The sequence below is a fragment of the Macaca fascicularis genome, chromosome X (assembly GCF_037993035.2).
Source record: "Macaca fascicularis isolate 582-1 chromosome X, T2T-MFA8v1.1".
In the NCBI taxonomy this organism is placed as follows: Eukaryota; Metazoa; Chordata; class Mammalia; order Primates; family Cercopithecidae; genus Macaca; species Macaca fascicularis.
The window spans coordinates 52,235,494-52,379,672 of NC_088395.1; the positions used below are offsets into that span (position 1 = coordinate 52,235,494).

The following is a 144,179-nucleotide window of genomic DNA, read 5'->3' on the forward strand; positions in this document are numbered from 1 at the left end:
TTTTAAAAATAAGTATATTGGAAAATTTTCTGGAGATTTGTGACAATTTGAGAAAACTCAAAAGTGAACTGTGTAGCCTAGAAATATTGGGAAAAAAGGCCGGGCGCGGTGGCTCAAGCCTGTAATCCCAGAACTTTGGGAGGCCGAGACCGGCAGATCACGAGGTCAGGAGATCGAGACCATCCTGGCTAACCCAGTGAAACCCCGTCTCTACTAAAAAATACAAAAAACTAGCCGGGCGAGGCGGCGGGCGCCTGTAGTCCCAGCTACTCGGGAGGCTGAGGCAGGAGAATGGCGTGAACCCGGGAGGCGGAGCTTGCAGTGAGCTGAGATCCGGCCACTGCACTCCAGCCTGGGCGATAGACCGAGACTCCGTCTCAAAAAAAAAAAAAAAAAAAAAAGAAATATTGGGAAAAAAAATTAAGTATGTCACACATGCATAAAATGTATGTAGATAACTAGTCTATTTCATCATTCACTATCATAAAATATATATAAACATCTTATAAAAAATTAAAAGTTATCAAAATATGCACACACAAAAACAGAACATACATTGTACCACTCGCAGTCAAGAGAAATGTAAACAAAGGTAGAGATGTAGTATCGAATCATGACTGCATAAAATTAACTGTAGCACATACTGTGCTACTGCAATAACTTCTTATCCACCTTATGATGCTATTGTGGTGAGCTCAAGTTTTTAAAATATCAGCTTAAAACTCCATGTGATGATAATAATCACCACTTGAGCAATTTCTTCCTCTAGTAAACTATGTATCACAGAAAAAGTAGTCTCTCATGGCTCTTGCATGTTTTTCATCATGTTTAGTGCAATATCCTAAACCCTGAATAACACCATGAAACCTACACAAAGTGCTACTAGTGATTCTGGAAGTTCTCCCAAGATTTAGAGAAGAGTCATGACATTCCAAGAAAAAGTTGAATTGCTTGATATGTACCATAGATTGAGGTCTGAAGCTGTGGTTGTCTGCCATTTCAAGATAAATTAATTCAGCATAAGGACCAGTGTAAAAAAAGAAAAGGAAATTTGTGAAGTTGTCACTGCAGGTATGCCAGCAGGCGCTAAAACCTTGCACTTTTGGCAAAATACCTTTTTATCCTGTATTGAAAATGCAGCTTGTATGTGGGTGCAGGACAGCTCTAAGAAAGGGATTCGAGAAAAAGTGAAGTGATTATATGACAACTTAAAGAAAAAAAAAAAAAAGGAGAATGATCTAAATCTGCAGAATTTAATGCCAGCAAATGATAGGCTATCATTTTAGAAAGAGGTTTGGCTTTTTCTTTAAAAAAAAAAAAAAAAAAAGTCAGAATAACAGGAGAAACAGCTTCTGCCAACCAAGAGGCAAGTGAGTTCGCAGACACTATTAAGAAAATCATTGGGGGTGGCCGGGCACAGTGGCTCACTCCTGTAATCACAGCACTTTGGGAGGTCAAGGCGGGCAGGTCGTCTGAGGTCAGGAGTTTGAGACCAGCCTGACCAACATGATGAAACTTAGTCTCTAGTAAAAATACAAAAAATTAGCCAGGCGTGGTGGTGCACACCTGTAATCCCAGTGACTTGAGAGGCTGAGGCAGGAGAATCGCTTGAGCCTGGGAGGTGGAGATTGCAGTGAGCTGAGATCACACCACTGCACTCCAGCCTGGATGACAGAGTGACATTCCATCTCAGGAAAGAGGAGAGAGAGAGAGAGAGAGAGAGGAAAAGAAAAGAAAAGGAAAGGAAAGAAAAGAAAAGAGAAAGAAAATCATTGAGGGGAAAGGGTATTTGTCATAACAGGTTTTAATGCAGATGGAAGTGCCCTATTCTGGAAAAAAGTCACAAAGGACATTTATTAATAAGGAAGATAAATGAGCACTAGGACTTAAGGCAGGAAGGGACAGGCTATCTCTACTGTTTCGTGCAAATGCAGTCAGCCTTATAATTGGAACTGCTGCTAACCCCTGTGCCTGGAAGGGAAAAAATAAGTAACAGTTGGCAGTCTTTTGACTGTACAACAAGAAGGCCTGGACAATGAGACCTTTTGCTGAATTGGTTACATTTACACCTTGTCCCTCAAGTCAGGAAGTACTTTGCTAGTAAGAGACTACCTTTTAAAGTTCTTTTTATTTTGAACAATGTCCCTGGAGACCCAGAATCCTCTGAGTACAATACCAAAGGCGTAGAAGTAGTCTACTTGCTCCCCAACACAATGTCTCTAATTCAGCCTCTAGATCAGGGGATCATAAGGATCTTTAAGTCATTATGTATGGTACTCTAAGAAAAAGATGATCAACACTGTGGCAGGAAATCCTGATAGAAAGAATATAATGGAAGTCTAGAAGGATTACATCATTGAAGATGCCATCGCTGTTACAGTAAAAGCTATGAAAGCCATCAAGCCTCAAACAATAAATTCCTGCTGGAGAAAACTGTCCAGATTTCATGTAAGACTCAACAGGATTTATCGTGGAGGCAATCAAGGACATCATGAAAGAGATTGTGAATATTGAAAAAACAGGGTGGGAGGTGATGGATTTCAGGATATGGATCTCAGAGAAATTCAAGAGCTAATGGACACCACACAGAGGAATTGACAGAATAAAATTTGATGGAGACAAGTGCTTACAATGCCAAATGATGATAAAGAAGACAGAAGAAGCAATGCCAGAAAACAAATTGACAGGGGGCGGAGCAAGATGGCCGAATAGGAACAGCTCCAGTCTCCAGCTCCCAGAGCAAGCGACACAGAAGATAGGTGATTTCAGCATTATCAACTGAGGTACTGGGTTCATCTCAATGGGCAGTGCCGGACAATGGGTGCTGGTCATCGGTTGCAGCCCGACCAGCGAGAGCTGAAGCAGGGCGAGGCATCGCCTCACCTGGGAAGAGCAAGGGGGAAGGGAATCCCTTTTCCTAGCCAGGGGAACAGAGACACACAACACCTGGAAAATCGGGTAACTCCCACCCCAATACTGCGCTTTAAGCAAACGGGCACACCAGGAGATTATATCCCACACCTGGCCGGGAGGGTCCCACACCCACAGAGCCTTCCTCATTGCTAGCACAGCAGTCTACAATCTAAGCACAAGGCAGGAGCGAGGCTGGGGAAGGGGTGCCCGCCATTGCTGAGGCTTAAGAAGGTAAACAAAGCCCTGGGAAGATCGAACTAGGTGGAGCTAACAGCAGCTCAAGGAGGCCTACCAGTCTCTGTAGACTCTACCTCTGGGGACGCGGCACAGCTAAACAACAACAACAACAACAAAACAAAACAAAACAAAACAAAACAGCAGAAACCTCTGCAGACACAAGCAACTCTGCCTGACAGCTTTGAAGAGAGCGGTGGATCTCCCAACACGGAGGCTGAGATCTGAGAATGGACAGACTGCCTGCTTACGTGAGTCCTTGACCCCTGAGTAGCCTAACTGGGAGACATCCTCCACTAGGGGCAGACCTACACCCCACAACTCACACGGTGGAGTACACCCCTGAGAGGAAGCTTCCAAACAAGAATCAGACAGGTACACTCGCTGTTCAGCAGTATTCTATCTTCTGCAGCCTCTGCTGCTGACACCCAGCCAAACAGGGTCTGGAGTGGACCTCAAGCAATCTCCAACAGACCTACAGCTGAGAGTCCTGACTGTTAGAAGGAAAACTAACAAACAGGAAGGACAACCACATCAAAACCCCATCAGTATGTCACCATCATCAAAGACCAGAGACAGATAAAACCACAAAGATGGGGAAAAAGCAGGGCAGAAAAGCTGGAAATTCAAAATATAAGAGCGCATCACCCCTTCCAAAGGAACGCAGCTCATCGCCAGCAACAGATCAAAGCTGGACGGAGAATGACTTTGACGAGATGAGAGAAGAAGGCTCCAGTCCATCAAACTTCTCAGAGCTAAAGGAGGAATTACATACCCAGTGCAAAGAAACTAAAAAGCTTCAAAAAAGAGTGGAAGAATTGATAACCAAAATAATTAATGCAGAGAAGGCCATAAACGAATGGACAGAGATGAAAACCATGACAGGAGAAATAAGTGACAAATGCACAAGCTTCAGTAACCGACTCGATCAACTGGAAGAAAGAGTATCAGCAACTGAGGATCAAATGAATGAAATGAAGCGAGAAGATAAATCTAAAGAAAAAAGAAGAAAAAGCAATGAACAAAGCCTGCAAGAAGTATGGGATTATGTAAAAAGACCAAATCTACGTCTGATTGGGGTGCCTGAAAGTGAGGGAAAAAATGGAACCAAGTTGGAAAATACTCTTCAGGATATCATCCAGGAGAACTTCCCCAACCTAGTAGGGCAGGCCAACATTCAAATACAGGAAATAGAGAGAATGCCACAAAGATACTCCTCGAGAAGAGCAACTCCAAGACACATAATTGCCAGATTCACCAAAGTTGAAATGAAGGAAAAAATCTTAAGGGCAGCCAGAGAGAAAGGTCAGGTTACCCACAAAGGGAAGCCCATCAGACTAACAGCAGATCTCTCGGCAGAAATTCTACAACCCAGAAGAGAGTGGGGGCCAATATTCAACATTCTGAAAGAAAGGAATTTTAAACCCAGAATTTCATATCCAGCCAAACTAAGTTTCAAAAGTGAAGGAGAAATAAAATCCTTTACAGACAAGCAAATGCTTAGAGACTTTGTCACCACCAGGCCTGCCTTACAAGAGACCCTGAAGGAAGCACTAAACATGGAAAGGAATAACCGGTACCAGCCATTGCAAAAACATGCCAAAATGTAAAGACCATCGAGGCTAGGAAGAAACTGCATCAACTAACCAGCAGAATAACCAGTTAATATCATAATGGCAGGATCAAGTTCACACATAACAATCTTAACCTTAAATGTAAATGGACTAAATGCTCCAATTAAAAGACACAGACTGGCAAACTGGATAAAGAGTCAAGACCCATCAGTCTGCTGTATTCAGGAGACCCATCTCACATGCAGAGACATACATAGGCTCAAAATAAAGGGATGGAGGAAGATCTACCAAGCAAATGGAGAACAAAAGAAAGCAGGGGTTGCAATGCTAGTCTCTGATAAAACAGACTTTAAACCATCAAAGATCAAAAGAGACAAAGAAGGCCATTACATAATGGTTAAGGGATCAATTCAACAGGAAGAGCTAACTATCCTAAATATATATGCACCCAATAAAGGAGCACCCAGATTCATAAAGCAAGTCCTTACAGACTTACAAAGAAACTTAGACTCCCATACAATAATAATGGGAGACTTGAACACCCCACTGTCAACATTAGACAGATCTACGAGACAGAAAGTTAACAAGGATATCCAGGAATTGAATTCATCTCTGCAGCAAGCAGACCTAATAGACATCTACAGAACTCTCCACCACAATTCAACAGAATATACATTCTTCTCAGCACCACATCACACTTATTCCAAAATTGACCACATAATTGGAAGTAAAGCACTCCTCAGCAAATGTACAAGAAAAGAAATTATAACAAACTGTCTCTCAGACCACAGTGCAATCAAACTAACACTCAGGACTAAGAAACTCAATGAAAACCGCTCAACTACATGGAAACTGAATAACCTGCTCCTGAATGACTACTGGGTACATAACAAAATGAAGGCAGAAATAAAGATGTTCTTTGAAACCAATGAGAACAAAGATACAACATACCAGAATCTCTGGGACACATTTAAAGCAGTGTGTAGAGGGAAATTTATAGCACTAAATGCACATAAGAGAAAGCTGCAAAGATCTAAAATTGACACTCTAAGATCACAATTAAAAGAACCAGAGAAGATAGAGCAAACACATTCAAAAGCTAGCAGAAGGCAAGAAATAACTAAGATCAGAGCAGAACTGAAGGAGATAGAGACACAAAAATCCCTCCAAAAAATCAACGAATCCACGAGTTGGTTTTTTGAAAAGATCAACAAAATTGATAGACTGCTAGCAAGACTAATAAAGAAGAAAAGACAGAAGAATCAAATAGACTCAATAAAAAATGATAAAGGGGATATCACCACCGACCCCACAGATATAAAAACTACCACCAGAGAATACTATAAACACCTCTACACAAATAAACTAGAAAATCTAGAAGAAATGGATAATTTCCTGGACACTTACACTCTCCCAAGACTAAACCAGGAAGAAACTGAATTCCTGAATAAACCAATAGCAGGCTCTGAAATTGAGGCAATAATTAATAGCCTACCAACGAAAAAAAGTCCAGGACCAGAGGGATTCACAGCTGAATTCTACCAGAGGTACAAGGAGGAGCTGGTATCATTCCTTCTGAAACTATTCCAATCAATAGAAAAAGAGGGAATCCTCCATAACGCATTTTATGAGGCCAATATCATCCTGACACCAAAGCCTGGCAGAGACACAACAAAAAAAGAGAATTTTAGACCAATATCCCTGATGAACATCGATGCAAAAATCCTCAATAAAATACTGGCACACCGGATCCAGCAGCACATCAAAAAGCTTATCCACCATGATCAAGGGGGTTTCATCCCTGGGATGCAAGGCTGGTTCAACCTACGCAATTCAATAAACGTAATCCAGCATATAAACAGAACCAAAGACAAAAACCACATGATTATCTCAATAGATGCAGAAAAGGCCTTTGACAAAAGTCAACAGCCATTCATGCTAAAAATGCTCAATAAATTCGTATTGATGGAACGTATCTCAAAATAATAAGAGCTATTTATGACAAACCCACAGCCAATATCATACTGAATGGGCAAAAACTGGAAAAATTCCCTTTGAAAACTGGCACAAGACAGGGATGCCCTCTCTCACCACTCCTATTCAACATCGTGTTGGAAGTTCTGGCTAGGGCAATCAGGCAAGAGAAAGAAATAAAGGGTATTCCGATAGGAAAAGAAGAAGTCAAATTGTCCCTGTTTGCAGATGACATGATTGTATATTTAGAAAACCCCATCATCTCAGCCCAAAATCTCCTTAAGCTGATAAGCAACTTCAGCAAAGTATCAGGATACAAAATTGATGTGCAAAAATCACAAGCATTCTTATACACCAGTAACAGACAAACAGAGAGCCAAATCATGAATGAACTTCCACTCACAATTTCTTCAAAGAGAATGAAATACCTAGGAATCCAACTTACTAGGGATGTAAGGACTTCTTCAAGGAGAACTACAAACCACTGCTCAGTGAAATAAAAGAGGACACAAACAAATGGAAGAACATACCATGCTCATGGATAGGAAGAATCAATATCGTGAAAATGGCCATACTGCTCGAGGTAATTTATAGATTCAATGCCATCCCATCAAGCTACCAATGAGTTTCTTCACAGAATTGGAAAAAACTGCTTTAAAGTTCATATGGAACCAAAAAAGAGCCTGCATTGCCAAGAGAATCCTAAGTCAAAAGAACAAAGCTGGAGGCATCACGCTACCTGACTTCAAACAATACTCCAAGGCTACAGTAACCAAAACAGCATGGTACTGGTACCAAAACAGAGATATAGACCAATGGAACAGAACAGAGTCCTCAGAAATAATACCACACATCTACAGCCATCTGATCTTGATAAACGTGACAAAAACAAGAAATGGGGAAAGGATTCCCTATTTAATAAATGGTGCTGGGAAAATTGGCTAGCCATAAGTAGAAAGCTGAAACTGGATCCTTTCCTTATTCCTTATACGAAAATTAATTCGAGATGGATTAGAGACTTAAATGTTAGACCTAATACCATAAAAACGCTAGAAGAAAACCTAGGGAATACCATTCAGGACATAGGAATGGGCAAGGACTTCATGTCTAAAACACCAAAAGCAACGGCCACAAAAGCCAAAATTGACAAATGGGATCTAATTAAACTAAAGAGCTTCTGCACAGCAAAAGAAACTACCATCAGAGTGAACAGGCAACCTACACAATGGGAGAAAATTTTTGCAATCTACTCATCAGACAAAAGGCTAATATCCAGAACCTACAAAGAACTCAAACAAATTTACAGGAAAAAAAACAAACAACCCCATCAAAAAGTGGGCAAAGGATATGAATAGATATTTCTAGATATTTCTCAAAAGAGGACATTCATACAGCCAACAGACACATGAAAAAATGCTCATCATCACTGGCCATCAGAGAAATGCAAATCAAAACCACAATGAGATACCATCTCACACCAGTTAGAATGGCGATCATTAAAAAGTCAGGAAACAACAGGTGTTGGAGAGGATGTGGAGAAATAGGAACACTTTTACACTGTTGGTGGGATTGTAAACTAGTTCAACCATTATGGAAAACAGTATGGCGATTCCTCAAGGATCTAGAACTAGAAATACCATATGACCCAGCCATCCCATTACTGGGGATATACCCAAAGGATTATAAATCATGCTGCTATAAAGACACATGCACACATGTGTTTATTGCGGCACTATTCACAATAGCAAAGACTTGGAATCAACCCAAATGTCCATCAGTGACAGACTGGATTAAGAAAATGTGGCACATATACACCATGGAATACTATGCAGCCATAAAAATGGATGAGTTTGTGTCCTTTGTAGGGACATGGATGCAGCTGGAAACCAACATTCTCAGCAAACTATTGCAAGAACAGAAAACCAAACACCGCATGTTCTCACTCATAGGTAGGAACTGAATAATGAGATCACTTGGACTCGGGAAGGGGAACATCACACACCGGGGCCTCTCACGGGGAGTGGGGAGGGGAGAGGGATTGCATTGGGAGTTATACCTGATGTAAATGACGAGTTAGTGGGTGCTGACGAGTTGATGGGTGCAGCACACCAACATGGCACAAGTATACATATGTAACATACCTGCACGTTATGCACATGTACCCCAGAACTTAAAGTATAATAAAAAATAAATAAATAAATAAATAAAATAAAACTAATTGACATTAGCTAATATGGCAGTAGAGTTCCAATTATTTAAGATTGCTTTTGATTTCTTTTAGGACACGGACCTTCTATGATACAGGCACTGAAATGAAAGCAAACAGTGGGAGAAGGATTGGTACAGTATAGAAACATTTTTAGAAAAATTAAAAACAAAAAAGTCAGACAGAAATTACAATGTGTTTCTGTACAGTTACACCAAATGTGCCTGCCTCTCCTGCCTCCCCTTCCACCTGCTCCACCTTTTCCACCTCTACTACTCCTGATACAGAAAGACCAACTCCTCTTTCTCCTCCTCCTTCTCAGTCTAGTCATTGTAAAGATGACAAGGATGAAGACCTTTATGATGATCAATATTCAAACATTCACTTAATGAATAGTAAATTTATTCCTCTTCTTTATGATTTTCTTACATTTTCTTTTCTCTAGCTTACTTTATTGTAAGACACACTATATAATAGGTATAACGTACAAAATATGTGTTAATTAACTACTTATGCTATCAGAAAGGCTTCTGCTCAATAGTAGGCTATTAGTAGTTAATTTTGACACGGAATCAAAAGTTATACACAGATTTTTCAACTACACGGTGGGGGAGGTCAGTGCTCCTAATCCTGTGTTATTCAAGGGTCAGTTACCCTCACATTTTACCTTCAGATAGACAACAGACATCACTACTGTCTTTTTACTTTTCAGCTGTTACTAAGTTGTATATTGAAAATATTTTGGCACATTCTTGTGGTACCTAGAAAAAAACTGCCCTATATACCCAAACGAAAGGATCTGCAGAGAGAAATGATTTATCTGATGACAAATTTTTCCTTTATGACCACCATCTGAATAAGCTTCACAAGTATGCTAGTTAATCAGTGTCTCACTGTGGCCTGTATTAGCTGTCCTAGAGCTGCTGGTTACCATTGAAAAACCAATGTTGCACTTTACATAAGCTCTCATCATAGTCTTTTCCTCTGTCCTCCCCAAGTAAATCCCATAGTGAGGCCACTCCAATGCTGCATGCACCACTATGCAAAGTAATTCACAGTGGGATCATTGCAAATTTCTACCCACTTCATGTCTCAGGAGAGGGGAAGGAAAGAACTTATGGCAAGAAATCAGAACATTACACTGATTTCAATATGAGAAGAACGTCTTCATTTCACTTCATTCAAAATCAAAATGTTGCTTACAATTTTCTACCAGCTTGATAACAATTCAGGCACACACTGAATTATAACAAAACATACATCTTGGGAAATATATCACTAAAATTCTGAAATACACGGGTTCCACTGTTTCATTACTCTACAGCACTTGCAAAATCGTCCTCGGTATCTAATGAACATGGATCCAACATTTTTATGTCTTGTGAAATTAAATTCTCTATTTCATTTTAGAAGTTTGCTATAATGAATTTCCAAAACCAGCAGCAGGGCAAATTCCATCTGAAATTCCTTGTTATGTCCCTGAGAAGATGATTCTGTTTCACCCCCTGTGCCCCATGGTGAGGAATTCTCCATAGAATATTTTTTTTTTTTAATTTATTTATTATTATTATACTTTAAGTTGTAGGGTACATGTGCATAACGTGCAGTTTTGTTACATATGTATACTTGTGCCATGTTGCTGTGCTGCACCCATCAACTCGTCATTTACATCAGGTATAACTCCCAATGCAATCCCTCCCCCCTCCCCCCTCCCCATGATAGGCCCCAGTGTGTGATGTTCCCCTTCCTGAGTCCGAGTGATCTCATTGTTCAGTTCCCACCTATGAGTGAGAACATGCGGTGTTTGGTTTTCTGTTCTTGTGATAGTTTGCTAAGAATGATGGATTCCAGCTGCATCCAAGTCCCTACAAAGGAGTCAAACTCATCCTTTTTTATGGCTGCATATACAAAAGCGTTAATATTTCATTCCTTTTTTCCTTTAACAGCAATGCATACATCAGTCTACTACCTTTGCAATATGTGTTTCTCACACAGACACATGAATGCAGCTTGCTTCTGAAAGTGGAGTGCCTTCTTGTCCTTGTCCCTTTCCCTGCAGCTTTATTACTGGTGAGATGTCAGCAACTAGCTTTTCACCAAAAGCAATGCCTAAAGTGGGACCTTTCTTATGTTAAGTTTTACAAACAGCTTTAATTTCTCATAGCTAATGTTAAGAGCTTGTGGTAAGGAAAAGAAAAGGGGAACTTGTGGAATTTCATATTTTGATCACTGCACAGCCATCAGGAAGACACGTTTCTGTGCTTTCTTCCTGCTCCTGGCTTTCTGCTTATCACCTTGTGGTACAACCTCCTGTCTCCTCCATTGCTCCCTCATCTCCCCTGCCTCTGCTCTCTCTGTTTGTTGCTATCTATTATCTATCAATTATCTATCTATCTATCTATCTATCTATCTATCTATCTATCTATCTATCTCCTTTTCTTTCTCTCTCTCTTCCCCTCCTTCCTGCATAGTTTAAGTCCTCCAACTGGCTTTTCATTCCATCCTTTTCCCATCCATGTTTTCTCCTTCTATATTCCAGGTTTGGGACTCTTTCATCACTTTGCTCTCCCACATACATCCCTGTCTGTTTCCCCACTACCAGGGAAGCCAACATGTGGGAAGACCATCAGTACATACATATGTCCACCAGTCTCTCTGTCAAACCATGCATCTTTTCCATTTGGTTTTTCAACTCATTCATTCATTCATTCATTCATGCCTCCAATAAACATATTTGAGATTCTAATATATAACAAGCACTGGACTAGGCAGGCTCTCAGGGTATACAGTAGAGAAGAAAACGACAATGATAACTTTCACCCTGGGGCTTTCACTGCAATGGGGAGAGAGATGTTTCAAAACGAATCCCTCTAAAAATATATATCATTATGACATATATTGGGATAAATGGTATAGAGGAAGTTTCCAGAGCACTAAGTGAAAGTAAAAGAGTAAAAATCATTTAAATTGAGGGTAAAGTGGTTTGTGGCCAGAAAATGCTATCATGAAGAAGTGACATTTAAGCTGAAGACTTGGAAATAAGCATGAGGTAGACAGGTGAACAGCAAAGAGGGTGATCAGTTCAGGGGTATTGGGAGCAAAACTATAAAGTTAGTCACTAAGACCAACAAGCATGGCTTCAACAGGGGCCTAAGAGAAGGTCAGAATAGTTCAAGCAAGGGGAGGGTGGGGATATGGTAGGGTCAGAGGGTTGAGAAAACCATTTCCAGCTCATATCACTGTTCTTGCCATTCTTTTAGGCAAGGCCCCCTTCTTGTTGCCATTCATTTATATGATCCTTTTGTTTGCATTCTCTACTCCCACTCTGCACTGCTCATCTAAATGTACCATTCTAATATGTTAATCATTTATCATTTTTCTTATGTGATGAACAACATGAAATGTGTGACATGTTCTTACTTTATGTAAGATTATCTTTAGCTATATCATTATGCATGTTATATAATATGATATATAGATAGATATGGATATCTCATACTGTGTCTATTTTTTTTTTTTTTTTTGAGACAAGGTCTCACTCTGCCACCCAAGTTGCAGTGCAGTGGCATCCTCTTAACGTACTGCAGCCTGGAACTCCTGGGCTCAAGTGATACTCCTGCCTCAGTCTCCCAAGGACTACAGGCATGTCCCACCACACCTGGCTAATTTTTAAATTTTTCGTAGTGACTGGGTCTTACTATGTTGGTCAGGTTGATCTTCAACTCCTGGCCTCAAGTGATCTTCCTGCCTCACCCCTACAAAGTGCTGGGATAACAGGTGTGAGCCACCATGCCTGGCTTCTTTACAGCTTTATTAATTATAATCGACTTATGTTAGACTGAGCATATTTCGCATATACGATCTAATAAGTTTTGGTATCACACCTGTGAAACAATCATTATAGTAAAGATAATGAACATCTGTATTACAAGCAAAAATATCCTCGGGCTCCTTTGAAATTCCAGAATTTTAATAAACGTAATCTTATTCCTGCACCCTTTTTTTGGTTAACTTCTTTCAGACAGCATATTTTCAGATGCATTTATGTTGTCGTAAGTGTCAACAATTCATTTCTTTTTAATGCGCTGTAATATTCCATTCTATGGACATAGCACAATTTCATAATTCATCTCCCTGTTGATGGACACTTGGGTTGTCTTCAGGATTCGGCTCTTACAAATAACCTTGCTATGAATATTCACAAACAAGTAATCATATGAAAATATGTTTTCTTTTCTCCTGTGTATGTCTTGGAATGGAATGGCTGGTTTATGGGAGGTGAATATTTAACTGGGTAAGCGACTACCAAACCATTTTCCGAGGTGTTTTCATGACTCAGAAGCTCCACATCATTGCTAGCACTGGGTACAATCAGTTATTTTAATTTCAATCATGCTCGTGTATCTACAACGGTATTTACATTTGATTTTAATCTGCATTTCCTGAATGATAAATGATGGTATCTTTTTGTGTGGTTATTAGCCATCTGTATCTTCTTTGGTGAGGTAGTCTGTTGGAGTCTTTTGTCCGTATTTATGGTTGAGTATTTGCTTTCTTATAATTGAGTTATAAGACTTCTTTAGAGTCTAGAAGTGTCCTGTGTTGGATATAGATATATGAATTCTAAATATTTTATCACAGACTGTGGATTTCTCTTTTATGGTGGAATCAAATGTATTAATATTTTTTCCTTTATAGTTTGTGTTTTGGGTGTCTCATTTTGAAAATCTTTGCCTAAACCAAAAAGATGAAGAAAGTTGTAATTTCCCCAAGGAGGGCATTACATAAGGGTAAAGGATTCAATTCAACAAGAAGACTTAGCTACCCTAAATATATACACACCCAACAATAGGAGCACTGACACCCAACAACAGGATCACTCAGATTCAAAAAACAAGTTCTTAGAGACTGACAGAGGGATTTAGGCAACCACAAAATAATAGTGGGAAACTTCAACACCCCACTGACAGACAGTATTCGACAGATCATCAGGTAGAAAACTAACAAAGTTATCCGGGATCTGAACTCGATACTTGATCAAATAGACTGAACAGACTATTCTACAGGACTCCACGCCCCAAAACAACAGTATGTACATTCTTCTCATCTGCACATGAAACATACTGTAAAACTGACCACACAATTGTCCATAAATCAATTTTCAGCAAAATAGAAAAAAAAAACCAAAAAATTACCAACCACCCTCTCAGACCACAATACAATAAAAACAGAAATCAATACTAAGAAGATCATTGAAAACCACACAATAACAAGGATATTAAACAACCTGCTCCTGAGTGACTTTGGGGTAAACAATGAAATCAAGGCAGAACTCAATAAATTCTTTGAAATTAATGAAAACAAAGCTACCACATACCAGAATCTCTGGGACACAGCTAAAGCAGTGTTAAGAGGAAAGTTTTTAGTGCAAAATGCCCACGTCAAAAAGTTAGAAAGATCTCAAATTAATCATCTAACATCATACCTAGAGGAACTAGAAAAACAAGAGCAAGTCAACCACCAAGCTAGCAGAAAACAAGAAATAACCAAAATCGGAACTTAACTGAATGAAATTAAGTTGCAAAAAAGCACACAAAAGATCAATGAAACCAGGTGTTGGTTATTTGAAGGAAAAAATAAGACTGATAGACCACTAGCTAGATCAATTAAAAAAAAAAAAAAGAGGGAAGATCCTAATAAACACACTCAGAAATGACAGAGTGGGCATTATCACTAACCCCAGAGAAATACCAAAAAACCCCAGAGACTATTATGGACACATCTATATATGAACACGAACTAGAAAACCTATAAGGAATCAATAAATTCCAGGACACATACACACGCCCAAGACAGAGCCAGGAAGAAATTGGTTCCCTGAGCACACCAATAATGAGCTCTAAAATTGATTCAGTAATAAATAGCCTACCAACAACAACAACAACAACAACAACAGGACCTGAGGAATTCACAGCTAATTCTACCAGATGTACAAAGAAGAGGTGGTGCCAGAAACTATTCCAAAAAAACTGTGGAGGAGGGACTTCTCCCCAGCTCATTCTATAAGGCCAGCATCGTTTTGATACCAAAATCTGGCGGACATACACACACACACACACACACACACACACACACACACACACACACACACACACACAAAGAAAACTTCAGGCCAATATCCTTGATGAACATCGATGCGAAAATCCTCAACAAAACACTGGCAATCCGAACCTAGCAGCACATCAAAAAGCTAATCCACCCACCACGATCAAGTAGGCTCCATCCCCGGGATGCAAGTTTGGTTCAACATATGAAAATCAATAAATGTGATTCATCATATAAACAGATCTAAAGATGAAAAACCTATGATGATCTCAATAGATGCAGAAAAGGCTTTTGATAAAAGTTAACATCTCTTCATGGTAAAAACTCTCAATAAACCAGATATTGAAGGAACATACGTCAAAATAATAAAAATCCATCTGTGACAATCCCACGGCCAGTGTCATACTGAATGGGCAAAACCTGGACGCATTCTCCTTGTAAACCGGCACAAGACAAGGTTGCCCTGTCTCATCACTCTTACTCAACATAGTATTGGAACACCTGGTCAGGGCGACCAGGCAAGAGAAATAAATAAAGTGCATCCAAATAGGAAGAAAGGAAGTCAAACCACCTCTGTTTGCAGATGACATGATTCTATATCTAGAAAACCCCATAGTCTCAGCCCAAAAGCTCCTTCAGCTGATAAACAATTCGAGTGAAGTTGTAGGATACAAAGTCAATGTACAAAGATCACTAGCATTCCTATACACCACCAACAACCAAACTGAGAGCCAAATCAGAAAGGCAATTCCATCCCCAATTGCCACACACACAAAAATAAAACACCTAGGAATACAGCTAACCAGGGAGGTGAAAGATCTCCACAATGAAAATTACAAAACACTGCTCAAAGAAATCAGAGCAGGCAAGAACATATGGAAAAACATCCCATGCTCATGGAAAGGCAGAACAAATGTCATTAAAGTGGCTACACTGCCTAAAGCAATTTATAGATTCAATGCTATTCCCATCAAACTACCAAGGACATTCTTCACAGAGCTAGAAACAATTATTTTAAAATGTATATGGAACCAGAAAAGGAGCCCGGATAGCCAAGGTAATCGTAAGCAAAAGGAACTGTACTGCAAAGCTACAGTCATCAGAACAGCATGGTACTGGTACTGGTACAAAAACAGGCACATAGACCAATGGAACAGAATAGAGAGGCCATAAATAATGTCGCACATCTACAACAAGCTTTTCTGTTTTTCTGACAAAGCTGACAAAAACAAGAGGTGGGAAAAGGACTCCATATTCCATCAATGGTGCTGGCTAGCCATACGCAGAGGATTGAAGCTGGACCCCTCCCTTACACTATATACAAAAATCCACATGAGGTGGATTAAAGGCTTTAGTGTAGAACCCAAAACCATAAAAACCCTGGGAGACAACCTAGGCAATACCACCCTGGACACAGGAGCGGGCAAAGATCTCACGACAAAGGCACCAAAAGCAATCACAACAAAAGTAAAAACTGACAAATGGGATCTAATTAAACTTAGAGCTTCTGCACGGCAAAAGAAACTATCAACAGAGCAAACAGACAACCTCCAAAGTGGGAGAAAATTTTTGCAGCACTATTCATCTGACAGAGGTCTAATATCCAGCATCTATAAAAAGCCTAAACAAATGTACAAGAGAAAAACAAACAACCCCGTTAATAAGGGGGCAAATGACATGAACAGACCCTTCTCAAAAGAAGACATACATGTAGCCAAGAAGTATATGAAAAACAGCTCAATATCGCTGATCACTAGAGAAATGCAAATCAAAACCACAACGAGATACCATCTCACAACAGTCAGAATGGCTATTACTAAAAACAGAAAAGAGCAGATGCTGGCGAGATTGCCGAGAAAAAGAAACCCACACACACTGTTGGCGGGAGCGTACATTAGTCCAACCATTGTGGAAAGCAGTATCGCAATTCCTCAAAGAGCTAAAAGCAGAACTACCATTTGACCCAGCAATCCTATTACTGGGTATATAGCCAGAGGAATATAAAGCATTCTACCATAAAGACACATGCACCCGGACTATTCACTGCAGCACTGTTCACAATAGCAAAAACATGGAATCAACCCGAATGCCTATCAATGACAGACTGGATAAGGAAAATGTGGTGCATATACACCATGGAATATTATGCAGCCATAAAAAAGAACAAGGCCATGTCTTTCGTGGGAACATGCATGGAGTTAGAGGCTATAAGCTCAGCAAAGTAACGCAGGAACAGAAAAGCAAATCTCACATGTTCTCACTTATAATTGGGAGCTAAATGATAAGAACTTATGAACACAAAGAAGGAAACAACAGACACTGGGGTCTACTTAAGGGGGAGGGTGGGATGACGCAGAGGAGCAGAAAAGAGATAACTATTGGATACTGAGTTCAATACCCAAGGTGATGTAGTCATGTGTGCAACAAACCCCCGTGACACATGTTTATCTATGTAACAAGCCTTCACATGTACCCCCAAACATAAAAGTTTTTAAAAATGTTACAGTGCAAGTCTATTGATGATCAATTCTTTCAACTTCTGTATGTCTAAACACCTATTTTAACTTCATTTAAAAAGGTATTCACTGAGTACAGACTTAAGAGTTGACATTTATTTCTATTTCACGATTTTAAAGATGGTGTGCCACATGACTTCTGACTTGCACATTGCTAATGAGAAGTGTGCTGTCATTCATTTCTTTGGACATCTAAATGTTTCTTATGTTTTTATCGGATTTTCTAGTTACTTAGGAGAAAGGATATATCTCTGGGAGAGCAGATAGGTAAAATGTCAGGAATGCGTCCCATGGATTCTCTGTGCATAGCCCCTTGGATATACTTTAGATTATGCGTGGCAACATGGATGCATCTTGAAAGCACAGGGCTCAGTGAAATACTTGTATTTCCAGCCATGATGGATTAACAGGAACCGGATTTACCGTCTCGCCTAAATACGTACAAATCAAAAAAATTATAAGGCTTGACGTTATGGCACCACCTGCATATGGGACAGTGATCGCGGAGAGAAAGGGAACCTGACCAGGTGAGCACTCTGATCACCCAATTCCACCAACTTGTTGCCCAGATAGAGTTTGCAGGCTGCAGCACAGGGGAGCTGAACAGGACAGAGCCTGGCGGACAGTCTGAGTGAAGGAGACAGAGTTGAGAGCTCAAGAGGTCCATAGGACCAGAATTTGCCGGGAGTAATGGAGAGGAGACAGCTGCACAGAGAGGCAGCTCTGGAGACCCTTCAGAGCTAGCCTGTCTGGATGCAGTGTATGAGAAAGGGGGGAGTGGTGATCGATGACTCCCAGTTTCTGGAGTGAGTGGTTGTGTGGATAATGGTGCCATTTACTGAGATTGTGAAGATGGGTGGGGCGGGGGGATGTGTGAGCGTATGGGAGGAGTGAGTATACCAAGTGACCAGTTTTGGACAGGTGAACCATGAAGAGCCCTTGAGACATCCAAGTGGAGATGCCACGTGGGTGGGTGAATGTATGTACTTGGACCTCAAAAGTGAAGTTCAGACTGGGGTTGTAGATTTTTGGAGTGATTAGCACGTAGCACTTTCTGAAGGCTTTTGTTTGTAGGGTGTGTTTCTCTCCCGCAGAGGACATGTTACAGGGGAAGGGCTAAAGAGACACAGGCAGATGACAGGAGAGATTGATATACAACAGCTGGAGAAAGCCACAGAGACAGGCAGAATGGATACCAGTCAGCGGAGAGTAAAAGCTGCGGTCCTAGCAATACCTTCCATTCATACACAGGGGTTCTGGTGAGGCTGACATAAAAACAAATATAAAAATCTACTACAAATTTTACAAACAGTCCAGGTTCGACTGCAGATGAGACCACAGCATTTTCTGCCTCAAAAGACATCCGAGCGGAGATGTCACATAGGAGGGCGAATGTACTATGCACTTGGACCTCAAAAGTGAAGTTTGAACTGGGCTTGTAGATTGTGGAGTAATTAGTCAGACACACAGGTGTCCGATTGTCCTGACGGATACCAGGAGGGTCTCAGCGGCAGCGTGATTGTATCACTGATAAGGAAGAGGCCTGACAATCTAAGCAGAGAGTGGACCCGGTGGAGCAATTCTCATACCTGGATGGACCCACGTAGAGCCGCAGAGGCGGGGGGCGGGGAGGGGAGGAGGTGGGGCTCTGTCTCCCTGTGTCCTGAATGCAGAGCATGAGCTTAGGCCTTCTACAGCACAAACCTTGCTTCTTTGGGACAGATGTTGGGGTGGGAGAGGTCTGTCACTCAAACGGAGGTGCCTCAGTCCCCAGGCCAGCAGGAGCAGGAGGTGGGCTTTGGAGTCCGGAAGATCCAGGCCCAAATTTTGCATTTTCTGTTTCCTGGGTCTGTGGTCTAGTTCATGCAATGTGTCTGTGCCTCAGCTTCCTGATCTGTCAAATGGGGGTGCTGACATCCACCTCCCAGCACTGTGGTGAGAGGAAGAAAAGCCCCAGCACAGATCCCTCTGTGACATACAAGCTGCATAAAGGGTAGCTGAGGAAGCAGATGTTCCCAGGACGTCTGGGGGCCAGAGAGTTGGCTAGTGGAGAAGCACACAAAGCGAAGTGCCATCCTCTGGCCATGTCCGTTTCGTAGCCCCGCAGGTTGAGGATTTCCACTTGTTGCAGTTTAGAGACCCAGCTTATTAATTGTGAGACCTCGCTAATTGTGACCTAAGGCGTCGTGCCGGGGAAACGGGGCATAGTGTATCCCAGACCAGGCTGGAGGAGTTTGGGTGAAAGGGCAGGGCAGGACAGAGAAGCGTTGTGCAAAAGTGGGGGGATTGAGAAGAGATGATTGGGTGGGTCGAGCTGCACTGCAGGGTATGAGTGTGCGCGCCCGCAGTAGGAGGAGGAGGAGGAGAGGTGAAGCGGGTCTGGCGGGAAGAGCGCCCCCACCCTACCTTCGACCCCACCGCCCACCCACCCGCGGAATCGCATGCGCACTGGAGACCTGGAGGAAAGGGCTTTTGTTGGGAAAGCGGGCGGGCTGGAGGGGTCCGCGCATGCGCAGGCTACCCAGCCGCGGGGGGTGCACGGAGAAAAGGGGCGGGGTGGTCCGGGCTGCTGTGCTGGCAGCAGTAGGCGAGGGCGCGGCTGCGGGGTTCCTGGTGCTGAGGACGGACGCCATTGGAGCCCCAGAGAAGGTAAGGATCCAGCCCCAGACAGGACCCGGAGAGGGCGAGTGGAACCCGACACGCTGCGCCCTCCCTCCGCCTCCGGATCTGAACAAAGCCCAAGCACTCAGAACCGGAACCCCATTAGACCCAAGGTCTAGATAGGAGCCCCCATCACCGTCAGACCCAGGCGCCCCGATCTGAGCCCTACTGAAACCGGAGCCCAGGATCCTCACCCCTTTAGCGGACCCCTGTGCTGCGAGCTGAGCTCCCTTGGAGCGGAGGCCCCACCCCCACCCCAATCACTCCTAGATTACTCGAACCGAGCTGACCGCTTGCCCCCTTCCTGGAGTGCCCAGTCCTCGCGTTTGAGATCTCCAGCGCTCCGATTGGAGCCTCACCTAGGTCTGAGGCCCCCACTCCATCCGCCTCTAGTGCTCTAGTCTGAGCCCCACCTAGGCCCCCCGCCCGGACCTAGCCAAAAGGTCCCTGGGATTCTGTTTGGCAGAGCTTGCCGCTTGCCGCTGTCCCCGTTGTCTGAGCTCTCCCATCTGCTCCCCCGTCATCCCGGTCCCCTTCTCTGGCCCTTAAATCCAAACCCTTTGTTTCTCTCTTCCCCAATGCATCCCCTTCGGGACTCTTCGGACCCCAGCCCTCCAGAACAGCCCCTCTTCAAATCTAGCCGCTGGGATGGCGAGTCTGCCCATCCTAAACTCCGCTTTCGGTGCGGCGCCTCCTGCGACCTCCTCTGTCCCTTTCCTTGGGCTCTGTCCCTGACCAGGTCTACCCCATCAGAAAGCCAAACCGTCTTCCCCCCACCTCCCCCCCTGCCCCCTACTGCCTAATATTGCCTAGTAACCTGATGATTGTCGCCCCTCACCTCCCGGGAGATCCCGCCTCCCATTGGATCCCGCCCCCTCCCCCTGCAGCTGCTTCACTCTCCCTCTCAGGCTGAGCTCTCATCTCCCTGGGACCCGCAGCATGGCTGAGGGAAGCTTCAGCGTGCAATCGGAAAGCTACAGTGTTGAAGACATGGATGAGGGTAGCGACGAAGTCCGGGAGGAAGAGATGGTTGAAGGCAACGACTATGAAGAATTCGGTGCGTTTGGTGGCTACGGCACCCTCACCAGCTTTGACATCCATATCCTCAGAGCCTTCGGAAGCTTGGGTCCCGGCCTTCGCATCTTATCGGTGAGGCCACCTGCTGGCCTGGGCCTTTCCCTTGTGAATGGGGGAGGGAGGAGGGGGGAGCAAGGAGGGTTGTGTGGGAAAGGACTGCCCAGCTTCCCCAAATCTTTCCTCCCCTGCTCGGAAGAAGAGGATTTGGGAAGGTCTTGGGATGTTCAGGGCTGACTGCTGGGAAGAGGCTGGCCAGCACAGGCAAGCTAACACAAGTGTGTCGTCGAGTGACCTGCCTTCCCCAACCCCTCTCTCTGGCCTTGCAGAATGAGCCCTGGGAACTGGAAAACCCTGTGCTGGCCCAGACCCTGGTGGAGGCATTGCAACTGGATCCGGACACACTTGCCAATGAGACCGCCGCCCGTGCTGCCAATGTAGCCCGCGCCGCCGCCTCCAACCGTGCGGCTCGGGCCGCTGCCGCCGCTGCCCGTACCGCCTTCACTCAGGTGGTCGCTAGCCACCGGGTGGCCACGCCGCAGGTCTCAGGAGAGGATACCCAGCCCACGACCTACGCCGCCGAGGCTCAGGGACCCACCCCTGAGCCACCCCTTGCTTCTCCGCAGACCTCCCAGATGTTAGTCACCAGTGAGATGGCTGCCCCCGGGGCCCCAGTAACCTCCACAAAGTCCCAGACAGGCTCCCCGGCCCAGGAGGCTGCTACCGAGGGCCCTAGTAGCGCCTGTGCTTTCTCTCAGGCTCCGTGTGCCAGGGAGGTGGACACCACCCGGCCCAGCACAGCCTTCCTGGGTCAGAATGATGTCTTTGATTTCACTCAGCCGGCGGGGGTCAGTGGCATGGCCTTCCCACGCCCCAAGAGACCTGCCCCAGCCCAAGAGGCTGCCACGGAGGGCTCCAGTGCTGCCTCCGGTGTGCCCCAGACTGGACCTGGCAGAGAGGTGGCAGCCACCCGGCCCAAGACCACCAAGTCAGGGAAGGCGCTGGCCAAGACTCGGTGGGTGGAGCCTCAGAACGTTGTGGCAGCAGCTGCTGCCAAGGCCAAGATGGCCACGAGCATCCCTGAGCCGGAGGGCGCAGCTGCTGCCACTGCTCAGCACAGTGCTGAGCCCTGGGCCAGGATGGGAGGCAAGAGGACCAAGAAGGTGAGATCCCCCTGCCCCCTGCCACCTCCACACCCCCTTGCTCCTGTCCTTTCCTTCTCCTCCCTTTCCTGCTCCTCTCCTCCCTCTCCTCTCCCCCTTCTTCCTCTCCTCTCCTCTTTCCTCTCCTTCTCTCCTCACCTCCCCTCTCCTCCCCTCCTCTCCTCTCAGCTAGTCCATGTTTCTCCAACACAAGTTTGCTGAGCATGTTTTCACTCCACGTAGTCCCTACCCTCAGGACTGGTGGGAGAAGAGGCTGGCTCAGTGCCTGGCACTTAGTAAGCATGCAGCACATGCCAGCCGCTGCTGGTACTGCTCTCATTTCCAAGAGCCTGCTACGGGTGAGGTGCGTGCGGGGCGCTTTGGCACGGGGAGCCTGGTAGCCCTGGGTCTCTCCTCTCTCCAATGATACAGTCCAAGCACCTGGATGATGAGTATGAGAGCAGCGAGGAGGAGAGAGAGCCTCCTGCGGTCCCACCCACCTGGAGAGCATCACAGCCCTCATTGACGGTGCGGGCTCAGTTGGCCCCTCGGCGCCCGGTGGCCCCGAGGTCCCAGATACCCTCAAGGCACGTACTGTGCCTGCCGCCCCGCAACGTGACGCTTCTGCAAGAGAGGGTAAGAAGCCCACCCTCCCCCATCTCCCTCCTCTCCTCCCTTGTGGGCCATGTCTCTGCCCTCACCCATGCCTTGACCTCCCCGCGTGTTCCTCCTTCTCCAGGCAAATAAGTTGGTAAAATACCTGATGATTAAGGACTACAAGAAGATCCCCATCAAGCGTGCAGGTAGGCAGCCTGTGCCCCCTTCGCCATCCCCTAGTCTGTGGGCATCCCTTTGCTTGGGTGCTGCGGCTGGTCCCCTCCGTCGCCACAGGACGGGCTCCTGGCTGCACCACCCTCGGCAGGGTTGACCAAGGGGCTACAGCTCTATGACCCCTGCTCAGCCCAGGTGCTTTCTCCAACTCTTCCCCCTCCTGCAGACATGCTGAAGGATGTCATCAGAGAATATGATGAACATTTCCCTGAGATCATTGAACGAGCAACGTACACCCTGGAAAAGGTGGGTGCGGGATGGGAGTAGCTCTGTGGAGGAAGAGCGGGCATAGGGTGGGGCGACCCTGCAGCCCCTCAAGGCCCAGTCTCTGGAGCCATCTCTAACCTCTCCGACTCTGAGCTTCCACTGCACTGGCGGTTTGACTCGTGCTTCCTGCCCTTGGCTTCTCTCTCTCATGCTCTCTGAGTGTCTCGCCATCTTGCGAGGTGGGTCTCATGGCCTCTGCCAGCGTCAGCTCCCACAGCGAAGGTCCTCCGTGTGCTGTCTTCTTCCGCCCTCGCTCACGAGTTTGGATTCCTTGCTGAGGAGCAGTTCTAACAGGGAATCACTATCTGCCGGCAGGTTGCCCAGCATGGGGTTTGGATCTCACACTCTGTTTTCTCCCCCATGTAGAAGTTTGGGATCCACCTGAAGGAGATCGACAAGGAAGAACACCTGTATATTCTTGTCTGCACACGGGACTCCTCAGCTCGCCTCCTTGGAAAGTAAGAAAGGGAAAGCGGGTTGTGGCCTTCCTCGGTGGTGTCCCTTCCCTGCCCACACCCCTTCAGTGAAGCAGGAAGACGGGGCTTGAGTGCGGTGCACGGCTCCCACACACGGTGAGGGCTGCCTGGTGACTGCTGGATGAAAGGAATGATAGCCTGGGGTGAGGCCTTGCTGCCGTCAGGTCTCCCCAAGCTGCTGCCGGGCTTTACCCCCAAAGCTTCGGAGGAAAGTGGCTTGCCTCTTCCTCCTGCCTGCCTGGCCTGGACCCGGCAGAGCTGGCCTACGGGAGAGCTTCCTCTTCAGTGTAGGTCCCGATGTGGAAGGAGCAGGAAAGGTCTGGAGCCATCTCTGGACACACGTTTGCCATTTGCAGAGCTTCGGCTCCCTGCCTCGCCCTGTCCTCTGCGGAACCCTGTCAGGGAAGTGTTAGTACCCATGTTATAGAGGAGGTGATTAAGTCTCAGGCGGAGGTGCGAATGGTCTGCCAGCAGCTAGTGAACTGTGCCTGTCCTGGGAAGAGTTCCCCTCAAGCTGGGAAACCTGAGAGAGGCTAGTTGGGAGAGCCTGGTGGTGTCTCTCAGGCAAATAGCTGCTACACAGGATTTCTCTTTCTACACCTTTAGAACCAAGGACACTCCCAGGCTGAGTCTCCTCTTGGTGATTCTGGGCGTCATCTTCATGAATGGCAACCGTGCCAGCGAGGGTGAGTGGCTGGACCTGCAACTGGGGGGCTGCCCATAGTCTCATCTTCTGGGTGCCAAACTCTCGTACCTCCTCTCCCCTCGCAGCTGTCCTCTGGGAGGCACTACGCAAGATGGGACTGCGCCCTGGGTATGATTGGCCTCTCCAGCTCCTCCCCTCGGTGCTATCCTCTGGCCAAAGAGGTCCCGGGATTGCAATAGCCTGGTGGTCTGGCGCAAGGGTGTGGGGCGCCCTGGGCTCGGTAGAGAGCAAAGGGTCTCACCGGGGCGGACGGGGAAGCAGTGCCGGACGCTGCTCGGTCCCCTCTCTGCTCTGTGGCCCCAGATGACATCTAAGAGAGACAGTCAGAGTCAGGAGCTCCATCAAATCCCTACCCGGGGCATCCCTGACCAACAGTCCTCTGGCCTCTGCTCCATGCCCAGGCCTCCACGGCGACTCCCCGTGGGCTGGGAAGTCATAGTCATGCTAGGGAGGGCCCTTGCCACCGCCTCTGCTCATGGATTCCTTTCCTTGCCCTCAGGGTGAGGCACCCATTCCTCGGCGATCTGAGGAAGCTCATCACAGATGACTTTGTGAAGCAGAAGTAAGTATCACCTGAGCTAACTGCGACTCTCACTCGAGCATCCCTTGTGTGCTGGTCTGGCTGAGAAAGCAGTTCCCTATCCCACATCTTCAACTGGAGGGATGGGTGCCTCTGGCCTGGGAGTGAGTGGCAGTGGGGGTATGCGAGCGTGTGGGGAGCCGAAGGTCAGGGGGGTCTTGGGAAAAGGGAGCGCACGTCACCTGAGAACACGGTGTGGGGTGTGATAACGGCCACCGTCTCCTTGAGCACCTGCCCTGTAGACTGACACGAGAGTTCCCCCTGGTTTACACCTAAGGAACCTGGAGCTCAGAGAGGGGACGCCTCTGAGCGTGGCTCCCAGCTGGTAAGGGCCTCAGCCCGACTCTCCTGATTTTCAGGCCAGGGCCCACCCTCTCCCCGTCCCTGGAGGACTTGCCAACGCACAGGCGCGCATGCACACCAACAAAGGGTCAGGACTTGAGGAGGATGCCTGGAGCATGCTTCTCCTGGCTGACTGTTTCTTCCTTTCCAGTCGTTTCCTCTGGTGGGCCTCTCCAGGGCTCCGCCGGGGTGTGGCCAAGACCCTCAAGGTGGGGTGTGCTCAGAGCAGGCGGCCTGAAGAATGGCTCCTCTGTTTACAACACACCCAACAGGAAGCTGGGGCCATGGTGATGAGGGGCACAAACTTGTGGCCTCCCTACAGACAAATGCCCTACATGTGGCCCCCCTGCACCTCCGCATGGCTTCCGGGGAGGACCAATGGCAAAAGGCTTTGAAGGCCTCACTTTTGCAGGCAGAAGTCCTGGGAGTGGGTTTGGGAATGAGTGAAGGGCTGGAGGGGCAGGGCAGTCCTCTTCCAGGAGCTGAGCTGCAGCATCGGGTTGAGGAGGGGCCCCCTGGAACCCATCCGTTCAGCAACAGGTCTGCTTGGCTAGAAGCAAAGTTCACTTTCCTCTCATGCCAAGGTACCTGGAATACAAGAAGATCCCTAACAGCAACCCACCTGAGTATGAATTCCTCTGGGGCCTGCGAGCCCGCCATGAGACCAGCAAGATGAGGGTCCTGAGATTCATCGCCCAGGTAAGGGAGAGCCTCTGTCGGGTGCCCGGCACCGGGGGTGGTGCTCTCCATACCTTGCTTGTTTCTTGGTCGAGGCCTCCTTCCCATTACCCCATATTCCAGTGAGGGTACCGAACACTCACAGAGGCACCTGAACACCCTACGCAAGGTCACAGATGGGGTAAAATCCCAGGTCTGGCACAGGATAGTAGGAGCCCCTGATCCCTGTGGTCCTGATTTTGCCGTCATTGCGCAAAGCACACGGGATGGGGTGAGGCGGGCCGTGGGTGCTCAGCCACTGTGGGGTAGCTCTGTGTCTATGCTTGCCCTTTTCCTCCACAGAATCAGAACCGAGACCCCCGGGAATGGAAGGCTCATTTCTTGGAGGCTGTGGATGATGCTTTCAAGACAATGGATGTGGATATGGCCGAGGAACATGCCAGGGCCCAGATGAGGGCCCAGATGAATATCGGGGACGAAGCTCTGATTGGACGGTGGAGCTGGGATGACATACAAGTCGAGCTCCTGACCTGGGATGAGGACGGAGATTTTGGCGACGCCTGGGCCAGGATCCCCTTTGCTTTCTGGGCCAGATACCATCAGTACATTCTGAATAGCAACCGTGCCAACAGGAGGGCCACGTGGAGAGCTGGTGTCAGCAGTGGCACCAATGGAGGGGCCAGCACCAGCGTCCTAGATGGCCCTAGCACCAGCTCCACCATCCGGACCAGAAATGCCGCCAGAGCTGGCGCCAGCTTCTTCTCCTGGATCCAGTAAGAGTTTCAGCAGAGAAATGAGACTCTGCAGGAGGGCTGCGGAGGGGGGTGAGATGTCAGAGGGAGGGCCGGGATGGGGGCGTTGCGGGCAACGGCAACAGCATGGACGGACACTTATTTTGTTACGTATATCCCTCCGTGGTTCGCATGTGTCCATGGATGTTGTCACTTTGGTTTCTTGTGCTTTTACAGGCACCGTTGACGAACTGCAGCGATCTTACTGGCCAAGCCAGAGTGCCTCCTCTCAGATTCCTTCTCGACACAGCACCCTAGGCAGCTTCTTCCTGTCAGTCAGAGGTGGCATGCAAGATGAAGCTCTCTTTGCTCTTCCTGCTTTCATTTTGTGCTTTTCCTTGCGCTTTCATGTTTTGGGTATCAGTGTTACATTAAAGTTGCAAAATTAATTTGGACGTTTCTTCCTTTACCTGCACACCCGGTGCTATACCTGGCCGTGCTTGGGCTTGTAGCAAGGAAACTTCTTCAGGCTCTCTGGGATAGGTGGGCCCCACCTCTGCCAAAAAGACCCACAGGGACAGGTGGGATGCTGGGAGGTGCAGAGGTTGGTTACACTTGAGTGTGCGACCAGGAGTTTGGAGAGGCCCCAGTGCTCACGGTTATGTGATTTTCTAGAAGCCTTCCTTGCTCAGCAGCCCCAGGGACATGGCAAGGGGGGCGGCCAGAGCAGGGGTTGGGTGGAAGACTGCAGCTTGGTGCCACTGCCCCTCCCGCCGAGGGACAGGGTCCAAGGCTCTCACCAGGATCCACCTCCCACACCCCCTCCTTGGAGACGATGTTCTGGAACCCTTGGCTCATCATCCACACAGTTCAGGACCCCGTCCTCGGTACCGAGTCTGACAGACAATGAGGTGGGCCCCGCAGTGATGTTCGCAGCCCTCCAGTGGGTAGAAGGAGGGGCCGTGATTGCTGAGGGAGCAGGATGTAATAAAAACAACGCACGGTGCACACGTACACAGCCCCTTGCCGGTGATGGAACGCCGGCCTGTTTGGGGCTTCACAGCCCTTCTCCCCCAGCAGCAGGGCTCTCCCAGTGAGGACACCACCAGGCCTACCTAGATCCTGGTGTGTTCAAGGGCTGGGTGACGTCTGGAGGGGTCTGAGGTAGGGCTGCACATGCTTCAGGTACAAGACAGTGAGGGCAGAGACAGTTTGGTCTCCTGGGAAGGGCTCAGTGGCAGGCAGGGACAGTGTCCAGGGCTTTCTGGAGTTCCCCGGTAGTGTCCAGGGCTTGGGAGGACAGAGCCCTAGATAAGGAGGGAAAACATAGCAGTGGAAGGCTCCCTGCCTCCCACTCCCCACCCAGCCCCAGCTTCTGTTTCCCCAGGAGGGGCTGCCATCTCCACCATGGCCAGATCCTGACCCAGACCGGGCTGCCTAATTTGGGAGGCCCAGTGGAAAATGAAAACATGAGTCTCCTTGTCAAAAACTATGAAGGATTTCAAAACAGCAACAGCAGAGCATGGAGCCACATAGGGAGCCCTGGTGAGCGTTGGACTGCATTGGTTGCACACCCCAGAAGCTGTCCGTCAGAAAGGCTTTGGGTGGGTCTCCATATTGGCTGTCGCTGTGATTTCTGCTTCTCTGGTGCTTGGGTCCATGCTTGGCAACACTGACATTCTGGGACTCTGACAGAAATCCAGTCCCAAAGCTTTACTGGAACACACACACACACACACACACACACACACACACACACACACACACACACACACACACACACACACACACAATGGAGTCCCCTTCCCTTTATGTCTCCTGGTCTGTGGTCTGGGCTGTGGAAGAGATTAGGGATGCCTGGGACACCACCCCTGGCATCATAAATTTAATGCTATTTGTCCAGGACCTCCCCAGACACCCTTGTGCACATAGCGGGCACATGCCTGTCCTTGGATCAGGGTGGGGGTCGTCACCATAAGCCACAGGAGTGAGTTTGAGCACTGTGTGTGGAAGGCACTTGAGATACGAAAGCTCCACCGGAAAGGAACAAGAAGCAGCCCTCAGAGGCAGGGTGCTGGCCAGGTCACGGCCTCCTCAGGCCTCCAGGCTTGCTGGACACTCCCCCTTTCACGTCACCTTGCAGCGGTGGGGCCTCACCAGGGACCCACTCCCCCTACCCTGTAGGGGCAGCGCTGAGGGCACCTGGGAAGAGAGGAGGAGAGCAGGGAGGCAGGAGCACCTTGGTGGGAAATGGGGGTGGACTGGACTGCGCGTCCTGCAGGAGGGTCAGACCGGCCACCCTGGAGATGGCCACCACCTCACTCACATGGCAAACAGGAGACCCAGGCAGGCTTCCCTCCTGCCCCCAGCCTGGGACCTTCTGTAGACCCCACACCGCAAAGGCCCACAGTCCATGTCAGCAAGTGTTTTCTGAGGCCCTGCTGTGGCAGTGGACAGCACTCACAACCTTCTCCCAGCCAGGCCTGCTTCTTCTGATCGCTCCTGTCCCACGCCTGGCGATAGACGAGCATTGGTGCATTCGCTCATTTCCAGTTATTGATATCATGCATAAAGTTGTTCTGAATATTCATGTACAATTTCTTGTCTGGACCTATGTTTCCATTTCTCGGGCAAGCCCAAGAGGTGGGGGCAGTAAGGCCATTTCATGGTCTCAGCCAACTGAGGCTCCGAGAGGGAAGACGCTCTCCCCAAGTCACACAGCCAGGAAGTGGCAGAGCACAGACTTGAACCTGGGACCCTCTGAGGTCGGGGTGCGTGCACTGGGCCCTGCTGTGGGCCGCTCCTGCCATCCAGAGGCTCGCAGTGTCCTGGGGGTGATAAACCCACCTGCTGGGCACTCTCTCCTGACACCCACCCTCCCGCCCATGTGCACATACCGCTCCCCATCTCCCTTCATTGCGCATGATCGCCACCCCTCACGGCTTCCCTGAACGACAGGTTCCACCCTAGGTTTCTGAGGCCTGCCACTGCCCTCCCAGCCTCCTGAGACATCAGGTTGGGTGTTTTCCTTCCTGGGCATCCACCCTGCTGCTCCTCTTTGTTTTCGTCGTCATCAGGCCCTGGGCCAAGGGCGTTTTGCCCACTACCTCATGACACCCTCAAAGATCGTCTGAGCTACTACTGTGCATTTGAGGAAACAGACTCAGAGAAGGGAGGTGACTTGCCTGAGATCTCTGACCCAGCTTTGCCGCTGCCTCCACTAGTGACCTTGGCCCAGCCTCTTCTCTTGACCAGTTGCATATCGTTTGGTGTGGCATGTGAAGAACCATTCACATGGTTGGCACATTGATTATGATTTGTCATCTTAATACTGAATTATAAGAGTGCTTTTTTGCGTGCAAACTTTTCCATTGTCGGGTAGTATATATTGCAAACATTGCCACAATGAATGGTTTGCTTTTTCATTTCTCTAATGATGAAAAGCCAGATTTCTAAATTTGATGAAATTCACTTAACGTGTTTTTGCGTGGCTATTGCTTTCTGTGTCATAGCTAGAAGAGTCCTTCGCCTACAGCAAGTTTTTCAAGGCTTTATCCTGAATTCTCTTCCAGAGGTCTTATGCTTTAGCTTTTGTGTTGACATTTAGGATCTTCACAAACTTCAGAGGTTCGAAATCATACCGATTATCTTTTCTGACCACAATGGAATGAAACTAGAAAGCAATACCAGAAGGAGAATTGAAAATGTCACAAATAGGTGGAAATTACAACACTCTCTTCAATAACCAATGGGTCAAAGAACAGACCACAAGGAAATTAGAAAGCATCTTGAGACACATGAAAATGAAAACACCACATACCACAACTAAGGAGATGCAGGGAAAGCATAGTGTTAAGAGGGAAGTTTATTGTGGTAAATGCTTACAGTGAAAAAGAAGACAGACCTCAAATCAACAGCCTGTCTTTATGTTTCGAGAACTAGAAAAGGAAGAACAACGTAAACCCAAAGTTAGCAGAAGGAAGGAAGTAATAAAGATTAGAGCACAAATAAAGGAAATGGAGAATAGACAAATAATAGGGGAAAAAAAAAAACAGTGAAACTAAGAGCTGGTGTCTCTGAAAAGGTCAACATAGGTTAAGCAGATTAAGAGGAAAACAGAAGGGTCAAATAACTAAACTCAGAACGACGGAGGGGCATTACAATTGATACTACAGAAACAAAAAAGATTATAAAGAGAAGACCAGGAACAACTCTACCCCAACAAATTTGATACTCTAGAAGAAATAGATAAATTCTGAGAAACATACACGCTGCCAAGACTGACTCCTGAAGAAGTAAAAAATCTCAGCAGATCTCGACAACTCGTAAGGAGACTTAACCAGTATTCATCAACCTCCCAACATAGAAAACCCCAGGACTAGATGGCTTCAGTGGAGAATTCTACTAAACATTTAAAGAAGAATTAGGACCAGAAACATACGGACACACACACACACACACACACCCACACACACTTCCCAAAAGAATGTTTATGCATACATATTCAACAAAAGCCTAGCACACCGAGTTCGACAGCACATGAAAGGCCCATGACCACGTGGGATTTATTCGTGGAATGCAAGGAAGTTTCGATCAATGAAAATCAACTAATTTAGCGTACGGTATCAACAAAATGAAGGACAAAACCACATGATCGGCTCAATTGATGCACTAAAAGCATCTGACAAAAGTCAGCTCCCTTCGTGACAAAAACACTCAAACTCCTTGGAACAGAAGGAAACAACCTCAGCGTTACAAAAGTCCTATATAAAATACTCACTGTGAACACTGTACTAGATGCCGAAAGAGTGAAAGCTTTTCCTCCAAGATCAGGAGCAAAGCAGAGATGCCCGCTTTTGCTACTTCTTCTCAACATAGTCCCGGAAGTTCGGAGGGCAATTAGGCAAGAAAATGAAATAAAAAAGGCATCCTTTTTATTTCACTTCATTTTATCTTTAGAAAAGGCATCCTTTTAATTTCCTGTTTTCTAAATAACCCGTAGCTCAAGGAAAACATCACCAATGAAATCACAAAGTATTTTGAACCTGATGAAAACTTATGGGATATATTTTAATTGTCTAGATTGCATGAGAAAGAAAGACACAACATTTGCATCTTTCCCAACCATGCTGAGCAACAGATTAAACCTGAAGAAAGCAGAAGAAATGAAATAACAATAAAAGTACAAATCAGTTAAAGATAAAACAACACAGCCAGAGGTGGTTTTTTGTAAAGATGATGTGATTAAGACATGCCTTGTGTGGGCCTGAACAAAAAGGAGAGAAATAATGAAGCAACCAGTGTCTGGAGTGGCTAAGAAAACATCACTATGGGCAACGAAGATATTAAAGAGATCATTATTCAAAATCATGAACAGCTTTATGCCCACAAATGTGATACTTTGGATAACAAAATGACAGAAAACAGACTAAACATCTGAATTGTCCTACAAATTCTAAACGGGCGGAATCTGAAGGAAACAACAGCAGCAGCCACAAGAACCTACAGACTCTGATGCCGCCACCGATTAATTCTACAAAACATTTGTGAAGGAAAGAATGTCAATCTTACCTTCTTGCCAGGTAACATAAAAAAGGGGAAATGCTTCCCATCCCATTTTATGAGGCAAAAACCTTAAAGGGCATGGTAAGAAATGAAATGCACAGGCCTATCTTTCACATAAGCACAGAAGAAGAAATCTTGGATAAAGCATTAGCAAAACAAATCAGTTAAATCTCCAAAAATGAAAACGTATCACAAACAAGTCGAGTATTCTAGAAATGAAGCGGTTCAGCGCTTGAAAAATCTATCTCTCAGAAGTAATGTGTGAAAGAGAAAAAATAGGATATTCCCTACAGATGCAGGAAGGGTATTTCATGGGTTTGATTTTTTAAAATGACCACGCACTTATGATAAAACCTCTTAGCCAACTGCAAATAAAAGGAAACGCTCTTGATTCAGTTGGAATATTTTTTAAAAGCCTCCGAAAACAACGATACTTACTGGTGACATGTTGACAGCTTTCCCTCTGAGATCAGGGAAAAATAAATAAATAAATAAATAAATAAATAAATAAATAAATAAAGACAAACCGCTACATCCACTGTCACCACTTACAGTGCCATGAAGGAAGAAAAAGTAATCAAAGCAGTCCTGCAAGCACAGCCTTAAATGCATAAGCATGTCAACCAAAGGACATCCTTGTGAACGTGCACCACAATAATAACACTAACACTCCAGCGCTGGAAACTACTGAAGAGTCCATTAGAAATAAAAGGCACGAATAAATTGTGGCATTGTCATACAATTCAAAATACTGCGCAGGAAGGCAAAGAAACGAAATTCAGCTACACAGCACGACAGAAGTCAATAGTAAGGAGAAAAACCTTACTGAAAAACCAAGAGAAACCCAGATTATAAAATATGTACTGTAAAATATGTACTGTACCGATTCTACGTACGTGTAATGCGTTCACAAACAGGCGGGATTATCTTCAAGTGTTAAAAGTCACAAGAGTGGTTAGATTGGCCGAGGTGGAAGACAAGAGTGACTGGCATGAGAGTGCTTTTGAGCTGCCAGCAATACAGTACACCATTTCTTAACCCAGATCGTAGGGGATCAGATGTCCCTGTGGAACCATTTACTGAGCGGTACCTTCATTTTTCATGCAACTCCATTTTTGTATTATATTCCACTACAATGTACATAAAGATATTTAAATGAATACAATCCCAGGAATGTCCATAAACAATGGATTCTTCAGCGAGTTGTATATTCTCTGACCACAATGCCACAATGGGATCTAGAAATCAATAACAAAAGATCATTACAAACCCCCATATGTGTTTGTAAATTAAGAAACATCCTCCTTAGTAACCCATGGCTCTAAGAAAAACTAACGTTGAAATGAGAAAATGTTTTGAGCTTACTAACGAAGCAAACTCCAGAGGTCTTTGCCTGCCAATATTACTAAGTCTCCTCTCTAGGGAAGTTTAGATTACACAGGAAGACTCTCCTGCGTCTCTGAGAAGGGGCAAGATGCCAGCAATCTGGACGCCAAACTCCAGCGGAGGTGAGGGACTGCAGATTGCTGTAGACAGCAACTGAAATCCCTACGCTGGGTTGGGATGTATGCCTTCAAGTGAGTCTGAAGTTCCAAAGCCCATAAATCTGCTGGTTCATGCTGTGCAGACAGTACATTTGTCCTCCAACTCCCAGAGTTGGGGGAGAGTGATTTGTCATGCTACGAGGAGCTGAGAGGGGATCTGGGTGTCTAAGTGATTTTTAACTACACTTTCTAGAGCAATCATGCAATTTACAGCCCCCACCATTACCAACAAGATGCAGGGATACACGGCAATGCCAGTGTGGCAGACAGTTGGAAGGTCTGGTGAGAGGGGTAAGTCGGTTGCTTTCCGGCTGTCCTCACTGCCAGTTGATGCTCAAGCTCTCTTGGCAACACAAGTGAGACCCTGTCTCTAAAAAAGCAAAACATTAAAAAAAAAAAAAATTAACATGTAGTCCCAGCTACTCTGGAGGCTGAGGCTGGAGGATCCCTTGAGCTCAGCAGCTCGAGGATACAGGGAGCTATGATCGTACCACTGCACTCCAGCCTGGGCGACAGAGCAAGCACCCGCCACGCCCTCCAAAAGGATCAAGCTCTCTTAATCAGCTAAGTCAGATGTCACTCACCTGTTTCCTTACCAGCTTCTGCTACTTTCTTTCTTTTGTCTCCTCAGCCAGTTTCTTTGTCTTTATGGGGTAAAGCCTTAAGAAAGAAGGATGCAGCCAGGAAAGAGGGAGGGGGAAGAGAAGGGAGAAGTGAAGGTGAAAAAGAGAAGAGGTGAGTGAAGTACATGACCAAAGGTGCCCTGGGGAACCTGGGAGCAAGAACAAGGGTCCCCGGGCGAGTTGAAACTACCCCTCGTGCTCTTTGGTCTGTTGGGTGCTCCGGTTGCAGGGAATGGGCATCCGGTTGGACCTCATGAGAACTCACACTTTGGGGTGTGGAGGGCAGGACACCATGAGAGGAGTCCCACCCTGCTGCAAAAGATAGAAGAGGAGAGTTGTCCCCAACATAAAAGGGAAGGCAGTGACAGAAAGAGGCAAGCAGAGGATGGTGGATGGCAGAACAGAGACTATCATCAATGACATTTTCTTCACTGAGCCCACCCCAGAAATGAGCTCCCTTCCTGTGCACTCTCACAGCTCCTTGTCGTTGAATCTCATATCACTGATGATAATTTGCAGAGGAATAATTAAGTTGGTGATTCACTTTAGGATGTACTGCCCTCCGAGGCTGAAAGCTAAACACATAGGGCCCACGTTACGCCCAGTGCCACTTAAGGAACTAAGGATTAGTCACTGGGTAAGTATCAGGGGAAGGGAGGGTGGGGAGGGTGAGGGGAAGGAACGGCGTAGAGAGAAGGAAAAAGCAAAAGGAGGGGAAAACCAGGGAGGACAACATGCGAAAGGAAAGAGGGAGAGAAAGGGCAGTGAGGGATATGGGAACTCGGAGGGAGGACAAAGGGAAAGACAAGGCATGGAGGCGAGAGAGCAGAGAGGGGAGATGAGGGGTGATGACGGAGGCTGAAGTGAGGTAGGAAGAGAGAGGAAAGAGGAAAGGAGTGTAGAGGAATGGATGAGGGAGTAAAGAGAGAGGAACAAGGGGAGAGGTCCTTTACCAAAGGGTGATTGATGAGCGGGGGGCAAGATGAAGGGGCAGTGAGGGAGAAAGGGTAAGGAGGAGAAAACTGCCAGCGTTGAGAACTCTACTGTGCCTCTGGAAAGAGGGGATCCCCATCCCAGGTCAATCTGGGGCTCCCTGTGGGACTATCTCAGAGGGAGGAGCTGGATAAGCCAAGAGCAAAGGGTGCACGGGACCGCTCTTGCCTGGCTGCATGTGTCATTCGGGGCCTTCCCACCCAAACAGGGCGACCGGTCACATCAACCGCCACCTCTGATGAATCCAAGCTCTGCACCGGATCCTCCTTTACCCTGCCTGTTTCAACAAGCAAATTTAAGGGAATCACTCCCCTTCCTGGGATCCCTCCCTGACTGTATCAGTTGCAACCCCTTTCACGGTGGCAGAGACCTGGCCTCTCCCACAAGAGCCCTACGGGCCAGCCAGTGTGATGCACCGTACATCATCTCTGTTCAGGATGAAGCCTGTGTGTGTGTGTATGGGGTGGGAGTGTGTGTGTGTGGGGTGTGTGTGTGTGTACTAATAATCGCAGGGATCAATACCTCCGTGGGAATTGTGAATTCTTTCGATGTGACTGCCTTGCTAGAATCCCCTCTCCCAGGGGCCTTTATTTCAAGGACCAACTCTGCTTTTCTCCCACAGCCCAATGAATGCATCAGACACTCAGCTTCAGTTCCCATGGCAACAGGGGCTAATGGTCTAGAGACTAAGGATGAGACAAAGACAAACGCAGAGAAATGTGCGTGTCCTGTCTTCCTCTGAGGTACGCAAGCCCCTATTCAGGGATTGAAAAGAACATTTGCTTTAGTTCTACCCTGCCCTCCCCTCAATGCTGGGTGGAGGAGGGCAGAAATGCAGACGGGCCCGATATGAATCCAGAATTTCTACATCCTCTCAATGCACCTGCACGGCTTGGAGACAGGCTTGTTTGTCCCCGAGCCATCATGTTACCAACCATGTATTGTACCTGTAAACCATGCCTGTGGAACCTAGGATTCCCGCTACCCCAACCCACTTTCCTCTTTCCCACCCTCTGGCCTCTATCATAGTAGCGGAGTTTTTTCAGTCATTCCGATTTTCTGACAGAAAGTTCCAGCCAGCCCGATTTCAGAAGCGCTGTCTCAGAAGGGCTCCCTGATCCTTCCTGCCAGAGTCACATAGGACACACCTCCTCCCTCTTCTCCTCTGTGGCCTGGGAGACCTCCGCCCATACCATGGGACCAGTTCCTAGGACTCCCCCTTCCTGCCACACTCCTGTTCCGCCGAGCCTTGGGGAGACTCCAAGGAGGGAGGTTTCTGGTAGTCTCCCACTTCTGGAAGCAGCCCAACTAATGAGAGGCCTCTTCCCTGCCCCTCTTCCTGAGAAGCCCACCACCTCCTGTGTATTGGCTCCCCTTACCAGAGGCTGGACAAACAGGGTGCCAGGCAAGACATGAGACGTCCCACACTATAAATTTGTGATAAACAACAACTCAAAAGCTGGGCAAATGCCCCCAACTTCCCCTCTCTTCTTTCCGTCTATTCCAGCAAGTCTCAGAAGTCCCTTTGTCCAGCTGTACTCTCCTCTCCTGGGACCCAGCCGCCCTCCATTTCCCATGTCCTGGAACCCCTCAGTCCAAAATATCTAAAAAAAACTCCACTTCACTGCAATGGTGCAACCCACACCCATAGCCATGCCCTACGCCAGAAGGAACCACATGAAGTCCTGCCCATCTTCCCGACCTCCACGGATGTTGCGCGACATCCAGTCTCCTCTGGGTCAGGGGGTTTGTCTCATATGCACTCCTGAGTGCTCACCTGCCAGTGACTCCCCTGTGTTTCACACCCCTCTCAGGGGATCTCAGATCCACTCGGCTGCTGGTCTCTGTCTGGATGACCACGACCAGTTTCCCTTGGAGAAGGACCAATGCGGAATGGCAATGCCAGGAAGGCAACGCTTCGCTTGTCTGCTCTGCTCCTTAAATCCCCAAAAACACCACTCACAGGACTGTAGACGCTATGCCAGTTACAGACTTCAGTGAAGGATCAATAGTGACTACATGAAATGACAGTGGAACAAACCACTGGCGAGCGATGGCTAAGTATCCATGCTGCTAGAATCCAAAAAGAATCACCCACCCCCTGCCTCCCACGGAAAAGATAAGATCTTCTGAGGACATTCCATTTCCGGTGAATTCCTGTTCATGGCTTTTCTTCCGGTTTTGAGCACTGCCCTTTTCTCTCCCTGGAAAGGAGGAAGTCCCCTCCATTAATCTGCTTCATTGTAGGGATTTCTTTATTTCTCAGTAATGGGATCTGTCTATCTCTCCACCTCACTGTGAACACATGAACAGCCAGAGACAATCCCCAAACACTAAGGAGCTATGAGTGTCACATAATCCCTCACCTAGCTCTGTGCAGTGGCTCACACCTATAACCCCAGCTATGCAAGACACTGAGGCAGGAGGATTGTTTGAGGCCAGGAGTTGGACACGAGCCTGGTCTATGTAGCGAGACCTCATCTCTAAAATTACAAAAATCGAAAAAATTAGCCTTATATGGTGGCACGCATCTGTGGTCCCAGCTACTCGGGAGACTCACGCGGGAGGATCACTTGAGCCCAGGAGTTTGAGGCTGCAGTGAGTTATGACAGCACCACTGCATAGAGCTTTGGGAGGCTACACTTTGAAGCCATGAGTTCAAGACCAGCTTGGGCATCACAGCAAGACCCCATCTGCAGAAAAAAAATAAAATTAAATTTAAAAAATTAAAAATATCTCTGACCGATACATTTCTCAAAATTTGAATTTGTCAGTTTACATTAACCTTCGTTACTCAGCCTGGATCCTGTGGACTTCAAACTTCATTTTCTCATCCTCTGGACATGTCTGCCCTGCCAATCCCTCATTCTCAGTTTGGCCATCCCCAGGGATGGAGGTTATCAGTATGGCTTTAACTGAGAGCATGACGCATGGGGCTGGTGGCTCATATTTTCAACAAAGTCAGCCTCTCTGGTTGATCCTATCTTTACCCCTCAGTGTTTCACAGTTTGTATTCCTGCAGATGTCCACTGTTTCTCTGCATCTTCACATTCTCCTGCTCCAGCGGTTATTCCCATCAGCATATAATTATGCTCCACTGTCCTCCATTTTAAACAAATACCTTCCCTTGGCAACACTTCCCTACCAGCTGTTCTCCTACATACCTGCTGCCTTTCACAGCAAAACTTTTCTGGTAAGTTGTCTGAACAGGTTGTCACCACTTCCTCATCTCCACCTCCGATGTCTTGCATGGCCTTCTGTCCTCCAATATGCTTTTTTTGTTTTTCATGCTCTTTAGTAACTTACACGATGTCAAATCCAATGATCATCCCTCTGATTTGGCTTGCCCTCTTAGTAGCATTGAACGTGCTGGCCACTATCGATCTCCTGAAATCTTGTGGATTCCATGAAACCATCCTCTTCTGGTGATCTTCCTTCCAGGATAGATCCTATTCTTTGAGTTATTTCCTGTCTCCTCTTCTTCTAAACTCCTCTACTTGTTGATACGCTCCAGATTGTGGCCTTGTTTCCTCCTTTTCTACATTTTTTCTCTAAGAAATTTCCTTTCACTTTATAGACGTAAATAACACCTACATCTGCCACCTCCTGTATCCATCAGTATGTTTGGTTAGAAACAACAGAAAAACACTCACGATTGCTCAACCAAAAGAAAAAACCGGCTGCAAGAATACCAGGTTGCACATGGAATCAGTAAGAGGGCTGCATAACCAGGATTGGAAAGCAGGTAGGATTCATGGGAGTCTGAGACATAAAAACAATCACGAAGGTCATGCCTGAGAAATAGCTTTGTCTTGACATGGTTCTTGGAACCTTGCTACTCTGCCAGAGAGGCCGCTTTGGAAGCCTCCTACCACATTTAATTTTTCAGCCTTCTGGAAGTCTTCGTATAGGTTTCATTTTGTAATAATTCAAAAATATCCCTCCAACTTGTATCCTAATATATTAGCACGTATGTTAACTTAGGAATAAGTTATGAACATTTTGAATTCCTTCAGCGATTCTTTCCTCCTTCGTTAAAAGAAACAGCTTTACTGAGATATAATTCAGATACCACAAAGCTCACCCTTTAAAAGAGTACAGTGCAGTGTTTGTTAGTATATTCAAAAAGTTGAGCAACTCCCATTCTGTAGGTGGCCTTTTCACCATGTTGATTGTTTCATTTGGTTCGCCATAGGTTTTTGGTTCGGCATAGTCTCACCTATCTAATGTGGCTTTTTGCTGCTTGTGCTTTTTGTCATATTCGAGAAGTCATTTCCAAGTCAAATGCCATGGAACTTTTCACCTATGTTCTCTTCTAGGAGATTTATTGGAAAAGATATTTGAAAAGGATATATATGATAAAGGATTAACATCCAAGCTATACAAGGAACTCCTACAACTCAATACCAAAAAAGAAGACAACAAACTGACTAAAGAATGGGCAAAAGACTTGAATAGACGTTTCTCCAGAGAGGACATGCACATGCCCAACAGTGTATGAAAAAGTGCTCAACATCACTACTCATCAGAGAAATGCAAATACAGACCACAATGAGCTACCACCTCACACTTTGAAAGATAGCTATTATCAAAACAAGAAAGAAAAAGAAAAAAAGAGAGAAAGAAAGAAGAAAGGAAGGAAGGAAGGAAGAAAGAAAGAGAAAGAAAGAACAAACGAACGAAAGACAGACAGAAAGAAAGAAAGAAAGAGAAAGAAAGAAAGAAAGAAAGAAAGAAAGAAAGAAAGAAAGAAAGAAAGAAAGAAAGAAAGAAAGAAAGAAAGAAAGAAAGAACAACAAGTGTTGTTTTGGAGAAGATGTGTAAAAATTCCAACACGGGCACACTGGGGTAGGCATGTAAAATGGTGCAGCCACTATGGAATACACCATAGTGGTTCCTCAGAAAATTAAAAATAGAATGACCATATGATCTGGCAATCCCACTTTTGGGTATATAACCAAAAGAATTGAAATCAGGACCTTGAAGGGAATATATGCACTCCCACCTTTATTGAAGCATTACATCTAACAGTCAAAATTTTAAAACAATATGGAAACAACCTAAATGTTCATTGACAGATGAATGCATATTAAAAATGTGGTATATATATAAAATGGCACATTACTCAGCCTCCATGAAGAAGGAATTCCTGCCATCACACACAAATAATGTGGGTTCTAAATATTTCAGCTGTCTAAAATAGTCAATCTTAAAAACCAGAGTGCAATGTCGGCTGCTTGAACCTTGAGGGAGGGGGAAACAGGGAGTTGCTGTTCTATGGGTAAAAAGTTTCCATTGTGCAAGGGGAATACATTCTTGAGATCTCCTGTACAAGCCTGTGCCTATGGTTAACAATATGGCATTCTGCACTTAAAATTTTAGTGAGGGCTGATCTCATGTTACGTGTTCTTAGTACAATAAAATAAAATTTAGAAAACAGAAAGTTGTGCAACTATCACAACCATGTAATTTAAAAACTGTTTTATTTAAAAAAAACACTGTATGTATTTAAGTGACTTAATCTTCCCTCTTCTTCAAACCACTGGTACCCTCTGATCTGTCTTCTGGCTCTCTGATTTTGCATGTAGTGAATGTTTTCCATAAATCAGATCATACAATACATGACCTTTTTGACAGGCTTTTTTCAGTAAGCACTATGTTTTCCAGATTAATCAATGTTGTGGCTCGTACATTTGATTAACTACCATATAATGGTTACTCATTCAACTGTTGATGGACATTTAGATTCTTTCACTTTTTGGCTTTTATGGATGAGGCTGGTATGGACACTCTTGTACAGGATTTTACCTGAGTTACTTTTTCAAATCTCCTGGGTGAATACCTAGAGTGGACTTGCTGGGTCCTAAAGGAACTCTAACTTTTGGAGGAACTGCTGCACCCTCTCCCAAAGTGATTGAACCATCTTACAATCCCATGAGAAATGTCTTAAGATTCCAGTTCCTCCACAACCTTGCCAACATTTGTCATTGTCTGTTTGATTTCAGCCATCTTAGTGAGTGGGAAGCGGTATCACAACGTGGATTTGACTTGCACTTCCCTAATGACTAATGACACTGAGCATCTTTTCTTGAGCTTATTAGCCGTTTGTATATGTTCTTTAGAGAAACATCTATCACAATCCTTTGCCCACTTTTATTTGGGCTGTGTCTTTTTTATTAGGCAGTCGTAAGTGTTTATTAGATATTGCGAATAGAGTCAAATATGAGATATATGATTTTCCAGTCTTTTCAATCATCTCATCTCATAAGTTGTCTTCCTTGTCCTTGATGGTGGGCTTTGAAGCACAAAAGTATTTAATTTTAATGAAGTACAGTTCCTCTGTGTTTCATGTTCTTCACCCGTGATATGGGTACCATATCTACAAAGCCAATTCCAATTTCAAGGTCATGAAGATTACCCCCAAAGTTTTTTTCCAAAAGTTACATAGTTTTTTCCCCTTAGGTTTATGTCTGTCATTCATTTTGAATTAATTTTCAGACATGGCATGAGATGGTGGGTCCGCTTCATTCTTCCCCACGGGCATAACCATTTGTCCCAGCACCCTTTGTGGAAAATGCTATTCTTTCTCACTTTGAGTTGCCTTGAGACACCTGTTGAAAATCAATTGAACTTAAAAGAAGAGGTTTATTTCTAAAATTTGCATTTTTATGACACTGATACATATGCCTAAATTTATGCCAGTACCACAACACATTGATTACTGTAGCTTTGCAGTAAGTTTTGAAATAGAGACGTGTGAGTTCTCCGTCGTTGCTCTTTTTCAAGATTGTTTTGGCTTTTCTGGGTCCCTTGCATTGCCATGAGAATGCTAGAATCGGATTGTCAATCATGGCAAGAAAATCCTGGTGGGATTTTAAACAGAGAGTACGTTGTATCTGTAGATCCACTTGTGGACTGCTGCTATTCTAATGATACACAGTCTTCCCATCCATGCATAAGGGACACCTTCACATTTCTTTAGGTCTCCTTTAATTTCTTTCAATAAGGTTTTGTAGTGTTCTCTGTACAAGTCTTACACTTCTTTTGTGAAATTTATTTCTAACTATTGTGTTTCTTTGGATGCTATGATAAATGGAATTGTTTTTAAAATGTCCTTTATTGGATTATTCATTGGTAGTATAAAGAAATAAAATTGTGTGTTTTACATTGATATAGATATTATATAGAATAAACTCAATGACTCGTCCTAATAGTATTTTATTTTCTGGCTTCTTTAGTGTTTTCTACATACATGATAATGTCATCTGTGAGCAGAGAGAGTTTTACTTATTCCTTTCAAGTCTGGAGGTCTTCTATCTCTTTTTCTTGCCTAAATGCATTAGCTAGAAGCTCTTGTACAATGTTAAATAGAAATGGTGAGAGCACACATTGTTGCTTGTTGAGGGTGAAAGTTTTCAGCCTTTCACCATTAATCATGATGGCAATTGCGGGTTTTTCATAGAGTCTACTGAGTTGCAGAAGTGCCTTTTTTCTCCAGTTTCTTCGTATTTTTTTTTAATTGTGAAATGGTTTTGGATTTGTCACAAGTTTTTCTGTGTCTATGGAAATGATGATATGGGATTTTTATTTGGTTAGTGTGGTATATTATATTGATTGATTTTTGTACGTTGAACCAACTTTACATTCCTGGAGCAAGTTCCACTTGGTCTTTGTGTGAAATCTTTGTGTGTGTGTGTGTGTTCGCACGCGCACGTGTGTGTGTTGCTGAATTAGGTATGTGTGTAATTTGTGGAGGAGATTTGTGTATACATAACAGATATTCATCTGTAATTATGTTGGTGATCTCCTTCTGATGCCTTGTCTAATTTTGGAGTTTGGTTAAAGCTGGGCTCAAAAAACTAGCTGGGAAGGTTACCCTTCTGTTCTTGAGCAATCTTGTGAAGCCTTGGTGTTAAGCATTCTTTAAATATTTGGTAGAATTCCACCAGTTACCTCTGGACTTTTCTTTGGGGAAATATATCTGTTAGTAATTCAATCCCTTTACTTGTTGTAAATCAGTTCAAATCTTCTACTTCTCCTTTAGGCAGTTTCAGTAATTTGTGTGTTTCTGGACATTTGTCCTTTTCACAAGATTATCTGATTTGTTGATATGCTGTTGTTCACAGTATTTCCCATAACCTTTTTATTTCTGTAAGATTGTATTAATATTCTATATTCTAGTTTTGAGTTTTGTAATATGCATCTTTTCTATTCTTTTGTAGTCTGGCAAAAGCATGTCAATTTTATTGATCTTTGTTAATGAACCAACTGCTGGTTTTTTTAATTTTCTCTATTATTTCCTATATTCTTTTTATTTCTATCACTCTAACAGTCCTTATTTCCTTCCTTCTGCTTGTTTGGGGTTAGTTTAATTTTCTTGCTCCTGTATCTTAACATAAAAATTTAGGAGAATTGTTTGAGAGCACTACTCTTTTTTTTTAATATAGGCGTTTATAGCTATACATTTGCATCTAAGAGCTAATTTAGCCACATCCTACAAGGCTGGGATCTTGTGTGCATCTTTTTCCCTTCAGTTGTGTCCATTTTTGCTTCATGTATTGTGGGGGCACTATTGCTATGTGTCTATATATTTTTATAACAATCTTTACATCTTCTTGATGGATTGAGCACTCTACCATGTTAAAACGTCCTTCTCTGTATCTAAATCGAATTGTTGTCTCGAAGTATATTTTTGTCTCAGAGAATATGAGTAGAGCCACTCCAACTCTCTTTTCATGATTGTTTCCACACTATACTTTTTTCATGCTTTTATTTTAAGCAATTTATGTCTTTGAAAGTAAAGCACACCTCTTCTAGACAGCATGTAATTGGAGCATTTAAAAAATCTGTTCTGCCAATCTCTCCTTTTGGTTTTGTTGAGGGCATTTTCACCTACATTTATAAAAGATATTGTTCTGTGGTATGCTCTCCTTGTGATGTCCTCTTCTGCCTTTGGTTTCTGGGTAATATTGGTCTCATAGATTGACTTAAGTGAGTTTGAGCAAGTTACTTAACTTTCGTGAACCTCAAAGACTAAGAGGGATGTGAATGGGCTGAGTCTGGAAGGTTTTCTTTTCTCTAAGCGGTCTTCTCCAGGTGGTGGTGGGGCGGAGGCACCTGCTAGGAGTAGAATGCGGGGCAGATGGATAGTGGGGTCAGATATCATCTTGTGCACCCCTTATCTCCCAGGTCCTCCCTTCACCTTCTTGCCCATCCTGTCTCCCTCCCCATTTACATCTACCACAAGGAATTCGAAGGAGTTTGCGGAACTTTAGGTGAAATTTCTCTTTCTCCAAAAGTGGATTGGATAAGAGGCGCACAAAATATTTCTGAACCCAAATAGTTTTCAGAGAACGTAGGATGATGAAGAAACAATGTGCCGCCATTGAACTTCTATTCTTTCTTCCACACAGTGAAAAGCTTATTTAGTCTTTATAGTGGGTAATAAAATCCCTGAGTCCAGAAAATGAAACCTGGGGCAACGAAGAGGCTTCACTGAGGCTTCAGCATTTTGGCTAAGGAAGGGCTTGCTGGGGCACTAGGAGCAAGACTGATGACTGTAGAATCACACGCCATACAGAATGGATGATCAGGCTTCCTCTTACCATGGGAACTCCCAATCTGGTTTGAAAAAGGGGACTCATACATGACATTATTCAATATAATGAAAGGTGCTACATAAGTTGAAGAGCCTTCGAAAAGATGGATGAGAATTAGTCACTGCCATTGAGAAGTTCAGAGTCTGGTGGGAGAGATAAGGCTCATAGACAATGATACTTATCATAGTCAGTATTACCTTTCTTACAGGAACAAAGAGGAGGGAAGAAACAACTTCCTGAGGGGGTCAGAAGCACTTACTCCAAGTTTAAGGGATGAGTTGCAGGTTATCAACCATCAAAGCTGTGGGAATGACATTCTGGGAAGAAGGAACAGAATTTGCAAAGAAGGAAACTTATTGGACACACATTTTTTGAGAACTCTGTCTTCCCCAAATACTGTGCAAGGTTTGAGAGCTAGAGAGGAAATCAACAATGCCTCTGTCCAGATCACTAATGAATCCATGTACCCTGAGCTGGCAAGGGAAACATTCACAAACCAGTTCTCATCATTTTAAAAGGTATAATGACTCCAGGGATGCCTGGGGAAGGCCATCTCGTCATTCAGTCAGGTCCCCCACCGGGGAAGTCAGTACCATGCTACCTTCACCATTATTCCCAGTTTTGTAGGTCCAGCAATTAAACATTGTCCACACATCCAGAGGGAATTGGGCTACAGAAGACTGCCTCACATTGATAAAATTTACCAAAATTATACCCATATGGTACACAAAATGAGGTCAGGTGCATCATTTGAATGAAACATTGACAATTTTAAAACACGTTAAATAATTTTTCCTAAATGATACATTTTGCCTCACTTGCGTTTGTTTTTTACAGTAACTTTCTATTTACGACAAGTGATGCTGGATTTCCACTTATGGTAGTGATATTAGGTTTCCTTTGAAAATATACTTACTGATGAAAAACTATTTTGTTCAAAGGAAAACACTATGCCTTCTAAACACGACAATGAAGATAGCATGTGATATTAATGAATTAAAATTCTAAGCAAACTATAAGAAATGCAAGTGAAGTATTAATGTAGATCGGAAGCATTTGGTATTATAATAGTTTTATCACAATTAAATATGGCAAAAACAGTGAAGGTAGTAAACGGATAATTACTGAAATCAGGGACCAACTCGAATTTTCTCCCAGAGTCCGATGAATGCGTCAGACACTCAGCTTCAGTTTCCATGGTAACTAGGACTAACGGTCTCGGGACTAAGAATGAGACAAAGAGAAACACAGAGAAATGTGCACATTCTGTCTTCCTCTGAGGTACACAAGCCCCTATTCAGAAAATGAAAAGAACATTCACTTCAGTTCTGCCCTGACCTCCCCTCACTGCTGGGTGGAGGAGAACGGAAAGGCAGAGGGATCCAATACCAATCTTAAGGGTTTACATCCAGGCTTCCTTGTCCCTTAGCCACCATCTTACCAACAATGTATTGTACCTCCAAACCATGCCCGTGGAATCTAGGATTCTTGCTATCCCAATCCACTTGCCCGGTTCCCCACCCACTAGCCTCTATCATAATATGGGAGGTTTTCAGCCATCCCCATTTTACGTCAGATAGTTCCAGCCCGATTTCAGAAATGCTGCCCCAGAAAGGTTCCCTGACCCTTCCTGCCAGATCACACAGAACAGAACAGACTCCCTCCGTTTTCTCCTCTGTGGCCTGGGAGACCTCAGCCAGATCATGGGACCAGTTCTTAGGGCTCCCCCTTCCTGCCAGACTCCCATTCCACCAGGGCCTGGGGGGAGACCCAAAGGAGGGAAGTTTCTGACAGTCTCTTGCTTTGGGAAGCAGCCAAACTAATGAGGGGCCTCTTCCCCATCCCTTTTTCCTGAGTAGCTATCTCCTTTGTATTGGCTCCCTGTATCAGAGGCTGGACAAACAGGGTTCCAGGCAGGACATGACACATTCCACACCATAAATTTGTGAAGAAAAACCACGCAAAAGCTGGGCATAGGCCCCCAACTTCCACTCCCTTCCTTCCATTTATTCCAGCGAGTCTCTGAAGTCCCTTTGTCCACCTGCACTCTCCTTTTCTGGGACCCAGCTGCCATTTCCCATGTCCTGGAAACTCTCGGCCCGAAATATCCAAGTAACTTCATTGTACTATTCCTTTCTTGCATTGCTGTAAAGAAATACCTGAGACTGGGTAATTTATAAAGAAAAAAGGTTTAATTGGCTCACAGTTCTGCAGGCTGTACAGGAAGCCTGATTTTTGGCATCCGCTCGGCTTCTGGCAAGGCCTCAGGAAACTTGCAATCCTAGTGGAAGGCAAAGGAAGAGGGAGCACTTCACAGGGGGAGGGAGCACTTCACATGGGCGGGGCGGAAGGAAGAGAGTCAGGCGGAGATGCTACACACTGTTAAACAACCTGCGCTCATGAGAATTCTATCTTGATAACAGCACTACGGAAATGATGCTAAATCATTAGAAACCACCCCCATCATCCAATCACCTCCTATCAGGCCCAACCTCCAACACTGGGGATTACAACCGGACATGAGATTTTGGCAGAGACACAGGTCCAAACCATATCCCTCATCTTCACTGCAATGGAGCAACCCACACCCATAGCTGTGCCCTCCACCAGAAGGAACCACATGAAGGTCTGCCCATCTTCCTGACCTCCATGGACAGTAGGTGACGTCCAGTCTCCTTTTGATCAGGGGCTTTGTCTCATATGCACTCCTGGGTACCCACCCACCAGTGACTCCTCTGTGTTTCACACCCCTCTCAGGGAATCCCAGATCCACTTTGTGTTGGTCTCTGTCTGGATGACTAGGACCAGTCTCCCTTAGAGAAGGGCCAATGGGAAATGGTTATGTGAGGAAGGTAATGCTTCACTTGACTGCTTTGCTCTTAAGTCCCCCCAAAACACCACTGTTTACAAGACTGTAGACTCTATGCCAGTTACAGACTCCAGTGAAGGGTCAATAGTTTCTATATGAAATGATAGTGGGACAAACCACTAGTGAGCAATGGCTAAATATCATTGCCCCAGGAGTCCACAAAGAACCACCCATCTCACAGAAAAGGTAAGGTTCTCTAGGGACACTTCATTTTGGGTGAATCCCTGTTCATGGCTTTTCTTCCTGTTTTGAGCACTGCCCTTTTCTCACCCTGTAAAGGAGAAAGTCCCATTCATTAATCTGCTTCATTGTAGATTTCTTTATGTCTCAACAATGGAATCTGTCTACATCTCTACCTCCCTATGAACATATGTACACACAGGGATACTCACACAAACGCTAAGAAACGATGAGTGTCACGCAATAATCCCTAACCACTTTGGGTTAGTGTCACATAATAATCCCTAACCACAATAATCCCTAATTCACTTTGCAAAATCTGAATTTGTCAGCATAGGTTAACCTCCATTACTAAGTCTGAGTCTCAGAATCTTTAAAGTTCAATTCCTCATTCTCTAGACATCTCTGCCCTGCCAATCCCTTATTCTCAATTTGGCCCTCCCTGGGGATACAGGTTATCAGCATGTCTTTAACCAATAGCATGAAGTGTGGGGCTGGTGGGGTGAGTTTTGTTTTTTTTTTTTTTTTAATTAAACAAAGCTAGCCTCTCCGGTTGATCTCATCTTTACCTCTCACTGTTTTAAAAGTTTTATTTCTGAAGATGACCATTGTTTCTCTGCATCTTCAATTTCTTCTGCTCCACTGATACTTAACATCAGTATATTCCACCATCCTCTATCCTAAATACCTTCCCTTGTTGACGCTTCCCCACCACTTACTGTTCCATATATTTGCTGCCGTTCACAGCAAAACTTTTCTGATATCTTGTCTAAACTGGTTGTCACCACTTCCTCATCTCCACCTTCAATGTCTTGTATCCCCTTCAGACCTTTAAACATGCCTTTCTTCATGGTCTTTAGCAAATAAATGCAATAGCAATCCTTAGAGGAAAGTTTATAGTAATAAATGCCTACATTAAAAAGTAGAAAAATAACAAATGAACAACTTAACTTTACACTTCAAGGAACTGGAATAAAAAGTACAAACTAAGTCCAAAGTTAACAAAAGGAAATGATAAAAAATAATAAAAATTAGAGCAGAAATACGTCAAATAAATAACAAGTCAAATAGAGAAATGGTAAAGAAAATCAACAAAATTAGGAGTTTCCTTCTTGAACAGATTAACAAAATTGATAAGCCTATAGCTGGAAGCCACTAATAAATAAAATCAGGTATGAAAGAGAAGACATTTCAATGGATGACTCAGAAATAAAGAATATCATAAGGGAAGATTATCAATGTATATACACCAACAGATCAGATAACCTAGAATGGATACATTCTTAGAAACATAAAACCTTCCAAAACTGAATAAAGATGAAGTAGAAATCCTGAACAGACCAAAAATGTAAGGGTATTGCATTATTAATTAAAAATAGCCCAACAAATAAAACCCCAGAAGCAGATGGATTCGTGGGTAACTCTACCAAACATTCAAAGAAAAAGTTCTAAAAATCCTTCTCAAACTCTTCCAAAAAATAGAAGATGGAATACTGGCAAACTCATCTTATAAAGTTAGCATCTCCCTGATCACCAAAGATACCAAAAGAAAATACGACTGCCGACCAATACCCCTGACAAACATAGATGCAGAAATCCTCAATGAAATATTAACAAATTGAATTCTACAGCAACATACGTCACAACCAAGTAGGATTTATCTCTGGGATACAAGAATGATTCTTCATGCTAAAGTCAATCAGTGTGATACATCACATTAACAAAAGGAACATAAATATACCCCATATGATTATCTTGATAGATGTACAAAAAGCATTTGGCAAATTTCAACATTGATTTGATTAATCTATCCATGATTAAAACTCTCAACAAGATAGATGTAGAAGGATCTTACCTCAACACAATAAAGGCCGTGTATGAAAATCCCACAGCAAACTTTATAATCAATAGGGAAAACCTAAAATCTTTCCCTCCAAGTTCAGGTACTAGGCAAGTATGCCCGCTCTCACCAATTCTATTCAACAGAGTACTGGAAGTCTTAGAGTTCTAGCCAGAACAACGAGATACAAAAAAGAAATAAAATGTTTCCAAATTGGAAAGGAAAAAGTAAAATTATCTCTGTTTTCAGCATCATCATCATCATAAACATGTTTTGTTTAAACAATGTTTGTAAAACGATGATGTTTTGACATCATCATAAACAAAGAAAACCATAAAGACACAACCAAAAGTAACATTAGAATTCATAAACCAATTCGGTATAATTGCAGGATATAAAATCAATATATAAAAATTAGTCACATTTCCACATGCAAACAATGAACTATCTAAAAACGAAGTTAAGAAAACAACCCATTCACAACAGTAACAAAAATAATTAAATAATAAAATACTTAGGAATAAAGCCAACTGAAGAAGTTTAAGACCTGTACACTGAAAATTACAGAACACTGATGAAATAAATTAAAGAAGACAGAGATTAATGGAAAGACATCTTGTGCTCTATACATTTCCAATATCTATAGAAACTTCTAAAAGTCAATAGCAAAACATATATTAAAAATTTAAAAATGGCAAAGACTTGAATGGACATTTCTCCAAAGAATACAAACAAATGGCCAACAGGTATATGAAAATATGCTTAATAACACTAAGCATCAGGAAAATGCAAATCAAAACCAGAAGGAGATATCACCTCATGCCTGTTAGAATAGTTGTAATAACAAAAAAACACTAAGGGCAATATGTATTGATAATATTGCAGATAAATTGAAACCCTTTTAAAATATGGTAGGTATATAACATGATGCAGTCATTATCAAAAACATTATGGGGTTCCACAAAAAATTGCCATATGATCCAGCAATCCCAGTTCTAGATATATAAAAAAAAATGAATACAGGATCTCAAAGGGATATCTGCACTCTATGTTTGCTACAGCATTATTTACAATAATCAAGTGATGGAAACAACGCAAATGTCAATTGACAGCTGAATGGATCAAGAAAATGTGGTGATACACACAATGGGATATTATTCAGACTTGAAGAAGGAAGACTTCCTGTGGAGGAGGTAGGACAAGATGGCTGAATAGAAGGCTCCTCTGATCGACCCCTCAACCCCTACTCCACAAGGACATCAATTTATCTACACACAAAAATATGTTCATGAGAACCAAAAATCACAGTACCTGGTTTTCATTTTGTATCACTGAAAGATGCACTTAAGATGTAAACGGGACTGTCTTGAATTGCTGACACAACCCATCACACACCTCCCAACAGCAGTGGTATAGTGTGGAGAGCACTTTTGCATCCTGGTGGAGGGAGAGCACAGCAATTGTGAGGCATTGAACTGAATGCTGTCCTGTTAGAGCAGAAAGGAAAACAGGACCATCAACTCAGCTGATGCCTACCTACAAAGGGAGCATTTAAACCAGCCTAGCCAGAGGGGAATTGCCAATCCTAGCAGTCAGAACTCAAGTTCCCACAAACCTCGCCACTGAGGAGTAACATGTTCTGAGTCTCGAAGTAAACTTGGAAGGCAGTCTAGGCCACTAGAACTGCAACTCTTAAGGCAAGTCCTAGTGCTGAATTGGGCCCAGAGACAGTGGACTGGGAGGGCATGTGACCTACTGAGACACTAGCTGGCATGGCTAAGGGAGTGTTGGCATCACCCTCCCTGAACTCCAGGCTGCACAGCTTGCAGCTCCAAAAGAGGAGAGGAGAGGAGAGGGAAGACTGGGGAGGACCTTGTCTTACATCTTGGATACCAGCTCAGCCACAGCAGGATAGGGTACCAGTCAGAGCCATAAGGCCCCCATTCCTGGCTTCCTGGCACTAGCTCCCATACAACATGTCTAGACACTCCCTGGGCCAGAAGGGAACCCACTGTCTTAAAGGGAAGGATCCAGTCCTGGCATCATTTATCACCTGCTAACTGAAGTGTGCTAGGGCCCTTAAAAACCAGAAGTGATACCCAGGTACTACGTTGAGGGCCTTGGGAAAGTCTCTGAGACTTTCTGGCTTCAGGAGAGACTCAGCACATTCTTAGCTGTGGTGGCTAGAGAGCAAAACTCCTTCTGCCTTAGGTACCAGCTTGGCTACAGGGGAGTTGAGGACCAAGCAAGCTCTTGGGGTTCCTGATTCTAGGACTTGACTCTTGGATGACATTTCTGCACCTACCCTGGGGCAAATGGGAGCCCATTGCCCTGAAGGGTGAGTTCCAGGCCAGGCAGCATTCACCACAAGCTGACTTAGGAGCCCCTGGGCCTTACAGGAACATCAGTGATAGTCTGGCAGCACTCCCTGTGGCCTGTGGTGGTATTGGCTATAGGGTGAGGCTCCTCTGCATTTGGAAAGAGGAGGAAAGAGTGAGAAGGGCTGCATCTTGTGGTCTGATTGCCAGCTCAGCCACAGTACAATAGAACACCAGGTAGACTTCTAAGGTTTTTGACTCTAATCCCTAATTCCTGGATGGTACCTCTGGACCCACTTGGAGCCTGGGGGACCTCACTGCCTTGAAGGAAAGGACAGAAGTCGGGCTGGCTTTGCCACCTGCTGATTGTGGAATCCCAGGGCTTTGAGTGAACATAGGCAGTAGCCAGCGAGTGGTTACATCAGGCCTTGGGCAAAACTCAGTGTTGTTCAGGCATCAGATCTGACCCAGTGCAGTCCTAGTGGTGGTGGCCACAGGGCATCTTGTGTCTACCACCGGCTTTAGGTGGCTTGGAACACAGAGAGAGACTTCGTTTGCTTGGGAGAAAGTAAGGGAAGAAAATAAGAGTCTCTGCCTGGTATTTCAGAGAATTCTCCCAAAATCTGTCCTAGACCATCAGGGTGGTACCTCTGCATATCTGCAAGAACGATAGCATTAATGGGCTTGGGGTGCCCCCTAAAGCAGATACAGCTTAAATCACAACACCAACTCCTTTTAAATAGTTGGAAAGCCTTACCAAGAAGGACAGGTACAAACAAGCCCAGACAATGAAAACTACAATAAATACCAAACCTTTCCAATGCACAGACACTGACGAACATCTACAAACATCAACATCATTAGGGAAAACATTACCTCACCAAGTGAACTAAATAAGGCACCAGAGACCAATCCTGGAGAAACAGAGATATGTGACCTTTCAGACAGATAATTCAATATAGCTGTTTTGAGGAAGCTCAAAGAAATTCAAGATAACACTGAGAAGAAATTCAGAATTTTATTGGGTAAACTTAACAAAGATATTGAAACAATTAAGATGAATTGAGCAGAAATTCTGGAGTTGAATAATGCAATTGGCATACTGAAGAATAGATCGGCGTCTTTTAACACCAGAATTTATCAAGCAGAACAAAGAATTAGTAAGCTTGAAGACAAGCTATTTGAAAATACACAGAAGAGAAAAACAAACAATGAAGCACACCTAAAGGATCTAGAAAATAGCCTCACAAAAGCAAAGCTAAGAGTTATTAGCCTTAAAAAGAAGGTAGAGAAAGAGATAGGGGTAGAAAGTTTATTCAAAGGGAACATAACAGAGAACTTCCCAAACCTAGAGGAAGATATCAATATGCAAGTACTAGAAAATCATAGGGTACCAAGTAGATTTAAACCAAAGAAGACTAGTTCAAGGCATTTAATAATCAAACTCCCAAAGATCAAGGATAAAGGCATTCTAAAAGCAGCAAGAGACAAGAAACAAATAACATATAATGGAACTCCAATACCTCTGGTAGCTGGCTTTTCAGTAGAAACTTTACAGGCCAGGAGAGAGTTGCGTGGCATATTTAAAGTGCTGAAGGAAAGAAACTCTTACCCTAGAATAGTATATCTGGCAAAAAATATCCTTCAAACATGAAAGAAAAATAAAGACATTACCAGACAAACAAAAGCTGAGAGATTTCATGAACACCAGACCTGTCCTACAAGAAATGCTAAAAGAGGTACTTCAACTGGAAGGAAAGGACAATAATGAGCAACAAGTAATCATCTAAAGATACAAAACTCACTGGTAATAGTAAATACACAGAAAAACACAGAATATTATAACACTGTAACTGCAGTGTATAAACTACTCTTTTCCTAAGTAGAAGGACTATATGATGAGCCAATCAAAAATAATAATTACAATGGTTTTTCAAGATATCAACAGTACAATAAGATATAGAGAAAAAAGAAAAATTTAATAAGTAGGGGGACAAAGTTAAGGCATAGCATTTTCATTAGCTTTCTTTTTGCATGTTTGCTTATTTATGCAAACAGTGTTGCTATCAGCTTAAAACAATTGGTAACAAGATAGAAACTGCAAGCCTCATGGTAACCTCAAACCAAAAAAAGTATACAATGGACACACAAAAGATAAAAATCAAGAAACCGACCTATATCACCAGTGAAAATCACCCTCACTTGAGGAAGACAGGAAAGAAAGAAAGAAGGAAGAAAGGACCACAAAAACACCAGAAAACAAATAACAAAAGGGCAGGAATAAGTTCTTACTTATCAGTAATACCTATATTAGTTCATTCTCATGCTGCTTTAAAGAACTGTCTGAGACTGGGCAATTTATAAGAAAAGAAGTTTAATTGACTCACAGTTCCAGAGGGCTAGGGAGGCCTCAGAGAACTTGTGATCATAGCAGAAGGGGAAGGAAACACATCCTTTTACACACGGCAGCAGGAGGGAGAAGTGTTGGGAGCAAGCCCCCCAAAATCTGGCCATAAACTGGCCCCAAAACTGGCCATAAACAGAATCTCTGCAGCACTGTGACATGTTCATAATGGCCCTAACACCCAAGCTGGAAGGTTGTGGATTTACAGGAATGAGGGCAAGGAACACCTGGCCCACCCAGGGCAGAAAACGGCTTAAAGATATTCTTAAGCCACAAACAATGGCATGAGTGATCTGTGCCTTAAGGACATGCTCCTGCTGCAGTTAACTAGCCCAACCTATTCCTTTAATTTGGCCCATCCTTTCGTTTCCCATAAGGGATACTTTCAGTTAATTTAGCATCTATGAAAACAATGCTCATGACTGGTTTGCTGTTAATAAATATGTGGGTAAATCTCTGTTTGGGGCTCTCAGCTCTGAAGGCTGTGAGACCTCTGATTTCCTACTTCACACCTCTGTATTTCTGTGTGTGTGTCTTTAATTCCTCTAGCACCACTGGGTTAGGGTCTCCCCAACCAAGCTTGTCTCGGCAAGTGGTGTCCATCATGGGGGCTCAAATCCAGGTCGAAGGGTCACTGGAGCAATGGTTGGAACAGAAAACTAGCTGGAGGACACCCGAGTACTCTTAAAGCAATCCCAGTGGTGAGTAAGAAGGGGAGCTCAGAATCATGAGGGTAACAATGGGACAAGTGTGGACTCTGGTTCGTTTCACCTTGGAACTTTTTCACACTGATGATGAGGAGGAACAAGAGTATAATGAAGTAACAGAAGAGGTTACAGACCAGGTTTATTTGTCAGCTAAAGCTAAAGAAGCAAAGGAGGGAGAGGTTCATCCCTACCCTTCTGCACCCCCTTCATTATTATTTTGAGGAAAAAGACCCCCCAGATCTTTCTTTTCCAGAGGACTCTGGGCAAAAAGTAGTTGCCCCAGTGACTGTTCAAGCAGCGCCTCAAGTGACTGCTCTTAGTTCTACTCAGGCAGGAATTCAGCAAGCTAGACGAGAAGGTGATTTAGAGGCTTGGCAGTTCCCCATTAGAATACACCCCCCAGATCAACAGGGAAATATTATAGCTACATTTGAGCCTTTTCCTTTTAAATTACTCAAATAATTTAAACAAGCTATGAATCAGTGTGGACCAGGTTCTCCTTTTGTAATGGGACAGTTAAAGAATGCTACTGTTTCCAGTCGGATGATTCCTACTGACTGGGATGCTTTTACTCGAGCTTGTCTAACTCCTGCTCAGTTCTTACAATTTAAAACTTGGTGGGCAGAGGAAGCATCCATTCAGGCTGCTTGCAACAAAGAGGCCCAACCTCAAATTAATATAACTGCAGATCAACTTTTGGGGGTTGGCAGCTGGGCTGGTTTAGATGCATAAGTGGTCATGCAGGATGATGCTGTAGAACAGCTTAGTGGAGTGTGTATTAGAGTTTGGGAAAAAATCTGTTCATGTGGAGAACAATACTCTTCCTTTAGTGCTATAAAACAGGGACCAAGAGAACCATACATTGATTTTATAGCTCGGCTACAGGAGTCTCTTAAAAAGATGATTGCAGACAAACAGAGAGCCAAATCATGAATGAACTCCCATTCACAATTGCTTCAAAGAAAATAAAATACCTAGGAATCCAACTTACAAGGGATGTGAAGGACCTCTTCAAGGAGAACTACAAACCACTGCTCAATGAAACAAAAGAGGACACAAACAAATAGAAGAACATTCCATGCTCATGGATAGGAAGAATCAATATTGTGAAAATGGCCATACTGCCTAAGGTAATTTATAGATTCAATGCCATCCCCATCAAGCCACCAATGACTTTCTTCACAGAATTGGAAAAAAACTACTTTAAAGTTCATATGGAACCAAAAAAGAACTCGCATTGCCAAGACAATCCTAAGCCATAAGAACAAAGCTGGAGGCATCACACTACCTGACTTCAAACTATACTCCAAGCCTACAGTAACCAAAACAGCACGGTACTGGTACCAAAACAGAGATATAGACCAATGGAACAGAACAGAGCCCTCAGAAATAATACCACACATCTACAGCCATCTGATCTTTGACAAACTTGACAAAAACAAGAAATGGGGAAAGGATTCCCTATTTAATAAGTGGTGCTGGGGAAAAATGGCTAGCCATAAGTAGAAAGCTGAAACTGGATCCCTTCCTTATACCTTATACAAAAATCAATTCAAGGTGGATTAAAGACTTAAATGTTAGACCTAATACCATGAAAACCCTGGAAGAAAACCTAGGCAATACCATTCAGGACATAGGCATGGGCAAGGACTTCATGCTTAAAACACCAAAAGCAATGGCAACAAAAGCCAAAATTGACTAATGGGATCTAATTAAACTAAACAGCTTCTGCATAGCAAAAGAAACTACCGTCAGAGTGAACAGGCAACCTACAGAATGGGAGAAAATTTTACGCAATCTACTCATCTCACAAAGGGCTAATATCCAGAACCTACAAAGAACTCAAACAAATTTACAAGAAAAAAACAAACAACCCCATCAAAAAGTGGTCGAAGTATATGAACAGACACTTCTCAAAAGAAGACATTTATGCTGCCAACAGACACATGAAAAAATGCTCATCATCACTCGCCATCAGAGAAATGCAAATCAAAACCACATTGACATACCATCTCACACCAGTTAGAATGGCGATCATTAAAAAGTCAGGAAACAACAGGTGCTGGAGAGGATATGGAGAAATAGGAACACTGTTACACTGTTGATGGGACTGTAAACTAGTTCAACCATTATGGAAAACAGTGTGGGAATTCCTCAAGGATCTAGAATTAGAAATACCATTTGACTCAGCCATCCCATTACTGGGTATATACCCAAAGGATTATAAATCATGCTGCTATAAACACACATGCACACATATGTTTACTGTAGCACTATTCACAATAGCAAAGACTTGGAACCACCCCAAATGCCCATCAATGATAGACTGGATTAAGAAAATGTGGCACATATACACCATGGAATACTATGCAGCCATAAAAAAGGATGAGTTCAAGTCCTTTGTAGGGACATGGATGAAGCTGGAAGCCATCATTCTCAGGAAAGTATCGCAAGGGCAGAAAACCAAATACCACATGTTTTCACTCATAGGTGGGAATTGAACAATGAGAACACTTGGACACAGGAAGGGGAACATCACACACCAGGGCCTGTCGTGGGGTGGGGAGAGGGGCAGGGATAACATTAGGAGATATACCTAAGGTAAATGACAAGTTAATGGGTGCAGCACACCAACATGACACATGTATACATATGTAACAAACCTGCATGTTGTGAACATGTACCTTAGAACATAAAGTATATTAAAAAAAAAAAAAAGGTTCAAAAAAAAGAGATTCAAAAAAAGATGATTGCAGATTCATCTGCTCAGGCTATAGTGTTGCAGTTATTAGCTTTCGACAATACTAGTCCCGATTGCCAGGCTGCTCTGCGACCTATCAGAGGGAAAGCACATTTATTTGATTATATCAAGGCCTGTGATGGTATCAGAGGTAATCTCCATAAAGCTACTCTGCTATCACAGGCAATGGCAGGACTGAGAGTAGATAATGGAAATACTCCATTTCCTGGAGCTTGTTTTAACTGTGGGAAGCAGGGTCATACTGAAAAAGAATGTAGAAAAAATCAGCGAGTCAGGCCGCCAGATAGGGGAAAAAAGAAAACTGCTGAGCCTGAAATATGTCCAAAATGTAAAAAAGGAAAACACTGGGCTAATCAGTGTCACTATAAGTTTGATAAAGAAGGGAACCCGATTTCAGGAAAGGCCATGAGGGGCCCGTCCCGGGCCCCATTCTAAACCAGGGTATTTCCAGCTCAGGCCATTCCCTCACCCCTGTACAATGTCTGTCCCCCACCACAGCAGGTAGTGCCACAGTAGATTTATGCTGCACAAAAGCTGTGAGCCTTCTGCCTGGGGAACGCCCGCAAAAGGTCCCAACAGGAGTCTGTGGACCCTTGTCAGCAGGGACAATAGGATTACTTTTAGGAAAGTCTAGTTCAAGTTTAAAAGGCGTACAAATACATACAGGAGTCATTGATTCAGATTATAATGGGGTAATTCAAATTGTTATATCTACTTCTGTTCCCTGGAAAGCAGAGCCAGGAGAGCGCATAGCACAGCTCCTGATTGTGCCGTATGTGGGAATGGGTAAAAGTGAAATCAAATGAACAGGAGGATTTGGAAGCACAAATAAACAAGGCAAAGCAGCTTGTTGGGTAAATCAAATTACTGATAAACGTCCTACCTGTGAAATAACTATTCAGGAAAAGAAATTCGGAGGCGGACATTTCAATCATTTCTCTGCAGCACTGGCCATCCACATGGCCAATTCAACCCGCTCAATTGAACATAGTTGGAGTTGGTAAAGCCCCTGAAGTATACCAAAGTAGTTATTTTTTTGCATTGTGAAGGGCCCGATGGACAACCTGGGACTATTCAACCAATTATAACTTCTGTACCTATAAATTTATGGGGAAGAGATTTATTACAACAATGGGGAGCACAAGTTCTAATTCCAGAACAATTATATAGCCCTCAAAATCAACATACAATGCATGAAATGGGGTATGTCCCGGTATGGGACTAGAAAAAAATTTGCAAGGTTTTCAAGAACCACTTCAAGCAGAAAGACAAGTTCCTGCCAAAGATTAGGGTATCATTTTTGATGGCGGCCATTGTTAAGCCTCCAGAACCTATAACTTTAAAATGGTTAACAGATAAACCAATTTGGATAGAACAATGGCCACTAAGTAAAGAGAAACTGGAGGCTTTAGAGAAATTAGTTACTGAACAATTAAAAAAATGGGCACATAGCTCCAACATTTTCCTCTTGGAATTCTCCAGTTTTTGTAATTAAGAAAAAATCAGGTAAATGGAGAATGTTACCTGACTTAAGAGCTATCAATTCAGTTATACAACCTATGGGAGCATTGCAGCCAGGATTGCCTTCTCCTGCTGTAATTCCAAAAAATTGGCCTCTAATAGTCATAGATTTAAAAGACTGCTTCTTTACTATCCCTTTAGCTGAGCAAGTCTGTGAACAGTTTACATTTACAATTCCTGCAGTAAACAACCTGCAGCCTGCTAAGCGTTATCATTGGAAAGTGTTGCCACAGGGCATGTTAAACAGTCCCACCATTTGCCAGACGTATATGGGGCAAGCAATTGAGCCTACTTGTAAAAATTTTTCACAGTGTTACATTATTCACTATATGGATGATATAATTTGTGCTGCCCCCACTCGAGAAATATTACTCCAATGTTATGATCACTTGCAAAATTCGATTTCTCGTGCTGGTTTAATTATAGCTCCTGACAAAATTCAGACTACTACTCCTTACTCCTACTTGGGGACCTTAGTAAATGACACTACCATTATGCCACAGAAAGTAACCTTATGTAGGGATAAATTAAAAACATTAAATGACTTTCAAAATTACTAGGGGACATTAATTGGATATGACCTGCTCTAGGCATTCCTACCTATGCCATGAGTAATCTGTTTTCTATCCTTAGAGGAAATCCTAGTCTCACTAGCCCTCGACAATTAACAAAGGAGGCTGAGGCAACATTACAACTGATTGAGAAGCAAATCCGTAAAGCTCAAATAAACAGAATAGATCCAGAGAAGTCTCTACATTTGCTAATTTTTTCAACTCAGCATTCACCTACTGGTGTTATTGTCCAAGAACAGGACTTAGTAGAGTGGCTTTTTCTTCCACATACTAATTCACGGACTCTAACTCCTTATTTAGATCAAATTGCTACTATGATAGGGATTGGGAGAACTCAGATTGTTAAATTACATGGATAAGCCCCTTATAAAATCATCAGATCTTGTGAGAACTCACTCACTATCATGTGAACAGCATGTGGTAATCACCCTCATGATTCAATTATGTCCCACCAGATCCCTCCCATGACATGGGGATTATGGGAACTACAATTCAAGGTGAAATTTGGGTGTGGACACATCCAAGACATATCAATATTGAATGAAAATGGACTAAAATCTCCAATCACAAGACATAGACTAGTTGAATGGATAAAAAAACAACACCCATCAGTCTGTTGCCTACAAGAAACACACTTCACTTATAAAGACGCACAAAGACTGCAAATAAAAGGGTGGAAAAAGATAGTCCATAGCAATGGAAACCAAAAAGCAGCAGGAGTCCCTATACTTACATCAGACAAAATAGATGTCAAGACCAAAACTATAAGAAAAGAAATATGTTACTGTATAATGCTGAAGGGTTCAACTTAGCAAGAGGATATAACAATTTCAAGTATATATACACCCAACACTGGAGCACCCAAATATATAAAACAAATATTATTAGAGTGAAAGAGACAGGCCCCAATACAATGATAGCTGGAAACTTCAACACCCCATTTTCAGCACTGGATAGATCTTCCAGTCAGAGAATCAAGAAAGAAACATCAGATTTAATCTTTACTATAGATCAAATGGCTCTAACAGTTTGCAAGAGCAAACCAAACACCAACATTAGTAGAAGAAAAGGAATAATAAATATCAGAGCAGAAAAAAAAGTTGAAGAAAGAAGGCAAAAGATTAATGAACTAAAAAGTTGCTTTTTTGAAAACTTAAAATTGACCAACCTCTAGCCAGCCTAAGAGAGAAGATCCAAATAAAGAAAATCAGACATGAAAAAGGAGACATTACAACTGATACTGTAGAAATTCAAAGGATTATTAGTGGCTACTATGAGCAACTAAATGCCAATAAACTGGAAAATCTAGAAGAAATGGGCAAATTCCTAGACACATACACTCACCAACATTGAACCTGGAAGAAATCCAAAACCTGAACAGACCAATAACAAGTAACAAAATAGAGGCCATAATAAAGTCTCCCAATAAAGAAAAGCCCGGGACCCAATGGCTTCCCTGCTGAATTCTACTGAACATTTAAAGAAGAGCTAATACTAATCCTACTCAAAACTATTCTGAAAAATAGAGGAGGAGGGACTACTTCCAAACTCATTCTACGAGGCCAGTATTACCCTGATACCAAAACCAGCAATCAAAAAAAGAAAACTACAGGCCAATACCTCTTAGGAATATTACCGCAAAAATCCTCAACAAAATACTAGCTAACTGAATTCAACAATACATTAGAAAGATCAGTCATCACGACCCACTGGGATTTCTCTGTGGGATGCAAGGATGATTCAACATATGCCAATCAATCAATGTGATACATCCTATCAACAGAATTAAGGATAAAAACGATATAACCATTTCAATTGATCATTTCTATGTAAAGCATTTGATAATATCCAACATCCCTTCAAGATAAAAACCCTCAAAAACTGGGAATAGAAGGAATATACCTCAACATAATTAAAGTCATTTATGACACAACCACAACTAGCATCATACTGAATGGGGAAAAACTGAAAGCATTTCTTCTAAGATCTGAAACACAACAAGGAAGCCCACTTTCACCGCTGCTATTCAGTATGGTACTAGATGTCCTAGCTAGAGCCATCAGACAAGAGAAAGACATAATGGACATCCAAGTTGGAAAGGAAGAAGTTTAATTATTCTCGTTTGCAGAAAATATGATCTTATATATGAAAAAATCTAAAGACTCCACGAAAAACTATTTGAGCTAATAAACAATATCAGTAAAGTTGCAGGATACAAAATCGATATACAAAAATCAGTAGCATTTGTATATGCCAACAGTGAGCAATCTGAAAAAGAAATAAAAACAGTAATCCCATTAACAATAGCCACACATAAAATTAAATACCCAGGAATTAGCCAAAGAAGTGAAAGATCTCTATAAAGAAAACTATAAAATACTGATGAAAGAAATTGAAGAGGACACGAAAAAATGGAAAAATATTCCATGTTCATAGATTGGAAGAGTCAGTATTGTTAAAATCTTCATACCACCCAAAGCAATTTACAGATTCAGTGCAATCCCTATCAAAATACCAATGGCATTCTTCACAAAAATAGGAAAAACAATTCTAAAATTTATATGAAACCAAAAAAGACCAAGAATAGCAACACTATTTTAAACAAAGAAAAATAAAACATTATGAACTTAAAATTTATACTACTGAGATATAATAACCAAAACAGCATGGTACTGGCATAAAAAGACACACAGAGACCGATAGAACAGAATAGAGAACCCATAAACAAATCCACACACCTACAGTGAACTCATTTTTGACAAAGGTGCCAAGTACCTACAGTAGGAAAAAGACAGTCTGTTCTATAAATGGTGCTGGGAAAACTGGATATCCATATACAGAAGAATGAAACTAGGCCCCTATCTGTCACCACATAGAAAAATCAAATCAAAATGGATTAATGACTTAAATCTAAGACCTCAAACTATGAGACTACTGCAAGAAAACATTGGGGAAAATTTCCAGGACACCAGACTGGGCAAAGATTTCTTGAGCAATACCCCACAAGCACAGGCAACCAAAGCAAAAATGGACAAATGAGATCGCATCAAGTTAAAAGGCTTCTTTTGCACATCAAAGAAAACAATCAAGAAAGTGAAGAGACAACCCATAGAATGGGAGAAAATATTTGCAAACTACCCATCTGACAAGGGATTAATAACCAGAATATATAAGGAGGTCAAACAACTCTACAGGAAAACTTCTAATGATCCGATCAAAAAATGGGCAAAAGCTTTGAATAGACATTTCTCAAAAGAAGACATACAAATGGCAAACAGTCATATGAAAAGATGCTCGACATTACTGATCATCATAGAAATGCAAACATCAAAACTACAATGAGATACCATCTCACCCCAGTTCAAATGGCTTCTATCCAAAAGACAGGTAATAACAAATGCTGGTGAGGATGTGGAGTAAAGGGAACTCTTGTGCACTGTTGGTGGGAGTATAAATTGGTACAACCACTATGGAGAACAGTTTGGAGGTACCTCAGAAAGCCAAAACTTGAGCTACCATATGATCCAGCAATTTCACTGCTGGATATACACCCCCAAAGAAAGAAAATTAATATATCGGAGAGATATCTGCACTCACATATTCATTGTCGCACTATTCACAATAGCTAAGATTTGGAAGCAACCTAAGTGTCCATCAAGAGATGAATGGATAAAAAAAATGGTACATATACACAATGGAGTACTATTCAGCCATAAAAAGAATGAGATCCTGTCGTTTGCAACATGGAGGGAACTGGAGATGATTATATTAAGTGAAATAAGCCAAGCACAGAAAGACAAACATTGCACGTTCTCACTTATCTGTGGGATCTAAAAATCCAAACAGTTGACTCATGGACATAGAGAATAGAAGCCTAGTACCAGAGGCTGGGAAGGGTAGTGGGGGCTGGTGAGGAGTAAGGATCATTATTGGGTGCAAAAAAATAAAAAGAATTTATAACACCTACTATTTGATAGTACAACAGGGTGACTGTAGTCAATAATAACTTAATTGTGCATTTAAAAATAACTAAAAGAGTATAACTGGTTTATTTTATTATAACACAAAGGATAAATGCTTGAGGGCATGCATATCCCATTCTCTATGATGTGATCATTGTACAGCACATGCCTGTACCAAAACATCTCACGTATGCCATAAATATACACACCTACCTATATACCCACAAAAATTAAAAATAAAAAAAGGAAATTCTATCTGTCATGACAACATGGATGGACCCAGAAGATACTAGCTAAGTGAAATAAATCAGTTGCAGAAGGACAAATACTGCATACTTTCTCTTCTATGAGGCATCAAAAAATAGTCAAACATGTAGAAGTAGAAAATAGAGCGGTGGTTACCAGGAGATGAGGATGTGGGATATTAAGAGCTCTTTTTTCAGTGGTTATAAAGTTACATTTATACAAGATGAGTGGGTTCCAGAGATTTCCTGCATAACATAGTGTCTATAATTAACAATGAGGTATTGTGCACTTAAACATTTGTTAAAAGGGTATATATCATGTTAACTTTTCTTATGCCACCCCCATTAATTGTAGTGATGGCAACATGAGTGTATACATATGTCCAAACTCATCAAATTGTACACGTTAATTAGGTACAGTTTTTATATACCAATTGTACTTCAGTAAATCTAGAAGCAGGAAGAAATCTTGTGTCACTTCATCAAAAATACATAACCATCCAAATATGTTATCAGCTAATTCCAGAGATTCAAAATACATGAATAAAATATTGACAGTAATAAAAGAATAAATAGACAAATCTACAAATATAACTGAAGACTTTCAGCATCTTTCTGCCAAAAATTTACACAAGTAGACAAAAGAAAACCAGAAAGAACATTTTAAAAACTAAACACTACCAACCAACTTGACCTAATTGATGCTTATAAAGCATAGCACCTAACAACTTCAGAATACATTCTTTGTGAGTCCATAAGAAACATCTATCAAGATTGACTGTGTTCTGAGCTATAAAGCATGTCTCAGTAAATATCAGAGGACTGAAATTCAGATTATATTTTCTGATCAAATCATTATTAAATGAGTTATCTATAATAATATCAATTAACATCTATTTGGAAATTAATCCACTTTTAAATAAATAATCAATTCAGGAATAAACCATAGGGAATTTATAAAATATTTTCTACTGAATTGCTATCAAATTTTTGAGGCAGATCTCAAATCAATAATCTTATGCCTTAAGACTCAAGAAAAGGAATAGAAAATTAAATCCAAAATAAATAAAAGAATAAATAATTAAAACAGTAGATGTGATCATGAGAAAATATAAAAAATAAAAAAAATTCAAAAGGCCATTTAAAAAATATTAGTAAAGTTTATATAACCCTAGCCAGAGTGATTAAGAACAAAAATGACTCAAAATACCAACATAAGGAATGTAAAAGTGGAAATTACTGTAGACTCCAGTGAAATTAAAGGAAAGTAAAAACATATAAAAACTGGATAACAAAAATTTGGAAAACTTGGATAAAATGAACAAAATTTCTTTAAAAATACGAAATAACAAACTTACACATGAAAATATAGAACATGTAAATGGTCCCATATAGAACTTAGTCAAAAGCCTTCTATCCTAGTTAGCTTCACCAGTGTATTCTCTTGATAATAAGTAGGAAAACAATGCCAGTTCTACAGAATTTCTTTCAGAAAATTGAATAGAATTTAAAACTTCCCAACTCATTCGATGAGACCAGCATCAACTAGATAAAATGTAAAGTTTCTTAAGTATTTCCAAATCAAGCAATGTAATATATCTCATTAACAGAATAAAGGAAAGATAGTGTAACTATCTCAGTAGATTAAGAGAAAACTTTTGACACAATTTAAGACACACATGTGATTTCTTAAAACCAATTTCTAGATGTTAGGAGCTACTATTTGTATCTTTCTTAAAGAAAGTCTTAGTTTTAATAATCTTTTGGGGTGAATAATTTTAAGTTTACATAAAAGTTCCAAAGATAGTACAAAGAATTCTTGTATAGCCTCTACCAAGTTTCCTTTAATGTTAACATATCAATGATACATTTGTCAGAACTAAGAAATTAACATTGGTACAATATCAATAGCTATAGACATTATCAGATTTCACTAATTTTCTAATGTAGGGGCAGAAAAGGTGTGATACCTTTCTTCAACCATCATAACAGTCATGGCCAACATTCTTATAACAAAGACAGATTAGCAAAAGAAATGCATAACAAGTTTATTTAATCAAAGTTTTACATGACATGGGAGAAATCAGAAATGAAGGCTCAAAGACCCAGGGAAAACTGCCCACATTTATGCTTAGATTCTATGAATAATGGACAGCCATATGGAAACATGAGTGGACAAAAAGGTATAACCTAATGATAATAGGCCAATAGGGGGAACCTGGCAAGGCCTGTCCAGATTCTTCTTGGCCTCTCTGTTTAGCATTCCTTCCTCCAGGGTATGGGGCAAGACCCTTCTGGAATGGAGGTCTTATGACCTACCGTCAGACAAATTAGTTCAGAGAATTTCTTTATGGCCAGCCCTTATACAGAAAGGAGGGGGTAGGTTAGAGTAGAATTTCTAGGTTTTATGGCTGACTTTGGGGGAGAGGAGGTGTAATTTCTATAACTATCCTTGGGGAAGAATAATTTTGTTTCTATAACTTGTTTGGGGGGAGAAAGAAGGGTGAGAGACAGGGCAGGAGAAGGTCAGAGAGACTTTGCTTCTGAGGCTACTTCTGAGGTCTTCTGATCTCCTTTAGTTCAAAGTACTCATCATGCAAAAGCACCATACTTTGGGGTATTATTTTCTGAGCCTTAACACCACTAATATCCTTTTTCTGATACTATACAGTATATCACATTACATTTTGTTATTGTGTCTCTGTATTCTTCTCAGTGATAGTTTTTATTGTTTCTCTTTTTTTATGGCCTTGATACAATTGAAGCATACTGTTAAGGTAATTTGCAGCATGTTCCTCAATTTGAATATAACTGATGTTTTCTCATGATTAAATGGGGTTATAATTTTGGGAGAAGAATATCAGAAAAAGTGAGGTTTCCTTCTATTGCATCTTTCTCTCCAGAAGCTGGAGCTTAATTTCTTCCCTCAGAGTGTGGGCTGAATTTTTTGACTTGCTTCCTAACAGCAGATTATGGAAAAGGGAAATAGCAACTTTACAGTGAAGAAACATGGCAGACAACACCTTAAACAAGTGATCAATATTAACATCACGCTTGATGTAATGCAATGAGAAGTGAACTTTTCCTTTCATGACCAGTGTTAAGGCATGCCCTCAATCTGAGGGATCTGAATCTAACTCCAGGTGGATAATGTCAGAATTGAATTAAATCATAGGACACATGATTAGTGTCCACTGAAGAACTGTTTGGTGTGGGGGTAAGCCCCTACACATCTGGTCACAGAAGTGATCTGTCTTGGGAGTATAATAGGGGGAAAAACAATCAGCTTGTTTAGTTTTTTTTTCCCCTACTTTACAAAATGTATTTTGTGTGATCTCTATTCTCTTAAGTTTGTTAAGACTTATGGCCCGGAATGTGATGTCTCTTGGTGAAGAATATATATTGTCCTGATGTTGTGTAGAGTGCTCTATAAAATGTTCAATTGGTCAAGTTGGTTAGAAGTGTCATTCAGGTAATCTATACCTTTATTAATTTTCTGCCTACTTGTTCTATTGATTACAGAGAAATGAGTTTTAAACTCCCCAACTATTACTCCAAAATTGTCTGTTTCTCCTTTCAGATCTATCCATTTTTGCCTCATGTATTTTACATAAAGCTCTGTTGTTAGGCACACACATATTAGGATTGTTATGTCTTCTTGGAGAAGCAACATCATTATCACTATGCAATGTTCCTCTTTATCTGTTATAATCTTATGTGACCTGAAGTCTACTTATCCAAAATTAATATAGCTATTCCAGTTTCCTTTTAGTATTAGCACTGCATACCTTTCTTGATCCCTTTACTTTTAACCTAAGTTTTTATACTTAAAGTGGCTCTCTGTAGACAACAAATAGCTGGGTATTGGCTTTTAATTCAATCTGATAATCTCTATCTTGTTTTATTTGTAAAAAGTTAAGAGATACAAGTGCAATTTTGTTACATAGATATATTGTATAGCAATGAAGTCTGGGCTTTCAGTGTAACCATCACCTGAACAGTGTATATTGTACCCATTAAGTAATTTCTCATTTCTCATCCCTCATCCCCCCCTCACCCTCCCATCATTCAAGTCTCCAGTGACTATCATTTCACACTCTTTGTCCATTTGTACATGTTATTTAGCTCCCACTTATGAGGGAGAACATGTGTTATTTGACTTTCTGTTTCCGAATTGTTTCACTTAAGATTAGGGCCTCCAATTCCATTCACATTGCTGCTAAAAACATGATTTTATTCTTTTTATTATTGCAGAGTAGTATTCCATTATGTGTGTGTATGTATATATATGTATATGTATATATCACAGTTTTATATATACATATATTTGTGAGATATATATGTATATGTGTATGTATATATATCACATTTTCTTTACCCAATCATCCATTGATGGACATGTAGGTTGATTCCATATCTTTGCTATTGTAAATAATGTTGTGATAAACATATGAGTGCAGGTATCTTTTTGAAATGATGATTTCATTTTCTTTGGGTAGATACTCAGTAGTGGGATTTTTCTGCATCAAATGATACTTTAGTTTTTTGAGGAATCTCCATGTTGTTTTCCATAGAGGCTGTACTAATTTACATTCCCACCAACAGTGTATAAGTGTTCCCTTTTTTTTGCATCCTCGCCAACATCTGTGGGTTTTCTTTTTTGTCTTTTTAATAATAGCTATTGTGAGTAGTGTAAGGTGATATCTCATTATGATTTTAATTTGCGTTTCTCTGATAATTAGTGATGTTGAGCATTTTTTCACATGCTTATTGGCCATTTTTATGTCTTCTTTTAAAAATGTGTGTTCACAGGCAACCTACAGAATGGGAGAAAATTTTTGCAATCTACTCTCTGACAAAGGGCTAATATCCAGAACCTACAAAAAACTCAAACAAATTTACAAGAAGAAAACAAACAACCCCATCAAAAAGTGGGCAAAGGATATGAACAGACACTTCTCAAAAGAAGACATTTATGCAGCCAACAGACACATGAAAAAATGCTCATCATCACTGGCCATCAGAGAAATGCAAATCAAAACCACATTGACATACCATCTCACACCAGTTAGAATGGCGATCATTAAAAAGTCAGGAAACAACAGGTGCTGGAGACGATGTGGAGAAATAGGAACACTTTTACACGGTTGGTGGGACTGCAAACTAGTTCAATCATTGTGGAAGACAGTGTGGCCATTCCTCAAGGATCTAGAACTAGAAATACCATTCGACCCAGCCATCTCATTACTGGGTATATACCCAAAGGATTATAAGTCATGCTGCTATAAAGACACATGCACACGTATGTTTATTGTGGCACTATTCACAATAGCAAAGACTTGGAATCTACCCAAATGTCCATCAATGACAGACTGTATTAAGAAAATGTGGTACATATACATCATGGAATACTATGCAGTCATAGAAATGGATGAGTTCATGTCCTTTGTAGGCACATGGATGCAGCTGGAAACCATCACTCTCAGCAAACTATCGCAAGAACAGAAAACCTAACACTGCATGTTCTCACTTATAGGTGGGAATTGAACAATGAGAACATTTGGACACAGGAAGGGGAACATCACACACTGGGGCCTGTTGTGGGGTGGGGGGCTGGGGGAGGGATAGCATTAGGAGATATACCTAGTGTAAATGATGAGTTAAAGGGTGCAGCACACCAACATGGCACATGTATACATATGTAACAAACCCGCACGTTGTGCACATGTACCCTAGAACTTAAAGTATAATTTAAAAAATATGTGTTCATGTCCTTTGTCCACTTTTTTTTTTTTTTTTTTTTTTTTTTTTTGAGACAGAGTCTCGCTATGTCGCCCAGGGTGGAGTGCAGTGGCCGGATCTCAGCTCACTGCAAGCTCCGCCTCCCGGGTTTTTACGCCATTCTCCTGCCTCAGCCTCCCGAGTAGCCGGGACTACAGGCGCCCACCACCTCGCCCGGCTAGTTTTTTGTATTTTTTAGTAGAGACGGGGTTTCACCGTGTTAGCCAGGATGGTCTCGAACTCCTGACCTCGTGATCCGCCCGTCTCGGCCTCCCAAAGTGCTGGGATTACAGGCTTGAGCCACCGCGCCCGGCCCTTTGTCCACTTTTTAATGGAGTTATTTGGGGGTTTATGTTGAGTTGAGTTCCTTGTAAATTCTGGATATCAGTCCCCTTTCAGATTCACAGTTTGCAGTTTTCTCCCATTCTGCAAATTTTCTGTTCACTTTGTTGATTATTTCTTTTTTTTTTTTTTTTTGATTTTATTTCAAAAGTACACAAGGTCACAAAACTAGAGCAAGTTGTTTTTCTTAACAGATTTTGTTCTTACAAATTTCAAAATCTGCACAATTGGATATATAAGCCAGAAATCGTACTTACAAAATCTGAAACTGACACTGTCAATTCTATACTTTGCACATGTGAGGTGTCAAAATATTTTTCTCAGTAGTACAAGTGTATTTATCACTAAAATTCACAATTAGGGAAAAGAATAAGTGAATCAATGAATTGTGGTTCTCTTAAAACTTGTGTCATTAAATAAGTCAGCAGAAAACACAAAGTTCTGTTTTGATGGAACTTTTGGTCTCAATGACTAAAACCAAACCCAACTGATATGTACTACATTCTTAAATTATAAAATAATATAAATTATAAAAGTTAACCTTAATGAATAAGAGGCTGGTATATCTGCTATAAGATAAATGATCAGCCTTCCCTAAAGATAAACTGAACCACAATTCACAAATTTGTTTATTATTCTTCCCTGCTTCTGTAACATTTATAAAAAGAATTTGTGCTCAGTTATGGCTTATTTTAGTGTTAAAATAGGTAAATGAGTAAGAAATCCTATTGCAGAACATAAAGCCTTTATCACTGGAATATCCAAAGGCATTCAAAATGTTAAAACTTGCCCAGAACATTTACACTACTAAACACAGGAATGTTATAAAGATATATGTACATATATATATATATATGTAAAATAATGTCACAAGTCACTAAGCAGTTAAAATTCTGCCAACATTTTCTACAAACTACTCTTTATGTGACACATCAAAGCATTAACCACATAAAATATGAACTTTTTCTGTTCCCACTGGAATAAGGCATCTGAAAGCCCTAAACACTGCTGAAGTGAAAATGAGAAGAAATGACTCTTAACATTCACATAACACCAAATGTACATGCTGCATGCACACAAAAGACACTGAGAATATTTTTAAGATTATTTCTTTTGCTATGTAGAAGCTCTTTAGTTTAATTAAGTCCCATTGTCTATTTTTGGTTTTGTTGCTTGTGCTTTTAAGGTCTTAATCTCCATCTTTTAATTGGTATATTTAGATCATTCTCATTTGAAGTGGTTATTGATACAGTTGGATTAAAATATGTAACCTTTCTAGATCTTTACTATTTGTTTAATTTGTTTTTTGTTGCCTTTTTCCTTTTATATCTACCTTCTCTGGGTTTAACTGATGTGTTTATGACTTTTCTATATGCTTTATTGAATTATTATTTATACCTCTATTTTGCTTTCTACATGATTGTTCTTATATTTGCAATGAATGTTTTTAAATAACCTAAGTCCAATTTCAAATACTATTATATGAATTGTTGTGTAGTGTAAGAAACTTATAACAGTATATTCCCTATTGTCCCCTCTCATACCTCGTGGCATTGTTTATGTTTCATTTTTACATAGGCTATCAACACATAGTATTTTGTTACTATTGTTGTTTTAAATAATCTGTCCTATTTTCTAGTAAATATAAGAAAAGGAAGATTATATTTTATCCTCATGTATTATTCCATTTTCATTGTTCTACATTTCTTTGTGTAGATACAAGTTTCTGGCCTTATCATTTTCCTTTTGCCTGAAGAATTTATCTTAACATTTCTACAAATGGTCTGCTAACAATAACTTATCTCAACTTACATTTATCTGAGAAAGCCTTTATTTCTCTTTTACTTTTGAAGAATAGTTTCATGAAGGATAGAATTCTGGGTTGAAAGGGTATTTTTTTTCTTTCAGCACTTTAAATATTTAACTTCATTGTCTTCTGGCTTGTATGATTTCTGATGAGAAGTCTGCTGTAATTGTTATTATAGTTTATCTATACATAATGTGCCCCTTCCTATCCATTGGCTACTTTCGAGAATGTCTTTCTTTGGTTCTCAAAAACTTGAATATGACTTGACTGTATGTGGTTTTATTTGGTATTTATCCTGTTTGATGTTTTCTGAGCTTCTTGGACCTGTGTGGGGAGGGGTTGTTTGTCATTAATTTTGGAAAATTTGGGGCTATTTTTCTGCTCAGATTTATCTTATGGCCCTTTCCTTCTTCTAAGATTTCAATTATGCATATATTGACCTATTTGATATTGTCTAACAGATGTTGGAAACTCTATTCTGCTTTGTTTTCACTCTTTATTCTATGTTTCAGTTTATGAAATTTTGCATGATATTTTTTCAAGCTCAGTGATTCTTCCCTTGGCTATATTAAGTCTACTGATACACCCACTGAAGGCATTCTTCATCTTTGCTACTATGTTTCTTATTTCTACCATTTACATTTGACCTGTTATCATCATTTTCATCTCTCTGCTAAAATAATCTGTCTGATCTTGCATGTTGTCTACATTTCTCATTAGAGATTTTGATACATTAATCACAGTTATTTTTAATTATTTGATAGTTACAATATGTGTTTCATACCTGGGTCTGGTTCTAATTATTGCTTTGTCTCTTCAGAATGTGAGATTTTTGTATACCTCATAATTTTTGTTAAAAGCAGGACATGTAAATAGGACAGGAGATATGAACATAAATACTACATTTTATGCTTGGACATGAGTATAGCTTTCGTTTTACTAGAACTTTATTATGGGGAGTTTGCTAATATAGTAAGGAGTTGACTTGGGTTTGAAGTTCCTTGTTGCAATGGTTACTCTACATGAACCAGAGATTTAAGATTGATACATTGAGACACCTTCTGGGGGAAGCAGGACAAAGGGAAGATGCAAAGAAAAGGGGAGTAGGGAGACAAAAACAAGACAAAAAAACTTCTCCTCCTGCTCCTTCCCAAGGAGTAGCACTGCTTTTCTTTTTTCCATGTTCCCCTCGTACAGCCAGGTTATAGTTTTGATACCTCTTTCTCTGTAGATTAAACCTTTTTTACTATAAGGAAAATAGGGAAGACGAGTCAGCTGGAACTTTTGGTAGGGGCTTCTGTTTCTCTCTCCCAGCAAACTCTATTGGTGTTCTTTCTAAGGATCCTCTCAGATCTTTTTGTGGGCATCTAGAGAGGTTCTTGGAGAAAAAGCTCAGGAGACAATGTGAGACCCCTCCAGGGACTTCATACTCTCCTGGTAGCCCACACTCAGCCTTGTCTTGAAATTTTAGCCATTTCTTGAAATTTTCTATTTTAATCTTCTTAATGTCTTATGTCAGTGTCAGTGGTCCTCAACCTTTTTGGCACCAGGGACCAGTTTCATGGAAGACAATACATATATACACATATATATATATAGTTCTTGTTGTTGTTGTTGTTGAGATGGAGTCTCGTTCTGTCACCGAGGCTGGAGTGCAATGACGTGATCTTGACTCACTGCAACCTCCATCTCCTGAGTTCAAGAGATTCTCCTGCCCCAGCCTCCCGAGTAGCTGGGATAACAGGTGCGTGCCACCATGCCTAATTTTCATATTTTCAGTAGAGACAGGTTTCCCCATGTTGGTCAGGCTGGTCTCGAACTCCTGACCTCATGATCCGCCTGCCTCGGCCTCGCAAAGTGCTGGCATTACAGGCATGAGCCACTGTGCCTGGCCGGAAGACAATTTTTCACGGACTGGGCATGGGGTATGGTTTCAGGATGATTCAAGTGCATTACATTTATTGTGCACTTTATTTCTGTTATCACATTGTAATATATAATGAAATAATTATACAACTCACCATAATGTGGGATCAGTGGGAACCCTAATCTTGTTCTCCCGCAACTAGACAGTCCCTTCTGGAGGTGATGGGAGATAGTGACAGAGCATCAGGAATTAGATTCTCATAAGGAGCGTGCAACCAAATCCCTGGCATGCACAGTTCACAATAAGGTTCGCATTCCTATGAGAATCTAATGCCACCACTGATCTGACAGGAAGTGGAGCTCAGGCGTAACACAAGTGATGGGGAGTGGATGTAAACACAGATGAAGCTTTGCTCACTCACTCTCCACTTACCTCCTGCTGTGCAGCCCTGTTCCTAACAGGCCAGGGACCAGTACCAGTCCGTGGCCCAGGGGTTAGGGACCCCTGGCTTATATGGCATTTGGGCAGTGTCTGTCCCAGGCAAGCAAATGCTCATGTCCTCTTTCCACCTGCAAGCACCTGAGTTTCACTAATTTTTAAGTGAAATGTATCTCATGAGACCTCAGTTCTCTGAAGGGTTCCCAAGAAGTCATTAATTTGCAGTTTTTCCACCTCTTTTTCTTGTTTTATGAGTAGGAATGATGCTCCTGACAGTTTTGGGCATTTCTGAGCTCAAACCATAAACGCTCAGCAAAAATCTTTTTAAAAGATGGTGCTGATCAGTTGAATATCAATATGAAAAGAAATTTGATCCTCGATCCCTATCAGACTTCATATATGGTCCTTCACTAAATAGCAATATTTCAGTCAATGACAGACCACATATATAATGGTGGACCCATAAGATTATAATACAGTATTTTTATTGTACCTTTTATATGTTTATATACGTTTATGTATACAGATACTTGCCACTGTGTTACAATCAGTTATAATATTCAGTACAGTATTATACTGTACAGGTGTGTAGCCCAGGAGAAATATGGTTAGGTGTACAGCAAGCCATATACTCTAGGTGTGTAGTAGGTTATACCATCTAGGGTCATGTGAGCACACTCTATGATATTTGCACAATTATGAAATTGCCTAACAATGCATTTCTCAGAACATATCCCCATCATTAAACAACACATGATTGTACATCCTTATCTTATTACTATCCACTGTTTGGGCCTCTTGAAGACATCAATCTGGCAAGTTACTCTACATGCTCTTAAAAGTTCTACTGGCTTTTTCTTACTCCAGTAAAGTTCCTTTGCCTATGATTGTTCTGATACCTTGTCCACCATTGCACAAACTCATCACACAACTCTAGCAGCTAGTGATCTTTGTTCACCAAACAAGGACATGTCCTGTTATGGAATTTAGTTTCAATAAATTTATTTGTTTACACAGCTCTTTTGTGTCTTTCTAAATGAGTACCTTTTTGCGTTTTCTTTTATTTTGTCACTTTTTTGTCTTAGTTGATACAATCTTCACAATGGTCTGTCATGATATTCATCCCTGGGATGCAAGGCTGGTTCGACATACTCAAATCAATAAATGTAATCCAGCATATAAATAGAACCAAAGACAAAAATCACATGATTATCTCAATAGATGCAGAAAAGGCCTTTGACAAAATTCAACAGCCATTCATGCTAACAACTCCTAATAAATTCGGTATTGATGGAATGTATCTCAAAATAATAAGAGCTATTTATGACAAAACCTCAGCCAATATCATACTGAATGGGCAAAAACTGGAAGCATTGCCTTTGAAAACTGGCACAAGACAGGGATGCCCTCTCTCATCACTCCTATTCAACATAGTGTTGGAAGTTCTGCCTAGGGCAATCAGGCAAGAGAAAGAAATAAAGGATATTCAGATAGGAAAAGAAGAAGTCAAATTGTCCCTGTTTGCAGATGACATGATTGTATATTTAGAAAACCCCATCATCTCAGCCCAAAATCTCCTTAAGCTGATAAGCAACTTCAGCAAAGTCTCAGGATACAAAATCAATGTGCAAAAATCACAAGCATTCTTATACACCAGTAACAGACAAACAGAGAGCCAAATCATGAATGAACTCCCATTCACAATAGCTTCAAAGAGAATAAAATACCTAGGAATCCAACTTACTAGGGATGTAAAGGACCTCTTCAAGGAGAACTACAAACCACTGCTCAGTGAAATAAAAGAGGACACGAACAAATGGAAGAACATACCATGCTCATGGATAGGAAGAATCAATATCGTGAAAATGGCCATACTGCCCAAGGTAATTTATAGATTCAATGCCATCCCCATCAAGCTACCAATGACTTTCTTCACAGAATTGGAGAAAACTACTTTAAAGTTCATATGGAACCAAAAAAGAGCCCACATTGTGAAGACAATCCTAAGTCAAAAGAACAAAGCTGGAGGCATCACGCTACCTGACTTCAAACTCTACTACAAGGCTACAGTAACCAAAACAGCATGGTACTGGTACCAAAACAGAGATATAGACCAATGGAACAGAACAGAGCCCTCAGAAATAATACCACACATCTACAGCCATCTGATCTTTGACAAACCTGAGAAAAAACAGAAATGGGGAAATGATTCCCTATTGAATAAATGGTGCTGGGAAAATTGGCTAGCCATAAGTAGAAAGCTGAAACTGGATCCTTTCCTTACTCCTTATACGAAAATTAATTCAAGATGGATTAGAGACTTAAATGTTAGACCTAATACCATAAAAACCCTAGAGGAAAACCGAGGTAATACCAATCAGGACACAGGCATGGGCAAGGACTTCATGTCTAAAACACCAAAAGCAATGGCAACAAAAGCCAAAATTGACAAATGGGATCTAATTAAACTAAAGAGCTTCTGCACAGCAAAAGAAACTACCATCTGAGTGAACAGGCAACCTACACAATGGGAGAAAATTTTTGCAATCTACTCATCTGACAAAGGGCTAATATCCAGAACCTACAAAGAACTCAAACAAATTTACAAGAAAAAAACAAACAACCCCATCGAAAAGTGGGCAAAGATATGAACAGATATTTCTCAAAAGAAGACATTCATACAGCCAACAGACACATGAAAAAATGCTCATCATCACTGGCCATCAGAGAAATGCAAATCAAAACCACAATGAGATACCATCTCACACCAGTTAGAATGGTGATCATTAAAAAGTCAGGAAACAACAGGTGCTGGAGAGGATGTGGAGAAATAGGAACACTTTTACACGGTTGGTGGGACTGTAAACTAGTTCAACCATTGTGGAAGACAGTGTGGCCATTCCTCAAGGATCTAGAATTAGAAATACCATTCGACCCAGCCATCTCATTACTGGGTATATACCCAAAGGATTATAAATCTTGCTGCTATAAAGACACATGCACACATATGTTTATTGTGGCACTATTCACAATAGCAAAGACTTGGAATCAACCCAAATGTCCATCAGTGACAGACTGGATTAAGAAAATGTGGCATATATACACCATGGAATACTGTGCAGCCATAAAAAAGGATGAGTTTGTGTCCTTTGTAGGGACATGGATGCAGCTGGAAACCATCATTCTCAGCAAACTATCACAAGAACAGAAAACCAAACACTGCATGTTCTCACTCATAGGTGGGAATTGAACAATGAGATCACTTGGACACAGGGAGGGGAACATCACACACCGGGGCCTATTGTGGGGAGCGGGGAGTGGGGAAGGATGGCATTGGCAGTTATACCTGCTGTAAATGATGAGTTGATGGGTGCTGATGAGTTGATGGGTGCAGCACACCAACATGGCACATGTATACATATGTAACAAACCTGCACGTTGTGCACATGTACCCTAGACCTTAAAGTATAATTAAAAAAAAAGAAAAAAAAAAGATATTCTACCTCAGAAGTGGAAGTGACACATCTATTAATAGTTATTTAAGTGGTATGGTCAAAGAAGGTACATTAAGGACTGCCTGAAACAAGTCATTTCTAACTAAAAGCCACCAAAAATTATTGCTGACTAGACGCCTTAATTTTTATTTTTTGAAAAAATATCAAAATAATACTCCATAAAACCTTTTGTAAATTTTATATTCTATGTATTACTGACATATTGGATATTTGTACATAATCTTTAAGTATATATTTATTAATGCCTGTATACTACAATGCCATATGGATGTACCATAATTTATTTAAACACTCCCCTATTGGTGGTCATTTAGATTTTTCTCCTGGTGATAAGTAAGAAAGCCTACAGGTTTGAGCAATAGCTACAGACGATATAATTGGTTAGGTAGTTTTTTTAAAGCACAGACATGTTCTTAATTATTCTTGAAGATTATAATTTATGTTAGAAGTATTTTAAAGGACTATATTAATGTACTTAGTAGAAAAACTCTTAGTCAATAAAATATGAGGAGACGGAGATGAGATTTTAAAAAAAGAAGACTATTGCCAGGCACGATGGCTCATGCCTGTAATCCCAGCACTCTGGGAGGCCACGGCGAGTGGATCACCTGAGGTCTGGAGTTCAAGACCAGCCTGGCCAACATGGTGAAATCCCATCCCTACTAAAAATACAAAAAGTAGCCGGGTGTGGTGGCGCCTGCCTGTAGTCCCAGCTACTTGGGAACCTGAGGCAGGAGAATCGCTTGAACTCGGGAGGCAGAGGCTGCAGTGAGCCAAGATCACACCACTGAACTCCAACCTGGGTAACAGAGTGAAACTCCATCTCAAAGAAAAGAAAAAGAAGACTACAAATATTCTCAAGGCTCAGGACCACAAAATTTAACTGAACTGAGGATATAGCTGGAATCTGAGAGAGTGGGGGACATGTTTCATGTAAAACTGAAGGGACGAATCTACTTCAGGTTTTTCCATTTATGAGAACCATCTCCTGACCTTTCCCCAACCACCCCCAAGGGCACATTTGCTGTTGAAATTATACGAAGCAAATCCAGTCACAAGTTAAATAAGTAGAAATGAAGAGCAGAGATACACGGCTTTTACGAACTTTAAGGGGAGAATTTGGGAGATGTTTGACTAGAGTATAAAGGAATAAAGTGTGACATTCTATGGAGAAGGACTTGAAGCTAAACACAAGATGTATTTTGAACCTGCAAACTTGAGAAATTCTTAATCTTTGTATCTGCCTGTCATCTCCCCATCTGCAAGGAGTAGGATCAAGGTAAAATAACCAAGTCTTTTTTTTTTTTTTTTTTTTTTTGGAGACGGAGTCTGGCTCTGTTGCCCAGACTGGAGTGCAGTGGTGCGATCTCGGCTCACTGCAAGCTCCGCCTCCCGGGTTCATGCCATTCTCCTGCCTCAGTCTCCCCAGTAGTACAGGCGCCCACCACCTCGCCCGGCTAATTTTTTGTATTTTTTTTTTGTAGAAATGGGGGTTTCACCGTGTTAGCCAGGGTGGTCTCAATCCTCTGACCTCGTGATCCGCCCGCCTTGGGCTCCCAAAGTGCTGGGATTACAGGCGTGAGCCACCGCGCCTGGCAACCAAGTCTTTTTAAGTCCAGACTGCATATTTCTATTATATTTAGAAGAGAATAAAGGAGAGAGGAGAGGAGAGTGAGAGCCTGGGTGCAGCTATATCTGGGAGTGGGTGGTGGCTTGTTTTGATGGGAGTTGTCAGTTGTTCTCAGTCCACTATCTTGACTTATCTTCTTGCCTCTTGCTGCTGCCAAAGATCATCAATTTACTCAGAGTTAGTTGAATGGGAATACTTCGGAAGTCTTAGACGAACAATTTATAATATCTTATTCCAAATACTGTTGTAATGGTCATACTGTACATAAAATTCTTATTAGGCCAGGCATGGTGGCTCACACCTGTAATCCCATCCTTTGGGAGGCTGAGGTGGGAGGATCACTTAAGACCAGGAGTTTGATACCAGCCTTAACAACATAGTGAGACCCCATCTGTACAATAAATAAATAAATAGCCAGGCAAGGTGGCACACACTTGTAGTCCTAGCTACTCAGGAGGCTGATGTGGGATTATTGCTTGAGCCCTGAAATTTAAGGCTGTCATGAGCTATGATCATGCAACTATACTCCAGCTCAGGTGACAGAGTGAAATCCTGTCTCTAAAAATAAATAAATAAATAAATATAAATATAAATATAAATTATCATTAATCTCTGATTTTTTCCTTAGGATTAATCTCCAGAAGTGTGCTACCAGTTTATTTTCTCCTATATTGCCAAATTCCACTGTAGGTTCTTCTTTTAATGACCAACTCCAAGAAGTTTCTACATGATTTATTTTCCCCAAATAGGGTGTAAATCATGAGAACATTACAAGAAAGGGCAGAAACAAGCAGTGGAGAAAGGATTCCCTATTTAATAAATGGTATTGGGAAAACTGGCTAGCCATATGCAGAAAACTGAAATTGGACCCCTTCCTTACATCTTATACAAAAATTACCTCAAGATGGATTACAGACTTAAATGTAAGACATAAAACCATAAAAACTCTAGAAGAAAACCTAGGCAATACTCTTCAGGACATAGGCATGGGCAAAGACTTCATGACTAAAACACCAAAAGCAATGGCAACAAAAGCCAAAATAGACAAATGGGATCTAATTAAACTAAAGAGCTTCTGCACAGCAAAAGAAACTATCATCAGAGTGAACAGGCAACCTACAGAATGGGAGAAAAAATTTGCAATCTATCCGTCTGACAAAAGGCTAATATCCAGAATCTACAAAGAACTTAAACAAAATTACAAGAAAAAAAAAATAATAACCCCAACAAAAAGTGGGGGAAGGATATGAACAGATACTTCTCAAAAGAAGACATTTATGCAGCCAACAAACATATGAAAAAAAGCTCATCTTCACTGGTCATTAGAGAAATGCAAATCAAAACCACAATGAGATACCATCTCACACCAGTTAGAATGGCGATCATTAAAAAGTCAGGAAAGAACAGATGCTGAAGAGGATGTGGAGAAATAGGAACACTTTTACACTGTGGGTGGGAGTGTAAATTAGTTCAACCATTGTGGAAGACAGTGTGGCGATTCCTCAAGGATTGAGAACCAGAAATACCATTCAACCCAGCAATTTCATTAGGGGAACCACCTGGGTATACATGCAAAGGATTATAAATCATTCTGCCATAAAGACACATGCACACACATGCTTATTGCGGCACTGTTCACAATAGTAAAGACTTGGAACCACCCCAAATGCCCATCAATGATAGACTGGATTAAGAAAATGTGGCACATATACACCATGGAATACTATGCAGCCATAAAAAAGGATGAGTTCATGTCCTTTGCAGGGACATGGATGAAGCTAGAAACCATCATTCTCCGCAAACTAACACAGGAACAGAAAACCAAACACCGCATGTTCTCACTCGTAAGTGGGAGTTGAACAATGAGAACACATGGACACAGGGAGGGCAACATTACACACCAGGTCCTTTTGGGGGTTGGGGGGCTATGGGAGGGATAGTATTAGGAGAAATATCTGATGCAGAGGATGAGTTGATGGGTGCAGCAAACCACCATGGCACGTGTATACCTATGTAACAAACCTGCACGTTCTGCACGTGTACCCCAGAATTTAAAGTATAATAATAAAAAAAAAAATACTAAAGCTGAAAGGTTCACATTAACAGATAGCAACGCTTATTTAAAAAGTGTAGTAATTAAGAGACTGTATTATGGGTAAAAGAATAAGAACTAGACCAAATGAACAGGCTAGACAGCCCAGAAACACACATACACATATAGGGTCACTTGATTTATGACACAGTACCATAACACTGCAGTGGCAAAAAGTATTTCTAATTGTGCTTTGTCGATTGAATATTGCTATGGAAAAAAGCAAATCTTAACTCCTTCTGCGTAACATACAAAATAATCAGTTCTAGAAGTATTTTTGATCTAAATGTGAGAGGTAAAATAATAAATATTTTAGAGGAAAACATAGAAGAAAATGACCACAACCTTGCAGTATCAAATGTGTCTTAAAATTTCTGTATTCCTTTTATTTATTCATTTTTAAATCTTCGACACAATTTAACCTCCAGAAAAGTTACGAGAACAACACTAAAAGGCCTATATACATCTTAATATTATATGTCATTTCCTAAATTCTCCTCTCTCTTTAATTGTGTATATATCTGTATATATATTTTTTCTGAAGCCTTTGAGAGTACGTTGTAGGCATGATGTCCCTTTATCTCTAAATACCCTGTTGCATATTTTCTTAAAAACTAGGAAATTCTCTTTTCTAATCACAGTTCAATTAGAAAAATCAGACAACTAATATTGATATAATAATATCTAATTATAGAACTTATATTTTGTAACTTCAAATGAGTCCATTTTTACAGCCTCTGGATTCTCGATGTTAGTTGGAAATCCTTTCACTATACGTAGGTTAAAGAGGAATTTATACACATTCTTCTGGTATTTGTATGATCATTTTTGGTCTATTTGGCAAAACCAGTCATCTAAGCAAAATTTATTAAACAGTTCATCTTTTAGCCATTTGAAATGCCTTCTTCATCTCATACTGAAGTTCTACATGTACTTTTACATAATGGAAATTCTCTTTTATTCCACTGGTCTTTCTATTCATGCACCAGCACCAGTTTTAATCATAGTGACTTTATAATGTGTTTTACGTCTTAAAAGTCTTAAAGGGCTAGTCCCCCTCCCCCCTTGCAGCTTTTTCTTTTTAAAAGACTGGGATCTCATTATATGGTCCAGGCTGGACTTGAACTCCTGGGCTCAAGCAATCTTTCTGCCTCGGCTTCCCAAGTAGCTAGGATTACAGGTACATGCCACCATGCCCAGTTGTAGCTTTTTCTTTTAGTGTGTATTCTTGTATATTATTTTATGTTTATTTTTCCATATGGAGTTTTATACCAAAATGTCTGGATGCATCAAAATGGTGACTGACATTTTTAATTGAGATTGACTGAAATTTATGAATTAACTTACAGAAAAAATTGTAATTTTATGATGCTGAATAATTCTATCCAAGAAAATGTGAAGTCTTTCCATTTGTTCAAGTTTACTTGTGTCTTTCACAAGTATTGAAATTTTAATTAATGATTTTTTTTGAGACAGAGTCTCACTCTGTCATCCAGGCTGGGGTGCAATGGCACAATCTGGGCTCACTGCAACCTCTGCCTCCCAGGTTCAAGTGATTCTCCAGGGGTAGTAGAGATGGGGCTGCACCATGTTAGCTAGGCTGGTCTCCAACTGCTGACCTCTAGTGATCCACGGAGGATCGCTATTATTTTCTTTTGGGAGCCTCGGCCTCCCAATGTGCTGGGATTACAGGCGTGAGCCACTGCACGCGGCCTCTCAATAAATTTAAGTATCTTATCGTGTTTTTTTCTATTTCAAATGGATTTACCCTACAGGATTATAATCTCTAATTAATTTGCTTCTATAAAAACTATTAAGAGCTATGTGGTAATTTTCTATCCTATTTATTGTATTGAATTGTTTTGTTGTTTGAGTAGCCTTTATCGTTGATTCTCTTGGGTTTTCCAGATAAACAATCACACTTGCTAATAGAAGTAGTTTCAATTCTTTCTGTGATCTTACAGCTCTAATTGATGCTTCTAATTGCATTAGTTAATAACTCCAGGAAAATGATGAATAGTTGTGGAAACAAGTTATATCCTTATCTGTATCCTGATCTCTTAATGTCTTAATGCGAAATGATCTCTTAATGTCTTAATGTGAAATGCATTTAGTGTTTCATCATTAAGAAAGATGATGAGTTTAAGTATGAACGGTGTGTGTGTGTGTGTGTGTGTGTGTGTGTGTGTAATATACAATATTAATAAGTGATATCTATCTGTATTATTCTTTTTGGTACTGTCTTGCCCAGTTTAAGTATCAATCCTTGAGTTGCTTTCATAAAAACAACCATGACATTTCCTTTAATTTTCAACGCTTTGGAATAGTTAATGAAGCATTGGGACTATCTGGTTTTTGAACATAGGGAGAATTCCCCTTTAAAACCATCTTGGCTTGCAGATTTTAATGGGATACTTATAAATTTATATTTTATTATTTCTATGAAAAATAGTCTTGTCTAAATTTTCCATCTCTAATGGAGTCAATGTTGACACACAGTATTTTCCTAAGCAATTATACATTTCATCTGGGTTTCAATTTTATATGCATAGAGTATCAGAAAGAAATATTTATGATTTTTTAAAAAGTACTCCCATTTTAACTGTTATCCATTATAGCTTAGATTGTATATTTGTAATTTCTCTGGTTGTTAATACAGTGAAGTTAGCTAGTGTGTTGCCTACTTTATTTTTTCTAAAAATCTATGATTTTGATTTATTAAGTAATAAATCTAGCATTTATAGATCTAGGATTTATCATTACTTTCTCCTTTTTCCTTTATTATTTTCTTTCTTGTGCGTTTGTTTGGTTTATTTTCTTGCTTTTTTTAGCTTTTTGAGATGGGAGTTCAATTAATTTATTTTCATTCCTTTATTTTTATTGATGAAAATGTGTAAGACTATGACATTTTTTCTTTGATCATCATTTTAGATGGATGCCACAGATTCTCATACACAGTGTTTTCATTATTCTTTGTTCAGAAATCCTATCATTTTTGTTTGTATTTCCCACTTTACCTGGGAGTTTTTAAATAGACTTTTCTTAAAATTCCAGTTGGAAGGCTATGTGTGCTTTCTTAGTTTATTTACAATTTTTAGTTTCATTACATTGTGATTGGGTAATGTTGTTTGTAAAATTTCCACTTTGAAGATTAAACACAGCCCAAACATTCAGAAAGTTAAAGATTTTTAAGTTTCTATATGCATATATGCAGGGTATAAAGAATAAAAATGGATTGTTATTGTATTCCTTACAATTAACATGAAGAACTTCTGTTCTTCAAAAGATAGTATTAAGAGAGTGAAAAGACAAGCCACAGAATGGGATATATTATGTGATACATATCTCCAAAAAAATTTTTTTTTACTAAGGATGTGTTAAGAACACCAAAAATCAATATAAACAAGACAAAAATTTAACAGAAAAAATGGCAAAAGTGTAGAACAGGCACTGCACAAAATATTCCAAATGACTAAAAAAAAATGTGACAACATGCTTTACATCATTAGGCATCAGGAAATTAAACTTATAATGGCATTGCCACTGCGTGTCAACTTGAGTGGCTAAAAGGGAAAAAAATGCCAAACTTTAGTGAATGTGGAGAAACAGAAACTGTAATACGCAGCTGATGGGAGTGTAAATTTATATGGCCATTTTGAGACTTATATGCCACTTTGGTAGCATATAAGAAAGCTGGATGTATGCAATGTCCTATGATCTAGTAGTTCCACATATAGATAAATACTTAGGGAAATCCACATACGAGTATAATTATCACCAAAAAATATGTGCAAGATTGTTCATACAGCACAATATATAATATTGCAGACATAATGAGTAGAATTAATAAGTGAATTTTCCTACATTCATATGATGGAATACATTGTAGCAATACAATGACTGAATAGCTACCATATGCAATGGCATAAATAAAACATGGGAAAATTATGTTGAGCTAAAGAAGCTAAACACAAAAGACTGCATATCATATGATTCTACTTACATAAATTTAAAATCAAACAAAAAAAGGCCATTGGAGGTAAAGATAGTAGTTACTTTTGTGGGAGAGGGATCAAGATAACTGAGAACTGCAAAGGGACACAAACGGGACTTGTAGGGAATTATGCATTATACTAACTTTTAATTTGAGTGGTCATTACATAGGTATGTTCACTGTGCAATTTCATTCAGCAATATAATTATAATTTCTACACTTTTATATATGTCATACTGTAATGACAAAATGTATGTGAAAAAATTGGAAGGCAGGGGAGAGTGTGGCAGAAAGTACAAGGAGCTTATCCTCCTTAAATTTCATCTTTCAAAGCAAGGAATTTCCTGTTTTCTTCCATAAATTTTTAACCATCATTAAAAATAATTGTGGTTCCAAACTGGTGTTGTTTTTGAAATTCTTTTAGCTTAACCATGAAGGAATCTCTCAGGAATGAATATCTTTTCAGTTAGAGAAATTATTAACCAAAGATTCACCTCTTTCTTGTTCTCCTTCCCTTTATTTTATCATAATCTAGTAAAATAAAATCTAATACTTTAAAAATTTGAATAGCACAAATAGTATAAGTTCATCGTTATAAAATTTATTTCTGTAAAATTATCTCTCTTTCTGGCTATCTACTTGTCTATCCATTTATTTCTTTTTTTATTTTTATTTTTTTATTATTATTATTATACTTTGAGTTCTAGGGTACATGTGCATAATGTGCAGTTTTGTTACATATGTATCCTTGTGCCATGTTGGTGTGCTGCACCCATCAACTCGTCAGCACCTATCAACTCGTCATTTACATCAGGTATAACTCCCAGTGCAATCCCTCCCCCCTCCCCACTCCACATGATAGGCCCAGGTGTGTGATGTTCCCCTTCCCGAGTCCAAGTGATCTCATTGTTCAGTTCCCACCTATGAGTGAGAACATGCAGTGCTTGGTTTTCTGTTCTTGTGATAGTTTGCTGAGAATGATGGTTTCCAGCTACATCCATGTCCCTACAAAGGACACAAATTCATCCTTTTTTATGGCTGCATAGTATTCCATGGTGTATATGTGCCACATTTTCTTAATCCAGTCTGTCACTGATGGACATTTGGGTTGATTCCAAGTCTTTGCTATTGTGAATAGTGCTGCAATAAACATACGTGTGCATGTGTCTTTATAGCAGCATGATTTATAATCCTTTGGGTATATACCCAGTAATGGGATGGCTGGGTCATATGGTACTTCTAGTTCTAGATCCTTGAGGAATCGCCATACTGTTTTCCATAATGGTTGAACTAGTTTACAGTCCCACCAACCGTGTAAAAGTGTTCCTATTTCTCCATATCCTCTCCAGCACCTGTTGTTTCCTGACTTTTTAATGATTACCATTCTAACTGGTGTGAGATGCTATCTCATTGTGGTTTTGATTTGCATTTCTCTGATGGCCAGTGATGATGAGCATTTTTTCATGTGTCTGTTGGCTGTATGAATGTCTTCTTTTGAGAAATGTCTGTTCATATCCTTTGCCCATTTTGATGGGGTTGTTTTTTTCTTGTAAATTTGTTTGGGTTCTTTATAGGTTCTGGATGTTAGCCCTTTGTCAGAGAGTAGATTGCAAAAACTTTCTCCCATTGTGTAGATTGCCTGTTCACTCAGATGGTAGTTTCTTTTGCTGTGCAGAAGCTCTTTTGTTTAAGTAGATCCCATTTGTCAATTTTGACTTTTGTTGCCGTTGCTTTTGGTGTTTTAGACATGAAGTCCTTGCCCATACCTATATCCTGAATGATATTACCTAGGTTTTCTTCTAGGGTTTTTATGGTATTAGGTCTAACATTTAAGTCTCTAATCCATCTTGAATTAATTTTCGTATAAGGAGTAAGGAAAGGATCCAGTTTCAGCTTTCTACTTATGGCTAGCCAATTTTCCCAGTACCATTTATTCAATAGGGAATCCTTTCCCCATTTCTGGTTTTTCTCAGGTTTGTCAAAGATCAGATGGCTGTAGATGTGTGGTATTATTTCTGAGAGCTCTGTTCTGTTCCATTGGTCTATATCTCTGTTTTGGTACCAGTACCATGCTGTTTTGGTTACTGTAGCCTTGTAGTATAGTTTGAGGTCAGGTAGCGTGATGCCTCCAGCTTTGTTCTTTTGACTTAGGATTGTCTTGGCAATGAGGGCTCTTTTTTGGTTCCATATGAACTTTAAAGCAGTTTTTTCCAATTCTGTGAAGAAACTCATTGGTACGTTGGTGGGGATGGCATTGAATCTATAAATTACCTTGGGCAGTATGGCCATTTTCACGATATTGATTCTTCCTCTCCATGAGCATGGTATGTTCTTCCATTTGTTTGTGTCCTCTTTTATTTTACTGAGCAGTGGTTTGTAGTTCTCCTTGAAGAGGTCCTTTACATCCCTTGTAAGTTGGATTCCTAGGTATTTTATTCTCTTTGAAGCAATTGTGAATGGAAGTTCACTCATGATTTGGCTCTCTGTTTCTCTGTTACTGGTGTATAAGAATGCTTGTGATTTTTGCACATTGATTTTGAATCCTGAGACTTTGCTGAAGTTGCTTATCAGCTTAAGGAGATTTTGGGCTGAGATGATGGGGTTTTCTAAATATACAATCATGTCATCTGCAAACAGGGACAATTTGACTTCTTTTCCTAACTGAATACCCTTGATTTCTTTCTCTTGCCTGATTGCCCTAGCCAGAACTTCCAACACTATGTTGAATAGGAGTGGTGAGAGAGGGCATCCCTGTCTTGTGCCAGTTTTCAAAGGGAACATTTTCCAGTTTTTGCCCATTCAGTATGATATTGGCTGTGGGTTTGTCATAAATAGCTCTTATTATTTTCAGATACATTCCATCAATACCGAATTTATTGAGCGTTTTTAGCATGAAGGGCTGTTGAATTTTGTCAAAGGCCTTTTATGCATCTATTGAGATAATCATGTGGTTTTTGTCTTTGGTTCTGTTTATATGCTGGATTACGTTTATTGATTTGCATATGTTGAACCAGCCTTGCATCCCAGGGATGAAGCCCACTTGATCATGGTGGATAAGCTTTTTGATGTGCTGCTGAATCCGGTTCGCCAGTATTTTATTGAGGATTTTTGCATCGATGTTCATCAGGGATATTGGTCTAAAATTTTCTTTTTTTGTTGTGTCTCTGCCAGGCTTTGGTATCAGGATGATGTCAGCCTCATAAAATGAGTTAGGGAGGATTCCCTCTTTTTCTATTGATTGGAATAGTTTCAGAAGGAATGGTACCAGCTCCTCCTTGTACTTCTGGTAGAATTCAGCTGTGAATCCATCTGGTCCTGGACTTTTTTTCGTTGGTAGGCTATTAATTATTGCCTCAATTTCAGAGTCTGCTATTGGTCTATTCAGGAATTCAGTTTCTTCCTGGTTTAGTCTTGGGAGAGTGTAAGTGTCCAGGAAATTATCCATTTCTTCTAGATTTTCTAGTTTATTTGTGTAGAGGTGTTTATAGTATTCTCTGATGGTAGTTTTTATATCTGTGGGGTCGGTGGTGATATCCCCTTTATCATTTTTTATTGAGTCTATTTGATTCTTCTGTCTTTTCTTCTTTATTAGTCTTGCTAGCAGTCTATCAATTTTGTTGATCTTTTCAAAAAACCAACTCGTGGTTTCGTTGATTTTTTGGAGGGTTTTTTGTGTCTCTATCTCCTTCAGTTCTGCTCTGATCTTAGTTATTTCTTGCCTTCTGCTAGCTTTTGAATGTGTTTGAATGTGTCCTGTATTGGGTGCATATATATTTAAGATAGCTCTTCCTGTTGAATTGATCCCTTTACCATTATGTAATGGCCTTCTTTGTCTCTTTTGATCTTTGATGGTTTAAAGTCTGTTTTATCAGAGACTAGTCTTGCAACCCCTGCTTTTTTTTGTTCTCCATTTGCTTGGTAGATCTTCCTCCATCCCTTTATTTTGAGCCTATGTATGTCTCTGCATGTGAGATGGGTCTCCTGAATACAGCAGACTGATGGGTCTTGACTCTTTATCCAGTTTGCCAGTCTGTGTCTTTTAATTGGAGCATTTAGTCCATTTACATTTAAGGTTAATATTGTTATGTGTGAACTTGATCCTGCCATTATGATATTAACTGGTTATTTTGCTCGTTAGTTGATGCAGTTTCTTCCTAGCCTCGATGGTCTTTACATTTTGGCATGTTTTTGCAATGGCTGGTACCGGTTGTTCCTTTCCATGATTAGTGCTTCCTTCAGGGTCTCTTGTAAGGCAGGCCTGGTGGTGACAAAATCTCTAAGCATTTGCTTGTCTGTAAAGGATTTTACTTCTCCTTCACTTATGAAACTTAGTTTGGCTGGATATGAAACTCTGGGTTGAAAATTCTTTTCTTTAAGAATGTTGAGTATTGGCCCCCATTCTCTTCTGGCTGTAGAGTTTCTGCCGAGAGATCTGCTGTTAGTCTGATGGGCTTCCCTTTGTGAGTAACCCGACCTTTCTCTCTGGCTGCCCTTAAGATTTTTGCCTTCATTTCAACTTTGGCGAATCTGGCAATTATGTGTCTTGGAGTTGCTCTTCTCAAGGAGTATCTTTGTGGCGTTCTCTGTATTTCCTGAATTTGAATGTTGGCCTGCCCTACTAGGTTGGGGAAGTTCTCCTGGATGATATCCTGCAGAGTGTTTTCCAACTTGGTTCCATTTTCCCCCTCACTTTCAGGCACCCCAATCAGACGTTGATTTGGTCTTTTTACATAATCCCATACTTCTTGCAGGCTTTGTTCATTGCTTTTTCTTCTTTTTCCTTTAGGTTTCTCTTCTCGCTTCATTTCATTCATTTGATCCTCAATCGCAGATACTCTTTCTTCCAGTTGATCGAGTAGGTTACTGAAGTTTGTGCATTTGTCACGTATTTCTCGTGTCATGGTTTTCATCTCTGTCAGTTCGTTCATGGCCTTCTCTGCATTAATTATTCTAGTTATCAATTCTTCCACTCTTTTTTCAAGATTTTTAGTTTCTTTGCGCTGGGTATGTAATTCCTCCTTTAGCTCTGAGAAGTTTGATGGACTGGAGCCTTCTTTTCTCATCTCGTCAAAGTCATTCTCCGTCCAGCTTTGATCCGTTGCAGGCGATGAGCTGCGTTCCTTTGCAGGGGTACATGCGCTCTTATTTTTTGAATTTCCAGCTTTTCTGCCCTGCTTTTTCCCCATCTTTGTGGTTTTATCTGCCTCTGGTCTTTGATGATGGTGATGTACTGATGGGGTTTTGGTGTAGGTGTCCTTCCTGTTTGATAGTTTTCCTTCTAACAGTCAGGACCCTCAGCTGTAGGTCTGTTGGAGATTGCCTGAGGTCCACTCCAGACCCTGTTTGCCTGGGTGTCAGCAGCAGAGGCTGCAGAAGATAGAATATTGCAGAACAGCGAGTGTACCTGTCTGATTCTTGCTTTGGAAGCTTCCTCTCAGGGGTGTACTCCACCGTGTGAGGTGCGGGGTGTTAGTCTGGCCCTAGTGGGGGATGTCTCCCAGTTAGGCTACTCAGGGGTCAGGGACCCACTTGAGCAGGCAGTCTGTCCCTTCTCAGATCTCAACCTCCGTGCTGGGAGATCCACTGCTCTTTTCAAAGCTGTCAGACAGAGTTGTTTGCGTCTGCAGAGGCTTCTGCTTTTTTGTTGTTGTTGTTGTTGTTTAGCTGTGCCCTGTCCCCAGAGGTGGAGTCTACAGAGACAGGAAGGTTTCCTTGAGCTGCTGTGAGCTCCACCCAGTTCGAGCTTCCCAGGTGCTTTATTTACCTACTTAAGCCTCAGCAATGGCGGGTGCCCCTCCCCCAGCCTCGCTGCTGCCTTGCTGTTAGATTGCAGACTGCTGTGCTAGCAATGAGGGAGGCTCTGTGGGCGTGGGACCCTCCCGGGCAGGTGTGAGATATAATCTCCTAGTGTGCCCGTTTGCTAAGACTCTTGGTAAAGCGCAGTATTGGTATGGGAGTTACTCGATTTTCCAGGTGTTGTGTGTCTCAGTTCCCCTGGCTAGGAAAAGGGATTCCCTTCCCCCTTGTGCTTCCCAGGTGAGGCGATGTCTCGCCCTGCTTCAGCTCTTGCTGGTCGGGCTGCAGCAGCTGACCAGCACCGATTGTCCGGCACTCCCTAGTGAGATCAACCCAGTACCCCAGTTGAAAATGCAGAAATCACCTGTCTTCTGTGTCGCTCGCGCTGGGAGCTGGAGACTGGAGCTGTTCCTATTCGGCCATCTTGCTCCGCCCCTCTCCATTTATTTCATAAGTGAATAGAAAGATATTTGTAATGATTTTGACCCAGTGTCCCAAACAGCTAATTCTGGTGGTTGCAATTTGATTTAATATAATTTATCTGTCTTCATATTTTCTTGCAGCACTTGATGTTTTTTGCTACAAGCTCTTAAAATAATTCCAGTGCTTTATTTTTAAAACAATAAAAATGTTCTAATAAATTTATGAAGTCATTTTTCTCTGTTTTTAAATTTATATACCTCTCACCCTGTTATATATTGTGAGTGTAACAGTATATTGTCAATCAAAGCATGTAGTTTATTAACACTATGATTAAAAACCTTAACATCTTGGGCATTTATATACTATACTATATTTTGTTCCTTTTTAATTTTCTGTTGAAAATTTCCTTTTGTGAATTTACCTTTGGTTTTGTCAACTGGCCCACATTTTAAGTTTTCAGATTTGATATATTTGAGATTTTAATAGCAAAACGAATTTTTTACACACATCCTACTTTCTCTATGTTCAGACCAGTTTCTATCTATCGTTCCAGGTCACTGGAGGTAGGGGCAGGTTTCTCTTTTCAGTATTCCTAATCTTACAGAAAACGCTTTTCTCCAAAGCCCTTTTGTCACTCCTCCCTTGGACAAGGGAAGACTGATGTGATGGGTCAGATTCAGGAGCACTATCAGCAGTACCACCGTCTAACATTACACTCATGCATGTAGGACATGGCCATGCTCTTCTCTCTCACAATATCAAAGTGATAAGCTGAGCCAGTGCCTCCTGTGAAGGCTGGGCTCTGCCACATTACTCCCTATTCCTTTCTTCTCACTGGAGATTTGGCACTCCGTTTTCCACACACTACGGGTCAGCTGGTGATAAGATGCAGAGTTAGAGAGCTGGAGAGACCCTGCTTCCTTCTTGAGTCTGGGCCTGTGCTTCAACCCAGCTTGGCTTGAGATCTCTGCATTGAGGGTCATGGGAATTGGTCCCGTGAATTATATTCCAGTTCCTTGTGTGCATGTCTCCTTCAGGGAAAATCCTGGGAAGAGACAGAACAGCAGTGTAGGGTAAGAGTGGGGCATTCTTGTGTCCTCTGAACAAATACTAGCCCCACACTGCCAGATTCTCACCATTAACACTACACATTTGGATGTCTCTCGTTCTACTCTAGATGGTGTAGATGGTGACCCAAATGTCGTAACCCACATTGAAACATCACATGAAACAATTCCCTAATCATGCTCCCATATAGAGGTCAGTACTTGGTGTTTTCAGGCATGGTTGCTGGATTCCACACATGAAAGGATAAGGTAAATATCTGTTGATGTGAAGATGGTGGTCAAGGCCTCCTGAATTCCAGTGGTTACCCCACACTTGTCTCTTTCTTCAGGGGCTCCTGCATCAACCTCAGATAACAGGAAGCCAGTATTCTGGTTTTTAAACTGATATCACAAAAACAGGCAGTCCTCATTTGCGCCTCATTTAAGCTGTCAGAACTTTGATCTTGACATTTACATGATCCAAATTGCAAATACATCCCATGGCTGACTCACTGGCTTCTGCTGGAATTGGCCACTTACGGTCCTCTTCAGTAATTACTTCCCCATATCTAAATAATCATCATCTTTCCTTGCATACAATGTTATTTTATGTACTTCACATTTTACAATTGCCTTCACATAGAAAACATATATCACTCACTACTCCTCTTTTAAGAAATGCTTTCCAGCTCTCACTAAGTTTGTATTTCAAATTTTCTCCTTACTTAGAGGTATCCCAGGTGTCCTGTATTATCATTACCACTTACCAATATAGATAGATGATTAATTGATAGATACATAAAGATAGGTATGTAGGTAAGTAGATAGAGAGATTAGATAAATAATTTTTTCCTTGTCACAAAATCTCATGCAGGTCAATGTCAACTGTGAATAGAGTCAAAATAGGATGAGATAAGCTTCTCTTTGGTGATCAGTTTCCAAATATGCCTCCACATGAACAGGTGGTGTCTTCTCTACAGTCTCTATAATCCATCCTAAGCTGCCTGCTCCATAACAGTTTGTTCACCACTGGAAAATCAATTCTCTGTTCCCATAGGCTCTGGTCACGCCCACATTCATCTGCCATCCCAAAATAAATTCACTACTGAGATCATACTCATACCACATGGTGCCATCACTCAAATTGAACCCTAGTGAAATGGTAATACACTAAGTATTCCATAAAACATGCTCAGAAAATGAGAACGAAAGACCTCATGACAAACTTAAGATAGATGTGGTAAAATGGTTTCTGGATGGGATGCATTTTTCTATTTAAGTTCATCTGAATACTGCAAGAAAGACTTGGCTAAAAGACTCAATATCAGACTGTGTTAACTATACTGACTCATGGTGAAGTCAGTATAATATACACAACATATAACTTGAGAAACATTCACAACATATTGCAGCTTATTTTATTAACACACACCTTAGTGTTTAATGGTTAGAGTTGATAATATTTTCTTGTGCCAGGGGACTAAGACATTCATGGCTCCTAAATGCAAGTTGCCTATTTAGTAGATTTTTATCCAACAAATTAAAAATATGAGCATGAGTAATTTTGCTAAAGAGAAGGGATCTGATAACACTCCAGTGTCTCAGAAAAAGGCATGAATACTTCATCAAGAAATATTCAAAAGATTCCCAAGATAAACGTTTTAGCAATGACAAATAAAGCAGTTTATAATATTCCCTACCTGAAAGAGGAAGTCTCCATAATTCTTGTCTGTTCCTTACAGAGTGATATTAGGAATTTTCTAAAAACATACTCCCATCAGAATTCTTTCAAACCTCACCCACATGATAAACTTAAAACTTCGTGGTATGTGACTTTTTTTAACCAGCTTTATTTTTTAGAACAGTTTCAGGTACACAGCAAAAAGGAGCAGGAAGAACTCTGTATACACACTCACAGACTCCCTGACTATTAATATCCCCTCCCAGAGTAATGCATTGGTTACAACCAATGAATCTACTCTGACACATTATCACCCAAAGTCCACAATTTACATTAGGCTTTACATTTGATGTTGTACATTCTATAGGTTTGGACAAATGTATAAAGACATGTGTCCACCATTATAGTATCATACAGAGTAATTTCACTGCTCTAAAAATGTGTGTTCTGCCTATTTATCATCCCTTCCTTCTAACCTCTGGCAACCACTGAACTTTTTACAGTCTCCTTCGTTTGTCTTTTCCAGACTATCAAATATTTAAACTAATACAGTATGTAGTCTTTTCAGATTGACTTCTTTCACTTAGTTTTATGCATTTTAAGCTTCCTTCATCATGTCTTTTCATGGCCTGATACCTCACTTTTGGTACTGAATAATATTTCATTGTCTGGATGTACCACAGTTTATCTGTTCACATACTGAAGGACATCTTCATTGATTCCAACTTTTGGCAATTATGAATAAAGCTGCTATAAACATCCATGTGCAGGCTTTTACGTGGGCGTAAGTTTTCAACTTATTGAGTAAATAACAAGAAGTTTGATTGCTAGATCATACGGTAAGAATATGTTTAATTTTGTAAGAAACTGCCAAACTGCCTTACCAAGGCTATACCAACAACGATGAATGAGTTCCCATCACTCCACATCCTTGTCAGCATTTGGTATTGCTAATGTTCTGGATTTTGGTCATTCTAATAAGTATATAATGACATCTCATTGTTGTTTTAAGTTTTATTTTCCTGATGACATATGATGTTGAGCAGTTTTTCATATGCTCATTTGCCATCTATGTATCTTCTTGGCGAGGTATCTGCTAAAGTCTTTCACCCATTTTTTAATAGAGTTGTCTCTTTTCTGAATGTTTAGTTTTAAGAGTTATTTATATATTTTGGATAACATTACTTTATCAGATGTTTCTTTTGCTAATACTTTCTCCCAGTCTGTGGCTTATCTTTTCATTCTACTAAAAGTGTCTTTCACAGAGCGGAAATTTTAAATTTTAATTAAGTTCAGCTTACCCATACTTTTTAAATAGAATGTACCTTTGGCATTATATCTAAAAAGTCATCACCAAATCCAAGGTTATCTAGATTTTCTTCAATGTTATTTTCTAGTAGTTTCATAATTTTGCATTTTACTTTTAGGTTGGTGATTCACTTTCAGTTAATTTTTGTGGCAGGTGTAGTTTCTGTATATAGATTCATTTTTTACATGTAGATGTTCAGTTGTTTCAATACCATTTGCTGAAAACACTACCTTACTCCATTGTATTGCCTTTGCTCCTTTGTCAAAGATCAATTGAATATACTTGTGTTGGAGCTACTGCTGGGCTCTCTGTTCTATTCCATTGACCTAAGTGTCTGTTCTCTTACCAATACCACACTGTCCTGATTACTGCAGCTTTATAGTAAGTCTTAAAGTTTGGTAGTCTTCCAACATTTTTTTCTCAGCAGAAACTTCAGAATTAATTTGTCAGTTTCCATGGAAATCCAGCAAAATCGCCCTGTTGGGATTTTTATTGGAATTGCACTGAATCTATAGATTAAGGTGAAAAGAACTGGCATCTTGACAATATTGTCTTCCTACCCATTAATATGGAATCTCTACATTTATTTAGTTCTCTGATTTCTTTCATCTGAGACTTGTACATTTCCTCATATAAATCTTTTACATATTTTGCTAGATCTATATGTAAGCATTTCATTTTTATGGATACTAATGTAAGTTATATTGTGCTCTTATTTTCAAATTCCACTTGTTTATTGCTGATATATATGAAAGTGATTGATTTTTCTTCTATCTTGCAACTTGCTATAATTGCTTAGCTGTCCCAGAAGTTTTTCTGTCAATTCTTTTAAATTTTTTACAGAGATAGTCATGTCATCTGTGAACAAAAAAATTATTTTTCTCTCCTATTATGCAAACCTTTTATTCCTTTTCCTTGTCATACTACATTAGCTAGGACTTCCAGTATGATGTTGAAAAGCAGTGATAAGGGGGAACTATTTGCCTTAATCCTGATCTAGTGGGAAAACTTGTAGTTTCTCACCACTCAGTATGATGTTAGCTGCAGGTTTTTGTGAATGTTCTTTATCAAGCTGAGTAAATTACTCTCTATTCCTAGTTTACTGAGAGTTTTTTTTTTAAATCATGAATGGGTGTTAGACATTGTCAAATGCTTTTTCTTTGTCTATTGATTTGATTGTGCGGTTTTTCTTTTTTAGCCTGTCGATGCGATGAATTACGTTAATTGATTTTTGAATGTTGAACCAGTCTTGCATACCTGGGATGAATCTCACTTGGTCATGATGTATAATGCTTTTGATACATTGTAGGATTTAATTTGAAAAATTTCAGAATTTTTGCATCTATGTTTATGAGACATATTGGTCTTTAATTTTCTTTTTTGTAATGTCTTTGTCTGTCTTTGGTATTAGGTTTATGATGGCCTCATAGAATGAATTATCCAGTATTCCCTGTGCTTTTATATTCTAAAAGATACTGTAAATAATTGGTAAAATTTCTTTCTTCAATGTCTGGCAGAATTCACTGCTGAACTCAACTTGATCTAATGCTTTAGTTTTGGAAGGTTGTTATTGATTTAGTTTCTAAAATAGATATAGGCCTATTCAGATTGTCTATTTCTTCCTCTGTGAGTTTTGGCAAATTGTATCTTTCAAGGAATTGGTCCATTTTCTCTAGATTATCAAATTTGTGGGCGTGGAGTTGTTCATAGTATTTCTTTATTATTCTTCTAAGGTCCATGGCATCTATAGCAATGTCCCTCTTTCATTTCTGATTTTAGTAATTTGTTTCCTCTCTTTTTTTTTCCCTAGCCTAGCTGGAGTCTTGTCAGTTTTATTGATCTTTTCACAGAACCAGCTTTTGGCTTCATGGATTTATCCACTGATTTTCTATTTTCACTTTCATTGATTTCTGTACTACTTTTTATTTTTTTAATGCTCAGTTTGGATTTAATTTACTCCTCTTTTTGTAGTTTCCTACAGTGAAAGCTTATAGATTTTAGATCTTTCTTCTTTTCTAATACATGCATTCAATACTACAAATTACCCCTGAGCACTGCTTTCACTGCATCCCACAAATTTTCATACATTGTATTTTCATATAATTTAAAATATTTTTAAATTTCTTTGATGTTTCTTCATTGATACATGTGTTATTTAGAATTATGTTATTTATTCTCCAAGTACTTGAAGATTTTCCAGCTTTTTTGTTACTAATTTCTAATTTAATTCCATTTGGTCTAAGAGTATACTTTGTATGATTTCTATTCTTTTATATTTGTTGAGGCATGTTTTATGGTCCATAATGGAGTCTAGCTTGGTGAATGTTTCATAAAAATTTGAGAAGGTATATTCTGTTAATGTTGCATTAAGTAGTCTATAGATATCCACCATACCAGGTGATTTATGGTGTTATTGACTTCACCTATACACTTACTGGTTTTCTGCCTGCTGAATGTGTCAGTTGTGATACAGAGATGTTGATGTCTTTTACTGTAATAGTGGATGCATCTATTTTTCCTTGCAATTCTATTGGTTTTCACCTCACATATGTTGATGCTCTCTTGTTAGGCACATACATAATAAGGATTGTTATGTCTTCTGGAATAATTGGCCCTTCATAATTTGGAATACCCATTTTATTCCTGATAACTTTCCTTGCACTAAAGTCTACTCTCTGAAATTAATAGTTATTCTTTTCTTTTGATTGGTGTTAGCATGGCATATAATTCTCCATCCTTTTAATCTGTATGTGTCATCATATTCATTGGGGATTTCTTGAGACAATATATATTTGCATCTTGTTTTTTGATCCACTTTGTTAATCTCTGTCTTTTAATTGGTGCATTTCGAAGGTTGATGTTCACAGGGATTATTTATATAGCTAGATTACCATCTACCATATTTGCTACTGTTTTCTATTCCTTGCCCTTGTTCTTTGTTCTGATTTTTGTCTTCCACTCTTTTACTACTTTTTGTGGCTTTGAGCATTTTATATGATTTTATTTTCTCTCCTTTCCTAATATATCAGCTATATTTCTTTTTTGTAACTTTTTTTACTGGTTGCCAGAGAGTTTGCAATATGTACTTACAACTAATACAAGTCCACTTTCAAATAACACTATACTGCTTCATGGGTAGTCTGAATACCTCATAATAATAAAATATTCTAATTATTTCCTCTGGTTCCTTCTATAATAGCTATCACTCATTTCAGTTATACATAAGCACACATAAGCATATGTGCTTACATATAAGCATACATAACTGGTTATATTATTGGTATTATTATTTTGAACAAACTGTTATCTGTTCGACCAATCAATAAGGAAAATAAAGTTACTTTACCTTCACTTATTTATTCTCTGATGCCTTTCCCTTCTTTATATGTATCTGAGTTTACAAACCTGAGAGAAATATCAGGGAACTTCAGTGAAGCCTTGAAGCATCACAGTCCAAGCATATTGTTTATTCTATGTGAAAGCAAAAAGACAGTGGGAGTAAGGAAAATGGAATACTAAAAAAGGCTAAAGAGAGACCTACTACTATGTTCAATTTTGAGATAGAAAAGCTAGGATAATATTTGCATTGGGGACTAAGGGAAATGTGTATATTATGTAACTTATATCCCTTAAATCTTTATTCATAGAGTTACTCACATTCACTTGGACTTCTTATCTGGAGATAGGGGTGCTGCAGAGACTAGTACAAGGAATGAGTAAGCCCTTAGCTATGAAATCTACAACAATGGGCTGTATTCCTTCCAATACTTACAGTTTTAGGAGATACTGGGACAATTTAGGCAGAAGAATTATGGTGTCAGTATTGACTTGCATGGCTTTAATATTACTTACTTATTCCATGTCTGCAGATGATGTGGACCAGAAAATATGGGGTACTGAAAAAAGCAAATCAGAAAATTGAGGTTATTCTTGGGATAAGAGAGTTGGAAACAGAGTGCAGGATAGAAAAGGGAGGTCACCATAGGATGGTACATTGGGTCATCCCATTCAGGGAGATCAAGAAAAAATCTTTCAGATATGCACCTAATCATGACTCCTCATCAAGCTAAAACATCCTATCCTGATAGGCTGGACTGGGTGGAAAGACTGAGGAGAAAGGCATGTTAAGATGTGAAGTGACCTAAACAGGTGGGGAAAGGTGTAAAGAGAAAGAATATATTCAACTGGTAAATCACACCACTGAAATCTCTTTATTACTTCAAGGTAAGTTGGAAGGAAATTGGGAGGAATTATCAGTGAAGACTGTGGCTCCAATGTCTATAAAAAAGTAGATGACTGTGATGGTTAATTTTATATGCCAACTTAGCTAGGCCATAGAAACACTACTTTAGATGCTTTTATAATGATATTTTAAAAATGAGATTAACCATTTAAATCAATAGACTGAATAAAGCAGATTACCTTGCATAATGTAGGTGGTGTGTTTCATCCAATCAGATGAAGATCTTAATAGAAAAAAGACTGATGTTCCCCAAGGAAGAGGAAATTCTGCCAGCAGATAGCTTTCAGACACAAGCTGCAAGGTAAACCCCTGGGTCTCCAGCCTGCTGGCCTACCTGCAATTTTGGACTTGACAGTATCACAATCATGTATCAATTCCTTAAAATACACACACACACACACACACACACACACACACACACACGTTCTGGTTCTCTGGAGAATCGTGATTAATACAATGGCCATTTACTAACAGAGTTATTTCTCCTTGCTAAATCAAAAGCAATTGGAGACACTAAAGACAGATTCCTTGGGAGTCATATTGTTTCTAATCGAGCAGCTTTTGGGGCTGCTTGTGTCCTGGTCAAAGCAATAAAATTGTAGGCATAGTGACATCCCCCTCCCAATATATGCAAGTATTCTTGCCTATCTGTGTTGTATTTGTGGAGGGTCTTTTGTTTCCCTCAAGTTAAGTTGTAGTGTTGCAAGTTTCTGGATGTAGTTTTGTCTTTGTTTTTCAGGGTATCCTCAAAATGCTGGACTAATTGTTGTGACTCATGAATGGGTATGGCATGCCAGCCTATTTTCTGCTTCTGAACAGCAGCTGATATTTCAGGCTTAGGGCTATTAACCAAAAAGGTGGTAATTTCAATGGTGATGTTAGCATTAATGCCCAACCCTGAGCATTCTTTAAAGTGATTTATAATAAAGATTCATTCCATCCCTGTCAATAGGGTTAGACTGTTCCCCAGCAACTGTGAGAGGGATAAACTTCAATATACCATTTAAAAGACCTTCTTGTATCTCTAAGGCATCAAGGTTAGCCTAAATCCTCATTTGTGTTGACCCATTTGGCCTTGTCACACCAGGTTCTGGCACCTCCTGGTTCTACTAAAAGGTGTGTTAACTAATACAAATCTGGAAGCCATTTCAGTCAGCCTCTTAGTCAGTAAGAAATCCTTTCAGATTTTGCCAAGTAGTCGGAGGCCAATTGTAACTTAGGAAACTGAAATCACAAAGAATGGGGATAAAAATAAGTAACAGGACAGGTGGTTGGGAGCCTTTTCAACCTTCTATTAATAATAAAGTGAAGTTACACAAAAAAAGATTGAGAGGACTACATAAAAATACAATTATCTATGCATCTTAAAACTACACATTTAAGAAGCAAAAACCAGGAAAAGTATTTGCAATGTATGTGACAGAATGGAAGATCAGTATCTTGACATATAACTTACAATCAATAAGATAATTAGATAATTATCTTTAAAACATTGATAAATGCTAGTTAGAGTATAAAAGAACAAGAATTCTAACATAATGTCAGTGGCAATATAAATGGGTATTGTGTTTCTTGCAATGCACCAAGAGAGTTAAAGTGTTCATGCCTTTCAAACCAGTAAATCTATTTTTGGAAATCTATTATAAATAATCAGAGATGGTAAAAAATATATGTGTGCAAAAATATTCTTGTCATTTAATGACGGGATAAACTTTAAGAAAATCTATCAATGTGCTTTCCTTGTACACATTTCCTTGACTGAATCGCCCTAAAAACTAGTAGCATGAATTTTCTACTAGAAGGCAGAAATGGGAAATTGAGGGAAAGGTTTCAGCTCTATGTAAATCTGAAGAGTAAATTTTATCAAACTCAGTCTCATGGATTGAAAATCCTAATACACACATTGTTGCAAATACTGGAGACAACGACAACAATAATTATATGTCTACAGTTGCCAGGAACTAAGAACCTGTTGTGCTATTTACGGTGACCACCATCCTCCATGAAGCAGGTGCTATTATAACCTTCATTTTACTCACATGGAAACTGTGATACAGGAAGAAGCAGTAAATTGCCAAGGTTCTTGGAGTTCCTCAAAGAGGGCACTGGCGTTGAGGTCATTGGTCTATCATACATAAGATTATACACGGTTTACACAATGCTTTCCTGCCTCCAGTGCAAGAATGAAATAAAAGACAAACTGGGTAGAGTGTAAAATAGCCAGCAAAACTTTTTTCAAAATGGTAATAATTTAATGCTCACAATAAAGTGCCAAATGGAAGGGTGAGGGGGAAGCCACGTTGTTTCATCCAGTATCATCTAAGCTTATGAAAAAATACACTGTATTTACAAAGATAAACATCTGGAAGAAATAAGGTATTTGTTCATTTATTCAAAACTGTATGTTGAGAACACTCCTGTACAGTCTTGTCAGTTTGCCGAAAAGGCAATGTTGAGCAAAAACAAAACAGAACAATCATAGTTCCTGTTCTTAGGAAGGTAACATGATTAATTACATTTACCGATGAGATAGGGGGTCGGGGTTATTTTTGCTTTCCATTTCAGTTACTAAGTATTTTTTCGACGCATCTAGACTGTGTATTGTTTTAGAATGAGAAATGAGTAAAAATTTTCAAGCATTTTTCAAATGATTTTTAGGGCACGGTAACTCACACTAAAAATCTGAGTTTAAAAAAGATGAACTAACGATGGAATATGAACTCGTGTTTAAAATGCACCTTTGGGAATGAAAAACTCTAAGGAAACAAATATTATCAGTGGTCATTTCTGGGTGATGGGACTGAGGGTAAGACTGGCTTTCTTTATTCCATTGTATTTGTCCTCCAAATTTTCTATAGTGAGGTTGAGTGACTTCCATAATAAAAGAATGCGTGTATTTATCAATATAAAAGCAGGTCCACAAAGCCCAGTACAACCTGGGGACAGAGAATGACAAGACGATTGAGAGAAGTCAAAATACAAGTTGCTAAGGAACTTAGGCAGCATCTCAAGAGGAATGCCAATTTCAAAAGCAAAAAGTTTTTGTTCATCAGCTCTGAGTTTTCTTAAGGGATGCCACCCGCCCCGCCTCACCCCCTAAAAAACAGGCAGCCCCAGAAGCAAGACTTGGAAGGTTTAAGAACCAACCTCTTCTCTCAAAAAAGGTTCCGCGGCAGTTTTTTCAAGCAAGAAGGGCGGGGGGAGAGGCGAGTAGGGTGTAGCCACGGAGCAACATTGCCACCTGCAGGCCACGAGAACGAAGCGCTACCAACCACGAAAGAAAATTCATCCTTTCTACTGCTTTTCGGCCAAGAGCTGGTAGAGCTACCTGAGGAAGCCACGCGGAATGAAGATGAGGACAAGAGAATAGACTAGTACCGGTCAGGCAGGCCCCTACTAACCAGCCGTAGAGTGCAGCCTCCCATAGTCCCGCCCTCGGAGCCATAGCAACCCAGCAGGAAGTTCCTGCGCCACCGGAAAAAGCAGCCCTCCGGGCGGGGTTGGCCTAGGATTGACGGGCTCTGGGCCTGCGCATCGGAGTCCGGGGAGTTCGGCGCCAGTCTCTGTCTCAGGGTCAGCCACAGGCTTCCTTCCTTGCTATTGACAGTTGATGGCTCAGGTTCGCGACCGCTGAGGGCCAGGGTCTACACGACTGCCCCAGCCGCCTCACGTTCGAGACCTGTGCCAATCCCATGTACACTCTCCTCCCACCCAGCCCCTGGACACGCTTCTCACGTGACACACGCTCTGTCATCCTCTCAGCCCTCACACCGCGGATCCCCCCCCAGCGACCTCAGCGCCCCCGGGGCTGACAAGGCCACGGCCGGCTCCCCTCCGTCTTGAGGGGGCCTCCTCCTCCCCACCTAAGTCTCCTCCGCGCGGTAATGCTCTGGGCCTCCGGAAAGACCAAGCCCCTTCAGGATGTCTGTTTCCTGCATCCCGCAATCTCACCAGGGGCAGCACCCAATCCAGTCCTAATAGCTCCCTCCTTCCAATGCTCCAGCATCCACGGCCTTCAGCCTCAAGGAGGCCTCCTCTCCACCGACCCCAACCGCGTTCCTCACCATTCACCTTCCTTACCCAGCTTACCCAAAACTAGTAACACTCCCTCCTCAAACGCATCTCTTCATTTTCCCTCCTCCCTACTCTCCTGGCAACCCCCTCCACCCCCCCGAAACCAAGTAGACAGACAATGTGCACCCTCCACAAGTGTACCTTCTCTGTCCTCTCCCTACAATAGCCCCCACAAGGACCAGCACCAACTCTTCTCATGATATTCCTTGATATTCCCCTGAGAAAACAGGAGCGATTGGAGAGAAACTCTCACCACTTCCCAAAAGCAGTGGGCCTGCACTTGTAATCTCAGCTGCCCCAATGGAGGAAGTGACAGGATCCTACTTGAGGCCGGCCCTTCACCTGAATCCTATGCCCTCTACCTTCTCAAGGTAGGGACTTTTGTAGTGATTATCCTTTTTTCCTGAATTGTCACATTATTTATTCCGAATTCTTCTGTCATCTACAAACCTGCTCTTGTTTCTGACATTTTATACAAAATGTAGTAAAACAGAAAGCCGTTCCTTATCCCATATTTCTCCAAGGTAATGACACATTTCCCTGATGCTCCAAGCAGCAAATCTGTCTTCCCTTCTTCTATAATCATTATCATTACAAACCTCTTCAATGCAGCTTCTACCTGCTCACCTCCCAACAGAAAAGTGCTTTTGTTAAAGGCACCGATGGCCTTCATATTGCCTAACCCTATGATCACATCTTCATCCTTTTATACTATGTCTAGATGCCTTCAGTACATGTGACACCTCCCTCCTTCTCAAAGCCTACTCTCCTCCCTCCTTCTTTATCTCGCTCCCTGCCTTCTCTCCTCTTTGCCCTGCCTTGTTTTTCTTCTTAATCATAAAATTATTTTATTGATGTTTTAGGTGGCATAAATACAATAAATTTGAGGGAGAATGAGGAAGATGTTAGCTAATGAATAGGTCATGTAGGCCTCCACAAAGCTTCAGGACTAATACAGACATGAACATACACCTAAGCTTGCCCCCGTAACTCCACGAACACACCACAAGCTTCAGGATAGTTTGTCTCTGATGCTCAAGTAATCTCAGAAGTTGCCAGACAATGGTGGGGAGAGAGAGCTTAGAAGTGACGCTCTCTGGACACACATATTAAAACTGCTGATGCAGCACCTTGTAGGCCCCTTTTAAAGCGTGATGACTCCTGTGATGGTTAATACTGAGTGTCAACTTGACTGCATTGAAGGATGCAAAGTATTGATCCTGGGTGTATCAGTAACGGTGTTGTCAAAGGAGATTAACATATGAGTCATTGGGCTGGCAAAGGCAGACTCACCCTGAATCTGGGTGGGCACCATCTAATCAGCAGCCAGTGCGGCCAGAATGTAAGGCAGGCAGAAAAACATGAAGAGACTAGACTGGCTCAGCCTCGCAGCCTACGTCTTTCTCTCATATTGGATGCTACCTGCCCTCGAACATCAGACTCCAAGATCTTCAGCTTTGGACCCGGACTGGTTTCCTTGCTCCTCAGCTTGCAGACGGCCTATTGTGGGACCTTGTGATTGTGTGAGTTAATACTACTTAACACACTCCCATATATATATATATTAGTTTTGTCCCTCTAGAGAACCCTGACTAATACAACTCCCTTTGAACTCCAAGTTTACTTTTACAGAGAGCTTGTCCTGCTACTGATGGTGTATTGACTTGTATTTGGTAATCCCTTCCACTTTGTATTTCTTTATCTGTTAGTCAGTCTCCTTCAAACATTCCGAATGAATTTGAATTCTACAAGAGAAAGTACAAATCCTAAAGACTTCCCTTTATGATCTGGATTTACTATGGGAATCCTTATGTCTAGATGAAAGATAAGGCAAATAAACAACTGTTCTGTTCCAGTCATGGGGGAGTAGAAGGCATGGAGACAGTGTCAGATGCAGGTAAGAGACTCTCATCCCAGTCTCTCTTCTATGGGCCTTATTTTACATGTGACAGGTGTGTCAGAGAAGTGGAAGGGAGTTCCAAATAAAGAGATTTTTTCCCAACTGAAATTTAGGACTCAGAAGTTTACTTTTGCAGGATGAAATAGTGAGCTCCTTGGTTAGAATAATGGCTGGAGTTTAGGAATTTCTATTTTTGGAGTTGATCTTGGTTCCTGCAGTGAGCTACATTCTCTGAGAGGGGGACTGTGGAAGTGGCTGATTCAAGAGCCTGGGGAGCTACCATGAAACAAGCATAAGCCAGATAGAGCCTTGGTGACCCTGCAGCTGAGGCTGTGATGTGGCCAGCCCTGCCCAGATGTGGGAGGGAGATGAGACCCAGATTCAGAGGGGCCTGCTGATGCCAGCACGGGTGGGCTGAGGCCGAATGAGCCCGGGAGCACCAGATTCCCTTACAAACCACCGAGAACACTGCCATCAACATAAGATGTCATCAACCCCTTCTCGTTATCACTATGAAGACTCGAAAGCCATACACACCGTTAATCATCTTGGAAAGGAGTAGGGAGATGGGGCAGAAATCTGGGAGACTGATCATTTTCAGCAAAACAGGCTGAGCATTTGTACAAATGGACCATTCACGTGATAGCATCAGCTGACACCAGATTAGACATAACTCCAGTATTTTCTCACCTTACTGTCCAGTACAGAGGTTATGCACTCATAATGAAGATCAGATCGGCATTAGCAAGTAAACGCACCAAACCCCCATCAGGTCTGAGAAGCGCAAGTTAATTTGTGGTCTCTGCATACCATCTCTTTCAGTTCCCCCTCTGCCCACTGTCTTATCAGTTCATGGAAGAGAGGATTGGGACATCCTTGCCTCCTCTTCTCCTTTAACCCAGGACAATTTTAACCTGTTATAAATTGACCCTGACAACAGAGCACAGAAAGAGGAGAAGACCAGAAGAGAGACACAGAGTGGAGTAACAGATGAGAGTTATTGCTGAGGTGAGCAGGGCCTCCTCTAGGCTTGCAGCTGCCCTCCACAAGTGATACCAGGATCCACTGCCCTTTATGGACACAAATTCTTTCCCAGGGTCTATGTCCTGGAGCTTAGAGTCAGAAAATATTCATAGCTCTGTGTACTGCTAGAGAAAATCACAGAACCATATGTTAGAAACACTGCATTTTCATAGTCATCATTGTCTCCTAGGATCTCAGTGCCCAGCAACAGGCTTTCTTGGTGACTTGTCCCTCCTCCAGTCCCTTCTGAGGGGATCCCAAGATTTCTCCTCTCTCCTGGAACCCTCTGTCACACATCTGTCCCCTCGCTCTTAGCCACAGCAAATTCCCATTCTCACCTGAGATCCAAGCAGGCAGGGAGAGGGAGGAGGGCCTCGGTGCTGGAAAGGGGTATGGATTCTGTTGTCTTGGCAACATTCTTCTTCACATCGGCACTGGGTCACTCAGCTCAGATCCATGGTTGGTTACCTGGGAAACAACCTTTATCCATCTGACTCCAGAGAATAGCAAACAAAAGAGTGGAAACTAAGAGGATTATCATGGGAGGCCACCCACAGACATGGAATCGTGACTCTCAATAGATGTGTTTGTCACAAGGGTCCTTGCACATGCAGAGACACGTGTATATGTGTTTGCTCAGTAGCACTCATTGCTCCCTAGAGGAGCACAGTGACTACGGCAAAGGTACACACTGGGGAGGCAGAGGATGAGGTGGGAATGTAGGCACATGACAGATCATGAAAAGCATGGAACGTATAATATCAATGACATCCTCTTCACTGAACATAAACAAGACGCTGTCCCACAGACCCTTGCAGCCATGAGTGAGCACCTCACTGTGAGGGTATAGGCAACTGCTTCTCCATAATGTACAAGACACCTCTTCAACGGTTGAATTTGGGAGCTACATTTAGAACTCATAAGGCAAACTATTTCGAATATGGTAGAAACACAAGTTCCTAGAGCTCCAACCTTCCAAATCTATTAAGGAAGCCCAACATGTGGTAGGAATCTTTGGATTCTGGCACCATGACATTCCTCACATCCAATATTTGCTGGATGCTATCTATGGAGTCTCCCTTAAGTCTTCTGCTTTCCAGTGGGGACCTGAGCAACAGACAATAGAGAAACTAAAGGAAGCTATTACTTCTCTCATGTGCTCCAAAGGCATGACTTACAATGAGAATTTTCTGCCATGCCGAATTTGCTTCCAGGCGCCTCTGGACCAAATGGATAGGCAAACACCTACCCACCAGCTTTTGCTGTAAGTGGCTCCCAGCATAAGCCCAAACATATTCACCATGAGCGAGGCACCATGTGGCAGTGTACTGGGCACTTCTTAAAACTGAAGCCCTTACTGGAGTAGAGCCAGTTACCCTGTTATGCCCTGCACAGTGGAAGAAGCTCTCCTTAAAACTGAATCGGCAACGGAGACTCCCTTATGAAATGGTCTTCCCAGACTCCAGCTAAACTCAACCCTACTGGAGTGTCACGTCGCATGAGCAAATAGCCACATGCCCTGCCCATAAGGCTAACTTGCCAAACCCCAGAAATGGCTTCATCCCTTGCTCAAGGGGAGCCAGAGGGAGGAAGGCCAGCACTCTAAAAACAAGAAAAGCAATGTTTTTTTCCTCTCCCAAGTGTATTACCTAGACAATGGAGATATAATTAGCAAATACCTGTAGTTATTTTTTATATAATAACCTACGACAGGATGTAAACTTAAAAGCACATTTATCCTGAGTAGGATCCACTATAGTTAGAAGTTTCGTAATAATAGGAAATGTCAAGACATTAGGGAAATTGAATTTTCCTTGCAGGATCCATGAACATCTTCAACCAAAGCAGAAATAGCCTAATCAGAAGAGAGGTGAGGGTTCAGGTCACCAAATAAGGTTCAGTTGGTTTGGGGTTGGAGGAGCTTCAAATCTTCTAAAGCTTCCCATAATACAGCCCTGATAATTTGAAAGAGACATTGTTTCATAAACTTGGTTTAAATAAGAATTTCAATGGAGTCATGGTTTATTTAAAAAGAAAAATTTACCTCCCAGTGGCAGATGAAAGAGTCAGTGTTCCTCTTCTGGCTGAAGGAGAAAACTAACAAATGTGAGTTTAACGTACATCTTAAAAGAAAACAGAGGCTGGGATCGGTGGTTCACATGTATAATCTCAACACTTTGGGAAGCTGAGCCAGGAGGATCGCTTGAACTTAGGAGTTCGAGACATTTTGTCTGTCATATGTGGGAGCTAAAAATTTTGATCTAATGGAGTAGAATTTTGGTTACCAGAGGCTAGGAACAGGGGTGGGTGGGATGAAGAGAAGTTGGTTAATGGGTACATACAGTTAAGTAAAAGGAATAACTTCTATTTGATAGCACAGTAGGGTGACTAATGGTAACAATAAATTATCATATATTTCAAAATAGCTAGAAGGGAAGATTTAAAATGTTCCCAGCACAAATAAATGATAAATATTTGAAGTGATGGATATCCTAAATACCCTGATTTAATCATTATCCTTTGTATACGTGTATCAAAGAATCACATGTACCCCATAAATATGTACAACTATGTATCAATAAAAAAGAAATAAGTAAACAAAATACAATCTAATTTACAGTGGTGTATGTATGCACAATGGAATACTATTCAGTCATGTAAAAGAATGAAATCCCATCATTTGAGGAAACACGTATGGGCTTCAAATGTGTGAGCCTGTAGGACATTAAGTGAAATAAGCCAGACACAGAAAGATAAATACTGAATGTTCTCATTGATATGTGTAAGCTAAAATCTTTTATTTCATAGAAGTAGAGAGTGGAATAGAGATCAGTAGAGTCTGGGAAGGGTGGGGGATGAACAGGTAGAGTTTAGCTAATGGATACAAAATTAAATAGGAGGAATAATCTCTAGTGGTCCATCTAATACTGTAGGATGACTATAGTTAACAATAATCTATTGTGTATTTTCAAATAGCTATAAAAGAGGAATTTGAATGTTTCCAACACAAAGAAATGATAAATGTTTGAGGTGGTGGATATGCTGATTGTCTTGATTTGATCATTACACGTTGCGTATGTGTATCAAAATATCACTGTACCCTGTGAATATGTACAATTATGTATGAATTGGATATATGTACACACACACACACACATGTCCTAATTTACTAACAAAAAGCTACTAGCTCAAAGCCCCCTTCCTCTCCTTCCCTTTCATGTATGACCTACCACACTCATAAGTTATCTAAAAGTAAGTAATGAGAACTGAAACCATGCACACAGCTTACTGTCTGCATGAACAAGAGTTTACTATTCCACTGGCTTCATTAACATAACTTTATTACTACAAGAATCTCTTGCCTGGAAAGATAAAAGTTAAACATAACTTTATTATTAATTCTAGGAACTGCTTAAAAGGCCTATCCACTGTTCAGTAAAAAGTGCCAAATGATATTTTACAACCTCAAGACTCTTTGAACCACTTGCCTTAAAATCCTTGACTTGCTGTGTTCACCAAACCTAAAACCAGCATATCACTATTCCCACCCAATCCTAATCACATCCTTCCCCTACATTGAAAGACCTGCTTTACACCAGATTTCAAAATATGAATAAGTGTCCCTCAAATCCTTCTACCTCTGAGACTCCACTAAGACCCTGTTCAGGAAGTACTCTGCCTTACAGCCTTATGCAGAAGGGTGCTGCTTGCACCTCTGGCTGCTGTGAGAGCACACCGAACAAAGGAGGGAAGGGGTTTTTATCCCTAACACTCTGCCTACCTCTTTGTCACTCCCCCATGGTCTGGGGTCAGACTGCACAATCTAAGGTGACTCAATTGGCTATTTGTGAATATTTTCCCAAATAAGGGAAGGGAAAGGAAGGGGGATGTGAGTTACAGGCTGGGACTGGTGGTTTTGGTGGGAAGAATAGTTGCAGAGTGGGTAACCAAGGGAACAGATGTGAATTATTGATTAGAACAGGTGGGAAGGTTGTTTACTGTAGCTAGGGGGCAAGGAGGCACAAAGAATGAGGACGTTAGGCTTTGAAAATAGAGAACAAAGAACAAAGAAGTTGAACAAGCTGACTTTTTGAAGAGGAACTTACTGTACCTAACACCAGTTTGGTCCTCATGTCCTTAGTTGCCAATTATTTTGCCTGGGTTGCCAACTTGTCTGCCTTGGTTTTTTTTTCCCAAGGTCCTCCAGGTCTATTTTGAATAAACCTTCAGACTTTGTTAAATGTAAAGAATTTTGGTGCCTTCCTGAGATTATCTCTTGATATTTTTTAAATTAGGTTTGCCATAAATGTTACCTTGTGAGTTCCTGATAATTCGGCAGAAAGTTGAAAATTTTCTGGTATACTTTCTATGGTTCTGCATGCTGAAAGAGCATTCATGTAGGAGACTTTTAGGTTAGGTGGTGCTCCTACAAGTGCTCTTTCAGTTTCATTTGTAGCTGGAATTTCAGATGGAATGCTGTATTGATTATATCCATCATTTATCATTCCTAAAATAACTAATTTTCTTGTATCTTTTTGTGCCTGTGTTAGATCAGTCCATTTAAGTCCATCTCCAAATTTTGTTGGGTTTAAATATTGGCTAGATAGATATCAGGCTAATGTAATCCAGTCCCAGATGGATGGGACACATTTTGTTAGTTCTAATAATTTCTGATTTAGTGATGGGTTTTCTGCTAGTGTATTGATCTGATGCATTTCTGTGCCTGATAGTGCTGTGTTCTTTGCTTCATTATTGCATAATGGAAGCAGTCAGTCTGCATCTGTGGTCTGTCTTTGGCAAAAATTTATTCTTAGTTTTTGTAATTCTGCTGTGGTGTATTCTCTGTCCTCACTGATGTCCTGAGGTCTGCCATTTCCATTGTTATCATCTATAACTCTTTTTCTAGTTATTATAGGTCTTGCTGCATATATCAACCCCCCCCCCCCAACCCCGGATCATTATAGTCTCCCAGGTCCACTAGATGGGGGTCCTTAGGACCCGGGGGTTCCTCCTTAAAAGTTACATCTGAAAGGGATTTACTTTTCCTTAAAATTCTGTGAGCTAGCTCTTTGGCTTTCTGAGGACCCCTGTCTATCTGTGAGCTACTTTGCATTAAAAGTGCAGGAATTTCTTCAAAAGCCCAGCTCTTGGGAGCATTGAAATGTAAGCTCAGAATTACAGTTTTGAATCTTGGAAAGAGGCTTGTCAGACACATTGTTTGCTTTCTGCTGAGATAAGGAATGCATCACTCTGCCAGAGTATGACTTTTTACAGATTATTAAATAAAGTTGTATATGTCTCAAAAAAAAGTGCAGGGATTTCTTGTTTGGGAGCTCTGGTAATTAAAGGCTTAACATTTTGTCAGGTCCCTCAAGTCTGGCCATACATCCTCAGGGAATCCTACAGGGAGTATTTCTGACTTCCAACTCTGTTGGGTACCAAGGATTCTCAACACTAAGTACTGTATTTGGGCGATGAGCCCTCTGGCATGCCTGCTTAATTTTCTTAACTAGAACCCACATTATGCCATATTAGTAGCTACTTTATATAGTTTCTTAATAATATTTCAATTTCCAACCTTAACCCACTGTCTGAGTGGAAGTTATGTAATAATTGACTTCTTTTGGCCAAATTAAAATTTTGTTTTGCCAGTCAGCATCCCATAAATTGAGACCTGCTCAATATGAGCCTTCCTGGTTCTACTAGCTTCCTAGCTTGGCATCAATCAAGACCTTGTCAGCCATTGGATCTTCACAACTTGGGCAAGGTGTCTTATCACCCAAGGTTTTCCTCAAGTAGCCAGGCTTTCAAGGTGAGACAAGATTATGTCTGTTCTCAGAGAGCATGGCAGTTTGTTTTGTCAAATGGCATGATTTCTAATGGAAGTTTTAGTGGGGGCTTTGGACTTAAAATTGAGTACACCAATTATACCAAGTAAGCCAATTGTGCCAGTTGTGCCCAGTAAGCTGACTATACTAGCTTATCATGAGCAGTACTGGATTAGAAATAACCAGGTCCACGCATGCTTGTGTCTTTCCATAATATCAGGCTTTTATTGATGCTATCCAATCACAAAAGCCACAAACTACATGGAGTTCCCAAGGAGACACTTCTCCTTAGTTCTTCCTGTTCACTTAGTAGTCAGAGCCACAGGCACACAAACTCAAGCCACTCCACAAGTCAGTCAGTATTGCAAACCATACATAACAGTATGCCAAATCAATATACAAGTGTTGTAGGTTAAACACTCCACAACAAACAAAGTAAAATTTACCATCAAGAAGAAAAAGAGATAGGATAAAGGATTAAGGAAACTGTCTAGGTGGAATGAAGAAGACAAAAGGAATCCTGGTCTGGGCCAGCCCGTCCATTGGTCTTGCAAGGAAGAGTGTTTGTGGTTCCAGAGCCTTTGGCAGCAGACACCAAGTTCGTATCATAAATGACTGCAAGAAGGTATCAGTGAAGATGGCTGTTTTGAGCTGCTGAAGGTGTAAACTTTCATAGTCACGGAGTCCTCTGGTGAGAACTCATAGTTAAAGAGTGCTTGTTTGTGTCCTTATCTGGTTGGATGCAGTATTTATTCTTTATTTGTTTATTAAACATGTTATTCTTGTTGGCGAAGTACACTGTGAAATATAAGATGGAGTCCTTTTCTAAGATGGAGTTGGTTATGTCTTTTTATCTATCCCTTTGCATGGCATAGTGAACACCACCAAGCTCTGAGAGTGTGGTCGCCTTCCTGAGGTCTGGACTCTTTCTGGCAGACTGAGACACAGCCAGTAGGTCTGCAGAACAGGCCTCCAGGAGTTTAAATGTGAGTGAGTGTGAGGAGGAGCCAGTGGGCTTTCGACGCGTCAGGGTGTGCAGTCTCTAGCCTCCTACAAAGAAGGGCCTTGAGGTCATTGTTCTTTTAACACACTGCCACACTACCATGGCCTTGTAGTTGTGGTGGGGCTCGGATGGGGAAGAAAGGTGGGCCATTGAGGGGAGGAGGGTCACCTGAAGATGGTGTGAGTTTTAGAGGGGGATACAATAGTATACAATATGAGGTATTTGAGTCCTGGAGGCATATGAAACCACCCATAGAGAACAGATTCCGGAGTCCTTAGTGGGGACCAAGGTGGAGACAGAAGGTGGACTGGGGCACCACTTCCCATGAGGCATGTGGTGGTCTTAGTGTGCATGCATGGTGAGTGCTCCACCTCAGTGTGCCTTATCACTGGGCATTTTTCAGTTGCCCCTTTTGTACTATGAGGTGTGTGGGTGCTGGTCACATTCCTACAGTTGGGACCCTTTCTGGCCACCTGAGACTCAGCTGGTAGGTCCACAGATTAGTCCTCCCTGAAGTTAAAGTGTGCATAAGTGTGAGGAGCCAGCAGGCTTCAGGTAGCTTGGGTGCCTTGGTTGGTGGCCTAGTAGAGGGAAGGGCCTCAGGGTCATTGTCCTCACATGGCTCCTCCACCCTGAGCCTTGTCATCCTGGTGGGGCTAGATGAGGGATGAAGGTGGGCCATGGAGCGGGATCAGGTGAAGATAGGATGAGTGCTGAGGGTGCTGTTAGAGGTATTGGCGTCCTGAAAGTGCCTGGAACCCCTGATAAAGGACAAATTCCAGACTCCTCAGTGCGGACTGAGGCAGAAATGGGGCAGATGGTAAGGAAGGGGCCTGGAAAACTGGGAACACTGCAGAATTGTGACCACGTCCCCAAGGTCTGTAGAGTAACTGCAGAGGTGTCCAATTAGGAGCATGCTCGATGCTCTGTGGGGAATTCTCAACTCAACTATGGTAATTTGAATGAGCGGGGCTGTGTGTTTCAACAGATTTTGGTCTAAAGGGGTAAATGGGCCTAGGAAATGAGTGTGTAATTAAAGCAATGGTCACTCTAGTTTTAATTCCCTAGCCATATTTTCTTGAATGTCTCCATATAGAGCGTTGTGTTGTGAAACCAAATCTTGTTGGTCCTATGTCCTATGTCTCTTGCCATGAGCCTTAAGACATTGCTCTGTCAGCTTGACCAACTTAAGTGGCTTTGCAAACATTCAGAAGGTGTAGAGACTTATACTTAACCTGGGACTTATTTCAAAAGTATTTCCAAAGTTTTAAAAAATTACAGGTTAACCTTTGGCCATGGAAGTAGTCAAATATAACTATCCTCTCAAGTGCATTTTCCAAATCATATTATTCTGTTTGCAGTGTGAAATGTGAGTGGGTGAGAAAGATTAGCATATAGGCCTAAACCAAGAAGAAATGGACAAGAATCTTCTCAGCCTGATAGGCCTGTGGTTGTGAGTACTTTAACATTTGATATTTTCTTAGTAGCTGAAATTTCTTTTTGTAATAGTGTTGTTGAACTAGTATAGATACACTTCCATGCTGATAAAAAATGATCATGGCATCTCATGAAGGAAAGACTAATCTAAGAGGATTATGTTCTGGCTTTGCCTGGATTAACGATCTTGTGTTTCCCAGATTTTGCCCATGGCTCCCTCCTCATGCTTAATGATAACAGATTGCGCACATTTATTCCAACAGAGATTGAAATGACTTCTAAAGCCCTGTCTCTGTCTTAGAGTAACCTCTCCATGGGAAGAGTAACTTTATGAAGAATAAGCATATGTCTTATGGGATCTTTGGGGTATTGCTTTTCTGGCCAGAAACCTCTGTGACTGGTGGCATCTTTGCCCAAGTTCTTGTCTTGTGTCCAGGAAGAATGAGGTAGGCAGACAAGTGGAGAGTGAGCAGGATGAAAAGGAGCTTTATTGAGTGTTAGAACAGCTCAGAGGAGACCCGCAGTGTGTAGCTCCTTTCTGTACGTAGTTCCTCCCATCCTAGAGTGTTCAGCTCTCAGCAAAGAGGAGGCCTGGAGTAAGTGGCACCTCTCTGCCAAGAGGTCATCCTGATGAGTGTTCAGCTCTCAGCAGAGAGGGTAGCTCCTCTCTGCAGCTTGTTATCCTGTTGTCTGCAGCTCTCAGCGGAAAGAAGGCTCTGAGGAGGGTAGCTCCCCTCTGCAACTGGTCGTCCTGACATCTGCTGCTCTGGCTGAGTCTTGGGTTTGTATGGGCTTCAGGGGGAAAGTGCATGCTGATTGGTCCATGGGCAGCCATGGGCAAAAAGCACCATGAGTTCCCCCTCCAGTCTGCAGGAATGGCAGCCCGGATCCCAGGCTTCAGGCCTTTCCCTGCCTAAAGGTGGCATTTCACCAGGGACCCCCCTTCTGCCCAGGAGCCTGTCGGACTCCCACCACCATTCATGGCTCCCAGACTGTTTGTGCCAAGGGGTGTCTGCAGGCTAGTGCTGAGCTTCCTTCCCCCCACCCCCCACTCAGTTTCCCTCCTGTGTTCATTGGTGCCTAAAGCCTGGGGAACTCAGGCAGCAGGTGTCTGGCAGGTCAGCACTACCCTGAGCATGCATCCACCCAGCCAGGCTGTGACAGTGCCCAGGAGGCCCCAACCTTGCTCCTCAATCAGAGCTGGCACTGGGAGTAGGGGGAGGCCAGGCAGTGGGAACAGGCACTTCTGAGCAGGGGAACAGGGGCCTTCCAGGTCCCCCAAGAGCACAGAGATGCCTGGGTCCAAAGCTGAGCTCGGCAGGCTGCAGCTGCACCTGGGCAGCTCCTGTCCCACCAACTTGGAAGGGGTAGGACTCCTACTTGTCCCTGGCTCCCAATAGTCCTCAGTTCCCACCAGTTTCATGCAGTGTGCAGCCCTGGCCATGCCTCTGAGATTGGAGTGGGCACTGACAGTGGGGAGAAACCAGGCAGTGGAAGCAGGTACTTCCAAACCTGTCAGGGAGGCACTTTCAAACCTGCCGGTGGGGAGGGCCCTTCCTTGGCCCCCTAGAGCACAGAGACACCCAGATCTGGAGCCACAGTAGGGCAGTTGCAGCCATACAGGGGGCAGGGCTCCTGCCTGCTCTGTGGAACAGGAGGCCGAGCAGTGTTGCAGCCAGTATGATGGCAGCTGCTGCTCCAGATGGGCCACACCTGCCATCATATGGAATCATGTTGAAGAAATGTCTTTAGACTTACTTAGGATTAGAAATATCTATATATTCTGTATATTTATATTATTGACATGTCTTAATAACAAAACCTTCTATTTGCACATGCGTGCACGTGCGCGCATGCACACACACACACACACACACCCCTCTAGTCCCAGGAGCCCAGTGAGAGAGAAGATCAGGGTGCAGCTGAGATTCAAGGTGCTGGGAAGGAAAAGAAGGAATGTCTGTGGTGGAGTGGGAGGAGGCCTGTATGTGCATCCTGCATTATGCCATAACTGGTAACAGGAGGAAAGAAAACATTAAGAAAGGATCTCAAACATTTCCTGAAAGTTGGCTGGAAAAGTGAAGAGTATACTATGCAGTTTTGTGCAGTCCCTCACTATAAAGAATTTCCCTTTTTCCTTGAGACTTATTTTCTGTGTTTGAAAATACCTTTCTCATCAGTGTTCTACATTAGCAAATCCAAGAAAACAATGTTTAATATTAGTCATAAAATTGTGCACTATCTCTTAGTCATTGCATGAAAAACATAAGCATCTTTTAATAAAACGTATAGAGTACCAAGTCAACACACTTATAACACCTAGGATAAGGCCTGTTTACATGGGGTTTTTAACTGCTTTCTAAACAAGACAACTCAGGCTCTGAGATTGTGTCTTACTAAAGAGCACTTGACTGGTTGGGACAGATTGGTGCTTCATCCCCTAAATAGTATTTTTCCCCTCTATGTTTTTGTAAGAAAAAAGTGAATGGTTTTGCTTAAAATGCTTAATGATCAAATGTGTCTGCACTGTAAGGTAGCTCAGTACTGGCTCAGGAAAAGACACAGTTCAATGAAGATACTCCAGAAAAGAGCTCAATGAATGATGTACATTGTCCTTTGGTTGATATTTTTTGTGGTAAATTTGGTAAAAGTTGGATAATTCAAGACACTGACCTATAAGCAGTTATATCACTATGACTTTAAGAGGCTTTTTAAAAGTTGTTTAAATACTTTTATAATTAGAAAAAATCAAAAGTATCATAAGATTATCATGAAACAGAGATTATTTCCTCAAAATATAGTATTTCCAAATTAAACATTTACATAATTTGGTCCATGGATTATTTTAGCAATTCACTGTTAAGGAGTTTCCAAAACATGACTGACAACAATGCCCATTAATTTATTCCCACTCTACTACTTTATTCTCACTTTAAGACAGTAAATTCACTGTTAGTCACAAATAATTTTGCTGTTATTTCTGGTACTTTGTTTCACATAGAATTCATTTATGAAATGTTACTTATAGGGCTTTTGGACTTAAATATGACTTTTTAAAATTTTTAATTTTTGTGGGTTGTTGCAGGAAGTCAGGGACCCCGAACAGAGGAATCAGCTGAAGCCATGTCAGAAGAACATAAATTGTGAAGATTTCATGGACATTTACTTGTTCCCCAAATTAATACTTTTATAATTTCTTATGCTTGTCTTTACTGCAGTCTCTGAACATAAATTGTGAAGATTTCATGGACATTTATCACTTCCCCAATCAATACTCTTGTGATTTCTTATGCCTGTCTTTACTTTAATCTCCTAATCCCGTCATCTTCGTAAGCTGAGGATGTATGTCGCCGCAGGACCCTGTGATAATTGCATTAACTGCACAAATTGTTTAAACAATATGAAATCTGTGCACCTTGATAAAAGAACAGGATAACAGTGATGTTCAGGGAGCAAGGGAGATAACCATTAGGTCTGGCTGCCTGAGAGCCGGGTGGAACAGAGCCATATTTCTCTTCTTTCAAAAGTGAATAGGAGAAATATCACTGAATTCTTTTTCTCAGCAAGGAACAGTCCTGAGAAAGATAATGCGTTCCTAGTGGGAGGTCTCTGAAACCTCATATCTGAAAGATAATGCGTTCCTGGTGGGAGGCCGCTCTGGGAATGTCTGTCTTTTACAGTTGTAGATAAGGGATGAAATAAGCCCCAGTCTCCCATAGTGCTCCCAGGCTTATTAGGACAAGGAAATTCCAGCCTAATAAATTTTGGTCAGACCAGTTGTCTGCTCTCAAACCCTGTCTCCTGATGAGATGTTATCAATGACAATGCGTGCCTGAAACTTCATTACCAATTTTAATTTCACCCTGGTCCTGTGATCTTGCCCTGCCTCCATTTGCCTTGTGATATTTTATTACCTTGTGAAGCATGTGATCTCTGTGACCCACACCCGATTCATACACTCCCTCCCCTTTTGAAAATCACTAATAAAAACTTGCTGGTTTTGTGGCCTGGGGGACATCACGGAACCAGCCAACATGTGATGTCTCTGCCGGATACCCAGCTTTAAAATTTCTCTCTTTTGTACTCTTTCCCTTTATTTCTCAGACCGGCCGACACTTAGGGAAATCGAAAAGAACCTACATGAAGTAACGTTGGATTATCGGCGGCGGGTTCTCCCAATAGTGGGTACATAGTAGGTGCATATATTTGGGGGGTATATAGAATATTTTGATACAGGCATACAATATGTAAGAATCACATCAGGATAAATGGGGTATCCATCACCTTAAGCATTTATCCTTTGTGTGACAAGCAATCTAATTATACTGTTTTAGTTATTTTTAAAATGCCATTAAATTATTATTGGCTATAGTCACCCTGTTGTAATGTCAAATACTGGATCTTTTTTATTCTTTCTAACTTATTTTATTTAACATAATGACCTCCAGCTCCATCTATGTTACTGTAAATGACAGGATTTCATTTATTTTTATGGCTGAATAGTATTCCATTGTGTATATATACCATATTTTTTTTTATCCATTTGTCCATTGATGGACACTCAGTTTGAGTCCATATCTTGGCCATTGTGAATACTGCTGCAATAAACATCAACATGCAGGTATCTCTTTTATATACTGATTTCCTTCCTTTTGGATATATACCAGTATTGAGAATGCTGGATCATATGGTAGATCTATTTTTTCTATTTTGAGTAACCTCCATACTGTTTTCCATAGTGGAAATTTGCATTACCATCAGCAGTGTACTACCTTTCCCCTTAGTCTGCATCCTCTCTAGCATCTGCTATTTTGTGTCTTTTTGATAATAGCCATTTTAACTAGGATGAGATGATATCTCATTGTGGTTTTAATATGCATTTCTCTGATGATTGTGATGGCAGTGGCAGCCCATCTGGAGTGGCTGCTATGAAAACACTGGCTGCAACAGGGAAGGCTCAGCAATGGCTGCGCACTCCCTAGAGCCAGTTGGTGCTGGGAATGGGCAGGAACCTTGCTCCCCCAGGCCTCTTTGGACTTTGGGCACTGATGAGAATGGGAGGGAGGCCAGGGGTGCTGAGGGTGGCTTGGTGCAGGCCTGCAGCACCGAACAGTCCCCTAAGCACAAATAGCCTGGGCAGCATGGATGGCATGTTGATGGCAGTAGGAGGCAGACAGGCTCCTGGGCAGAAAGGGGCAGGCCTGTTGTGAAGTCCTACTTTCAAGCCATAGGTGGCCTGAAGCCTGGGGGCCAGGCTGCCCATTCTGGGTGGAGTCTGTGGCCTGGAATGAGAACTTATGGTGCTTTTTCTGGGCCTGCCCATGACTGCCCATGGACCAGTCTGCACATGCTTCCTCCCTTCTGAGCTCATAAAAACCCTAGACTCAGCCAGACTCATACGGACATCAGGACTACTTGCCTGCAGAAAGGAGCTACCCACTATAGGACTCCTCTCCACTGAGAGCTGGACATTCGTTGGGACAACCTGTGTGCAGATAGGAGCTATCCACTCCAGGTCTTCTCTCTGCTGAGGGCTGCACTTGTCAGGTCTACCTACCTGTGGAAAGGAGCTACCCAATATGGGTCTCCTCTCTTCTGAGAGCTGGACACTTGTTGGAATGACCTGTCTGTAGAAAGGAGCTGCCCACCCTGGGTCTCCTTGCCACTAGCTAGATACTTGTTGGGACGACCTGCCGGTGGATAGGGGCTACCTACTCCAGGTCTCCTCTATGCTGAGGGCTGCACTTATCAGAACTACCTGCCTGTGGCAAGAAGCTACCCACTATGGGTCTCCTCTCCACTGAAAGCTGGAAACTCATTGGGATGACCTGCTGGCAGAAAGGAGCTACCCACTTTGGTTCTCCTGAAAGCTGTTCTGTGACTCAGTAAAACTCCTCTCTGCCTTGCTCACCCTTGAGTTGTCTGTGTACCTTGTTATTCCTGGACATGGGACAAGAACTCAGGATCCACCCGCTGAATGGTGGGACTGAAAAAATTGTAACACAAACAGGGCTGAAACACGCCCTTCCACTTGCCACATTGTGGGTGACAAGAAGGAGAGAAGAGTTGTGGCCCTTCGGGGAGCCCAGACCTAGGTGCTTGCTAAGCCAGGGCTATGACACCCTCTTTGAGACTCTGCAGTTTCTGACATCTCCAAACTCCCAGGTGCCACTGTGTTCCCCTCATGCAGACACAGGTGCCTGCAGCAGAAGCCACTTGTGGTGCATCTGATCCAGTTGCAGGCTTGCATGGAGCCAGCACCTGTGCTGGCGACTGGTGCTGCCTCCCCTGCTGCATTGTGCACAGTGGCCGGACCCTGTGCTCACTTGCTCATGCACCCCTCACTGCTCTGTGCCTGTCTTGCCCTTGGCAGGCATGGAATCTGGGCTGGTAGTGTGAGCTGAGCACAGCCTCCCAGGCCAAATGGGCAGAGTGAGCCTCAGCAGGCCCAAGCAAAACTTGGACAAAAGTGCCATTGGCTACAGAAGTTTCCATCTGGAAACGTGACACCCAATGATCCTGTGACATTTTGTGATATTGAGCACTTTTTCATATTCCTGTTGGCTGTTGGTGCGTCTTTTTTTTTTTTTTTTTTTTTTTTTTTGAGAAATTTCTATTCAGATCTTTTGCCATTTTTAATTGGATTACTTGTTTGAGTTTCTTACAAATTCTGGTTATTAATTCTTTGTCAGGTGGATAGTTTGCAAATATTTTCTCCAATTCTGTAGGTTGCCTTTTCACTCTGTTGATTGTTTCCTTGAATGTGCAGAAGATTTTTAGCTTGATATAATCCCATTTGTCTATTTGTGCTTCGTTTTTGCTTTTAAGGTCTTAACCAAAAAATGTTTGCCCAGACCAATGTCTTGAAGCATTTTCCCAATGTCTTCTAGTATTTTCTTAGTTTCAAGTCTTATATTAAATTATTTAATCCAACTTAAGTTGGTTTTTGTATATGGTAAGAGATAAGGGTCTAGTTTCATTTTTCTGCACTGGAATATCTAGTGTTCCCTGCACCACTGACTGAAGAAACTTTCCTTTCCCCACTGAATGTTTTTGCTGCTTTGTGAAAAATCAGTTGGCTTTAAGTATGTGGATTTAAATCCGGGTTCTCTATTCTGTTCCACTGGTCTGTGTGTGGCATGGTGTTATGCCAGCACCATGCTGTTTTGGTTACTCTGACTTTGTAGAATATTTTGAAGTCAGGTAGTGTGATGTTTCCAGCTTTGTTCTTTTTGCCCAGGACGGTTTTAGCTATTTGGGGTCTTCTTTGGTTTCATATGAATTTTAGGACTTTTTTTTTCATTTCTATGAAGAATGTAATTGATATTTCAATAAAGATTGCCTTGAACTGTAGATCACTTTTGGTAGTATGGTCACTGATAATCTTTTCATTTTTAAGAACCTGACCTGGAAGCCAATCTTGAGGAACTGTCTCAAATGATGAATGCAGGTCATCATGGAGATGGTACTGATATAAAGAGGGAGTTTGTGTCAAATATAGAGCCTGCTCAAGTGCCAGGAGCAGGCACACTATTCATTAAGATGCAAATTTATGTGAATTTGTTTTCTACAAGATTATATATAATAATATACTGATAATGGCACTGCTACTTCAAAGTAACAGAGTTCAATTACAAAGGGTATTTGAAAGGTAATTCTGATCCCAAATGCCTGATTACATAACTAATACACTACCACATACAGAAACAAATAGGATCAAAGCCATATTGAGTCATAAAATATGCAACCATTTTCTTACCTTTGAGTTTAACAGTTAACAATTTTCAGATTATTTTATTATTTCTACTTTTAACAAACACAGAATGCATTTGTACTACCAGTTTGTGTGAAATATGCTGAGCCCTGAAGGAGATTCTAGTACTAGCTCCACCATAATTTGTGAGATTCTGGATGAATCCCATAAATTATACACCCATCTTTGTGCTTTTTGAAAATAATGAATTCAAACCAGATGTTTTAAAATCAGTTTCAATACTGATTTCTGTATTCTCTGATTCTTTTGGATAGAATACAAAGATATTCCATTTTCTGTGGTTGGTTTATCATAAAATATCAGCTTGAGGCAAGGTATACTATCTGAATTGAGATTTGATTGCTCCTAAGAAAACGAGTGCACACTCTGCTTGATGTTTGTTTTTGTGTATGGAGACATGAATGACTGTTCTTGGATCTTAACAACTTTTGAATTCTCTGGCTCTTAAATAATAATTGCCCTTTAAGTTCTTCCCCCAATGAAGCTTCAAATGACCAAATAATCAGATGGCAAGAGATAGTCTCGTTTTTAGTTTCTGTCACTGATGAGTTAGGAAGAGTGAATGGAGGTCAGTAAGGCCCAAGGTGGGTGCAAGATATCTGTACTAAGCACACTCCCTACTCTACTGTCTGTCTTTATGAGCTACTATTTCTAATTAGACTATAGACACGTATACGATATAATCACCTCTAACCATATCATATGTTACATATTACAAGTTTCTGCCTTGAGACATCCATTGATAGGATTTGAGATTCAAAGACCATAACATAGTAATTCCTGAGTGGTCAACATAAGTATGTGTTGCATGTTTTCCAAATTGCTGACTGCTCATTACAAAAGATTCTGCATTTAAAGGAAGCATTTGATGTTTAGGGAAAAAATTACCTTGTATTAGTCTTCTAAATGTTTTTGCTCTACACTGCTGAACCATTCCATTAGATGACTTACATTAAAAGACAGTTTTCAGACCACTTCAAGCAGCATTCTGAACATGGCTAAAATGCACTGTTAGGAAGATCATAGCCTTTAAATGTGTATGTTATTAAAATAGATAAATTACATGAACATCCAATATAAAAATAATGATATAGTAGCAACAGAATAAACCTAAGGGGAAAGGAAAGAGGTACTTAATAAAAGACAGGTATGAATTATTAGTAAAAAGAAAAGTAATCCAACTGGTAAATTTTAAAAAGATTACTCCTTTTAAAAATAGGTACAAATAGAGTATTCAGTCATTTACATAATCTTGAAGAAAGTGGAAAAAACCCAACATGGAATATGAACAAGATGTTAACAGATATTGAATGTATGGTATAATTGAAAGTGAATACATTCTTGAACTCTAATATTTTCAAAATTTGGATGAAATGATTGATATGCTAGGAAAGCATACAGTCTGTAATATATCCAGTAATACCTGAATATCTAAATATCACAAGTGTCATGGAAGAACTTCTGAAATTTGTCAGATGTTCTTCAAAAGTACTGACTTTTAGGAACAAATACTTGGCTTTTGCAGGTGTCTTACTCTCTCTATCCATTTCCCTCACCCTCCCTCCCTCCATTCATTCCTTCATTTAATTTATTTTTCTCTTTTTCTCTTTTTCTTTTTCTTTTCTTTCTTTCTTTTTTTTTTTTTTTTTTTTGGCCATACTGTGAGACATGGTATATATCTCCACATTATTTTATGTTAAAAATGATGGTAGTAACCATATGATTTATTACACTAACTGGAATGCTTTCAAGTGTAAAAAGAAGCACTCCTCGTAATTGCAACAGGACTATAGGTGAAAACTGGGGACAAATGGTTACCCTACTTTAAAGACTCAAAAAGGGTTATACTAGCCCAGAGAAATATTTTTGCATTTCTGCAAAATAAAGAAAAGAAGAAATGCAGTGCTGACCTTTCTATTTTTTTTTTTCACTTACATAATTCCAAATGTAACATTAACTGGTTTTGGGTTTTTGTTCCAAAATGGCCAAATAGGAACAGCTCCAGTCTGCAGTTCCCAGAGAGATCAAACCAGAAGACGGGTGATTTCTGCATTTCCAACTGAGGTACCTGTTTCATCTCACTGGGACTGGTTGAACAGTGCGTGCAGCCCAGGGAGGGCCAGCTGAAGTAGGGCAGGGCGTTGCCTCACCCAGGAAGCACAAGGGGTCAAGGGATTTCCCTTTCATAGCCAAGGGAAGCTGTGACAGTCTGTACCTGGAAAAACGGGATACTCCTGCCCAAATACTGCACTTTTCCCATGGTCTTAGCAACTGGCAGACCAGGAGATTCTCTCCTGTGCCTGGCTCAGTGAGTCCCATGCCCATGGAGCCTTGCTCACTGCTAGTGTGGCAGTATGAGATCAACCTGCGAGGCTGTACCCTGGCTGGGGGAGGGTCATCTGCCATTGCTGAGGCTTGAGTAGGTAGACAAAGTGGCCAGGAAGCTCAAACTGGGCGGAGCCGACCACAGCTCAGCAAGGCCTACTGCCTCTATAGACTCCACCTCTGTGGGCAGGGCATAGCTGAACAAAAGGCAGTAGAAACTTCTGCAGAGTTAAATGTCCCTGACAGCTCTGAAGAGAGCAGTGGTTCTCCCAGCATGGCGTTTAAGTTCTGGGAATGGACAGACTGCCTACTCAAGTGGGTCCCTGACCTCCGTGTAGCTAACTGGGAGAAACCTCCCAGTAGGGGCTGACAGACACCTCATACAGGTGGGTGCCCCTCTGGGATGAAGCTTCCAAAGGAAGGATCAGGCAGCAATATTTGCTGTTCTGCAGCCCCCGCTGGTGATACGCAGGCAAACAGCATCTGGAGTGGATCTCCAGCAAACTCCAACAGACCTGCAGCTGAGGGACCTGTCTGTTAGAAGGAAAACTAACAAACAGAAAGGAATAGCATCAACATCAACAAAAAGGACATCTACACCAAAACCCCATCTGTAGGTCACCAACATCAAAGACCAAAGGTAGATAAAACCACAAAGATGGAGAGAAACCAGAGCAGAAAAGCTGAATGTTCTAAAAACCAGAGTGCCTCTTCTCCTCCAAAGGATTGCAGTTCCTTGCCAGCAATGGAACAAAGCTGGATGGAGAATAACTTTGACGAGTTGACAGAAGTAGGCTTCAGAAGGTCGGTAATAACAAACTTCTCCGAGCTAAAGGAGCATGTTCTAACCCATTGCAAGGAAGCTAAAAACCTTGAAAAAAGATTAGACAAATGGCTAACTAGAATAAACAGTGTAGAGAAGACCTTAAATGACCTGATGGAGCTGAATACCATGGCACAAGAACTTCTTGATGCTTGCACAAGCTTCAATAGCTGATTCAATCAAGTGGAAGAAACAGTATATCAGTGATTGAAGATCAAATTAATGAATAAAACAAGAAGACAAGTTAGAGAAAAAAGAGTGAAAATAAATGAACCAAGCCTCCAAGAAATATGGGACTATGTGAAAAGCCGAAATCTATGTTTGATTGTTGTACCTGAAAGTGATGAGGAGAATGGAACCAGTTGAAAAACACTCTTCAGGATATTATCCAGGAGAACTTCCCCAACCTAGAAAGGCAGGCCAACATTCAAATTCAGGAAAATACAGAGAACACCACAAAGACACTTCTCTAGAAGAGCAACCCCAAGACACATAATTGTCAGATAAAGCAAGGTTGAAATGAAAGAAAAAATGTTAGGAGCAGCCAGAGAGAAAGGTCAGGTTACCCACAAAGGGAAGCCCATCAGACTAACAGTGGATCTCTTGGCAGAAACCCTACAAACCAGAAGAGAGTGGGGGCCATTATTCAACATTCTTAAAGAAAAGAATTTTCAACCCAGAATTTCATATCCAGTCAAATTAAGCTTCATAAGTGAAAGAGAAATAAAATCCTTTACAGACAAGCAAATGCTGGGAGATTTTGTCACCAGCAGGCCTGCTTCACAAGAGTTCCTGAAGGAAGCACTAAACATGGAAAGGAACAACTGGTACCAGGCACTGCAAAAACATGCCAAATTGTAAAGACCATCAATGCTAGGAAGGATCAAATTAACACATAACAATATTAATCTTAAATGTAAATGGGCTAAATGCCCCAATTAAAAGACACAGACAGGCAAATTGGATAGAGTCAAGAGCCATCTGTGTGTTGTATTCAGGAGACCCATGTCACATGCAGAGACACACATAAGCTCAAAATAAAGGGATGGAGGAAGATCTACCAAGTAAATGGAAAAAAAAAAAAAAGAAGAAGAAAAAAAAGAAAAAAAAAAAAAAAGCAGGGGTGGCAATCCTAGTCTCTGATAAAATAGACTTCAAACCAACAAAGACCAAAAGAGACAAAGAAGGCCATTACAATACAGGAGCATCCAGATTCACAGAGCAAGTCCTTAGAGACCTACAAAAAGACTTACACTCCCACACAATAATAATGGGAAACTGTAACATCCCACTGTCGATATTAGACAGATCAACGAGACAGAAGGTTAACAAGGATGTCCAGGACTTGAACTCAGCTCTGCACTAAGCAGACCTAATAGACATCTACAGAATTCTCCACCCCAAATCAACAGAATATACATTCTTCTCGCACCGCATTGCACTTATTCTAAAATTGATCACATAATTGGAAGTAAAGCACTCCTCAGCAAATGTAAAAGAACAGAAATCTCAACCAACTGTCTTTCAGACTACAGTGCAATCGAATTAGAACTCAGGATTAAGAAACTCACTCAAAACCATACAACTACACGGAAACTGAACAACCTGCTCCTGAATGGCTATGGGGTAAATAACGAAATGAAGGCAGAAATAAAGATGTTCTTTGAAACCAACGAGAACAAAGACACAATGTACCAGAATCTCTGGGACACATTTAAAGCAGTGTGTAGAGGGAAATTTATAGCACTATATGCCCATAAGAGAAAGTAGGAAACAGCTAAAATCGACACCCTAGCATCACAATTAAAAGAATTAGAGAAGCAAGAGCAAACAAATTCAAAAGCTAGCAGAAGGCAAGAAATAACTAAGATCAGAGCAGAACTGAAGGAGATAGAGACACAAAAAAACCTTCAGAAAATTAATGAATAAAAAGATCAACAAAATTGATAGACCTTTAGCAAAACTAATAAAGAAGAAAAGACAGAAGAATTAAATAGACACAATAAGAAATGATAAAGGAGTTATCACCACCGATCCCACAGAAATACAAACTACCATCAGAGAACACTATAAACACCTCTGTGCAAATAAACTAGAAAATCTAGGAGAAATGGATAAGTTCCTGGACACATACACCCTCCCAAGACTAAACCAGGAAGAAGTTGAATCTCTGAATAGACCAATAACAGGCTCTGAAATTGAGTCAATAAGTAATAGCCTACCAATGAAAAGAAAGTCCAGTACCAGACAGATTCACAGCAGAATTCTACCAGAGGTACAAAGAGGAGCTGGTACCATTCCTTCTCAAACTATTCCAGTCAATAGAAAAAGAGGGAATCCTCCCTAACTCATTTTATGAGGCCAGCATCATCCTGAGAGCAAAGCCTGGCAGAGACACAACAATAAAAGATAATTTTAGACCAATATCCCTAATGAACATCGATGTGAAAATCCTCAATAGAATACTGGGAAACTGAATCCAGTAGCACATTAAAAAGTTTATCCACCACAATGATGTTGGCTTCATCCCTGGGATGCAAGGCTGGTTCAACATATGCAAATCAATAAATGTTATCCATCACATAAACAGAACCAATGACAAAAACCACATGATTATCTCAATAGATGCAGAAAAGGCCTTCCACAAAATTCAACAGCCTTCATGCTAAAAACTCTCAATAAACTAGTTATTGATGGAACATATCTCAAAATAACAAGAACTATTTATGACAAACCCACAGCCAACATCATACTGAATGGGCAAAAACTGGAAGCATTCCCTTTGAAAACTGGCACAAGACAAGGATACCCTCTCTCACCACTCCTATTCAACATAGTGTTGGAAGTTCTGGCCAGGTCAATCAGGCAAGAGAAAGAAATAAAGGGTATTCAGCTAGGAAAAGAGGAAGTCAAATTGTCTCTGTTTGCAGATGACATGATTGTATATTTAGAAAACCCCATCATCTCAGCCCCAAATCTCCTTAAGCTGATAAGCAACTTCAGCAAAGTCTCAGGATATAAAATCAATGTGCAAAAATCACAAGCATTCCTATACACCAACAACAGACAAAGAGAGAATGAAATCATGAATGAACTTCCATTCACAATTGCTACAAATAGAATAAAACACCTAGGAATCCAACTTACAAGGGATGTGAAGGGTCTCTTCAAGGAGAACTACAAACCACTGCTCAAGGACATAAAAGAGGATACAAACAAATGGAAGAGCATTCCATGTTTATGGATGGGAAGAATCAATATCATGAAAATGGCCATACTGCCCAAGGTAATTTATAGATATTCAATGCCATCCTCATCAAGTTACCAGTGACTCTTCACAGAATTGGAAAAAACTACTTTAAAGTTCATATGGAACCAAAAGAGCCCACATTACCAAGACAATCCTAAGTACAAAGATCAAAATTGGAGGCATCACGCTACCTGACTTCAAACTATACTATGAAGCTACAGTAACCAAAACAGCATGGTGCTGGTACCAAAACAGAGATATATACCAATGGAACAGAACAGAAGCCTCAGAAATAACACCACAGATCTAAAACCATCTGATCTGACAAACCTGAAAAAAACAAGAAATGGGGAAAGGATTCCCTATTTAATAAATTGTGCTGGGAAAACTGTCTAGCCACATGTAAAAATGCAAAACTGGATCTTTTCCTTATATACCTTATACAAAATTAATTCAAGATGGATTAGAGACTTAAATGTTAGACCTAAAATCATAAAAACCCTACAAGAAAACCTAAGCAATACCATTCAGGACATAGGTATGGGCAAAGGCTTCATGACTAAAACACAAAGCAATGGCAACAAAAGCCAAAATAGACAAATGGGATCTAATTAAATTAAAAAGCTTTTGCATGGCAAAAGAAACTACCATCAGAGTGAACATGTAACCTACAGAAAGGGAGAAAATTTTTGCCATCTACCCATCTGACAAAGGGCTAATATCCAGAATCTATAAAAAAACTCAAACAAATTTACAGGAAAAAAAAAAACTCATGAAAAAGTGGCAAAGGATATGAGCAGACACTTCTCAAAAGAAGACATTTATGCAGCCAAGAGATGCATGAAAAAATGCTCATCATCCCTCATCATCAAAGAAATGCAAATCAAAACCACAATGAGGTACCATCTCACGCCAGTTAGAATGACAATCCTTAAAAAGTCAGGAGGCAACAGATGCTGGAGAGGATGTGGAGAAATAGAAACGCTTTTACACTGTGGGTGGGAGTGTAATTAGTTCAACCCTTGTGTGCTGAGACCAGCTCGGTCGTGGACACCCTAACCCAGTGGCGCTAGAGGAATTAAAGACACACACACAGAAATATAGAGGTGTGAAGTGGGAAATCAGGGGTCTCAAAGCCTTCAGAGCTGAGAGCCTCAAACAGAGATTTACCCACATTTTTATTAACAGCAAGCCAGTCATTAGCGTTGTTTTTAGATATTAGACTAACTAAAAGTATCCCTTATGGGAAACGAAGGGATGGGCCAAAATAAAGGGATGGGTTGGGCTAGTTTTCTGCAGCAGGAGCATGTCCTTAGGGCACAGATCGCTCATGCTATTGTTTGTGGTTTAAGAATGCCTTTAAGCAGTTTTCTACCCTGAATGGGCCAGGTCTTCCTTGCCCTCATTCCAGTAAATCCACAACCTTCCAGTGTGGGCATTATGGCCATCATGAACATGTCACAGTGCTACAGAGATTTTGTTTATGGCCAGTTTTGGGACCAATTTAAGGCCAGATTTTGGGGGGCCTGTTCCCAACAACTGTGGAAGACAGTGTGGCAATTCCTCAAGGATCTAGAACTAGAAATACCATTTGACTGAGTGATCCCATTACTGGGAATATACTCAAAGGATTATAAATCATGTTATTATAAAGACACATGCACACATATGTTTATTGCAGCACTATTCACAATAGCAAAGACTTGGGACCAACCCCAATGTCCATCAATGATAGACTGGATTAAGAAAATGTGGCACATATACACCATGGAATACTATGCAGCCATAAAAAAGGATGAGTTCATGTCCTTCGCAGGGACAAGGTTGAAACTGGAAACCATCATTCTGAGCAAACTATCACAAGGACAGAAAACCAAACACTGCACGTTCTCACTCATAGGTGGGAATTGAAAAATGAGAACACTTGGACACAGGGCAGAGAAGATTACCTGTTGGCAGGTGGGGGGTGGGGGAGGGATAGAATTAGGAGAAATACCTAATGTAAATGATGAGTTAATGGGTGCAGCAAACCAACGTGGCACATGTTCACCTATGTAACAAACCTGCACATTGTGCAAATGTATAGAACTTAAAGTATAATAATAATAAAAAAATTAACTGTTTTACCTATCTTATATTCAGAGCATTATTTCAAGTCAAAACATTTAAAGTATACATTTGTTCGCGAATTTCTTTTGTTTCCAAGATTGTGTGTGTTGGTTAGATTTTCAGTTAAATTATACAAAATTTTTGCTTTCTACTTTAAACCACCTTTTAATAGGTTCATTTGATTTATTCTGTTCTGACCTCAGGCAGTCTTTTGCTTTCCTTGTACCACTAGAAGGCAGGGTGTTTTCAAAAATATTGATACTGTATATGGTTCGAAGTCTGTCTTCAAAGTTTCTACAGAGGTCTCTTAGGCTTTTGGCCTTAGTTCATTTTATAAAACCAAAATTTTGGTGTCCTTTGTATGTCTTTAATGTCATCTGAATAAAGTTCTTGTTAGTAATGTTCTCACCTGTTATGTTTATATTATAGGTGAAGGGCAACCACAGGTTTAAATGAAGACAAGCTGAAACAATGCAAAGTGTTCTCATAATGTATATTTGAGATTTAAAGTTATCTCAATAAAGTTTCACAATTTTTCTCCAAAAAAGTCTTGTACATCATCTGTTAAATGTATTCTTAGGTATTTGATACCACTGAAAATTGTATCATTTAAAAAATTTTCCTATTTTGACCAAGCTGATATTGTCTAGTTATAATGTTTGATACCACTTTTCTGTCCAGCAACCTTGCTAAATATGCCTATTCCAAATTTACCTCTAGATCCCTTTAGAACTTCAACGTGTAAAATCATATGATTTTTTAATAATAACAACTTGTTTCTGACATATGAAACATTATGCTTTTTTTCCTTTTCCCATTTTACAACACTGGATGGACCCATCCAGTACAATATTGAATAGAATGAGTATTGGCGGACATCCTTGTCTTATGCCTGCTAGGAAATGGACAATTTTAAACATTTCACTGTTTACTGTGCTTTTTTGGTAGATATATTTTATCACAATAAAGAATTTCAATTCTATTCCTCGTTTGCTAAGAATACTTATCTTGAATATCTTGACTTTCAACAGCACTTGTGGTGCATCCATTTAAATGATCATAGAATTTTGTCCTCCATTAGCCTGTTAGTATGGTGAATTACATTGGTGAGTTGCTATGTTTAAGCCAACCTTGCATCCTTACGGGAAAATTTGGTCATGACATTATTCTTTGGGGCTTTTAAATCGATACATAGCTTTTGTACATATTCATGGGGCACACGTGGTATATTTTCTTTTCTTCCCTGAAGCCCATTGGTTTTTTTTCTGATGTTTTGTTACATGCATATAGAACGCGTAATGATCAAGTCAAGGTATTTAGTGTATCCATCATCTCAAGTATTTGTCATATCTACACTTATACATACTTCCTGTATACAATACATTGCTGTTAATTATGTCACCTTACTCTGTTATAGAATGTTAGAACTTACTCCTTCTATTTAATTGTGTGTTCGTACCCATTAACCAACCTCTCTTCATCCGTCTTCCCCATCCACAGACCCTTCTCATGCTCTGGTATCTATCATTTTACTCTCTACCTCTGTGAGATCATACATTTTTATGGCCAAATAATGTTCCATTGTGTACATATACCACAGTTCTTTATCCATTAATCTATTGATGGACATTTAGGTTGATTCCATGACATATTATCATTTTTAAATAATCTATGTCTTAATAATTTGTTTATGATTTTATGTATATCCTCATCAGTGACATCATCCTATGCTTTTATTCATGTATTTTCTTTGTTGAACTTTGGTATTAAGGTTATACTAGCTTTACAAAATGAATTGGGATATAAAACATCTTTCTATTCTTTGGAGTTGAAGTCTCTGTAAGACTTCGAATAACTTAGGGCTAAGTTTTTCCATGTTCATTTGTTTCTGGATTGCATCTCTTTTTTTTTTTTTTTTTAATTTATTTATTATTATTATACTTTAAGTTGTAGGGTACATGTGCATAACGTGCAGGTTTGTTACATATGTATACTTGTGCCATGTTGCTGTGCTGCACCCATCAACTCGTCATTTACATCAGGTATAACTCCCAATGCAATCCCTCCCCCCTCCCCCCTCCCCATGATAGGCCCCGGTGTGTGATGTTCCCCTTCCTGAGTCCGAGTGATCTCATTGTTCAGTTCCCACCTATGAGTGAGAACATGCGGTGTTTGGTTTTCTGTTCTTGTGATAGTTTGCTAAGAATGATGGATTCCAGCTGCATCGAAGTCCCTACAAAGGACTCAAACTCATCCTTTTTGATGGCTGCATAGTATTCCATGGTGTATATGTGCCACATTTTCTTAATCCAATCTGTCACTGATGGACATTTGGGTTGAACATCGCAATTAAAAGAACTAGAGAAGCAAGAGCAAACACATTCGAAAGCTAGCAGACGGCAAGAAATAACTAAGATCAGAGCAGAACTGAAGGAGATAGAGACACAAAAAACCCTCCAAAAAATCAATGAATCCAGGAGTTGGTTTTTTGAAAAGATCAACAAAATTGACAGACCACTAGCCAGACTAATAAAGAAGAAAAGAGAGAAGAATCAAATCGACGCAATTAAAAATGATAAAGGGGATATCACCACCGACCCCACAGAAATACAAACTACCATCAGAGAATACTATAAACACCTCTACGCAAATAAAACGGAAAATCTAGAAGAAATGGATAATTTCCTGGACATTTACACTCTTCCAAGACTAAACCAGGAAGAAGTTGAATCCCTGAATAGACCAATAGCAGGCTCTGAAATTGAGGCAACAATTAATAGCCTACCAACCAAAAAAAGTCCAGGACCAGATGGATTCACAGCTGAATTCTACCAGAGGTACAAGGAGGAGTTGGTACCATTCCTTCTGAAACTATTCCAATCAATAGAAAAAGAGGGAATCCTCCCTAACTCATTTTATGAGGCCAACATCATCCTGATACCAAAGCCTGGCAGAGACACAACAAAAAAAGAGAATTTTAGACCAATATCCCTGATGAACATCGATGCAAAAATCCTCAATAAAATACTGGCAAACCGGATTCAGCAACACATCAAAAAGCTTATCCACCATGATCAAGTGGGCTTCATCCCTGGGATGCAAGGCTGGTTCAACATTCGCAAATCAATAAACATAATCCAGCATATAAACAGAACCAAAGACAAGAACCACATGATTATCTCAATAGATGCAGAAAAGGCTTTTGACAAAATTCAACAGCCCTTCATGCTAAAAACGCTCAATAAATTCGGTATTGATGGAACGTACCTCAAAATAATAAGAGCTATTTATGACAAACCCACAGCCAATATCCTACTGAATGGGCAAAAACTGGAAAAATTCCCTTTGAAAACTGGCACAAGACAGGGATGCCCTCTCTCACCACTCCTATTCAACATAGTGTTGGAAGTTCTGGCTAGGGCAATCAGGCAAGAGAAAGAAATCAAGGGTATTCAGTTAGGAAAAGAAGAAGTCAAATTGTCCATGCATCTCTTTTTTAAGCTTTGGACCCTACTTAAAGAGGCAGATGGAGCACTTCTAGGTTCCTATGCCTTCAAACTTTGTAAGGTGCCTATCTTCCCTACAAGATGCCTCCAATGATGCTGTCACTCTGAAAACTACCTGCTCTTGTTTTTGTAGAGATGTTAACTTCTGTACACAGAAAGTTAAAAATGGCCACTCTAATAATTTGTTTACATAATTTTGATCTGTGGTATGTGGTTGTGAATGGATGGGCTGACCAACCCTATAGCTGTGTATAGTTATGCCAATAGCTCCATTTATTCGTTTCTTTACCTAATAACAGGAATAATAACTCACATTTATTGTGTAGTATCTGTTAGCCATGTCTTAGTATGAGGTTTCATTGTTTCTGATCTCATTTAATCCTTTAAAAAAGTGAGTCAGAGTTTTCATAAAATTTACAATAACTAACTCTAGTAAGAAGCAGATATGGGAATTCAAAATCTAAGTTCAAAGCCTTTGCTCTTTCTCAAAGTAAATACTTCTGAAAGTGCTGAATGCAGAACTGAGGTTGTATATGTTGACTTTAGTGGTAATCTGATGTTTTCACATAAATTTATGGTAGTTGATATTATTTTTTATTGTTTAACATAAAAGGGTTTATTCATCTCTTGAAAGGTTTCCCAAAATGTGGTACACAGATCTCACATGGGTTCCCAGATGTATGGTACAAAAACAAGCATTAATTTTTTAAAAAAATAATGACATCTTCTACTGTGTTACAAGAAAATATAACTAGAATACACTAAAGCCATTTGGAACTGTTTGTGAGGACTCGGAAAAAACAACTGATATCACAGTCTTCACATGGAAAAATGACACATCTGCAAATATGTCTGACCTTTCTTTAAAAACTTTGAGGTGGAGAAAGAGAAGCACCAAACCTCTTTTTCTGTCTACATAATTCCATCAGCCTGAAAGTCACCACATCTCATTCAGAAGCTCCTGCAGCTGCCTGATTCCAGCCTGATATCCCTCTTACTATTGATAATACATTAGTTACAACTCTGAGCTCTGTTCGTATCCTCACCCCCCCAAAAGATAATTCTGCAACAAAAGGCCCTACTCAGAATCTGCACTGCTTAGGGAGGGGAAGGGGATTATAAGCAGCAATTATTTCTCCCTTTTACAGAGATTTTAAAATGTTTTCTGATCCAAAAGGACTGAAAAGCTAGGGTTCAAATAAAAAGTGAGACTAACTGTAGGGGATCCTATTTGCCACAAAGTATATGAGAAGTCCCTAGGCTGTTGAGTTGGATGAAAGAATTAGGGCCTAGGTAGAAGAAAGGGGAAAGCAACCAGGGCAACTTGCTAAAGCAAAACGAGTTGGGTCCTAGCTGCACTGTCTGCTTATAAGCTATGACATGAAATAACCATGGGTATCCATTCTGGCTGTGACACACTGACCTTGAGATGGTGGGAAGGATACATTCATTGGGTCTGTTTCCCTATTTTTAAAGTAGAAATTAGAATATTTACACTAAAGGATTACTGTGAAGAATAAATGAGTTAACATTTGAAGTAGGAACTACTTTGCAGATGGACTTGTTTTATTCCATTTTTCTTTTTTTAAAATTTTTAATTGACATATAACTGTACATGTTTGTGGGATACACCAAGCTTATTTAACTTGTGGCCTGATGGCCACATGTACCCAAGGACAGCTTTGAATGCAGCCCAACACAAATTCGTAAACTTTCTTAAGACATTATGAGTTTTTTTTGCGATTTTTTTATAGCTCATCAGCTATTGTTAGTGTTCATATATTTTATGTGTGGCCCAAGACAATTCTCCTTCCTCCTTCTAGCTATTTGAAACTATATGTTTTTGTTAACTATAGTCATCCTACAGTGGTATAGGACACTGGAATTTATTCCTCTTATCAAGCTGTTATTTTATATCCTTTAACACAGCTCTCCCTATCCTTCCCTTCCCTCTACCCTTCACATCCTTTAGTTTTCTTTCTTTTTTTCATTCAGATTTTCAGATGAGATCAGTAACGTGGTAAGACCGTAGACTTCATTTAAATTTTGAAAAAATTTTTATGTCATTTACTTTCACAGTTAGATCTCTAACAGGTCATACTGCTTTTGAATTTTGAGTAGGAACATAAGGTTACCTTTTTAAATGAATTTGAGTTCATAAACTTTAAATAAATAATTTAATAGCAATGTAGCTGGTGTAGGACGTGGCATCTATTCTAATAACCAAAGTCTGGTGAAGTCTTCCCTAAGTCATGATATGTGCTGAGAACTTCTTGTTCTGTGTGATGTCAAGGAAAATAAAATATTCTGGCTTCCAAGTGATCAGTCAGTTTCTAAGCAGCATTGCAGTGGCTAACAGGGCCACAAGGATCACTACTGCAATTGTTAGGTTGGCTTGCCACACTTCCATAGATTCGGCCAGTAAGAAGAGAATTGAGCCCAAATGGATCCAAACAGTATATTACAGACACAGCAAAAGCAAGATCAGCATTGTGTCAGCTCCCTCGTTCCCTGGTTCCACAGTTTGACACTGAATCAGTGACAGCACAGATAGTAGGTTGCTCTACCAGTGAGGAGCACACAGCTGTACCCTAAGGTGGTAAGCAGTTTTATACCTCACAGCTGTACCTTAAAATGGGGCAAGGAGGAATGTCCTGGGCTTATGATTAATGACCTTGTGTCAGCTTCTAGCAAAATAGGGAAGCAGGTGGAAAAGTTCCTTGTGGCAACTCCTCACTAGGTTGCTTATTCCCCCTTGCCCCAAGAGGAACCACTGCATGTTTGACAGGATTCTAGTCAGCGTACAGTTAATCCTTGCTGATGTGGCGTATGTGGGGACATGCAATGTCACCAGGGCACCAAGGCAAAGCCACTCTTCTACATCTGGCACAAAGTGAAAAGCTGTATATGTGGTACCTGCAAACATAATATCTACAATAGTGACTCCTAAATGGAGGAGATGATTTTACTGCCAAGATCATTACAACAGCATATTTCAGGAAATATCTGGGATGCTAGAAATGAAAAGACCAAAGGTGTTCAGTATTTGACATGGGGGTCATATCACACTATGGTGGAACAGACAGACATATAAACAGAAAAGGAATTTAAGTACAAAATAGAAAAAATGGAAGAGACTCAGCAGGAAAATTAAAACTCTGTGAGCAGAGTATCCAAGACTCTGGATATAGAATAGTTATATAAGACATAGAATAGTTATATCACTTCCCCAAATTTCCCCCTTCCTTTTTTATTCAACCACTCCTCCAAGCTCCAGTCCCTGGAGACCACCAATCTGTTCTCCATCCCTCTAGTCTTGCCTTTTGCAGAATGTTATATAAATCAAGTTATAAAATGCATTACCTTTTGAGTCTTTTTTCACGTTGCATAATACATTTGAGATTCACCTATGCTGTTGCACATATCAGTATTTCATTCCTTTTATCACTGAGTCATATTTCCCTGTATGGATATAATATGGTATGTTTATCCATTCATCAGTTGAAATATTTGAAATTGTTTTCAGTTCTGGGTCACTATGAATAAGGCCATCATAAGTGTCCATCTGCAGGTTCTGTGGAACATAACTTTTCAATTGTCTTGCATGAATATCTAGGAGTGGAATTGCTGGTTCATATAGTAAGCATATGTTTAACTTCATAAGAAATTGCCAAATGTTTTCCAAAGTGGGTGTATCATTTTGCATTCCTACCAGCAATGTGAGAGTTCCAGTTGCACTGTATCCTAACTAGTAACTGATATTGTCAAAGATCTTTTTAAATTTTTCTTCTCATTTTAGCTTTTAGAATAGGTACTTGTGATTTTCATTTGCATTTCCATCATGATTTATGATATCGATATCTTTTCCTGTGCTTACTTGCCATCCATATATCTTCTTTGGTGAAGTGTTCAAATCTTTGGTTCATTTCAATTGGGTTGTTTCTTATTATTGATATTTGAGTGTTCTTTATATATTCTGAAAGCAAGTACTTTATCAGATATGTGTTTTGCACATATTTTCTTTTTCTATGTGGCTTGTATTGTCTTTCTCTTAATTTTGTCTTTTTAATGTTGAATTTCAAAGTTTTAATGTTGAAGTTCAATGTATCAGTATTTTTCACATAGATGGTGTTTTTGGTGTCTTATGTAACAAATCTTTGCCTAACGTTATTAATTTTCTGGGGTTGTCATAACAAATTACCATAAAATTGGTGGCTTAAAGCAACAGAAATGTATTCTCTACACTTTCAGACACCAAAGGTCCAAAATCAAGGTGTGAGCAAGGTTGGTTCCTTTTGGAGGCTCTGAGGGAGAATACGTTCCATTTCTGTCTCCTAGCTTCTGGTGGAAATCTTGCTCCAATTTCTGCCTCCATTTTCAGATGGTGTTTTGTGTTTCTCTGTGTTCTATTCTTTTCTTAGAAGAGTAGCACTCATTGGATTTCAGGCCCATCTTAATCTAGCATGACCTCATCTTAACATAACTAATTAATTCTACAAAGATCCTATTTCCAAATAAGGTCACATTCTGAGCATTCAGGTGAACACTAACTAAAGGCCACAAATATCTTATATATTTTTATTCTAGAAGTTTTGTTCCTTTTGGTGACAACTTTAGCTCCATGGTCCAAATTAGGTTCACTTTTGTATGTGGTGTGGATTATAAGTAAAGGTTCATTTCTTGTTCTTATGAAATCCAATACCCCAAAAGTATTTGTTGAAAAGATTGTCTTTCCCATTGCCTTTACACCTTTGTTGAAAATCATTTGATTAAATGAGTCTATTGCTAGACCCTATTCACTGATTTTGTTTGTCACTACTACATTCTTTTTTTTTTTTTTTTTAAGAGATGGGAGTCTTACTCTGTCAGCCAGGCTGGAGTGCAGTGGCATGGTCATAGCTCACTGCAGCCTCAAATTCCTGGGCTCAAGCAATACTCCTGCTTCAGTTTCCTGAGTAGCTGGGACTATATGCAAGCACCACCACACCTAGTTAATTCCACATCCTCTTGATTACTGTAGGATTATAGTGAGTCTTAAAATCAGGTAGAGTGAATTCTTCATCATTGATCTTCTTCAGAATTGTTTTTGGTATTTTAGTTCCTTTGCCTTTCTGTACAGTTTTGAGAAGCAGCTTTATTGAAGTAGGTTGAAGACAGAATGGTCTCAGCACAACGAAGCAGTTTTTCCTTCGAAGGGAACCAAATATATGTGTCAGTAGCTGCAGTAGGACATATGAGAAGGGGATGAGGTTTTTCCTCCTTAGCTTGGGGAATGATCCAATACAGAGGGGGCCATTGATGGTTCAGGAGCAGGAGTGATCATTGCAGGAGCAAAGCTCCTGAGAAGGTGGGAGGCATGGGATCCTGAGCTGAGGTGAGGCCACTGGCTTCAGTTAGGAGCACTGTATGCAGAAGGATGGCAGAGAATGCCAGAGCAGGCATGGGTAGACTGGATTTGGGAAGCTCTGAGAATTCCCAGCAGATTTCTTCTGTCCTCTCAATGAATTATTAGAGGAAGTCATTCAAATGGAGAAGAGATTCTAGCATTATCGGGGAGTATTGTAGTGGTGGAGGTAGGATGAGAGTGAAAGTGAAAAGCTATGCTCTTATGGTCATGGATTTAAGGTAAAATAATTTAGAAGGTTTTAAGGTTTTCTCATCACTACTCAGCTGCTCAGATACAGGCATCATTACATGGTCATTATATTAGTAGGAGGAAGAGGAGTGCTAGCACACATAATAGATATCATAATACCTCCTGAAGGCCACTAAAAGTATTTCTGTTTGTTTGTTAAGGCTGCCATCAAAAACTACCACCGACTGGGTAGCTTAAACAATAGAAATGTATTTTCTCACAATTCTAGAGGCGAAAAGTCTGAGATCAAGGTGTCAGCAGAGTTCGTTTCTTCTAAGGCCTCTCTCCTTGCCTTGTAGATGGCTGTCTTCTCCTTGTGTCTCAATCATAGTTTTCCCTACCTACATGTCTGTGTCCCAATTTCCTCTTGTAAGGACACCAGGCATATTGCATTAGGGCCCACTCTAATTACCCCATTTGACTTAATTACCTCTTCAAAGACAGTCACATTCTGAGGTACTAGGGGTTAAGACTTCCACATGTGAATTTTGAGCATACACAACTCAGCTAAACAACAGCATTATTTTATTATTAGTTTTATTCCTATTGTTACTATAATTTATTTCATTTTTTAAATTACCCTGCAAGGTAGGAGGTAGTCACTAAAGCTCAGGAGCTGTATCTCTTGCTGAACCTCACCAGGAATGAAAGCACTAGTCAAACAGACAAAACTCATGTCTTTTTAGTATATATAGCTGAGATAGAAAGTCAACCTATTTGTTATCATGAATTCGTTTGTTATCATTAAATTATAAATATTCAGCATCAGTAAAGAAAATAATGAAAAATAATCAGTCTCATCAAATCTACAAGTATAATGGAAGTCATACTGAATTTAGAGTCCAATGAGATGCACTTGGTCAGGCAACTGCAGGAAAATGCTGCCAAGGGTCCTCACCCCTGCATCCCCGAGGCAGGCGATTAATAGGGGAATCCTGAGACCACTGCAAACATTCACACATTCACACCTGTCCAAACCAACACATCTGTAACGATTTATGAAAGGAACAAAAAACGGCTCTACTTCCCAAGTTTTAGGAGTGGGGATATCATCAGCAACACCTGAGAAATTGTGGCACACCACTGCTTGTACAGGGTCCTTGGACATTTAGGTGTCAAGATTGGGTCACCAGCAACACTAGAGAATGTATCAGAAGCTGATCTATGTCCTTTGTGACAGAAGCTTTCTAAATGATGAGGTTCACATGTATTTGCTGTTCTGTGGATCCCCTTGAATCAGTATATTGCATTGGACATTTTTAAGATGCACAGATTATTTTCAAGTTTTTTGACTTGGGGAATAAACCACCTGTAAAATTTACACAGAAATTCAATGGACTACAAACAGCCAAGCTGAAGAAGATCACAGGTGAAGAACTTACTAAAATCAACACTCATTATAAAACACTAGTAATTAATACCGTGATGTGTTGACACTAGGATAGTAAAAATAAACCAATGGAACAGAATACTCAAGAAATAGTCCCAATCATATAAAATCACCTGACTTACTACAAAGGAGCCATTGCAACTAAGGGAAGAAAGAATGATTCTTGATCATTGGATACCACATGGAAATTAAATCTTGGGCCTTTGGTCATATCGGCCACAAAAATCAATTCTTGATGGAGCTTTTGATCAAAAATTGGTCAAAATATGAAAGTTAAAACAAGCTAGAAGTAGTGTAGGAAAATATTCTTATGACTTCAGAGTAGGCATAGTTTTTTTTTTTTTTTTAAAGGACATGATGAGCACTAAGAATAAAAGATTGACAATATATAATTGATTAAAATTAAGATCATCTGTTCATCCCCAAGGCACCACTGAGAAGATGAAAAAACTGGCCATTGAATGGGAATATGTTAGTTCTGATACATATATCCAAAAAAGGACTCATGGAGAATATCTAAGGAACTTCCACAAATGACCAAGAAAAAGGCAGACAATCTAGTAAGAATAGGCAAAAGGCTTGGAAAGCCATTTCACAAAAAAACAATAACAAAGTAGAAAATAAATATGAATATGTGCTCAATAAGTGTTCAACATCTTTAGTCATCAGGGAAATACAATTAAAACTGCAATAAGATACTACTACATGCTCACTATAATGGTTAAATTGAGAGGGAGTGAGAGGGAAAAAAATCCACTGTTGACAAGGATCTGAAGAAACTGCAGCTGGAGGGCGCTCCCACACTGCTTCTGGAAGGTAGTTTGTTTCAACCACTTTTGCCAACTGTTTCCTTGTAACACTGAAAACTAAGCATTTAAAGCTGCATCCCCTATTACAGCAGTGCCACTCCTTAGCCTGTACAACCCAAGTCTTCATTTAATGTAGTTGGCTAGGTTCTTGGAAATTTCGACTTTAAGCAAAAATGTACAGTAGGTCCCCAGATAACGTCATTTCCTTCAACATCACTTTGTTACAGCATTTATGAGAAAAAAGTGGTTTTGTTATATGTTGCTTCACTTAAAGTCACAGTTTCCAAGAACTTGTTGACGACATTAAGTTACTACTGTACCTAACAGGTATGTGCCCATAGGTTTACATGAAACAAGTACAGGAATATTAATAGCATTGATTCATAACACCAAAAATGAGAAATAATCCAAATGTCCATCAACTTTAAAATGAATAATAAAATTGTTGAGTATTCAAGCAATGAATTATTAGACAGAAATGAAAAATGTTAAACTACTTCTATGTGTAACAGGATAGATGAATTTCACAAACATAAGATAGAATGAAAGAAACCAGGCATGAAAAGCTTACATATAGTGCTATTCCATTCACAGAATGCTACAAAAAACAAGCAAA

At 40.9% G+C, this 144,179-nt stretch overlaps 1 protein-coding gene, 1 long non-coding RNA gene and 1 other non-coding gene across 8 annotated transcripts; 2 read left to right on the plus strand and 1 right to left on the minus strand.

Annotated features, from left to right (window-relative positions):
* Nucleotides 1–20,075: 20,075 nt before the first annotated feature.
* On the plus strand, nucleotides 20,076–27,459 carry LOC135964336 (melanoma-associated antigen D4). Of its 6 annotated transcripts, XM_065538632.1 has the most exons (14): nucleotides 20,076–20,171; nucleotides 20,794–20,865; nucleotides 21,092–21,332; nucleotides 21,587–22,420; nucleotides 22,832–23,035; nucleotides 23,139–23,202; nucleotides 23,397–23,476; nucleotides 23,864–23,955; nucleotides 24,580–24,659; nucleotides 24,745–24,787; nucleotides 25,179–25,241; nucleotides 26,186–26,300; nucleotides 26,622–27,052; nucleotides 27,248–27,459. In XM_065538632.1, the coding sequence occupies exons 3-14, from the start codon at nucleotides 21,123–21,125 to the stop codon at nucleotides 27,255–27,257; spliced, it is 2,226 nt and encodes a 741-aa protein (XP_065394704.1). In that variant the 5' UTR covers nucleotides 20,076–20,171; nucleotides 20,794–20,865; nucleotides 21,092–21,122; the 3' UTR covers nucleotides 27,258–27,459. The 6 variants fall into 6 exon arrangements, 5 of the variants coding, with proteins under 5 accessions (XP_065394704.1, XP_065394703.1, XP_065394705.1 ...); XR_012429875.1 differs by lacking the exon at nucleotides 20,794–20,865 and having other exon boundaries at nucleotides 25,619–26,300; XM_065538631.1 differs by lacking the exon at nucleotides 20,794–20,865 and having other exon boundaries at nucleotides 21,032–21,332.
* On the plus strand, nucleotides 25,813–25,940 carry LOC135969360 (small nucleolar RNA SNORA11). The gene has a single exon (XR_010584550.1). It is a non-coding gene; the product is annotated as a small nucleolar RNA SNORA11 (small nucleolar RNA).
* Nucleotides 27,460–30,857: 3,398 nt separating the features above from the next.
* LOC107128468 (uncharacterized) lies at nucleotides 30,858–108,194 on the minus strand. Its single transcript, XR_001487728.4, has 4 exons — nucleotides 108,013–108,194; nucleotides 34,704–34,779; nucleotides 34,346–34,489; nucleotides 30,858–33,813 (listed from the first exon to the last, which is right to left on the minus strand). It is a non-coding gene; the product is annotated as an uncharacterized lncRNA (long non-coding RNA).
* Between the last annotated feature and the right edge of the window lie 35,985 nt (nucleotides 108,195–144,179).

Excerpts from the sequence above, each read along its gene's own strand:
- LOC135964336 (XM_065538632.1), top strand. The coding sequence starts at position 21,123 with ATGGCTGAGGGAAGCTTCAGCGTGCAATCGGAAAGCTACAGTGTTGAA. Across the intron at positions 23,036-23,138 it reads TGACGCTTCTGCAAGAGAGG|GCAAATAAGTTGGTAAAATA; the intron begins GTAAGAAGCCCA and ends CTCCTTCTCCAG. Across the intron at positions 23,477-23,863 it reads CAACGTACACCCTGGAAAAG|AAGTTTGGGATCCACCTGAA; the intron begins GTGGGTGCGGGA and ends TCCCCCATGTAG.